Source organism: Pomacea canaliculata, linkage group LG8 (genome assembly GCF_003073045.1).
Source record: "Pomacea canaliculata isolate SZHN2017 linkage group LG8, ASM307304v1, whole genome shotgun sequence".
Lineage (NCBI taxonomy): Eukaryota > Metazoa > Mollusca > Gastropoda > Architaenioglossa > Ampullariidae > Pomacea > Pomacea canaliculata.
In genome coordinates, this window is record NC_037597.1 from 26,652,151 (window position 1) to 26,796,329 (window position 144,179).

Sequence of the window (144,179 nt, forward strand, 5' to 3'; positions counted from 1 at the left end):
ACGCACGCACGCACACACAGGCACACACATATATATATATATAGAGCCCTCCTCCATACTCACGTGCACACAAGCGCGAGCACAGAGACAGAGAGAGAAATATAACGCACACGACCGTGCTCACCACGTTCCAGTCTGATTCCATTTACATTGCCGAGAACCAACATTTAAAAAAATTGCTCAGGCCTTTTAATCATAAATCGAAAAGACCTGGTTTATTTTTAGTTATTGAAAATGTCTCCTACACAGCAGGTATTAGTTCGTTAGCCGGCAATTAACCGAGAAATGATTGTGTAATGCAACGGGACTGCTCTTGGAATTGACCAGTGGAAGTGGGTGGCAAAGGTGAGAGGACAAACAAAACCCAGCAAAGATGAAAATCTACAAACCCAGACAGCAGAGATGGACATCTAAAAGCCCTGACAGCATGACAAAGTCCAACAGAAATAAACATCTTTTTTATCATCACGTGACAGGTTTTCTTCAATGTCCTTTCTGTTCCCGGCCCTCATCCCTGCCTAACTGCGGGATACCAGATGTGTTGTATATGTATGTGTATGTTTATGCATGCTATGTGCATGGATATGTTTGTTGTGTGCATATAATTGTCGCCTACATTACATATGCACGCAAACTGTCTACCTCGCTAACTAACTTCCGAGCTCTCGCCATTATTCCGACCCACGTATCTAGTCGCTAACACATTTCTCCATCTCTTCGCTCGTTGTCAGTGAACACAGCTTGCACACTCGCTCCAGTTATGTCTCTGGTCGCTCCTCCTGCTCACACTTCAGGGAGGAAAAGTCGATAGACGCGTCCCGCCTCGGCATAATGCAACGGCTGCACAAACGTCACGCCCGAGCGACCGTGACAAAGTAGTGACCGGCTTACCATGGCTGCTGGTCCGTGGTGGAGCCTGCCTTCTCGACCTTTCATGTCAACCTCTTTGAGAGACTACCTGGGATGCTAAGTCAGCTTGGAGTTGGGTCAAGAAATAAGAACAAGACAGCCAAGCCACGCTACTGGTCAGCTTCTCTTGTTTTTCGAATCGGGGTTCGAACCTCTGCGACTCAAGCGCGCGAACAATGTTGACTAAAGTGTCCCTGAAAAAGAACGATGCACGGAAGAAGCTGGCCAAAGCAGTAAGTCTCACACACCTGCTCAGGTGAGGCAGTGGGAAAGGGTGGAGATTGTGGGAGAGGGTGGTGACATGCAGGACAGCAGAAGTCGATGGCTCAGGCAGGTGATCGATTCTAACGTGGTCGAACGGGCCCAGCCAAGCTGGCAGGTGCATCTGACCCTCCCTCCCCATCCTCCTTGTCTCTGTACGCCAGGCATAGCGAAGCGCAGGGTAGGGCAGGGCAGGGCAGGTGAGCATAGCAAGACGCTGGGCAGGGCACTCCACAGGCAGGAGGTGAGTAATAAGGGTTTACAGAATTATTTGTTGTTATTGTATTGTCATTTATGTCAAAGAATTATATTTCTACGCTCAAGAATTCTGCACACAGGACACATTTCCAGACTACTGAAACAATGGCAGTCTTTCGCTGGTGTCCTATGGCAACAACATCCAATCAGCATTTAGCACTCTTCTGGACACCGAAGAAGTGGTGGTGTTGGTGGTGGTGGTGGTGGTCGTGGTGGTGGTGGTGGGGAGGTTGTCGAGAGTATGTTCGTGGCTTATTGCATTCTTTCACTGTGAGTGTATTTTATGAACTACACCATCTCAGCATCACTGACATACACAAGGAGCAATATATCTGAATCGAAGAGAAGTTCTGAGTCTGACAAAGCGGTTTTCACAGTTGCCTGCTGTTGCCACAGTAATCATTTTAGTTAGTGAATAGCACAAACAAAGCAAAACTACGAAAGAAAAGCCTGCCCTAGTCACGGTCTGCCTATGTCCAGCTCTTCCACCTTTATGAGCTGGCGGCGAGAGAACATTTGTCGGCTGCTGCTATTGTCCTTTCTTCCCGAGTGAGGGAAGAACTGAACAGGAAGTGTGAGCGGTTTGAGAGAATAAAGCCTGTCACTCTTCTGAATCATAGATTCGATGTATAGTAACGAGCATAAACAGCACAACCACAAACTCATTTAATAATAATGGCTTTTGATACACACCTAGTTTAAAACAACAACAATTCTCTAAACTATTTCTTGTGTTTGTTTGCATAATATATTTTATGTACATAAAGGATATAAAAAGAAACCTCTTAATGCTAGCGAATTTTGTTTCCTCTTTCTTGAGTAATAAAGAGCGCATGCTCGCACATGTGTATAAGGGCTGGTCGTAAAACCTGTAATAAAAATATTATTTCTTATTTGTTGTTTTGTATATATATATATACACACAGAGATGATTGGGCAAGCACATCACGGTGAAATTCACAGGCAGAAGGCAAAACATCACATTTCTTTTTTTACAATGATTTGTTTCTGTAATAAATAATTATTTATTGTTAACATATATCTCGCAGCAGTGTTAATTTGTTGAACAAGATTCTTTGCCAACTGTTATTTTGGAATCAATGTCTGATGCTGCAATGTGCATCTTCTATGCTACTTTTCTCTGAGGGTGTCAAAGATGCTCGAGCTCACACTGTAAACAGTTGTTTTGCTCCTTGCAGCGAGCTTTTGTTTTCACTGACTTTCATACCTTCGATATACTGTGGTTTAGCTGATTGAACACTGGTCATTCTTCTGAAATCCTGACACGAAATGTCGACCACATATTGACCTTTGCTGTCAGGGTGAAGGATATCGGGAGAACAGATGATACTTTCCTCCTGCTTTTTAAATTCATCGTAGTGACAGTTCATAACACAACAGTATCTTTTCCACCCATCTCTTTACGTTCATATATCTCGATACAGGCCATTGAGTGGCTAGTAGACTGAATCCTCACTTCCCGGATAGTTTGCACTGCGCATGCGCTAAATAATTGACAAATACCCTCATTGCTTATTGAAAGCACGAACTTGTATTACTGGACTGCTTGCAGGCGATTTTGTTCGCAAATTAACTACTAAAAGCTTCCGGTTTAGCCAGGTTTCAGCTTGACTGCTAGAATGAGGCTGATGTATACTAAGCTTCCGGTTTAGTCACATTTCTTGTTTAGGCTCGCCGAGACTAACAGCGGGAACTCTTCGCAAGAGGCTAAGCATTGGTCTCGGCAGACAGACAGCAATCCACCTGTACACTTCCATGTTGAATCAAAATACTTGTTTGGCAAACACAGTAAGCACACGTACCTTTTGAATCCTTCTCCCGACTCAAAACCTTTCTTTCAGAGCCTGTTTCATTATTTGCATGGCGCTGATGTCTTCAGTCACCACATCCGCCTTTTCGTAATTATGTGCGCGACAAAACATGCTCTGCTCCCACGAAAAGAGAAATAACTTTTTGAAGTGTGTAAAATGTATGTTTATAATAAGGAAGTGTCTAGAGAAGACAGCGTGTTTAGTAACCATAGAAACCATTTTTTTTCTTGATGTAAATTTTGTTTGTGGTTGGCGGCCGGGTGGCGCAACGGTTAGCGCCTGTCACCAATACAGTGAGGGTTAGCTGTCTTGGGTTCAACTCTCGTCTTGGGCACGCCATTATTTCTCTGCAATTGGCATTTTTTTACAGGACTGGTTGCCGTAATATAACCTTAGTTGCTGGTTCGGCGTAAAACAGCAATTCATCTTCATGTTTTAGTTGTGCTGTGAAAGTACATAATCATGACTATTTCACACACACAGACACACACATGGCATTTCCAAAGTATCTACACACGTTGCTCACACATGCTTGCTTGGAAATTCATGAAACGATAATGTTGATCGTCTGAATGCCTGAACTGTAGACTGAGATTACACACATAATTTTGTTTATTATTGTAAGAGCCGATATGGTCGAAAAACACTACACGTATCAACAGCCGACATCAAGAAGTAGTCTTCTTCGGCTCAGAATAAAGATCACATGCAAAGGGAAGGAGAAGGAGAGATGAAGAGTGAGTGAGGAAGGCAAGAATCCTACTTCAACACATCTTCAGTCGTCTAACAATGTGAACTGCGCTCACCATGGCGAGGTCGGCTCGGTAGACAACTGCTTATTGTCACCCAAGAGGTGGTGGAGAAGTGTGAATATGAAAGTTCACCTCCAGCCATCGATTGTGCGTTAGGCTCCCTGGTCTCGCCTCTATTCCTGCTTCATGCAACCCGCCCCTGTTCGTGCTAGACTAACTCGAAGAATATCTAGGATGAACAGTAGATCATCAGGAGTCGAAACAGGACGAAAATTCTACACGTATATGCGATCAACCAGAAATCGACCAAGGTTTTGGGTTTTTAAAGACTCTTCACCTGTGAAATAGTTTGTGATATCTGAAAAGCGGACTGAGAAAGGCAGAATGCTTTAGACTATAAGACCAAGATGAGACAAAGAACGTTGTCCATGAATTTCCTATTTTCAAAAGAGAATCACGATGGTTCCAGATATGAAGAGCGCAGAGACCTGGAATAAACATAGGATATCACAAAGATACACAGAAGCGGTCTGGTTGATGATGTGCAAATAAACGTTAGACAGCTTATAATCTATTCTGTACAGGATGGTGACTCAGTTTCATCTTTTCAAGTAGAGAGATGACAGGGACCTTCTTATGTCCTCCTTAATGAGAGCGGCAGAATATTTAGACACTTCCTGGAGTTTTTGGAGGAGGTGACCTAGAATGTCAGCGAACAGTTTCCATAGTTAGGGTAAACTAATTTCCAGTCCGTGTGAAAGGAAGGCTTGTGGCCATTTTCAGCCTCCGGTTGGCACGTGCGTGAGGATGTAGGCTGCACATATTATTGTGACATGTAGCATGCTTCTATACAGCTCTACACCCCTTCCTTCCTTCAATGACCATCGAGAGGGCAAGGCTAACGGTGTAGTTGGAGGAGATATAAATATCAGTTTCACTGACAATCATGTGCCACGGGGATGCCTGCGCTGGTTCCAGCCAGAACCCGCGCTCAGTGCACAAAGGGCATGGGCTGGAGTGTTGGCAGACGCGCACTTGACCAGAAGGTAGCAACGGACAGAACGGCGTAGAAAGGACCACAAACTGACCTGAATTTTTCTGGGTCACGTTTACGTCCGTGTAACGTCTTTCTAATTTTAAATGCAGAATGGAAGCTGGTATAAGTGAGTGCACGGGGCATCAGAGGTCTGATCTTCCAAAGATTCTTCCGTTCCTCACTCACTCTCTTTCTCTTTCCCTTCTATGTCTCTCTTTCTCTCTGACATACAAAGACATAAAACACACGCTCTCTCTTCTCTCTCTTTTTCACACACACACATACATATGATACAAACAAACAAAAGCACAGTATTAACTATCCTTCGAGATAGGGTTACCACAATATGTCGAGGCTGTTCTGTTTCTTCCTTCACAGGTGCGTGACACGCACATTAGTCCTTCCTCCACATGAGCAAAGGAAGGAAATAAGATGAGGTAACACTCAGAGACAGTCCGAAATCCGAACCCATGGCGCTCGGATTTCACTGTCGTGGTGACAAAGCCATTGCACAGTCATTTGTCCCAAATATGACTTGGGATTCATTTAGTAGAGAAAACTGTCGCTTGGCAGGTGTACAAACAGTTCACGGCTATACTTTTCTCTCTTGGTTGACGAATGACAGCTTTGTCGTCTGCCAAGCTGCTGCCTTTTTTCCAGCAGTCTGCATGGATATTGGTAGCTCTGGCTCCCCTCAGGACCTTTAACCTCTTGACATTTCTCAAAGCGTACGTATTGAGCTGGTGTTTCCTTTTTGGACGATTTGATTGGCTGTTGACTGCGTGTCCGACCACGTCAGACTTTTGGGCAGCTGCAAAACGAGTGTTAGAACAGCTTGCTGTACACAGTATCCAGATACATATCCCCTTTCCATATTAACGAGGTCCATGTAGTGTGCTTCTGCCGTCACACAACCGTGCTAACGTACTAATCATGTGGCTCGCCATCATTTTACAAACAGCAGTTGATGGAACATTAAAGGGAATTGTTCAGACCTTTTCAGTTAGATAGACAGAGAGAAGTGAAAAACAACAATCGGGATGTAATTTGATGAGCGAGCGAAGTGATCAGACAGAATAGAAGGGGGAGAGGGTTACAACCTTGGGGATGGGGAGGAGAGGTTGCAATTTGATAGACAGAGAGAAGGGAGGAGTGTGTGTGTGGAAATTGAGAGAGAGAGAGACAGAGAGACAAGTACAGTTGCTGGAGTATGGACTTGTTCTATACCTAAGATGGAGAGAGGTTGGATGAAGAAAAAAGAACAGAGATAAACAGAGGAAGAGGGAGGGAGAGGTGCTACAGTTGTTGGAGTATGGACAGTACGCGAATAATCTATCGGCGTGTGCGGTTTGTAGTCGATGGCGCGCAGCATCATGAGCGGGGTGTGGAAGGAGGAGAGAAGAGAGGATCGATCGGTTGCCATCACATACTCGCACAACGCTGGACGCTTGGGCCGGGGCAGGCCTGTGCTAGAGTGCCCTCCCTTCTTCTCCTTCTCCTGCCTGTCGACTCCCCCTGCCTGTCGGAGCTGGCCTGCTCTTGCCCGCTCCAGCTCTTACAATCCCCCCTCCCCTCTTTCTCTCTCTCTCCCCACACACCCACCCTCTCTGCCTGCACACGTACACACGCACGCTCGCGCACCCACACGAGAACCCGGCCACCACGACGACGACGACAACTGCAGCTACCAGTCGGCCGGCAGTTCCCTCCGGATGCGCTCCTGCGCGGAGACCGTGGTGCGTGGCGACTGGCTGTTCTTGCACGTGCCCGAGCGGTGAAGTCGTGTGCTCATCCACCGAAGCCGTGATTCCCCTTTACCCCGGCCCGGGCCACTAGCCACGACCTTCACGTTGTCCTTGTCGCCCCTCGCCTTCTTCTCCTCCTGCTGCCTTTCAGTCATCTTGCCAAAAAAGATGTAGGAGGATTCAGCGGAAAGTTGGACCGCCAGAGGCAAGCGTTTCCTCGACACACTGTCGGAACGAGTTCAAACACCAGCTGGACCTCCTCAACCAGGCGAGACTACGTTTTCAGATGCCGGGAGGGACATTGCAAGCTCCTGCAGTCCATGTTGTGTCTATGTGCTTGGTTCTGGCCACCCCACCACCGACATAATTGTATCGAAGTGTGGTAGGAGTGTTATATGTTGTCTTTCCCATAATCCCTCTCTTCTGTTTTAACACATCATCGGTGGATTAAAAAAAATAGTTCCGTGTTTGTGATAAAGGCTTTAATTGGTCTCGTCACTTCTTCAGTTCTACAACCTTCTCTCTCACCGCCATCGACGACCGATCCATTTCCAGCCTGCATTGCTGCTGCCAGTCCGCCTTCCGCTCGCTTCCGCCTCTCAAACCGCCGCTCGGCATTCTCCGGTAATCTCCGGCAATTTACGGCAGGCGGCGACGTCATTTCTCCTGCGCGCACATAATCAATATGGCGGACGTTCTGTGCTGCGCCATGCCGCTTCCCAAGCTTCGCTGAGGGCTTGTACGGTGTCACCCCCTACACTGCGGTCCTCCGAGTGCTTCGAGAGGCAGGTAAGTCGCTTTTCTCCTCTCGGTGTGAGATGTTTCGGACGTTACAACGTCCACCCCGTCGTTTGTCGATGTCAAACCCCCTGTACCCCTCCATGGCGGCAGGACCGGCCTAGCTGATCGGGTACAGCGCTGGAACCAGGGCTAGAGATCCATGGTTGGAGAGAGAAGAGGCAGGCGACCAGGCGAGTCCACCGCGTTCCCAGCGCACTTCTTCTCTCCGCGACATGAGATCAATAGTAGCCGTAGCGCCATCCGCACAGCGCTCACCCTCGCCACACTCGTGACAGTGTTGGCACGACATATTCTCTGCCCCAGTGTCAGTGCTAACTTGCAGTCATGTCATTGTCACTTGACTGCACCCACAGAGGTCAACTCAGTCTCCTCCACCTCCTCCCTCTTCATTTTTGCCAGCTGCCTCGGTTAATTGTAATCTGTCGTATTTCAACCGCATCCTGGAAGGGGAAGGGTTTATGATGATTATGAGATATGTGATGCTGATCGTCAATGGCAGTAATAACATTTTTTGACATTATTGCAATTTTCTTGTGGCTAATCAGAAACCCCGACAAGGTGTTGCTAACAGTGAATGACCCGTCTCCGGCATTTATCCTGCACTTCGATTGATAAGAGCGCCAGGCCACAAAAATGCCAAGGCAACATCTCACCTAATTTATTGGTTATCTTTCCAAGATATTTCATTAAGGTGACATTTTGGTTTGAACTCGAAAACTATTGCCTTTTCCGGCTTCACGCGTGTATAGACTAATGTATGAAACGTATCCGATCAGGTCTTGTTGAACTTACTGACAGACGAGTGACGAATAAGGAGACAGATTTGGATAAGGCAAAGAGTTGTCTGAGAATAGTGACGAAGGACCAAGTACCGCTGGGACACGCTGCAGTGAAGAAAATCATCACGATCTCTCGGTTCGATCTTAAGCAACCCGAAGGTAAAATTGCTTCGAAGTATTACTTCCAACTCTCACCATCTTCTTTTCCATTCTCTTTGATGTGTTGGAAGGACAATCTACTGTAGGAAGTTATCTGCCCCTTATTTTCGGTTGTCTGTCTCTTCTTTCACATCTGTTCTCCGCATGGGTTGTCTTTGCCAGTCCCAAGGATCGATCGCGAGCTGTGCCGGTGCCACTTTATACACTACAACATGTAAAGAAATTTAAAATTTGCATCTTCAAGGTACTAGTGCTGGTACTCAAACCATCTTAGAGGATTCTTCAGAAGAGAAGGTGCGATCACTCGGATTGACTTAAAGGACAAAGCGGAGAAGAGGACAGCAGTGGTTAGAGCACAGGTTTTAAGCACCAGAAGTGTGAACCCAAGGCGGTTCGATACCCGTGTAGCGCAACGAACGCTGCAGTTGATTCAGTTATTGAATGAGTATCTGGACCATTAGAAGGTTGGGGAAGGAAAGAGGGAAGGCGATGAAATGGGCACCGCTCTAGCCAAAGAAAAAAAAAAAAGCCGGACTGACTCAAGGTAAGTGATGTCCAACAGGTACAGAAGGGTGAACTAGCAAAAGGTAATGAAGAAAGAACAAGTGAAGGTGATCCCGTAGTCTCTCATTAAGAAATGATAAGTGTGTTTGTTTGCGTGTATGTGTGTGTGTGAGAGAGAGAGAGGGCGAGAAAGAGAGAAGTCAGACCTATATTACTGAAGATGCAGAGGTTTTGTTTCTGTTATTATGTTCATAACACTTTTGACCCGAGAGCAATGGTGTTCAGATGAGCTGTGAAGTGAATGGTCCGTTTTACGATTTGTTCCTGTTCACTACAGTTATCAACATTGGTTGTCTACCCGCCACATTTGTCGCAATAGACAAAGATGCATCTCATCCAGCGCCACCTGAAGCGCCGACTTCCGAGTCTGCAACACCAAGTAGCAAGGAGGTTAAAGGTTACTACGATTGTAGAGGGCACTAGAATGCCAAGCATATAGAGTGGAGTTTAAAGTGCACTGGAGTCTCGGTCACAGTCGAGTCAGCCAAGCATAAAGTCACGAATTTAAAGGGCACCAGCGTTCCAAGATGGATCACGATAGAACATCAGCGTTCCAGGCGCAGAGCTTGGAGTTCAAAGGGCACTGTAGTTCTTCGCGCAATGGGCATGGCGGCCTGCAGTACCTAGCAAGGGCACAAAGGCACAAAGGGCACAGAGAGGATTGCAGCCTACAGAGCGGAGCATGGGTCGCAAAGAACAAAGACGGCCTGCCGGCCTAAGGGGGGAAAAAAAAGCCTGGAACTCAAAGAACATATTTTATGTTCGATGTGTCAGACATATATTCCGCCACGAACCTTCTCTAAATACCAAGAGGTCAGCAGCGGCGCAACACCAAGAACCTCAAGTTTCGTTGATGGAGATGATACCACGTGGTCTTTTCCTCCACATTGTGAGTTCATTCCGTAGTTTCAAGAGCATAGTCGCTGGGAGCGGATACCGTTGCATTGTAAACGAATCATAACACTAGTAATTTCATTCGTTAGTGATTATGGATTAATCAAACAATTTTTTTTAATGGACAACTCTTTCCGGCTGTAACAGAAAGAGAGAGATTGTTCCACCTTGTTGAGACATGGGGTGGTAGCGGCGGTAGTTGTTGCCGAGAGGACGTAGATGACGACAGGAAAGTGTCCTGACACAAGCAGGGTAGTCCGTTGCCTTACACGCGGCAGTCGAGACACGGTTGGTCCAGACCTTCTGTCCATCCTGAATACTTAATTCCTCACATTCTGAGGGCACAGTGATTAGCTCATTAAGCATCTGCTTTGACATTTTTTTTTCTTTTTTAAGTGTTTGTTGTGTGTATGTGTGCGTGTTCGCTTGTTTTAGAGAGAGAATTTGAATAATATAAAGCACACATTGTGTAGGAATGTGCTTTAGATGCCGCACTTTTTTGTCGTCCTTATTATTTGTGGAGTATCAGAGGGCTACGGGTGGTGGTGGAGAGTCTGTTGGCTCGCTGGACGATGCACATGCCAAAGCACCAAGAGTCCCTCCGTTTTCGCAACAAATAATGATTCCGTCTTATTGTAACCAGATCGTGCCACCATCGCGGATAGAACAGCTAGAGTAGTGTGCCCTTGCAGGGATCCAGAGGGAGAGGGGGAATCGATTGATGCCCAGTGCCACACATACTGGCTGGGGGGAAATATCTTCAGCAACACGCAGTCCTGGGGAGACTTGCACGGTGCCACACACACTGGCCGGGGAAATCTTGTCTTCCTGAAAACACATTCCCAGAAAGACAAGCTTGCATATCGAGTGACTTCCTCTGTAATGGCAGGTCTGCGAACAGACAATCATATTCACGGATATTTATAGCTGTCCGTTCACTTGTTTGTTCGTAGGTTGTTACGACTAACTGGATTTTTATTTTATTTCTTATCTGCTGCATCAGTGTACCTAGTGTACCTAACCCATTCAAATCTCTAAGCTAGGTATGTTTTAACAAAAGTTACTACATTTTTTCAGCTTTGTAGGAATATAAAAGAGTGGCTGTCAGAAATCTAGTTTTCTTGTTTATTTAACTGATGGACAGATTGATCGACTTCTCATTTCATCAGCACTTCTGTCGCCCTGCCTGTCCATATGTGACAAGCAAACAGTGTACTGTAGCCACCCCGTCTGTTCAAACCTCATCGGCATTGAGAACTCATATATTTCTCGTCCTTTGACAAAGGTTGTGTCCTATTGTGACACACATATCAATACAATGTGTCAGTTTTTGGTATCAGATAAATATATTAAGTAAGAGTTACTATGTGTCACCTTATGATCCGTGTCACGTGACAGTTTAATGAGGGTTGGAGTGGTGGAGGGACACCTTCAGGAAAGTGTACTTGGAGATACATCATACAGTAGTGATGGAAACACGAGCAACCGACAGACATGCAATGTAGACAGGCTGTTCACGCTTTCTCATCCAAATGACAGATGAGGTGGATGGATAAGATACACAGATAAACATCACCAAGCGTTACATTAGTAAGTAGATAGATAAGATATAGGAAGAAATGTGTTTTCCGACATGATGGCTGCTGGAATCTCATTCCGCAGGATTACTGGAAACTTTTCGTTCTATAATCTAATGAGGTTTAGTTATAGTTCGTGAAGAATAAAACATTCAGTTTTGACCTCGACCTTCTTCTGACCTCTTCAACTCTTACCCAACATCGACCTTTCTCATGGTGCAACTTCCCATCGCCCCCCTACGTGGCAATTGTATAATTTGTCAACTGATTCTAATGGTAAGGGTAATATATGGTAAGGGTTAGGATATCAGTTTTGATGTTCATTGGTTTGAATAAGTTTTTAGTATACTGTGTTGGGTGGTTACAACGCCGTAAGATTTGAATTTCGAAGAAGAAGAAAATCTATTGGTGACCGTTTGATACGAAAGTTGTTGACATGGATTTCATCCTTTCTCCATTGAAGGGCGATGGTAAAGCGCATGTAACCAAGATATGCAAGGTCATCTTAACAGGACACATCTTTGACATTGTGACTATGTACGACACATGTTTACCTGACGGCTGTATAAACAATTGTCCAAAATTTAGTCCAGTATTCGTCATTATGTATCCTTTGATTATCGTCAGCTTTAATCTCAGCCATTCCACTATTTCCCCGACAACATGTGATTTGGCATCTTTATGTAGGGCTGAACCAGCTCACCAGTTGCTGAGACAGTGTCATGCACCAGCAACCAACCTCAAATCGTCAGGAGCGTTGCCATGGTACAGAAAAGCGACCTTTTCTCTACAGCTGTCAACGGTGACACACAGCGGTATCCGAAAGGTTTCTGGTCGAGGTCCCCTGACATGATCCAACAAAGATTTCAATTTCGTCAGCAAATTGTCAGTGGTGAACAGTCGATGGATTCGAATTGATTGGCGCACCTCAGCGATCACAGCATACCTGCAACTCATCGCAGGTCGTCCTGAGCATGGGTCACATTTGACAGGCAGCCATATTGGTAGCATTTTCTCCCTACTGTCATGGTATACGACCGACTTAAAGGAGTAAAAGAGTAATGTATTTTTCTGATTATTAGGTAAGCTCAGTACAAGATAATATTTCTCGAAGTTTAGGTGAATACTCCTTTTCCACTCTCGAAAATTACCCTGCATTTCCACTGCCGCGCGATATGTCGAATGAATACGTGTTCCCATGTGAAGACATGTGTTGGTGACCTCTTCAATGGTGGTGTTTGAAGACAATTTCCTTGATAATAGGAAGGAGGAAGAAGAGTCCTTTAACCAAACCAAGACATCGTTCTGACAGAAATGACCATTTTTATTGAAAATTAAAAAAAAAAGTCGCTTACCATTTTGCTGCTCGTCCTATCCGCTTTGAATACCATATGTGCGAAATGACACCTTTGCCTCACCCTGACACAAGGATCGGGAAAACTGATTTTTAACCTAAGACAGTTAAACGATTTTTCCCGGTGACAAGCCAGCATTATTTTTACCGCATCTTAGAAGCACGAAAGTGGCTCGCTTCTCAGAGAACAAGTTGGACATTTTGTTCAAAGCATCGAGGTCGTACTTCCATAGGTGAGGCTGTACATATACAGGGAACGTAGGACATCCCCCGGCAAGATAGTAAATTGATAGGACAGAAATCCAATAGCTGAAAACATTACGACCTGTATTAAGAGTAAGTGTTGGCACTACGCAGACTTATAGGAGAAAATCAGTAAGTAGGTAGAATGTTACATGGTAGAAAAAAATGGCTTGTCTGTGCAAACTGAATGGTGGTGTATCCGTGGTTTATCAAAAGCTTGTTTAATATCAAATATACTGTCTGGAGAGCGACACCAGAACATGGTAGACAAAATAGTGGCTTGTCTGTGTAAACTGAATAGTGGTGTATCCGTGGTTTATCAAAAGCTTATTCAATATCAAATAAACATACCATCTGGAGAGCGACACCAGAACAGAGAGTCAGAACTTTGCAGACGGCTGTCTTGCGCCCAGGGTCTTTCCTGTGGTAGAAGAGGTCCTCATGTGAACTCCCAGCATAGAAAAAAAAACTGTTGAGGTAGGTAGCAGTAGTACGGAAAACAAACAAGGAACCAGCGAGCCGGCTTGGCTCCCACGCTAGTCTTGCAACGCGGAACACCTTACCGAGTTCAATAAAGTAAACATTACGAGTGGAGTACTTTGCTCGCGAAAGAAAAATCATTGAGCAAAACAACGAACCCTGGTTCACTCCTGTTTTTGCGCACGCTTGAAACGCATCGAAAAGAACTAATCGTGCATCGAAAAAGAATGTTGAGTTTGTTGTCAAGTGAAACACTTTAGGATGGGTTGTGCGATGTGATTCGTGTTGTTGCCTGGACAAGAATAGACTCCGGATTCCCCAGTTTTACCTGTCTCTAAATTAACGGTTTCGTGGGAGAGAGGAAGTGGGTCATTGCGTGCGTCAGTGCGCGGGCGCATGCATTGTCCTCACACACTGTGTGTACAAGTCACGAAGATGAATGTATGTAAATGTGTACATGTTAGCCCTGAACAAAGTTGGCCAAGAAATTTGCTTTACGAAACCTAACCTATCCTCCGGATGTTCTGTGACACGATAAACGCCCTTGCTAAACATGTATACTCGGATGTCCTGGATAAACTTGCATGAACGCACCATAAACCTGTGATTTGACTTTATAAACTTGTGTGTCCGCACGATGAACGGGATTTGTGTATAGGAAATGAGAGACACGCCTCACCAAGCACTTTCACTTGATTTGTCTTGTTTGAGGCCCAGGACTCATGCAGCACACACCAACCCATTCAGCGATCCTTCGTTCATTAATCCCGAAGAAACAATACCAACCCTGTCTCAAGAGAGCAATAATACACACGTGTTGACGATACATTAGACAAGTTTATTTCGAAGACGAAAGAAAACTATCGTACATAGATAAGACATCACCAAGCGCTACACTACACTTAGACAATGAGGTTTAAAAAAACATACACAATAATGTTAACAAACATATCTTAACAAGATCCATCGTACCCCACTTACATCCTGTTGTGCAATACCTCTTTAAGACACTTCTTTAAAATAGTCAGGGAAGAAGACGCCTGTCACCACACGTGCAGGACACCCAGACATGGATCTCTCCAGCAAAGAACAAAAACTCCTGACGTCCGTTGTTCGAATCTTACGGCCGGCCTAGCTGACTGTGCCTCATGTGAGACATATCGTTCGTCTAGAACATGGCATCACCAAACTCGGTATATTGTCTTACCCATCATCAGGGCAAAGAAATGTACCACCATTGCCATAAAAATAGCCTAAATTTTACGAGGACGAGAGAGAGCAATCCACATACCTCAGTCAGATTAACCATCTTCTTTCATATTGCAAGTTCTTGAACAATCCAATACTGTCGAGTCTCCGGTCACATAGACCCTAATATTCTACACTTTATTAATTTTTGTCTACACATCAAAGCGAACTATTATGAATGCTGCAATGTACAGAATTAATATATGGTCACCAGAGATTTAGTTACTATGCTGTAAAACAGTGAACTCTCTTCCTGTCCATATCCGCCATCTGTCTACCATCTACCCACCATTGAATCCTTTAAGCGTATATTAAAGCACATCTGTTCCACGAGCATTGCTCCTTACATCAGTCAATACAGTTGTCAATATTTGGGAATATGGTCGATTGACTAGTCCGCCTGTTCTTTCTCTGCAGATTTATGATATTCTTACTGTTAGTTCCCTGATTTCTCTTTGTGTCTTGAAGACTATGATTGTCTTTTATTTCTTGTCTTCATAGTTATTTCTCTTTCCGTTCTTCATAGTCTGTCCATGTCTCCTACTTGTTTGAAACACCTTACGTGGGCGGGATTATGCGCTATATAAATACATTTATTTTTGTTATTATTATTTAAATTTTAATTTCAAATGGCTTTTATTTGTATAATTTACACATTCAAGCTACCACTACTCTGCTAATACCTAGCACCTAATTAAACAAAATATTAAATAAGACAGACCCGTACAAACTTAATGTACAAGCGTCCAGCACTTGGCAACATCCGGGCAACTTGTAACGAGACACTTACGTCACCAGGGCTCGCATGCAGCGACACAGCTTGTGCTGCAGACCACAGCCTCACAGAAGCAAGAGAAGGGCTGTTATCGACTTTTTGTCTGGAGAGTGCCATCGCTTCGTCCCTAATCGCTGGTTGCTGGCAGACAAGCTGGCTGGGTGGCCGGCCGGCCGGCTCTGTGCTTCTCGCCAGGCTTGTCCTGCAAGTCTTCGGAGAGAGCGTCAATGCGGTTAGAGGGTGCTGGAAAGTGTGTGGGGGTCGGCACATTTGCCGGAACGCCATGGCTGGACCCTTGCCTGCTTTACTTAATGGTGTTTCTATTTTCATCCAACAAAACATGTCACGTGACAGAGGTGGTGTAGGACAGGTCGTGTAACAGGATGTCTTGTTGTCCGTTACAAATAATAATAATTATTCATCTTTTTATTTCAGAACATTTCCATGCTACCATGTCTCGTTTTTAAACTCACACACAGAGTTGTCACTCCTGTCATTAAGACCACTGCATCCTCAGTAATTACCGGCTGCTGCGAGTCCTCACGTGACTGAAGGTTTCTGGGTGACCTCACACTGGGGTGGGCGGACAGGAGTGGAGGCGTGAGAAAGGTTGATGTTTTTATAGTAACAGGATATCACGGACTAGGGCTACATTCTTTCGCGGAAGGAATTTTTTTTAAATAAAAATTTTGCTGCTACCGGCGTTATGTCATAATAGGAATTTCTCTGTTGCGGCGGTGTTTGTCACATCCATTTCAAAAGGTAACGGATTCTTAACTTTTACACACACAAGCGCGTGTGCACGCATATCATATCCCCAGCCCCAACAATATCCACTTTCCTCACATTCTCGACACTCGGCAAGCCTTTGACACAGGGCATTGATCCAGGTTGCCAACGAGCGGCCCTGTAGAGATCGATGGTGGAGGTATGTGGGCAGAAGCGAACTCCAGTCTTTTATTCCGCGCCTCCATCATTTCGTTAGCATCACTGCTTAAGCTCTCGGTATAATTCGTTTATTATGAAGCAGACTGCAATGCACTTGAGCGGGATTCCTTGCACCCTGAAGGCCCCCAGGAAGAGTCGTTACAACAACATATCCTGTGTGAGTAGCGTTCATGGACCTAGGAATTTTGCTGTCAGACGTAGCACCTTCATTCTACAGGGTTGTTCCACCCCGAAGGTTAATTTTTGTTTTCAAACGACTGGAGTGAACAACACCTCAAAGCATTATTTCCGAAAATCATAGGGAGCAGCCATCCATCCCTTCTATGGCCTTCAAAACTAATCGTGCAAGAGGTCAACAGATTCTGACATGAAGAACAACCGTTGTCAAGGTGACACCCAATGGAAGAACTTGAAAGCTGTCCACGTGTTCAATCTGCTTCTTTTATGGTGTTGAAGGCTTTCAGTTTAAGGCGGAGTCTACATATGTGGTGCTTTGGTAAAACATCATTAAAATCACATCGCCAGACCTTTTATGGCATTAGCATCTAGTTTTGTGCCAGTTTTGTGTACATCTGACATCTGGTCCCGGTCATGTATGACGAGTCCAGGTGTACACTCCTTTGCCGACAGCAACTTAAGAATACCTCTTTGGCATCGATAACCTGAGGTGACACCTGTGAACAGGTAGGCCAGCCACAAACTAATGTGATGGATGCATCTGTCAATTAAAGCGGGCATCGGTCTGCAGAATATTGGACCAGCAACATCAATGAAGGAAGAAAGGGCAGGCATGCAGAACAAGGGCTGAGAAGCAGACGACATGAACCAGGACAGAACCCAACGGTCAAAAAGAACGAGCCATGAAAATTCGAAGTTATTTTCTGAGTATTTATTTGAGCCCACACCACAGTGAGAGTTTTGTGGTTTGTGATTAAAGGTTCATTGGACCAAACTGTTTCATTCTGTTCCAATTCTCAATTTCAATTCTCCCTGCAAATTATGTTCCTTTGTCCATCTTTCACATACCTCGAGGACGAAAATAAGTGCAGAGAACATCACGTGGTTCCCTTAGCCAGTCCAGGTGACAGGTCGGCATTTGAAGACAGAAATTGCAACAGTTACTGTCAAAGATGAACCGACCAGATGACAATGGATGCAAAATAACATCACCTGATAGCTCATCTTTCACTGTACCACATCATTGTCATGGCTACAGGCCATCGTCCACATGATTACAGATAGCCAGGACTTCATCAGTTGTAGAATTACTTCTGTTGCGGGCTGTGATAGCTTACTACACTTTTATTCAGTTTCACTGTTACATGTCTTTGTCAGGAAACAATTAATGAGTTCTGGTTGATTCTTATCTTTTAATTATCACGACGCAGCTTCTGGCTTAGATGTTTGCAAAAAAAAAAAAAAAAAAAAAAAAAAAAAAAAAAATCAGCTTATTTTGTTAATTTCTCAGGCATTAAAAATAAAAAATAATTATTTATTTTCTTTACAAGATTTTTACCCTTCAATTTCATCTTCACTTTTTCACATTGGCAATCTTCTTGCACGAAGAAGCACTTGAAGTCCTTGTTTCTCATCTCTTAGCCAAAATCTTCAAATTTTTAGTTTATTAGATATACTTGACTGACTGTCATCTGTCCTTAATTTCTGGATGTAAACAAACAAGTGCACGTGCCAAGTTCAACCAATCTGAAATGCTTGCTGTCTGAGACTGACTTAGTGCGCATGTCAAAGATGGCCTCCTGGAACCTGCGTACGTTCGATCTGTTTCCAAGAGGGCTAATGGCGACTTCACTGGACAAGATTTTTGCATGGTTTTTTGATTTGATGAGGAAATTTACTGTTGTATAATGGCACAGACCTGCGCCCATGCGCATAGAATCACTTTAGATAAAATCGTCCAGAACGAGAGAAACAGTTGATGTGAGATTTTAATTACGGATCATAAATGAAATCTTTCAAATGTCGTTAGGGTACAAGCAATATGGCTGAAATTCTTTGCTGGCTGTTTCTAAATTTTTTTTTACTGAAAATACATAGTCTAATGATTAAATATCTGATGACACAACTTTCCTCTCTCTTTCTCTCATAATAGCGGTTCTGGATGATTTAAGCACAACTTGGAATTTGTTTATTTGCATGTAGTTTCTGATATTTGTTTCTCGCTGTCATGTGTGAGGTAAGTGGTGCACATCCTCTTCCCACAAAGCATATTATCATTTTTATGACCAGGGTCTTGTGTCTCGCCCCATTGGTGACTTTGTGAGCTAAAACGAAAATAATGTGCCACTTCTGATGACAGTAGGGGTTGGTAGCTGTCAGTGCGTTGGTAGGCGTGCTGTCTTGTTAGCTCTAGTCCGGCACGACGCGGCGCACTGGAGCACGCATGCACACACACACACACGCACAAACACACACACACACTTGAAGCCAAACCACTGTACCAGCAAAGGTTGAAAGACTTCTCCGGCACGTTTCTTTATGAGCAAGCACATAAAGACGACCAATTTGTTCGGCAAACATGTCCTGGTGTTTACTTCCAACCGGTCTTGTCTCTTTTGCCGCAGGCATTTGATTACTTTGACAATGTGAACAACTCATGTACCCGTGAAGGGGGTTGGGTGGGTGGGAGATATGAGCAGTGTGAAAAGACGGACAAGCGTGAGAATACACGGACGTGCGAATGCACGAACATACTTCTCTCTCCTGTCCTCGTCCTGCGAACAAAGGTACAGACACACCTATAGTTGTGGTAAAGGTGAGCCACTGGTTCTCCTTCTCATGACATTTGCTGTTGGTGTTGTCAATATACACCACGAAGTGCGCTGCAAATCTCAAAATTCAGTACATCTTTTAGGGTAATGTGCCAGTGAAAAAATAAATATAAAAGTGTGCCGATAAACGGGTGTTGAAAGCAATAACAATCCATAAGATGATAGAGGGTGGTATCAAAGGTAAAGCAGTAACAGTCCAGATAGATATTTTCGTGAATGTCACGTCTCGAGAAAAGGGAATTGAGAGATGGCGAATCAAAGCAAAGCAAAGAAGAGCAAAAGGCGGAAGCAAAATTAAACCAACTGCACAGTTAATAAATTCTAGGTCTCGTGATTCTGTGGTCTTTCTGATCCGTTTTGTCTCATGACCAAAGAGAGACTTCATATGTTTTGTGCATTTAAAAAACATTGTTACACAAAATATTGTAGTCACTACTTCAACTACATGTGTCCCGTTTAGGTCTGTGATGTCCGAGTGGACATGTTAACACAGACTTCGTTATAATAACACACGAATACGTTGCCAAATCCTCAGGCGATGGAAGAAGCTGGGGTCATCCGTTAATTAGGAGTAAAGGTAAAACTTAAAGGTCATCCCATGACCTTTTGCAGGTCGTTAGGAAATGAGGTGTTAGAGACCCGAATAGGAGCAGATAGCCGAGAGGGTTATAGCGCTGGCGTCCGAACTGAGAGGCGCAACGGTTCGATACCCGTGTAGCGCAACTTGCTCCCAGTCGACCCAGCTGGCGAGAATAGGTACCTGACTACATAAGAGGGTTGAGAAAGGTTAGGCAGCTAGGAAGAGGAGGTGGGGACCTCACTTAAAGATGTACTAATCTGTGTTATCACGATTTTGATCTCTATGTGGGGCCTCAACAAGACTTTTAGTAAAGTGAGACAGGTTGCTTTTACAAAGGTTATGGCCGCATGGTAGCCATGAGAGATGACAATTTACTATGAGTCCTGATGTTGCAGCAGAGGGGCTGCAGTAGAAGAAAAGTATGTTGTCAGTAATCGTTGAATACTGCAAAAAGAAAAAAAAAAACTAAATCTGAAAAAGAACAAACACAAGCCATATAACCTCTAGTACATACGGATCATTGCCCTTGTTAATTACACTATCGATCTGCCTCATGAACTAATCAAACATACGCACTTACACATCAAATTCTCGACAAGTGCTGTGTCACCTCTTTTGGTGATGGAGATGGCAGTGAGACTGGAGCTGTGGGGAGGTGTGTGTGTTGTGTGTTTGTGTGTGTGTGTGAGTGAGGGGGAGGGGCCAGGAGTGGTTAAACGGGGAAAGAGACGCCGACATTATATCAGGTGCGCACTTGACAAAGGCGCCGATCACATTACCGGATATTACCTGGCTTATTGCAGCACCAATCTATCGATCGCAAGCAAACCCTATACGTACCCCAGAGCGCTCAGGTCACGTGCTCCGCGAATGAGGTCGCAGCTGAAAGTTTCCCACAGAAATTATTTTAATCAAATCGTATCCCTGACACACCTGACTTACATCATTTTTGCGCGGTTGTAACGGATGGTGTTGTTATTTGTCGTTATACATTTCAGCGATTTGATTATTGTGGGGCCCTGCACGGGATGAGTTCCCTTCATGGCGCCCCGGAGCCATGCAGCATCATCATCAGCACCGAGGTCCGTTGTGGAAGCAACAGATGTTGTTCATGTTCACAGCTTTGCACGGTGATTTGCTGTGTCCTGTTCCCAAGCGCACAACCCCGTGTCAGCATCCTTTATGTTCGTACATGCACGCGCGAGTGTGTTGTGTGTGTGCGCGCGCGTGTTGCAGCTGTTTAATGTGCACGAAATTGCAGAGTGGATCAAATGTGATTCCAGTGGGTATCTGGGTTTGATCCCTGAGGTCTTAATGAGGATATTGACATCATCTCTTGTTGTACTCTTTTTTTTTCAGCTGTCGCTGCACTTTAAAATTATTTCAGTGTAAACTCCACATCTCAGCCCTCGACTCTGAGTTCATTTTCTCTACCGTGCGTCTCTCCGACAGAGAGATAGTCAATAAACAGGGACACTGCCACTGCATTTTTTAATACTTTAACTAGTCCTGAAAAATCGTGCCCTGAATACATTTTCTTTTTGTCAGAGAGTATAGAAACCATTCTCAGACGCTCCGAACCTTGCAGACCGAACAATAAATAATACACACACATTTATTCCCTCCCCGCGCGCTCTCAACCAAGACTGTCAAGTCCTCCGACAGTGCACGCGCCACAAACCGCACAGGAAGCATGGATACACGCAGGCAGGCGGGTGGAATATCGACACACAAATGCAGTGCGCGTGTTGTACAAGCGAGCCTGATGACCAGTCGACGGCCCTGGCGACCTATACAGACCAGCGGCCATTTTTAGAAGGCGAGGGGCGAAAGACAGCTTTTATTTTCGCGGCTCATAAATGATTCAGTCCAGCTCATCAATAAAACGCAATTTGGCCGCCGGCAGAGGGCAGTGGACACGGAGAGGCGGCGAGCTGCGAAGCATGCAGCGCCGTGGCGGGGAGCGGGTAGGTACAGGAGAGGAAGAGGGGTGGGCAGCAACACCGGGAGGAACGGCAGCGGGTAGATCGCGCTGGTACGTAATACCGCGACGCCCAGGTCGCTTTCTCTTTACTGAATCATTTATAGCATAATGAAGTCACCCGAGAGCGCTCGGCGACCGCTAGGAAACGTAACTCTTCGCGCTCGCAGACAGGAAGCGGTCGGGAGCACTCGCTCGCGCATGCGCATGATGGGAGAAGAGCAGGCTGTGGTTGTCTTCGCGGTGTGAAGCAGGAGAAGGGAAGCTTCGCGACCCTCCCGGCCTTTTAATCTCATTTGCATATTGCGTGTCGACCGCGGGGCAGGTCTGTGTGCCCACCCGTTGTGCTCGGTGTGTGTGTTTTACTAGTGGGGTTGTCCTGCCGTGCATTTGCACAGTCGGTGCTGAGCAAGCTCTCGCTACCCCATCCAACCAGCCAGCCGCCGTCCAGCTAATGATTCTGTACTGAAGCTCGGTGCATTTGGCAATTGGTCGCTGGAACCCTTCTTGTAAGGACTATCTCAGCTAGACAAATATTGTTGAATATTGGGTTTGCACGACGGTCAGATAGGAGACATTCTCCCCACCTCTCTCTCTGAGAAAAAATATGTATATTTTAGAGTATCTGATATAACAATATGCCACAGGTTATATAATACAGAGTTCAGAGAATATGACAGTTGTCCTCAGGAGAGGTTATCAGTGAACTTGGCCTTGATGTGTAATCATTAAACAAATATTCTTCTCATTGTCTCCTTCTCCCACACACCGCCCCACCGTCTCAGCTTGTCTAAATTTTCCCTAAAAGTTTATAAACAAGATGATGATTTCATGACCGGCAATTATTCAAAATTTAAAAAAGAAGACTTAGACGTTTGTTTTCTGTGTTCACCTTTCGCCAGGGTAGTTTTTTCCCTTCATTTTTTCTTTTTTAAAGATTCTAGCCATTTTGTGATCCCTATGAAAAGATTTTTCCGCGCTCCCGTTGTTCCGACACAAAACGAGAAATCGGAAATGTCAGAGTTTGACAAAACCATGTATTGCCTTTAAAAACACGGCGAAATTAGACAGACTCGCATTTACAAGTTGGTTGAAATGCCAGTGGGAGACAGGAATGGCAAGTGTGTGATACTCCAGATGCTGTCGTCGTTGAGAGGAAAATAACGAGGAGCTCCAGGAGATGGTTGATGTGGCTTAAGTCTCAATCTTTCACCAGAGCTTGCTTTTTTATTTATGCATTCTTTCTTTCCTTTGCCGTTTTCTTGTTCTTTTTTATTTCTTTTCTAAATTATTTTTCTGTTTTTTAATTTTTTCATTTATTCTTCATTCCTTGCTTTCTTTTGTTCAGTTTTTTTTTTTTTTGTCTATCTTTTATTTTTGCCCGCTTGCTTACGTTTTAGTTTAAAATAAAAGTAACAATTCCGAACCACAATATAACAACTAATATATTTAATATTGTTAACCAATACTACTACTCTGGTTTGGTGCAACTCTTCTCAACTTGATTACTAAACAGTTAAAAATATGTATATCATAGTTTAGGACGGTTGTTATATCTGCGACCTCCACAACAGTGTGGGAGAGGAAGTGGAACAAGCTAAATGTGGTCCTAAGTGTCAGCCTTGATCTCTCATCAGACAATGACACAGACGATGTTGATGTAGTTCGAGTTGTTTGATGTAACATTTGGAAATGCACAGTTATCTGTGACATGTATCCATTCTACCAAATACAATTTAGCGGCGATGCCACTCAAAACCGTAAGCTAGTATTGTGCGGTCACCCAGAGGAACAGTTCATCATTTCAGCCGGCGGTCCAATGACAGAAAAAACATGAAAGTATCTATAGAAGCATCACTTCGGAAAATAACAAACAGCAGCATAAAGTAATAAATATTAAAGCGTGTACATCCACACATTATCGTTCTACATCATCTCCCTATCATACTTTTTTCCCTCTTCGCTGTCTCTATTACAGGCGATAAGGATACTTATAGTATGAATCCATTACTTCGGTAATTCACTAATGCAATATTACGTCCATTACCCAGGTAATGGAATAATATTTTTAAATGTGACATTCACACACACGGGTAGCAGGACTTAATTTTTGAAATGGCATTCATAACAGATGTAATGAGATGACAGTATGACCTCGACTTTGTAAATACTGCCCTTCTACATAATTACTGTTAGTACAGGTAAAGGGATACTTTTCGCAATAAGATCCATTACCCAAGTAATGACATGCACTATTTTCCATTACTCAAGTAATGAGATGGCTTTTGTAATCTTACCTCCGTTACTCATGAAGTGATACGATTTCAGAAGAAATACTTCCATTCATCCAAGTAAAGGGATGCCGTCTACAATATGATCCCCATTATCCAGTAGTGAGATGCCTTTTAAAGGTGACTTCTGTTACTGAGAAGGTCAGGAGATACCCGACACCTTGGACTGGAATGTAGACAAGATCCAGTTCCCTTACCAAGCCGGGCAATAATCAGGAGAAGCACCCGACAGACGGCTGTACTCGGTATCACCATGATGATAGGAGCCGACAGACAATTCCATGTCGAGAGCCACCATCATTGAATTATTCATTCACCTGACCTCCTCCCTCGCCCCAGATGTCTAGATGTAGATTGTCTGACAATAAAAGTGTACATAGACCGCTGTTCTTGTACTACTACTACTAGCTAGGCAAGGAAAGGTTGGGGGAGTTGGATACTCCGTTGAGTATCGAAAAAGTCCACGCTTCCAAAATTGCAAATATTCTTTGTTCTAATATTTGTATAAAAAAATAAAAAAACAACAAAACCTGCGAAAACGAGTTCCCTAGAGACAGTACATGAAACAGGTCAGAATGTTGGACTGTGGTTTGTACAGTACACGCAGCACGGGTATGGGAGAACCAGCAACACCAGGGATGGCGTACCCGTCTTGTCTGCTACTTCCGGTCCCCAGAGACACAAGGACCGGAATGCAATTGCGAGCTGATCAGCATCCGGTGACAGGGAAAATCCGTGTTTGAGTCAAAATGAGGCAAGGCAGTGCGCGCGCTCACAACTCAAACACTGAGCTGGTTGATTGATCGATGGAGTGTGTGTTCATTAATAATTTTCTGTGTTTGATGTTTCCGCCGCGCACAGAGGTGAGGACATGCCATTTGAACTGCACAGTGTCAATAATCCTGTTACTAATTACTTTAAGCAATCAAACTACTGTAGCAAAATATTATTATTGGTTATAGTCCTTTTGAAAAATAGATAATATTTCAACAATGTATAAAAAACTTATTCAACAAATGCAGAGTTACTTATCGGTCGGTCAGTCAGAAGTTTCTTTAGAAAATAGAACTTTCACGTTCCTACCTCTTTGACAGGAAGAAGAATGAACGACTAAAATCTCTGATGTGAAGTTGGAACTGATGTTTTCTCTGTATTAGTTGTGAAGTTAGAAGTGTCGTTGTCTCCTCTGGGTCTATTCTGGAAGGCGTAAACATCTCCAGAACCCGTCTGCATGTATTTCAAAAAAAGGGTGGAGACCGGGTGTTGGACTGGATGGCACAGGGCATGCGTAAACTCAATTTCCGGTAACCCTGTCATCGTTTGTTTCAGCTGGAAAAGCTCCATCGATCCACTCGGTTGGTTCACGAGTTTTATTTGCTTGCAGTTTTCAAAATGTCACGCTGTTTACATTTTACTGTTTGTGTTTAAAAAAAACAAACAAAAAAAAAACAAGCCGTTGAATCACGTGCTTGATGCACAGGCTGGAACACTGTACCTTGAGCTACAGGAAGGGGATGTAGCAGCAAGAGAAGAATGCTTCTCAGACAGCTCCCATCCTCCAGAACATTCGTCCAGTCGTATTTATCACTGACTTATACATATGTCACAAACATAAACACATTCATTGTAACTGGTTGCATGAAAATGCGCCTGTCACACAATGGTATACAGATACCAAAATATAGATTTTCAACATAATGCTAAGCCTCCATCTACTCACCCACCCCTATTCATAATTCAGCAACATCTACCGTTTTTATTCCTTAGTTGTCGTTGACTTGTCCAGGTATTTGGGGTCTATATGGCATCTCTCTGTTGGCATCTCTCACAGTTGGGGAGAAGAGGGGCGAGGGGTGGCAGGAGCCAGGACGGACTGTCAAATTGTGACATGTAGAAGCTGTCGCTGGCGACTGGAGTGTGCTGTCTGGCCGGCCTGCGTGGGTGGCTGGCTGCTGATTTGGCGCCTGGTGGTGGCGGTACATTGATGGCTCAACCGATCGGCGAGGGGCAGGCGTCGAGCGCCATCGATTAACCCTCTCTCCACCACTCCCCCTCCCTTTGCAGTTGCACCCAGGCTGTACATGTGATGTGGGTCGAACCCACACTGCAGCTGAACACTCTTTACTGCAATGGCGACATATCTGATAAAGCGAAGGGAATCATTTTAGCAGAGTAGAGGATTTTCTGAGTTTAAATGAGGATGGATGACATTGGGATGAGACTAGGATGCTGCTCCTCTGCATGGTAAACCACGCCGCGACAGGTCCGTCGAGAATCGCGCGTGACGCGAGACTATGATGTCATTGGCCGCAGTGCTCTAAGGTCTCGCGTGACGATCAATGACTCCAAGAAATATGAACTGCCTTCTGATTGGATCTTATTGGTTTTTACTAGTTCTACTCAATGTAACGAACACCACAAAAATGTTCAGCGCCTTTTGATTGGTTCCTTTTTTCCTGGGTCATTTACTCTCGAAATAGAAAATAAATTATATTCTTTACAACATATTTACACTTCAATTAATTTAGCTCTTATGATTTCCTTTCTCAAAATGGCACTTGAAGTGATTTGTTTTTCTTTCCTCTTAGCTATAATCTTTGACTTTAAAGCTAAATTTTGGTAAATGTTCACTACTACCGTCTTCCGTTTGTGAACATTTCGAATCCGGATGGATGAATAAAATCCTTGTATGGTCCATCTGTACTGCATGCGAACCGAGACCTGTCGAGTACGCATGAGAATGATGGCCTTCTGGAAACTAGAGTAAAATCTGTTGTGTGATTGAAGTCATTTCAAGCTTGAGGATGAAATAAGTGTTGTTACAAATTCCCAAGTGCGCAGAGGCTGTGCAGAAGCGAACTAGTGAAGTAAAGAGGGGAGGCAGGGAATACAGGCATCAAGAGAAGGGGGAGTGTGTGTATGCTATGACATGATGTTTATACTGGACTGGTTTACACATCTGTGGCCTCCTCCAGTGACAGTTAACACAAAAGCTTTTTATTTTGCTGTTTGGCGAGGGATGGTGACAGGAGGGAGGGTCTGTATGCAGGCTGTAACAATTACTACTCCCACCAAGATCGTAATATTTTCCTTGCTTCGATAGGAACTGTTTATCCGTGAGAAATTCGCCACCAACACGAAGACAATGTAGATAACCAACATTAGTTCCGGTCATTACCTTTGATAGCACATGATATATATATATACGATCCATTGTGTCGCTCTAAATGATTTCCCTTCTGTCTCTTACATCATATAAATGGACTCTGACAGTTTCGCTTGTGTGCATGCTTTATGAGTGATACATATATATAAATTTCTCATTGCTTGTATTTATCATACTTTCTTACATCAACAGCATTGCTTCAGTCTGCACAATACACTACTTATTAATGTCTTTGAACTCATGCAGGTCTTTTCCTAAGCTTCGTGTTACATCCATTATAGCTTTTATAAATCTTTGGAGTCAGGTACCCATTCCCAGCTGGATAGACTGAGGGAAAGTTTGCTGCGCTTCTCGGGTATCGAACCAGCGGGCCTCTCAGTTCGGTGTATCCGTGCTTATTGAATTTATAAGAGTAGCAGATGTCCTAATAAACAAAACTGAATATCACAATTGACATGTCCTTCGATTTTTTTCCCGATTCATTATTTCCTGATGACATCAATTAATATTTTTGTCGTCCGATACTTGCTGGACGAAAACCATTTGGTCAGTATAAATAAATTTAATTTGCTTACTTTCATCGATGTTTCTAATGTTTCTCCCTTTAGTCGTAAGTGCCCCGCCTCACCCTCTGACCTTAACCGCAATGGCATCTATTTCTGAAATTCCTTTCGGTTAGGTAACCACCTACTCAGCGATTTATGAGAGTTAGTTTGCCTGTCGGGGTAACATCCAACCAGCTCCCTATCCAAGTTAGGGTAGTTCTACCCACAGGTTAACTGCCGATATTCATGCGAGCTAGAACGAGAAGCGCCGCGTTGTGTAGTGGTCTTCATCAAAGAGAATTTTCCAGAAGTGTCTTGCTTGCACAGAGCTGGGGAGGTGTGGAGAGGGGGATGGAGTTGTCAAACACTCGCAACAACAGCTCACTTCTCGAACCAGCGAACGCGATCGATGTTGTATCATGATGTGGAGCCAGCGAGTATGCTCGGGTGTCGTCTGCTTGAGGTCTGGGCTTTCGGAGACTGCGGCCATTGTGTTTGATATCTAGCTGCCGGGCGCTCAGTCCTTGGTGGTGGACTGGCTTGGATGGAGAATAGAATTATGTCAGTCTGTATGAGAAATAAAGATAGGAAAGGAGGAGTGAGACAAAGCACTCTTCTTGCATAAAAGTATTTCCACATTTGGCCGCCATGCAGAAAGTCACTTTTTGCATTGTGTATTGAATGTCATGACATAATTTGTGGACCTTAGAATCACTTTCTGTGGGGACTAAAATAGTTAACATCGCTGTCAAAGGACCTGAATTGTGCCTAAATGCTACGTGTAAAAATTTATCCTTATGAACTGTACACTAAATTGTGCAGTTAACCAGCACTACTAGTTGTCAGAATCATCAGCCACATCTTGTGCCACGACAACAGCCTCACAAGCCATTACAATCACAGCAGTGCTGCTTCTTCTCAAGTCAGCAAACCTGCCCTGACATGATCCAGTCACCGAGTGTCCACAGCAAATTGCCTCAAATTGTTCCTTCCGAAGGAGAATGGAGGACATTCACTGCAGACTGGCTGTGTGTGTGAGAGAGAGATGAAGGAATAACAGACAGCGGAAATCTTGGGCTGGTGACGCAGGGACAGGCAAGTCCGTTGCCCTGGGATACGGTGCTTACATTTCTTGTAAGAATGACGGCTTGCGTCCATTGTTGGCCTTAGTTCCCCCGGCTCTCTTGCTCTCACTTTCAGATTGAAAAAAGGTTTCTAATTTTATCGCACTAATTGCTAGCCGCGGGCCAGGTATTCTTACAGGCTTTAACCACAAGACCATCAGCTGTCGAGAGAGAGAATCCGAATATGAATACAAGTAGTTTATTTGGCTAAGCCTTGAGATCCGTTCAAAAGGATTTGCAACATATTTCAGGGAAGATATATAATATAAATAAGGGGATGTTTTTGCGTAGACTAGTCTTTTTATTGCTAGATATAATCTTAGCAAGGTTACACATGGACAACATAACATAAAATAAATGTCATCCTCGTCATTCAGATAACACTAGGGCATTTCTTTTTTTTATTGTCAGAGATGACATACAGGACAAGTTTTATATTATTGTTAGAATATCTAAAGGCATGTGACATAATGTCTGAAATTCCAAATCGAAGTCGCACCAGTGCATTTCAAGTGACGATTCATGTCTGAAATGAAATATTTCTCCAAGTATGTGCAGACTTAATTAAAATAAATTTGTCACTGCTGTTGGTAGTTAATTCCATTCTTGCAACATACAATAATCCTTTGCTTAAAACATTTAATAAACTGCTAACTACATCCTCTCCTTGATTTTCCAAAACCATATCTAAAAAGAATATCAAACATGTCCCAAGCCATATCTAAAGAGAATATCAGTCTCGTCAGGTTGTCTAGGTTTGCTTGTCTTTATTGTCCAGTCGTTATTCAGTTATTCAGGTACAAGTCTACTTTCTTATGAAATAGTGGCTTATATTACAACATCTGCAACACAGGTTTTCTTTTCAATACTAACACACGAAGTGTAGGTGTAATGTGCATAATATCATGTTTGTATAGCGATACTGACACGAGAGTAATCAACAAATATAAGTAGAGACACGAAGGTGTACAGTGTCCTCGCAAATAAGAAACTACAGACGTCCGTGCACGCAGGTGTGCAGAGTATTCAGGTGGTGGGGAGGAGGAGAACAGATATCCTACCGTTGACCGGTTAAGTCTCTGAATTGATCGACAGGTGGATATTGGGGCAAGTTCTGGGTCAGGTGAAATATGAGAAATGCAAGAGTACAATCGGTTATAAGAGTCTCGTCAGTCGTGAAAAAAAAATTCATTCATTTGTTCCTCATCTGGACAGACACGGCATCTGACAAGTCCCGCCACTTACCCAGTCTTGGGTAGTCAGCAGATAGTCAGCAGGTCCTACCCAGTCTTGGGCGATAGTCAGCAGGTCCTACCCAGTCTTGGGCAATAGTCAACAGGTCCTACCCAGGACCACCAGTCTACTCTCTCAGGTACGTAAGCTAGTTCCTCCTCTGGCCACCACACATTCGACCACCCTCCAGGGTACCTTGAATGACAGTCTTCAACAAAGACAACGACAGGATCAGATGGTCATACAAGACCAGCTTAAGCTGTTTGGATGTTATCAGTATGGGTTCCTGGTGTCCTACGAGAGTGGCTAGCTTCGTACAAAGTTACTGGTTGTGGTATTTTCTGTACGAGATCCCGAGCAGTCTCCTCAGGCACTTTGTCTCAAATGCCTAGATTCTCCCACCTTGTCGGTAAGCAGGGTAGGGCTTCGTCACCAGTCCTCACAGAAACCCTCGTAACGAACGAACGAGCGTTGATCGAGTGGCGAACGAATGAGCGGTTGTCGAAGATCAAGGAAAATAAAGCCAGAAAACAAAAACACGACCGGTGTTTGACTCCGCGCCGTCAGCGCGTGACTGTCTCGTGGCTGAAGCGAATGGAGTGGAGCCGCGACTGTCACCTGTCGGTGCCGTTGGCCGGATCCGTTATTTATACCTTCTTGGCGTGGGCCTGTGGCCACTAATGATCCCGCGGACATTAAAAATAGATGGCGGGCTCTCTATGGCAAGGGAGACGCTGAGAGATCGGCCGATCTCCTTAGTCACTTAGCCTGTGGGGACGGGGATTACTGCTGTGACACACGCTCTCTTTGAGTAGAAAATGACGGGAATGGGGAGATGCAGGCCCGTTTCCACCTAATTTTCCTTTTTCCTGAAAGCGTCCGTAAATTTATGTACATGTAATGTACTCTGGAGCTGGGTTGCGTGAGTTTTCTTATGTCTTCTGAGCATAAGACCTGGTCGTCTTCCGAAATTGATGGGTAGTTTCATGAAAATAAAATAGGTTGCACTTATAAACCCCAGTCCTGTGTCACGATAAGACTTCAGTCTAGAATCGTGAAACAATGTTTTTGGTAAACATTTTTCATTCACGGCAAAACTTGGCGCAAGCTGTTAACCACTGAGTGCGTAATCCAACAGACAGAACACATCATAATGACTCGAGCAGTGATCTCAGATCTCAGTCACGTGATCACTAAAGGTCATGAAAGCTTCAGCATCCTCAAGTTCCGCAGCACAGTAATGGCGACCTCCCTACCCACCTCAATCTTCTCTACACTTTTCTTTTTATTCTTTTTTCGAAAGTGGCTGCGGTCCTGCATGCGGCGCCTCAGACGCTGGCATCGACTCGTCTCTGGCCAAGAGCTGAACCGCGGTGGTCTGTACAGAAGGTAACCGCCGGGACACGCATCCCTCTACTGCTCCCCCTTCCACCCAACTGGCATGTCCAGGGTGTCCTCTGTAGCAGAGCGCAGGAAGGAGGAGGAGGAGGAGGAGGGGATTGATAGATTGTCGTTTCGAGGCTGGATGACGTCACGGCTGCGATGGCAGCGCGGAGCGACGGACTTTCCAGATCGGTCTTTGGTTTCTGTTTTCCATTCTTTTGCTGCTTTCAGCCATTCAGGTCGCCGCGTGCACGAAGGTACAGATTTCAGGGAGCCTGGAGGAAAGTGGGATGTGGTTATGAATCAGGGTACACAGCTTCCCGCACAAACAGATGTGCATATATTTAAATATTTCTGTCATCAGAAGCGACATAAGGAAAAAGCTGGCTGCTCACCCTTCATGCCGGCTTAGAATGTGAATGAACCCTGTACGATCTGGACTAGAACTTGACTTAGCATTGTTGTCTACAGAGGCTCGCCGGTAGCTATTTCAAAACCAATTTAGCTGACAGCTTAGCGTTAGTCATGAAATGAGCGGTTAGCTCTGATCAGGGTCAGCGGTTTGAGTTTAAAAAGCTGCACGAAGGAAAATGAAATACCACTCGAAACTATTGGACATTTGAGGACGACGACGATGATGATGATAATGACGACACTAAATCTGAATCTGTTGTCATGGTTTTGCGTGGATTGTGGAACATCAACAAAACTGCTTTCAGTTTGGCCAGAAATTCAAAACTGTTGAGATAGAATAAATCCAGTGAAAACTGTAACAGTCAAGAAACAGAACTCCTTCCGTCCAGACATCACATTCACTGTAGCCTCCCTTATACTTACACTGTCAGAACGATGGCTACAGCAACAATGCCGCTGCAGCTATTGTAAACTTGTTGGTTGCCTGTACAAGCACAGGAAAAACAAACATAAATAACAACACCAACACCAACAACAACAGCAATGAGTGGGCCTCGACTTGTGAATAAATTATCGCCTCGGCGTCAGACTAACATCAGGGTTAAGCGAGAAATGCTCTCGGTCAATATCCTGACGAATGGCGGTCAGTAGATCAAGCACTTTTTTGTGGACCAGGAGACATTGTGATGTGGCCATTCGCAACATCGACCGTCAGATGTGTCACCTGAGAAGAATGGCAAAAGAGGTTGCTGTCAATCGATTTGTCTTTTTAGGAACACGCTGTCACACTTGACCGCACGTGCCGAATAATGACATTACTTGGCAATCAACTTGAGACCTGACCTGACTTGCGATTAGTTGACGATGATTTCATCGGTTAGAGAAATAGGCGTTCGTGTGTGTGAGAGAGAGAGATAGGTGTCTTTACTCACCTCCCCCAAGCCAGTTTACTCCACCAAACCCGAAAAACACTTCTTCTGAATGTTTTTTTTCTTCTTCGTATTTGCTGTACTGTCTTCGTATTGCCAATCTTGCATTCCCTGGAGGTCTTGCACACCCGTCAACAAATATCACGTTACCTGCTGCGGAAAAAGCACACTTGAGGCTGGGCACTCGCGATCGAAGATGGGATTTCTTTTCTCCTGTCGGCTGGAAGTGTCAGAGTAACAGTTTTTGAAAGCACAGGATCGCAGCGGGTGAGAGTAGTGGGGGAAAGGTAGCGAGCAGAGCAGGGTATGCAGGGAGAGGGGTAGAGAGGATAGGAAACTGTTTCGTCGATTCCAGAACAAAGCCAAAAGCTATTCACTTAGAGTGGCAGGCCTTTCCTTCCAAGTTTTAGCCTGTTGGTTCAGTGGCAAAGAGCACACACCCAGGTCCTTGAACAGTCGACGGGCAACGGGGGTCCTTTTGCTCAGAGTCTCTGTGTAAGGGAGGGATGAGTTTATTTTTAATCGCTGAGGGGAAATCAGTCGCAACAACGAAAAGAAAAATGAAGATGACAATTTTCCTTTCAATATCAGCCAGACGTTAGCATCAATCTTGGCATTGGATTGCTCATACGATACAGCACTTTATTTCAGGGTAGTCAGCTTCCTTATTTCCGGGTCTCCATCCATCTTTCGGCAGACGTGTACAGAGGAAAGTAGCAGGTCTTCTCGTTAGGGTCGCAGCTGACATTGAGATCTCACTGTACTCTCTGGACCACTCTTTGATCATGTTACCTTGACCTTTTTCGTAGCTTGAACATTGTGAGGTAACCAGCATGCCAGTTTTTCTTTTTGTCTTCAGAAATCGTGATTTCTTGCGTCCAGCAAGTCTTTTCTGGCTGGACGTTTGTGAAGACCCTGGTGAAGGAAATTCCTTCCACCTGAAGACACTAATTTTACGCCGTGTTATAGGTCAGTAAAACATCCTTTCAAAGAATGTGTTTTTCACCTGCAGCCATCCCCATCGTTGCAACGGACGTCATCATCACTGCTGACCTTTGGCCTTCCCTATTTCATTACCATCGGCGTTGATGTTGTTTCAGGTTTCAGTACGATATCATGTAAACTGATTCCGTTCTCAAGTTGTGTGGCAGGAGATAGCAGACTAAACAATACCGTAGCAGGCGTCCAATGCGCTCTTTGTGCTACCGTATCTTAAAGATCGATACCGAGTGGGATGATGAAATTAAGCTCAGTGTAGTCGACAGGTTAATGGAATGAGGCCATTAATTTGAGGTCATTATTTGCGCGGGTTTTTTTTTTTTTTTCTGTGAATGGGGAAGGTAAGCGAACACGGGTGAACATTAGAGCATACATTCTAATTGTTGACGCCATCAGAGAACGCGGTTATTACAAGAACGAGTTTATTTGTGCAAAACATGTAAACTTTTCCAGAGTTTTACTGAGAAATGAGGTATTTGCTCTTATCCCAAAATTCTGATAATAATTGCGGCATTTAAAAGCTTGGTCGTATTCCCTGTTACAGCTAGGACAGGACCACGTGGAAATTTGCTGTCCGATTTTTTCAATTAAAAAAAATAGATATGAAACTTTCCATATTATTTGCTCAGTGATGATGATTATTGATTGATGATGATCCATGTTCACGAGTAATGATGGAGAATGTTTTTACGGTCTCTGAAAGTAACCCCGTAGTGTAATTTTCTATATCTAAGGGCTAATCAAATATAATTAATTTGTTGATCGAGACCGGCGTGTTTTGCTGTTTTTGCAGGAGTCGTGAATATTGTCGTTAGAAACTGTTGGAGAGGAAACATTCAAAACGCCAGGCCACCGCTGTATGGATATGATTACCTCAAAGATACCAACAAATCGTTTTCTTCGGCAAAGGTAGGGGCTTGATTTGTTGTCTGCCCTTTATATCATTGTATATTTATGTTAATTCCTGATTTATTATTTTGTCATGGACCTAATGTTTGTTTCTATTATTTTAAACATTTCACATCACAAAATAACTGCAAATAATGGAAAGTAAACAAACACTAAAATTGAAAAAAATCACAGAAGTATATCACCACCCTCTTCATTTCCCTTCACTAAATTCTTCTTTATTTGTTTGCGAGCGACATAAATGACAACATCAATCTGTAAAATGTGAGATAAGCTGTCCCAGCCAGCCCTCATCAAAAAGATTCTTATGCAAGTTCCATAGTAGGTCAAACACATTTTTCCATTATTTAATAATAAATTTATTTAATGCAGTTTTGTTGTCTCAACTGGAATTTTTGTCCAGTAGTAAACATCGTTCATGTGAATTAATTGTACAAGTTTATAAAGTTTGCTGTTTTTTAACACTGTGAATTCTTTTCTCAAATTCTTTACATGTTGTTTATGGTTTTGTGTTTGAACATTCTTCTGATAGCAACAAACTACCTCGCTCTGCTCTTGATTTCTTTATACCATGACAAGACATATCTGTCTTTCTCCCCATATTCTATTTTAAAAATCTCAGGGGGTGAGTAGGAGAGTGTTGATTAATTATTCGGGGTGCTGATGATCTATCGAAGATGATGCGTAACAGTTTGATGTACGCGCGGTGGTGTATGATGATGTAAGACCAAACTGACCAGAATGTGAGAGGGTACCACTAGTGAACACTGCTGATGGTGTGGCTTCTCTATTAACCTAGTATCCTCGCATATCTGATGACCAAGCAGTATACTGTCTTCCGTGTGCACAGAATATTGCATAAGCAGTACTCACACCCCAACACACACGCGTATATACAAAGATAGAACACATTCATACGTCTTACATGCTTTAAAATAAAGCAGAAAAAAAAGTCACACGAACGCGAGCGCGCAGACGCGCGTGCACATGGGTCAACACGCACTCTCTCGCATGAACACCCACACACGCACTCACGTCGCCCTGCACAGATATGCACGCAGCGCATGAGAGATCGCACGGTCACACGCATTATCAACCATGCACGCGCGCGCAAAACACACACACCAACAGGCGGAAAATCCTTCCTGGGGCCGATCCAAGCCAGAATCGCACGGCCTTGCACTTTGGTAATGAGGAGACTAGGAAGGACAGTCCAGCAAGCAGTCGTGCTGCAGGGCCGTGTCGACTGGCATCACTTGCAGCACGGCCTGGCTCGCGTGCAGAGACAGTAGCCGTCGCTCCCACCTCATGCATATTCACCTCGCTGACAATCAGCGACATTACTTTCGACTGTCTCCCAGCCTCGTGCTCACCACAGACTATGGTGCGCTCCACACTCGACTGTGCCGACAGTCAGCAAGCGGCAAGTTGTGTCAATAAACTCGCTAGCTAGACGTAATAATAATAATAATAATAATAATAATAATAATAATAATAATAATAATAATAATAATAATAATAATAATAATAATAATAATAATCGTCTTAAAATTCCTTTATTTATAAATAAAACACTGAAGCGAATACTTTCAGTGAAGACCTACTTCAGTCTACAACATCTGGTGTCATCTCGTAACAGGTGCAGACAATATTAAAAGACGACCAAACATACATTTTTTGTGACTGGAGTTATAGGACGTTTGTTCATCCACACGCACGCACACACACATGCGCACATACACACTTTTATCGATTAAGGCTGCATCTGATACAATATGGTTATCGTTTTCCTTGTCCTCATTATTAAAATAATGACAACAACAACAGCATCTCCAACAATAACAAACAGTCTGCAGTCCCATCGTAAATCATGCAAAGCCCCTTTCCTCCTACCGGAGGCCAGCCCTGCACTCGGTCCGATGCAGCACATGGGTGTCTGGTGATCGCTCCATCAAACTGTCGGATTAATACAAGTTTCTGAGGGCACACTCTCTCCTTGTAGCGCATCGATTGGCAGGATGGCTCGGAATGGCGAGGGTCTGTGAAAGATAATGACGGGGCTCTGTTGTTTCCTCGGACGCCTCCACCGACAGCATCCGGGTATCAAACGGTTTGAAACCTAACGCTCATATCCGCGAGGCTGGAAGGAAAATTCCTGGGATTGGCTCTTCTTGTGGCACGGACTGAGTGTGAGGGAGAAATCTCATTGAAGGGCTTTCTTTATCGAATGCGAGTTGACTGTCGTGTAAAAATGTAACGACGTGTTAGACAATATTCTCAGTGAAGGTTTGCACTGCGAGCGGAGGTGATGTAGAGACAACTATACTCTCTCCTCCTTTATTTTTTTCTTTTATCCTTTTCTCTTCTTCCTCTTGTTTAATAGATTTTTTCTGTAGTAATTTTGCATTTTATTTACACCTCGTGAACGCAGTGTTGAGCCTGAGTTTTAAACTGCTCAATCATCTATATTTCTGGCACAAAAGTTGTTTTTTTTAAGTGAGCGACTTCAACAACTTCACAATGTAACATACGACTGATAAAGTTTGTAAAACAAGAGTAAAATTATTAGACAAGATGAAAGTAATCGTCTTTAGTAAGGCAGATAGATTCCAGCTCTGAAATAGCTAGAACAAACAAATATTTCAGAAATACATTCCAAGAAGTCTACAGTGAGCCGCCATTTGTCGTGCCTTGTTGCCTTTTCAGATGTAGAGGGCTCCTTAGGAGCATCAGTTACAGTTTACTTCGCTCTGTTTGTTTGTTCTTTACAACGCAGCTGAAGAGCTAGAGAGGTGGCTGGCTAGAGTGTTGTTGTTGCTGCTGCTGCTGTTGTTGTTGTTGAAGGAAGGACAGGGTTAGGCCAAGGCAATCGATGCACAGATGCATGCAAAGTGCGGCCAGAACTACGGGACAAGCCGTCGGCATGGCACGGGACTGTCTGCATCGTGTTCCGATACGATCACCAGACGATGTTTCTCGTTCTGTTTTTCTTCCATAATCTAGTTTTATAAAAATTTTTCATTGTGAAAGAGTTCTATTTCGGCAACGGTAATTTCTGTGTCACCGAAAATTTTGTTTCCTTCAAGAGGAATATGCTGGGACTACGGTGCTAGTTCCCACCCACCCCTACTCCCTTACAAGAAGATCGGTGCAAGTTACAGAAGTACCCATGGTGTGAACGTTAATGCTCGTTTCATCACCACAAGAAGAGTTTGATGTCATCGTCCTCATCCATGAGGAGCCCCAGTTGGTTTAGGCAGAGATGACATTCAGCCCGGCATGCAACAGAGACCATATAGCCGAAATCGTTATGGATCCATTTCTTTCACCTTGATGGTCTCTTCACATAATATAATTTCCTTTTTGTCGTAATTGAAATCCTTCTCCTCACCTCTGCCTTATAAAACAGAGGGCTGGATGTGTAAATCTGGGGATGAAGAGGCTGATAAATTACATTGACTGGCAGTAAGACAAAGTACCAATCCTAAAGTCAAACAAACATTTCTATTTCACAATCATAGAGAAGAATAGCCATAAAGCCTGCAATAAAAATAAAGTGGCAGGAGAAAAACAGAAGTGAAGGTAAAGGAACTAAGAGACTTGTAGATGACCCCAGCCTCCATTACTTATAGCTAGAATGAGACTTAACGAAGAATACTTAACTTTAAAGAGCCTGTTATCTGCATGTGTTGTGATAGACTTCACACTTCACCTGCTGTTGGAGAGTAATGAAAACCCTTAACATCATTCTCCGTTTTATTCCTCTCCTCATATCCATAATTCACACTTTTCATAATTTTTCTCTTTTTCTTATTCTTAGTTTCAAGTCTACAAAAGAGAACAGCGTTAGTTTTTGCCAGTGCCGGGTTGTTAATTTTATTGAGTTCGATCAAAAACAACCTTCGTATCGATTGAAAAAGATGCTTGTCTTCTGGAAGAAAGCAATAATCTCGTCCTCATCACAGCAATTGTGCCATTTATACCACACAAAATTGTGTAACGTGTTCAGTGATAATGCACCTTAATTCAATTTCAGCAATAGAAATAACTCCTTCAAAGTCTCATGCTTCCATATTCTAGCTTCACTCACAATGGGAAGCACTCCCAATTAACCCAGAAAATTACCTTCGCCAGTCGGGCACACATCGCCAGCCATTTTTGTGATTATGGCCATTAACAGTTCTGATTTAACCACAGAGGGGTCTACTGTCGGTCCTAGTTTCCTAGAGGTTGAGCGCAGCTCAGAACAGCTACATTCACGTCTGCTTCGCCATAGTTGCATGGGAGTTGTTTCCCCTCATCCAAGCTCCGGTTCCGCTGTAGTATGTAAGTTGTTTTTTAATGAAGAAAACCATTGTAACATGAGGTCTGGCTGTAGATGGCGACTTGAACTTGTCGTACTGAAGTGTGTGGAGGCTATAAATCCTCGAAAAGGGAAGGCAGCAGAGGAGGGGAGAAAGCAGTCATGAATATGGATGTCGTGTGGTTTGTCTGTGGAGCTCTCCGGACAACGAAATTGGATTGGGCGCGCGGCCAGGGGCACGCACAAGTGAGGTGGAAATTAAGTCCGCCACTGCTGCGTGGGACGCTTAGCGGTCGTCATCCTTTACAGAGCCCCACACTCGTTAGAAAGCGCCGGACACTTGTTTTTTCTGTTTTAATGCAGTGAACTTGAACCTGAGACTCCATAACATAGAATGGTCGTTTGGAGAGGTGAAGTCAGCGCCATTTCTGTAAATAATTATTGTATCCAGTGAAATTTGAGTCAATCATCGTGAATCACAGCTTTAGGGGACGGAGACAGGAACATTGGAACGAACCACACCATATACAGGTAGCAAATACAGCGAGCAGGTGTGAGTGTGAGAGAGAGAAATACTTGTTGGACCGATTAAATAAATAATACTCCAAAGCAGTTCTAATGCGCACTAAATAATAGTTTCATTTACCTTACATGTGCAATGCAATTCAATATTTTTGAAAAATCATTTTAAAACATTACAGGTAAAACAAAATAAGAAAAATAATTATTTCAAGCGGTCTTTCGTGCAAGGAAAGGGAACACGCAGATAATAAATTGCATTGAAAGAAAAATATTTTGTAAAGAAAATAATTCTTACACGCGAAGTAAGTGGCTGAGGAAATGAGCCAGTGAAATCGCTCACAATGAAAGGGAATTTTTATTATTATTATAAACTTAAAAGACTTTTATTTTTGCTCTTGTCCTTTTTATTAGAGCACATGCTGCTTGGCAAAGTGATCAGTACATTTCCGTTACCCTGACGACAATGCAATCTTCAAACTGTTCCAACCACCCTTACTGCCGTCAGCATTTCACACATTGAACAAGCTAGGTATTGCTCAAAAGACAGTCAGAACATATTACATATTTCTTAACAAAGTCATGTAATAGAAAAGCTGAATAATGGTATATTCTGGACGGATGAGATCAGATGAAAGGTACTAGATGATTTCCTTATATGGAAAAGCTCACAGGGTGCTGAGCTGTTTATCCTTTGGGTTCATATACAATGTGTGACATGGTGCTGATCTGCACTCCAGGGACTATTCAGAATATAATGAAATATGCAATTTTGCGCTCATGAAGGGAACGCAGAGAAAAGCACCAACGAGCATCCGCCTCGTGCGTGCACAGCTGCAGTTCGTTCACAGCTGATATGCACGCTATGCCCTCTGTCAACCTAGTCTCCACTTCCATTTGTTTTTCCACGCCTGACTTTAAAGGAACTGGAGGAGCATGCAGCTGTGCAAAGCTTACTATTTTTATAGTTTCTAAATAAAAATATAAAATTCACAAAATATTTCGTCTCTTGTAGAACAATGATGATTTGACACCTAAAGATCGGTGATCCGTGACGGACGCCTAAGGATCCACGATTCAGTCGATTCTACTGATGAAAATTCTTAGTTTACTAACCATTCTACTATCACTCAATAACATGCTGAACCTCTGGCCCCTGCAGTAATTTGTGTTATCTCTAATCTTATATATTCAGTTTGCTGCTACCTTTTCTTTGTGCAGTCGTTCTGTCTTTACTGTCCATAGAGACCAGAGACTTTGATGTATAAACTAGATAGAGAGGTAAAAGCACACCTGCATCATACCTGCAAGTCTTGAGCCAACAGGTGCCTGCTGACCTAATCATGTCCACACTGTACAAAACTAAGAAGTGACCCAGAGGAAAAGAACATTTAAGCAAACTGAAGTATTTTCAAAACATCATGGTGTCTGTTGATGGAAACGATTGAAAAAAATGGAAGTCAGAGTTGGCGGTTCAACACTAAAAATTTACAAATCGTCTTACAGGAGAGTCCGATGACTTCTCCTCACATGTTTACTTCTCGCAGAGGGCGCTAGCATCCAGATGCATGGCCCTGTGGGTGATCGATCTTTGCTGCTTGGCTGCTGGCTCCAACAGTCAGGTGGTGGGCGGTCGGCTGGTCGGCCAGCATAAAGTACGAGGTGTCCGCCTAAAAACACAAGGCAAAATAGAGCGGTTACATAACTGCACTAATGAGTATTGCATTTTTGTATTCCACGAGGATGCATTTTTATATCTCCCCAGACACTTACATCTACTCTTGCAGCATTTCCTCTAAAGGACTTTCCCTCTCTCCGAGAAAGGGAGTGAGTGAGTGCAGTACTAAAAAAGGAAGCATTCTGTTTCCAGAAAAGCCTTTAATTTTTATTCACTGTGAAATCTGCTTCATAACACAGTTCTTACTCAAAAAAGATAAAACAATGTACATTCATGCGGCACTCGTTTTTCTCTATTATACTATTATATTATTATCATTGTTTGCTTTGCTTCAAATGTTTTTGTCTTGTCATTCTCGGAATACTTGTTGCCTTACAAATTACCTTGTAGTTATTTGGAACCAACAGTAGTAGTTAATATTGTAATAAACTATTAAAATTTATCTACTCTGAGAGAAAATATTTTATTCCAGCTTTTCTTGCAATTCCATGCAGACTCGTGGCGCGTAATATAACATCGTGCTGGGTTACAACTTCGAGCATTATTAATGTCCCCTTTGCGTACACGAATAAGCAGCAAATAAAGCAGTTGTATATCAAAGCTTATATCACCGAAACATGAAGCACATAGCATCAGATAGGACGCGAACAGCGGCTGGATGCTCGGCCACGACCAGGCGGGGCAAGACTAGGAAGCCCGCAGGACCAACATGGCCGACAGGCAGAGAGGAGGTGGCTGCTGGAGATAATGGGAACAGGGTGGGCTGGGGGCACGAGCTGTGTTATATGACTCCATCAACGAGCACTCGGTGCGTTTTACAAATAGAGTAACCTTTTCTCCGGCAGCCTGAAGAGTAGAGTCGATGGCGGAGAGATTTGCGAGCCTCGCCCAGCGCTCGGCCAGAGAGCGAAAGTTACACACACTAGCCTCCAAGTCTCTTTGCCGGGCTGCAATGTGATTAAGTAAATGACAGCATCATTACGGTGTTGTCACGGGCGCGGGGAGGCTTTGAGTTAGCACGTGGGAGGAGGGGGAAAATGACATCTTGAGGAGCAATGATCCAAGACTTGAAATGGTGAGGCGGGTCTGTCGGGCAACGGATGCCGTGAGGATGGAAACGAAGTTAGGGAGGACAGAGGGGAACTAGCGGGACATTGATCCACCATTGGGACAGATCAGTGGGCTCTCTTTCTTATCCATTTGCTGCGACAATAACTTACCAGGGGTAGACACAAACAGTGAACATAATTGTCCACTCCTGCTATAAGATTCTTCGCTCTGGACTCCATCTTCAAAAGTCAGCTTCAACAAATGGAGATAGATGTCCCATCGGAAGAGTTCTGTCAGCACCCTCGAGCCTGCAGGCATATAACACAATGGGACTTTACTTATGGATGGCTGTTAAAATGAACCTGATTCATCCACTCATCGATTACAAAATTAGGAAGCAGTGATTATCTTATGTTCCTTCCTTAATTAAACAGTGTATGCAAAAGGCTAAGACATATTAACAAAAGAATTAAATCAAGAAGAGGATCGCCAATCAAAACGAAAACCAAAACAAAGAAAAAGAAAGATCAAAGTAACAGTTACAGGTCATCATCAGCTGACAAAGCGAGGACATCATGCAGGACTGAAACATTAAAAGGTTACTTGTCCTTGTTAGTTTCTTTTTTTTACTCCTTCCTTGTTCTTCTAGTTCCTCCTCCTCTTTTACCGGCCGGAATGTTTGGAGGATTGTGAAACAGGTACACCCAGTCTGTGAAGGTTCAAAACACGCGATCGCTCCCTAAAGCCTCTGAGGGAGCCGGGAGGATCGCACAGAAGTGTCAAAAGATTTCTAACATTTTATAAAGAGTTTGTACTTGCTTAACATTCAGGAAGCACATTTAACTACAGGCGTGATGTTCTCGATGATGATGTCTCAACAGACGGCCTAAAACACAAGAACACACAGTTCAGCCGCAACAAATGGAGAACTTGGGCGAACCGTCCGTTGCGTGGGAACTGAATTAGTTTAGGAAAAATTGTGAAAGAGGTTGAAAAATTAATTGCTTTTGCTCTCAAGAGAATAGAACAAGTACCAGCAACACTGTGATATGGCTGGAAAAACAGGGCGGTGTGTGGGGTGTATAATGGAGACCGGAGTGCGGACTGTGTAATATACGTGTTGTTAAGCGCGTGGGCAGAAGACAAAAGTAAACATGTAAAAAAAAACTTGTCCAAAGTTCTAGGAAGAGAGCAGAATCGAAGAGCTTGGAAAGAGTACTCAATGGTTCTGCTAGGGCCAGTTCTGTTCTATACATCGATCAACAAGGTCCAGTCCAGGTCATCCAAACTTCGATGTGTCTGCCATCATGTGGTCCTTTGGCTCGCGAGAGTTCTGCCACTTGATCCTAAATACAAGAGACGAGCGCCGCCACGAGGGCTGGGGCCAAACGGTCGATAACTCCAATCGAATACTTACGTCACAGCCAAGGCGATTAAAAAGGGAAACAACAGCAAGCACTGGGCGAACTACCCTGTCGGGACCGGAAATTATCCTCATTAAGACTGAGGAGGTTTTCGTCATCAATGAGTGAAGTGAGAGAATAACCTTCTGCCCGGAGAAAGAAATAAATACACTGATGTCCACCCTGGTCTCCGTCGACTGCTTGTAACATACTCCTTCTTCTAAGATGTCCATCTTCCTGAATGTGCATGTGATTGTTAGCACGCGCCCACACACGTACACGTAGGTACACACGCATTCATTCTCCCACTCTTACCATCTATTCTCATCAGGTTCCATTCATCAGTAGACCATCTGTGGCGCCACATCATTATGTTTTTCAGCCTGTCACTAAGTGCTTGCTCTCTCTCTCTGCTTGCCTCTTTTCTTGTTGGGCTCTGGGTGTAGGAGAAGACCAGGGCTACTGATGTATTTCACACAAATTCAGCTGTAGGGCCATATCGACTCCTAGCTTATCGATTCTCTGCGTGTGAACGCACGACAACAAGGTGCAGACCGGGTATAATGGATGGACTTCCAGTTCCAACCGGTCCACATATACTTGAACTGCTTTCTCTCCAACACTTGCAGTCACCAGACATGGAGATGAATGCACCCTAACAACCCCGCAACTTGTAACCAGCCGAAGTTCGTTACAACTAATTCATTTTAATCTTGCAAATAAGGCTGATTGTGGCGTGTGTCTGTGTGCGTGTGTGTGATGTATGTGTGTGAACAGTATGCAAACCCACCACGTGTGGTCCGATCCTGGCTACATTTTATAGCGGTACTAATTTTGCTTGCTAGGAGGTCGTGAGATGTTTGGTACGTAAGTTTTTCTATTAATACTCATTGGAAAATCTTTTAATATTTATTTTACTCGTTTTCGCTCGTCATGGCTCCCAGCTAAAATGTCTAGCATGCAGAGGAAATTCTGACAACGATGTCGTTTAGAGTGTACTCTGTGTGTGTGTGTGTGAGAGAGAGATGTATGACAGCCGGCAGTATCACAGTTTGTCTTTCCGTCACCAGAAACACATTTACACACCCATCCCCTCTTTGCTGTTCTTGATCATGTTTGCGAGCACACTGAGCGCTCACAGTCTGTCATGTGAAGAGGTTTCTCGCGGGCATATCTGCTAGTTTCTCTATCAAAACAAAATTCTGAACTTATTCTCTAGCCCTCTCATCCAACAGTATTCAGCAATAAGGGAATAATAAAGAGACCGATGGAAATACAAGCCTGACTGGTGGCGCCCTCTCTTCCCGTCCCATCAGAACGTAAAACAAAGCAGACTACAGCGTAGGAACACCTGTGTGGCGATGTTCACCTGTGTCATATGCTGATATGTGTCACACAGTCACATGCTCGCCCTTGTTCAGGCTGGACACTTGCCATTGCCCCAGATAGAAGTGACCTCATATCCTATTGATTATTCCTCCCTTTCAACCTGGGTTTTCTCTCCTCCCCCATCTCTCCCCTGTCATCTATCTCCCGAAGTGTTCCATCCTGATAAGAGCTCTTTCTATCGTATCATTTTTTCCCTTGTAAAAAAGAAAACCCCACAAAGGGTTATTATTATCTGCTGAAGCCTGTCATCATCCACAGCAACGACCTGGTTCACTTCCCAGACACCGCGCACTCGCCATCCCTCGTCTGAGACTGCTACCCACCCACCCCTACCGGCGAGTGATTCCCGCGGTATGCACGTTTATCCCATTGATTTTCGCCGTTTGTCCCGCACAGTAGGCACACTAACTATATCATTGACACTAGGGGGGAAACGCAAACCCAACAAAACATTGCATGTTCTTGATTTCCTTTCTACAGCCCTACAATTTCATACATTATGTAAAGTAAACTACTTTACAGACAGCAAATGGTCTTTCGAATAAACATTTTATAATGACTTACCAATAAAGATAATTACCATTACCGTCGAAAAAGAAAAGGGGAAGAAGCTAACGAAAGGTGGTACCACGATTAAAGTGAAGAATAATTGCGAAGAAGGAATAAAAAAAGAAAGAGCAGGTATGGAATTATTTATCGACGCGACTGTGCTGTGGCGTGACTGGCTAATCCATATGTATGGTGTGCGATGCCAGTCGCTCAAGCCTGGTCAGCTGTAGGCTGCAGGATAATCTGTAGGTCAAGCCTGGTCAGCTGTAGGCTGCAGGATAATCTGTAGGTCAAGCCTCGTCAGCTGTAGGTTGCAGGATAATCTGTAGGTCAAGCCTGGTCAGCTGTAGGTTGCAGGATAATCTGTAGGTCAAGCCTAGTCAGCTGTACATAAGGTCAAATGTAAGATGCAGGTAGGTAATAGGCCTACTGTAAGATGTAGAATAGCATGTAGGTCAAGCCTAGTCAGATGTAGGTAATAAAACTACTGTCAATCCTCACCAAATGTAGGATGTAGGTTAAGCATGTGTGTGAGGTCTTTTTATTTTATTCGAAACTACAAATGCTTGTGTACTCTGGGCCTGGAGAAGAATGTCCAAATATTAATGCGGCTTCCAGCAATGACACAAGCCAGTCCGTACTTTTAGTGCATGCACTAGCCAGGGAAATATTGATGAATCGCTAGTTGGATCGGAATGTGCGAACGGATCGAGTCCCCTATGGCGTCACGAGGGGAATTCATCCCGTACAGTGCCCCACAATTATTGACCAATCGGAGTTTATTAATCACTAAGTTAGACCCTTCACGTGACCAAAACAGCGCTACGCCATTGGTGTTTTAAAAATACATTCATTATGCATGCCATAGCCACATAGCGGCTTGTAGCTAACAAATCTTATTTCTTTATACCGAAACATAATTTTATTTTCTCTTTACCTATAAATATATATATGTGTGTGTACTCTAGATTTAACACTTTCTGTATATTTTAATTGCAATCTATAGTTTCGTCCATTTTATTGGTTCTTTTGCGACTGAGGCCCTGCATGGCGCTCACGTGTGAGATGCACCAAGGCGTATCGGCCGCTAGCAGTTCATTTTAATTAATTATTGACAAATGAAGCTTTAGAAATGAGTTGAATCATGGAAGCTGTTTCATCACCGACTAATTGAAATGTCATGTTACAGATTCTGGGATAGTGTTTATTCAATTCAATTAAATTAATTATTGTTACCTCTTCATGTCCTAACGCTGACCATAGCATTAATCAATTAATTAAACAATTAAGTATGCTTATAGTCAAGAATAAAATGCACCGCATTTTAAGGTAGAAGTCTAGTATTAAGTGAATGATGTAACCAAGCCAACCGAGAGCAATCGGTGGTGCGTGCGTGCGTGCGGTGTGTGTGTGTGTGGAAAGGAGATTCATATTCGCTTGTTCGCATGTTTTTGGCTCGTGTTTGTGTTTTCTGCGTAGTATGGATTCGTGGGCGGACATAGAGATGCATTTCTTTGTGAAACAATGTGTGGATGGATCATTGCTCGGTCTTAGTGTAAGCCGCATGTAAAGAGAAAACGCAAGTAATAATCATCCATCTGCACTTGTGTGTTTCAGTGTGTGTTAATGTGTGTTGATTTTCCGCGTTCTGGTTTAAAAAAAAAACAAAACTAAACTTTTACACTTAAGGAAAAATGGAGCTTTTGACGTGTATCCTCATACCTTTTTTTTTCATGAACTAAAAGTTAAGTGACTGGTGTGATCAGTGCACACCACCCTCGCACTCCAAGATGGCGACATCGTCCAGGAAGAAGACTTGGTTGCTACAAATGTTCCCCTCGCCGACAAGGACTGCATTCCATGTTTTTTTCAAAGTCTTAGTTTCAGTGTTTCTCCGTTTCCCTAGCATAAGCCTGGCATTCGATGTGACAGATGGTAGCTGACATGTCCAGGTCAGTCTCTGGGTCTCTTCCACTAGAACTTCTTTGTTCTGTGTTTTGCTGCATGGCGTGTGATGTGGCGAGTCTTTGTCCGTGCTGTGCCTTGTTATGTGTGTCCGTTGTGTGTGTGTGTTGACCCAGGTGTCCCTATGTCTCGTGTGTGTGTGTGTGTTTTGTCTTCGTTGTGTGCGTGTTTATGCGTGTGTCGTTGCGGTTTGTTTGAGATGTACTCACTAACTAACTCATCGCCTTGTTTTAATTTCCGTCATCAAACAGCCTTCGGTTTCATTAGCTGATATTTAAAATGTAAAGCTCTGGAAACATGTTTGTTTAACTTAGAATCCTAGAGCCTTTGTGGCAAGCTTTCTATTTGAGATCTTTGCTGTTGTGCTCCTCGCAGAGCCCATAAACAAACCAATTTTCAGGAAACTATCGATCCCGTGAATCCACGCACTGTGTGTGATAGGATAGCCGGAAGCAGGTGATATTTCAAAGTAGCACAAGGATGAGATTGTTGGGATTACATCAGATTATTTACGACAGTTGTTTTTAAAATTTGTAAGATTCTGAGCTGCTGGAACATGTCTGCTCATGTGTGGAATAAGAAGCAGTAATGGCGCAGCTGACGACCATAATTAGCAAGCCAGTCTTAAGACCCGATGCAAGTCCATCGAGGGACTCGTTACAATTGTTAACATCATCTTGTTTACCATTTGCTGTAAAGTCGGACCCTGAGCTTCAAGGTATATACCAACCATTATTTAAACATATTTTTCTTAATTAAATTTAAACTAATAACTTAAATAAAGGTATTGCAGTCTCTTTTTACTCACACGATGCAATATTTATCGAATGTTCGATGTCCATCGTAATTGTTTTTTGTTTATCGACAATATAATCATCATCCTCGATTCTCTTTCTCGTAATTGTCTCCACTCCTCTCTGCAATTTTTCGCTGCCAGTTTCCTGAGAACAGAGTTGATTTTTTTCACCACAAGCATCCGAATCTGATCGACGTGCCAAGCAGAAACAAAGGTCACATGACCAGTAGAACTGACAAGTGTCGCGTGACTCGGCACGTGCTTCTTATCGATTGCCAGCTTTTCGTGCTTCCCCACCTTCATCCACCCCCTTCTCATCCGTCGATGACCGCAGCTTGTCTGAACGATGGATGCTGGGTGAGTGTAGGTTGGTTGCTGGCAGGAATTGTTGTGGAGAAAGGGACAGGGGAGTTGAGCTTTCCGCTCTGCTTTTATCCGCTCTCGAAAAGGTTACACAAGATGGCCGACGGCGGCCGACAGGGAGGGGTCAGTGACGTCAAGGCTGGAGGTAAACATCATGTTGTTTGCAAGCACCCACAATCAACGAGCAGTCACGAAATAAGAACTTTGAAGAATCCATTTTTAGCTAGCGCTGCTTACCCACACATCAAACATCGGTCGTCTTCATATTTCTCTCCCTGTCGTAGATGTTCCATTGAGCGACAATTCCTGACACGCCTCAGTTGTCTCGCCATGTCAAGTGCAGCTGTAACGCTTGTCTCTCTTCTACTCACCCACAATTTTACTAATTGGTTAATTAGTGAACATTTCTGCTGGTGAGAGTCGTCTGCTACAGTCAGATGGCTACGCCGTTTTACGTCCCCTCAAATGGAATGGGCTGCTAGCAGACGAATTTTCAATGTTAACTGCTACAACGAAGCCTTTTGTGAATGAGCTTCCAGTTTTTGATAACTACTGAAAGAGGAAGAACAGACAATTTAAGCTGTCGTCCTTGGTGTACAAAATGTCAGTCTTCTCCTTTCCCCCATCCCAAAATGTGTAATAAAATAATCAAATAAACTTATCGGTTTAAGAACTGGGTAGTTGTTCATGCTAGACTTGCTGTGGTTCCGGATGTTGGTTTTCAGAGGGCTTGCCGAACCCTCACATGAGGGAGGGGAGATGGGCGAGGGAAAGGGGTTCTCCAGCACGGGCCTTGAACCAGCAACCTTCTGCTTGGTCTTTCCTTTCTTCACCACTTCCTCCATCCTCCCCCCAAACGCTGAACATCTTCACGCGCTGCACCAGTGACGTCATTAGAAATTAAGACCTGTTCCCGTTTCTTTGCCAGCCAAAGATTTCCCTGCAGACCTGGCTTTCCTCCCCGCTTCTGAACCCTACATTTCCGCCTCAGCGCAGCCTTAATTATGTTTTCCTTGCGGTCGTCTACCATTTAGGTTTTTTTTTTCCTTCTCACAACAAGAATCACCTTTACAGAAATCTTTGCGTCAGTATTTCGATTTTGATTAAGGAATGAGGGAATTATTTATAGACGCAAGCACTTGTGCTATTTAAAATGAAAGGATAATCTTTCATTGATATTTTAACAGCAATTTCACGTTACTAGCACTATAAACACAGCCGCACAGTTTGTGGTTTTATATGGCCTAATTTTTTTTAAATCTCTAGACTTTGCCTTTTAGTTGTTTTGTGCGGGGGATAGCAAGTGTATTATTTCAGTTTGTTGTCACTGGTCCAGGTAGTATTTCAGTTTTTTGTGCTTGGAGTACAAGAGCAAAGAGATGGCTTGTTTGAGACCAAACACATGTAGCAAATATTGTTTAACGTATTATTTTATTATTATATGATAATAATTTTAGTTTTACTATATTATTTTTTCTCGTTGTGTCATTAATTCATTTTTATGTCTTTAGCGTGGATATAAGATCTTCAGCTCTTTAAGACTTAAACGAGTAATTGTTACATGCAGTAAGTAAGTTACATGAACCCGCCCTCTGTATGAATAAAGTATTAATCATTGTCTTCCTGCCTGCACAGCAACCTGTCTTTTCTGCTCAGAAAACTTGTCATGCATTTCTTCGTGCGTGCGGCTCCACATATGGTGACACAATGTGCACACACTTATGTATAAGTTCCTTTCACCTATGATGTGATATTTGGTGTATTCAGCATGCATTCACCGCATGGTTTCTTTAGGCATTGCAGTTCGCTCTTAGTATGGTACGCAATACGTGGTAGGTATTAAAGGTTTCCTTATCCCCACATTATTATCCTAGACCTGCACCATTTTGACCAACCACGCACACGAAAACAGGAAAAAAACGATCTTGGCTTTTTTCGTTCTTCCCTCGATCAGTTATTGACTGATTGATTCATTCCTTCGTTTATTCGATCATTTCAGCGTCTTTTGTTCATTTCACTCATGCACCAGCAATAATTGCACAGCAGTGCACGACTACGCGTTTAGCAGTTGCTGTTGTTGGCAAACTACACACAGGTCGTCCAGTCACAAAAGGACAGTCTCTTTATTCTAGCCGCTTTCTTCCAGCGCCATTTCATACAAACCTGCAACCGAGCTTTCACTTGCCAGCATGCGACCAGCACCGCAAGACTGATCCATTTCGATTGGAATGGCGATTGCAATTTAGCTCTTAGCGACAAGAATGCGATCAATGCGCAGGTTTTTCTTCCACCCCTGTTGTGTGTCAGTGTGTCGCCCCCGCAAGGAGGAGGAGGAGGAGGAGGAGGAGGAGGAGAAAAGCTGGTCGATAAGGGGAAGAGAATCTCTCTTGAGAGGAAAGAATGTGCAGGAATGGGAGTGAAGACTTGTGTCAAACATGGAGAAGGAACTGTCTGAAGTTCGAAGAACACTTTTTTTTAGTTATCAGAATGGGGTGTTAAATCTGACCTGTTTGACATTGTAGGTGTCGCTTGTGGCTTGAGCAGCGACACAATGTATCTGCTCTGACAAGAAATCACACACTCATCTACATAGATATTTAACATTGTTCTCATGCAGCATCGTGCACAAGCACATGAACATTTATGTAATTTATGCGTGTGCGAGAAACTGGGTACAGCAATAGCGCGCGCATTGTTTCAGATACTGTGGAGAACTTCGATGGCATTCAATCAATCCAAAGCACAAGCAGGCAATCAAAAAGTCAATAAATAGATAAATATAATTATGATGCTATATTATTGACACTGTTGATGTTTTTTTCCAGCTCTTTCTCAATGATGCACGTGGAAAAACGTGCATGAAGTCAGTCACCAATACAGAACCTCTTGCCACAAGTAAGTGTTGTTTGTTTGTCTGCCTGTACATAACGAACGATTATACAGACATGTTCTGCAGACCATGATTTTTGTCTGTTTCTTATTGCAGACAGTGATATTGCCTGCTTTGTGTTGCAGTAACGTTGCATACTTGGTGTTGCAGACAGTGATGTTACAGACGCGGAGGTAGCAACCGTCTGTACGTGCCTGGACCAAAGGCACGGCGTGCGGTCCGCCGGACCCTTGTGCCGGTCTCCTTGGGCCCTGAAGTTGGGCCTCCGTGCCGGTCCTCTGGGCCCTATAACTGGGCCACTTTGTACTCATCGCAAGTTCCGCAACTCTGGGGCTCTAGGCAGTCCCTCAGTTGGTCCTGTTTGAGGTGACCTAGTAGTAGTAGTAGAATAATAATAATAATAATCATAATCATCATAATACTCATAATAATAGTATCTCACAAAGCAGATCGGGATTAGCGGGCAGCAACGAAAAGCTGTTTGGAGAATGAAAGGATGTCGATGCATGTGGAAGCTATAAATAAATATAAGCTCGAACCGTTGATCAAAGCCAGGTAATTTCTTTATCTGTTTTTCTTCCCTAAGCTATGAATAATAAAAAAAGGATTCTTTTGTGGCACAGGACCAAACTCTTGCCAACACCACTCGCTGCGCTGTGCCGTCATCCGTGAGGATGGAGGAGGACGCGGCAATGGAGTGGACGCCGTTCCGCCTGTTCACTCGCGAGTCGCTTTTCAACATCGAGCGGCGCATTGCCGAGGAGCAGGCGGCCAAGGAGGCGGAGAAGACCGCCAAGGAGTCTGAGTCAGAGTCGGAGGACGATGGCGATGAGACGACCCACGACCACGAGCCTAAGCCCAACCCCAAGCTGGAGGCGGGGCGGAAGCTACCCCCGTCGTTAGAGGACGTCCCCCAGGCCTACATTGCGCGGCCATTGGAGGATCTGGACGAGTTCTACCACAACCAGAAGGCAAGATTGAGAAAACAGTTTGCGTGTGTGTGTTGTGGCGAGTCTTTGTCCATGGTGTGCGTTGATACATATGGGTATAAACACATATAATGTTTCATAAACATTATAAACAAAAGCCATAAAAATTATAAATAAAGGTGTGATAAGAATTTTATTCAATCTCTGTCATAAAAATCAGAAATAAAGTTCTGTCATCAGGATTAAAATGGAAAGCTGTCAAGAGAATTACCAAGAAAGCTGTCATCAGTATTATAACGAAATCGATGTCATAAAGATTGTCAATAACGCGATGTCATAAGAATTATAAAAATACTATGCTAGAAGTGCTAAAAGAATAGGATGTGATCAGGATAATAAGAAAGTGTATCATAAGTATTACAAGGAAAGTTTTATTTTAAAAAAAAGCTTTGCAAAGATCACGTCGATAAACATGTAGAAAAAGCCTGACGCTCTCATCTAAAAAGGCAGCTTTTTATTTTTTGTCTTCTTCTTTCCTTTTCAGACCTTCGTCGTGGTGAGCAAGGACAAATCCATATTCGGTTCAGCGCCACCAACGCCATGTTTATACTGACGCCCTTCAACCCCATCCGGCGTGGTGCTATCTACATTCTAGTCCATCCATATCCTTTTTGTGTTTTGTAATCAGTGCACGCAATGTAGAATAACTCAGATTCCATCTGACGCGGCGTTTGTTGAGTAACCTCCGGTCTACAAATCAGTGAAAGGAAAAGCTATCTGGCTGTATAATGTTACTGCCATTTGCTTTACTACCTGCATAGCTGCAAAAGAGCTATTTCGTTCACGAGTTGTAGTTCTAAGCCAGATGTGCAATAACACCTGAGAATGGCTTTACCTCCGCTCAAAATCTGTATCTTAGCCTTGTAAAGCACTCTGTATATCTTTTAGGGATCTTTCTATGTTGCGCTTGCTTCCTGTTACAGGAGCCGTCAACGCTTTCTTTTCATAACTAGGTTTAGGGTAGTTGTACTTCTTCATGACAAGGGCCTCGGGATGTTGACTTAGAAGAAAAAAACCTTTCTGAGACAGGTTATTGGGAGACTAGAAATCTGTCTCGAAATACGAAATGTCAGCAGTCCTTTCTCTCTTTCTAACAGTTCTCTGTTTGCATAAAAATAATGCATTTTATTTCTCTAATACAAGTAATAAGATTCTGATTGTTAAACTAGAAAGAAGGAAATTAAAGGAGTTTTTGAGAGAAGAAGTCGCCACCTTGGGTATCATTAACACATGAGAAGACAGTTTAAAGACATATACAAGGTGACCCACAAGAGATCTCAGATTTAAATCACCTTGCAAACAAAGGTTTTGTAAATTTAGGTTGTGGTGATTTTTTAAATTGAATTGTTCATTTTTCTTAACCAACCTTACACTGTTTAGCCTCTTCATCATGCTGACCATCATTTCAAATTGTATCTTCATGACCATAACATCGATTACTACACCCATATGGTTAGAGTAAGTAGCGGTCAGTGTCATCGTCAATGTCAGTGTCGGGGATTCATGGACATTTTTCTTTGTATTTCTTTTGCGTTTTCTTACGGTCTCTTTCTTGTGAACGTGGCTGTCATATTTTTGAGTTGCCATGGTGTCATTGTGAGTGCGTTCTCCAGTAGTGAGCCACAGGGTGCGACGACGACTCGCATGACCCTCGGCTGCCTTTGGTCGACGTGAAGCATGGACTACACCACAGTTCTGTTTGCTGTTAACTCTGTTTGCTGTTTTGCCTGCTGACTGCTCGCTAGTATTTGACTGACAAACTATTTGCAAACTTTCCTGTTGTTTCCGAGCTGTTAACCGCTTCAAAATGAGTTCCTGTCGTTTTTGTTTGTTTGTTTGATGTCTTATTTGCTGGAGTGAATGCCTGCAATGCTGGTTGACTTGTAGAAACGATTTAAGTATTGCAAATCAAAGTAGTTCCTGCAGTTCCTTCGTCTGCAGAAGCTTCTGTCGGGATTATATATGCCTGGGATAAAAGATAACAGTGAGGTAAACAAGAATATTTATATGCTATTCGGTCCACTTCTTTATGGCCATTAAAGGTAATTTTTATTTGTCTTCCTTGACTTCGAGAACGATGTTTAGTGTCTTGATTGTTATCACCATTGTAGTCAACTGTGTCTTCATGGCGCGAACAGACTCGGGTCCAGAGTACGTAGAGTAAGTATATCAGCCCGAATTGACGACCTGTACTCTCACAAAAAAAGAGGGATCTTGCAGCCATTTGTCCGGTTCGCAACAGTCCTACCCCCTCTTCCCACGCGAATCTCCTCCTGGACGTTTTAATCAGTTCTGCCGCATACAGCTTGTAAGACCGTAGATAGTGCAGCATCTGGCTGGGCGTAGCTTGGCAGCGTCTTGACGCATGCGTCACGAGGTGCTTTCAGATGTAGAAAGTGAAGAATTGTTTTGGTGCAACAGTCGCTTATGCTTCGCTTCATGCACCTTATACCGGGATCGAACAATTTAGCAACAACTTGACCACCAATAACAGAAGCTACTATTCACGATAATTTCGTGTGAACAGTTATGTCATGTAAAGAGAGAAAGAATTTTGGAATGTATTTTCTGTGTGATTTTTGAGATTTGTGTCGCTTCCAGTGTCCATTTTTGTTCTGTACATCTTGCTTCATGCAAGTGGTCGAGCAACGCTTCGCTTACCACAGTGTTTAACGTGAATAGCAACTTCTTGTGGTCGAGTTGTCTGGCTCGTAGCCGATTTGTTTTTCTTTTTGTTTTATTTTTTCTCTCTTTCCTTGGTCTTGGCCGTGGTCGTGCATGTTTTTAGGTCGTGGTCGAATCGTCTTGGTCACTGTGTGACCCTTTATTCACGCCTTCTGTTAGCAACATCAGTGACATCAGTCGTCGGCGCGGACAGCACACGGCTACCACTACAGCACATACAGCACTAGACGCCGTAGCTGTCCGAGCCCGACATGACGTCACGTGTGTACTTACACTCCTTAGCCTGCTTTACTTTTGCATGTCTGCCGTCAGCACTGCATGACCCGCTTCGCACACTGTACTGTATTGATATCGTCTGTAATTTATGTTTATTGAATAATTATATCGCACAGTGAAACACTCTGCGATGACAAAAAAAAAACCCACAAAAAACCCAAACAAACAACAACAGAACTAGTAATTAAAATAATGAAATATATAAACACTAACAATGACTGAATATGATGAAGAAAACACATCCAGCTACTAAAACAGTTAATCAACCGTCGTTAAAAAAAACCTCAGGAAATAAAAATTATGAAAAGTCAAGAATAAAAAGACACATGACAAAATTGAAAATGCTGTGTAATAATAAATGTCTTTCTATTTACTTTCTCTTTCCTTTTTGTAGTCTCCTAAAAATTTACGCATTAAAGTCTAATACACTGAGCCACTTGACTGGTAACCTTAGTAAGGAATGCTTCGGTCGCTTGACTATGCCTTCCTAGTTTGGACTGAAGTTTTACCCACTCGTGTTACGGCGTTTTAGTTGTCATAAATCGTATTGTCACAACCTCACTACTTGGCTTGCAACAGTTACCTGTTCTTTCTCTCAAACCACAGCAAACGATCTGTCAGTAGGTTTTTTGTCAAAATATCACATTTAACAAATAAACTCTTTTATTCGCCTAACCCCATTGAAAATCAACAAGGATGATGATAGCACTTACGAAAATAATCCTTAACATACCGAATCCTTTAACCACTCTGTCTCAGGGTATCACTCTTGGCACGCGGTAGTTATTTTCCTTGTTCTCTCGTATTTTATCAGTTCCACAGAAAGATTAGTCTACTCGTCAGACGCCGTCCATACACTGTCACTCAAGTACTCAAAGATCACTGGTCACTTCAACAAAATCCAACGAAGACCACCGTCAGACCACGAACTTGCATTATGGACTGCTGGCAGACGATTTTTTCCAGTTAACTATTAAAACGAGGCATGAGACTACAAAGCTTCCGGTTTAGTCACATTCTTTGTTTAGGCTCGCCGAGACTAACAGCGGAGAACTTCGCAAGAGACGAAGGGTTGGTCTTGGCAGACAGACAGCAATCCACATATACACGTCCATGGTCAGACAAATATAAATTTGCGCACTCGCCCCTTCACAGCAGACTTTCACTGAATTAGATTTTTCTTTTAGAAAGAGCACTGCACACAACTATCAAACTCCGTACTCGCCTCACAGAGGGCTTTCACTGAAATAAAACGTTCTCAACTTTCTTGTAACACTCTCTTCCATCGGATAGCAGAAACAGGATGTTAGTATTTTTGCAGCTCCACCCAGACATCTTCTGCTCCCTGACGTCAGAAATCTGTTGACCTCATACATACGCATTCAGATCATTAATTTGACGTCATTCACGTGCATTCGTTCCTGCACGGTTGCTGTTATAAATACTATTAATAATAATACATGCAACGCTTTCATATACAATAACAACAGACTTTATTAATCCCAACGGGCAATTTAAACATGGGAGCTGTTTCCAAAATATATTTATATGGAAAAAAAACCACACACACACATGCACACCTACCCATCACACACACACACACACCGCTGATAGTTTATCTGTGATTGAGTTGCATCTATAAATAGTATTAGTAATAATACATATAATGCTTTAATATAGTTACATCTATAAATAGTATTAATAATAATACATGTAATGCTTTCATATACAGCTTCTGCTATAAATAGTATTAACAATACACGTAAGATATTAATATCAAGTTTCTGGTATGAATAGTATTATTAATAATTAAATAATTTAATATATAGTTTCTGCTATAAATAGTAATAATATATCTGTAATTAATATACATCTGCTGCTATAAATAGTATTTATAATACATGTAATACATCAACACGTATATTTTCTGGAAAGCAGCTTGACTAACATCGTTTTAATTTGAAACACTCACCAAAACTGCAGGTAACTGTGCTTGGAGATATGAATAAGACTCTTTCCCAGAGAGGGAAGAGGTTACGACAGAACACAAGCACTTGTCACAACAACATACGTCCATGTGTTGCTAATAAATGGCAAAATTTGCAGCTATTAGAGTTTTTCAATCTTATCTTAAAATTCTGTTTGTGAGCTGTCAGAAAGAAGCTTTGGCTGACTAGTACCGTGTTGCCCAGAATATACAGCCTTATCGAAGTATAGGACATTAATACAAAAATAAAATTATGACATTGATGCTTAAAGTAAAGGATATAAATTATAGCGAACAATGATTCAACGGGTAAATGAGTGGCAAAAAATTCAGGCCAGAATTGAAGAGGTTCTAGAAGAAGAGGACGTTACTGCATTAATAAATGTATTTTTTGTACTTGAATAAATGTAGATTTCTGTACATGAAAAGAATCAGACATCTCCTGAAAGTAATCCCATATACCTGTTTTAGAGCAAAAATTAATATAAGACACGGGAAAGCAAGGTTCAAGACACTGTTTGTGTTTTGGGTAGACTCGGTAGAGCCTTCTGGCCGACATTCAATTTGTTAAATGAAAAAATGTGAGTTTGTGGGAAGGATCTAAAAATAGAACGTGACAACTACATGATAAAAATAATACTAAATATTTTCTGATGTTTGATAGTGCTTCAAACAATTAAATTGCTTTGGTTATAGTTGAGAATTATAGCGCTTTAAAGAATATTTATGACTAAAGATAAAGGTTGAATAATGAGGAACAGAGTATAGATTATCAGATTATTACCAGATTGCTACATAGTAAGCTAGACCATTTGCATGTAACAAGTCACACATGTAGATAATAAGTTACCTATCTTAAGAATAGCTGTAATGACGAAGTGGATAAGGCAAGGATAGCTTAAGTCAAAAGAGCTGAGCTGAGCTCAGACTGTGACAGAGCGGTCCGGTGGCGCAACGGTTAGCGCTGTTAGCGCCTGTCACCAATACAGTGAAGGTTGGCTGTCCTGAGTTCATTTCTCGTCTCGGGCACGCTGATCTTTCTCTGCACGTGGCATCTGTTTACAGGGCTGACTGCTTGCCGTAATATAGCCTTAGCTGCTGACACGGCGCAAAACACCAATTATCCCCCCCCCCTCAGACTGTGACAGGTACGGGATTCACCTGTTATTTCTTTCATGTTCTCCACCATTTTATGAACTTCATGTTTTCATTGGCAGAAACTTATTCCTTGGAATCTACACTCTGGAGGCGGCCACAAAGATTTTAGCGAGAGGCCTGGTTCTAGAACCATTCACCTGCTTGAGAGACCCTTGGAACTGGTTGGACTTCTTTGTCATCTCTGTAGCGTGAGTTATCTATCGTCCTTCAATGTGTGTGGCCTTGATGTTGTATGTCTGTCGACATGAATGGTCATAGTATAATGTGTGTCTACCGACATGATTGGTTCTTATGCAGTATGTCTTTGACATGTATGGTTACTGTGGTTCGATAGACTCCTTAAGGGTGTCTGTCGACCTGTGTGGTCTGTATGTTGCATGTTTGTCAAATCTGTCGATACAAGCAGTAACACAGCCTGTTTCTATGTTTTTATTCCATTTTGTGCTATTTTTGCGCGTGGGTGCTTGTGTGTGTGTGTGGGGAGAGAGAGAATGTGTGTGTGTGTCTGTTCTTTCTGGAAGAAAATTTAATCAGTTCGATCTATTGTGTTTTGTTTAGATACCTAACAATGGTGGTCTCCACTCTTGGTAACCTCACAGCTCTACGAACATTTAGAGTGCTTCGTGCCCTGAAGACCGTAGCAGTTATACCAGGTGAGTATTCTCACACAGCGGAAGTGACTGGGTTAGTGGTCTTCCTCTTGCAACTGAGCTTTCTTAGTCACAGTTATACCAGATGAGTGTTCTTAGTTGCAATTACAGCTGATGAGTTTTCTCAGTAACAGGTACATTAAGTTCTAGGTTATGGAAGTCGTAGCAGGTGAGTTTATTAGGGTGAGAAGTGAATATGGAGCTATACCACGAAATTGTTCTTAGAGGCTGTTCTGCCTGGTGAGCACTCCCTGTCGTCAATGACTGTTAGTGAATTACACTCGCTTGGGAGACATTTGCATCTTTTCAACAATACAGCGATGACCATTTTGGCCGTCATGTCGTGATGTATTAGTTTCTCGGACGAAGGACTTTTGACAGGACATGAAACACGCCATTCTAACAGTATTCAACTTCCCTCTACATTCAGAAAACATTAGCAACAGACACCAAACACATAGCGTGGAAACTCCAGGCAGAGTCTGGGTGGAGGGGAAAGCGAAAGGCAAATGACTTAGTATACACTGGTAAACGTAACCGATTTTCAACTCTTATGGGGTGAAACAAAGTTATAAACACTCTTGATTTCTACCTAACAATGTCTTCGGTCAAACAGTTCAGTGAATTCCGTTAGATTTATACCGAAAAGACATACTTAGACACTTTTCTTTTATTCCCTTGATTTTCGATCACGGCAATATTATGAAAAATATGTGTCAGGTTCTTAGCCTGAGCATCCTTCCTTCCGACCGCTACTGTGCATCTGCATACGGGCATTCATTCCTGCATTGCACTGTGCGGAGGTTTGCCACGAGTGTGTTGTGTCTTTATGTGGATGAATTTGTGTGGCGAGGGGCGAGGATTGTGTGTGTGTGTTTCGCACACGTATGCGCTCACGCGGGGCTACCCAACGCACGTGCAGGCCTGAAGACTATCGTGGGCGCCTTGTTGGAGGCCGTGCGGCGTCTGCGGGACGTGATGATCCTGACGGTCTTCGTGTTGTCCATCTTCGCCCTGGTCGGCATGCAGCTGTACTCGGGCACGCTGCGCCAGAAGTGCATCCTCAACTGGACCGACAACATCGGCCCCAACGTGACGGATGAGGAGTGGTTCTCGTTTGTGAGTGACTCAAAGGTAAACTTGACCTTGTTCCTGACACAGGTATTCAGTGAAGGTGGTTTAGTGTTGTACTTTCTGGTGATTGCACTCCGATCCAATGCTTGTGCTCACGCTTGCCTGACTGTATGTTGAATTGTCTGTCCGTCAGTATGTCTGTGTGTGGGTTGTTTTTGTTTGTGTTGCAATTGTTCAGCTTGTAACAACAGTCTACAGATTAGAGACGACCTAAAAATACACCACTGAGCGTGATATCACAGTTTGCAAAAGATGCTAGCCTCGGTGTATTTTCTTTTGTCATCGAGCTAAGGAGAAAAGGACTCTCCCAGAGAGCTTTTCCTACACTTTCTCTTCCCATTCTCTTTCTCTGCTTTTTCTTCCTCTTCATCTTCTTTATATTCCTCCTTTTCTTACTCCTTCTTATTCTTTTTCTTTTCCTCATTAGCCTCTTCCTTTTCCTCCCCTTCTTTTTTTCATTCCTTTTTCTTCTCAGACGCTTCTACTTCTTTCTCATCCTCCTCTTTTTACTCCCTTTCTTTATCTTTTCACTTTCTTTTCTCATCGTCTTCTTCCCTTTTTCTGACATCTGATTCTCTGCCTCTGTGTCCTCTTCGTTGCTATTGTTGTTTTCATCATTGTGGTCGTTGTAGTGTACCGGTGTTTTTTTAAAAACATATCTCATGACAGAAGTCTTTATTTTCGTCTAACTTAAAGTAGTTTTTAAAACAACAAACAAATGACGGAGAATTTAGCAGTCAGTAATCAAGCATCGCAAACGATTCCGAGTGTCTACATTTAAGTCGCATTGCCATTCACCTTTAATGTCACAATTGTCTTGAACACTGAAACTTTTGATCCTGTTGTATATCTGTGCTAATGAGTGGTGGCCAGTTATTTTTTAACTCCCTCGTCTTCATGTTGCAGCCAACTGGGAACAGGACACGTTTGGTAACACTCTTGTCTGCGGCAATAACTCATTTGCCGGGTAAGTGCATAGTAAAACAGCGTATGAATGACAAGCACAGTTCTTTGTAGCACCTCAGTACCGTTTGGCAATGACGCGTACGTGCATTATTATTATAAAGGTGCACGTGTGCTTCATCATCATTATGAGTATCATTATTATCATTATTGCAGCCAGTGCTCAAAATTCTACGTATGCATTCCGGACATCGGCGATAACCCCAACTTTGGCTACACCAACTTCGACAACTTCGGCTGGGCGCTTTTGTGCGCCTTCCGCCTGATGACCCAGGACTTCTGGGAGAGTTTGTATCACTTGGTGAGCGGTTAGAATGTACAGGGTTTCCTCTAGCTGCTGAGCGAAGTTCAGGCTGACTTCTATGTTATACTGGTTGCAAGACATGCTGTTAGTTTCCTGTACCAACGCCAGTTCCAATCTGGAAATCTAAAGAATGCAACGCACAGAATAACACTTATGGCCGCAAACGATTTTTAGAGATAGTAGTAATAGCCCAGGATAATTCCTATGGATAACTTTATCTCTTTCTATCTCTTTTGTCTCATCTTTATGAATGAATATTTTTCAGTTAGAAAAAAGAAGAAAAAGAACATATAGACAGACATCAGAATTAGTAGTACTTTTTTTTATATAGTGTGATCATACTACCTGTGAAAATCTTTGAACAACCCAGAAGCAATCTGTTAGGTGTTTATGGAGTGCCTTTTGAGCAGATAGTAAAATCTTAATGTGTAAATGTATACAAATCAACAAATAATAAATAAATGATTAAATAAATAATAAATAAATAATCAAGTGCAACTCTAGATGTAGAAATTGGGCCTGTCGACAGCCTTTCTTTTTGTCCTTTTTTCGCCAGGTGTTGAGAGCCGAAGGCTCAGCACATTGCATGTATTTCGTGTTTGTCATCCTTCTCGGCTCGTTCTACCTGGTGAACCTGATCTTGGCCATTGTGGCCATGTCCTACGGCGATACGCAGAAACAGGATCTTGCTGATGCTGAAGAGGAAGCTGCTGAAAGACAGGTTAGCATCACGGGTTTCATCTACGTTTCTTGCGTTATTTTATTCATTCATTTGTTCGGCCGGCCGGCCGCCATCCGGCCGTGTGTTTGTTCATTTCTTAACGGCCTCTTTCTTTCTGTTTTTTCACGATTACGTATAGATCACTCATTTAAAAGTGCCCCTACCCATTCCTCCATTTCCCCTCTTCATATACAGCACAACTGCGATGCCAGTGGTTTTTTTTTTTTTACTAACGGTCTTTCTTTTCTCTTGTCTCAGACATGATTTATTTATTTTCCACTTACCAAATGAGAGTGTGTGTGTGTGAGAGAGAGAGTGAGATTTATATATTTCTTTTAATTTTGTATTAAAGAGGTTCTTCGATTGCCCCATATCTCTTTTCTTTTTTATACTAACAAAAACACTAACAAAATCTGTTCCCCAAAATAAATGCTGTTATTCCTGCTGAGTGAATTTTCGATAATTATTGACACCAATATTACTATGACTATTAGTACGAACATTGCTATAACTATTGATAAAATATTGCTGTTATTATTGATTGCACATTGCTACAACTGCTGATATCAACATTATTTTGACTGACATCACTATTTTATCATCATACATTTTATTATTAATATCACTGATAATCTTGTGCTGTGCAGCAAGAAGAGACCCGGAAGGAACAGCTGAGCTTGGTAACTAAGAGTCCCTCGGACGCCTCCTTCAACGAGGAGGATGAGTGCTGCAGTCCTGACCAGCCTGCCGACAAAGAACGCCTGTCAATGACTAGTGAACAGTCCACAGCCAGCCAGCGCGCGCTGAAGCCTAGCAACAAGGTGAGAGCACTCTGTGTGTTTGTTTTGTGTTACCTCCCCTTGCCTCCGCCATCACTGGCATCCATCTTTCGTGAGTCGGTAGAAAACAAAAACTTAAAGGCAGCTTGACCCAACTCATGTGTCTTCTATTTTTGACTACCTCGCTTGTTCAAAATTAATGGTTTAGAAATTTGATATCAAATTTATGTGTAAGAAGTAATTGAACTGTTTGAAATTTTAGCCGTTGCTCACGGCGCTTGTATTCACTGTCTACTTCTGCATCGTTGCATGTTGCAGCAAACTGCACGCTTGGCACACAGTTACTGGCAAATGTGTGTGCTACATGTTGCAAAACAATCGCTAGATAGTACACCGAAAATCTGGTTTATGTGCCCTTGCGTGTCACTCTTTTTCTTTGCCTGTCATTGGTATTTCCTGTTGCACTTAACGAGAACGAGAGTGAGAGAAAGAAAGGAAGGATAAAAGAAAGTAAAACAATAGGTAGAGTGCAGGGTACGTTCTGGGAAAATGAAGTTTGTAAATAATTTTTAAAAATTCATAGTTTGCAACAGGCTGTGACATTCGTCTACCCCACGTTTTATTTTGCTGCCGTTAATCATTTAAATGCATAGGCGTTCTTTAGCTCAGTTATAACTCCGTTCTTAATGACATTAAACCGAAAGTAATGCTGTCTGAAACGGTTAATTAATAAACTCTAGTGTGATGCTCTAAAGGTCACCGGTTAACGATCAGTAGTTTTTCTCTCCTAGTATGCCATCTTGTCTTTTCAGCATTGGCATTAAATTTCATCTAACATTTACAAGAATTATTCTATGAAAGGGGAAATGCACCAAAATAAGGTCGGCTCTAGAAGGAGACGGAATCGGTTAATTTCTTCAATACCTACACAAAAGTCTTTTTTTTTTTAATATTTACATTTTTTAAAATTAATTTTTGAATGCTTGGGTGACAACTTCTTGGTATATGATGTAACATTTTCCTATGCATGCTTGCTCTCTCTCTCACACACTCTCACTCGCTTACACACACGCAAACACATGTAACACAGTGTATACAGGTAACATATAGCATACACAAGCGTCCTTTGATCATACACATTTTATAACATATAAGGGTCGGGTAACTGCTTGGCAAAGGTGATTGCAGAACGTATAGCAATGATGCTTGCTACTAACATCTATCTAACTGATGTTTTTGTAGTTATTCATTGTCACCATCTACTCGTTCATTGTAGACCCTCATTATTTGTCTTCATATTAGGTTTACTAAGTCTTTTTACTTTGTCCTTCATATAGAAATTTTTTTTTCTAGTTGCCCAAGGCATGTGGGATAGTGCATGAAGCTCTGTAGACTGGTAGACATTTTTTGTTTGAGAATGCACATCTTTACATTGTGGATCGATGTTGAAAAATAGAAAAGCTAACGAAAGGAAGACGTCTTCCAAAGCAGCATTGTTATCTTCCCTGCTGAGTATGTTCCTGTATATTTCTCCCCATCCCCAACCCCAACCGCTGCTCCTCCTGCCCGCTTACCCTGACTTTGGCTTCAGCTGATGGGCTGAGAGGTCAAATGCCACTGACGCTTGTGCCTTGTGTTTCGTGTGCAGGGCAGCTGTAAGCCTCCCAGGCTCCCCTTACAACCTGCAGCGCAAAGGTAGCAAGGGGAGTCAGTTTGGTTGGAAGAAGAAACAATCCAACGATCGCCAGCCACTAGTAGTACCTGGGAACATCGAGGCCCTTCCTCTCCCCTTTGCCGACGATTCGGCGGCTGTCACCCCCTCCTCCGAAGATCTATGCAATTCGCCTTTCTTCCTCAAAAATCTCCCCAACGGCCGACGGTTTAGCTTTGCTGCTATGACTGGCTATCGCCATCCGCTGGCTGCCGGACGGCCAAGCTCCCGACGGAGTAGCTTCGGCTCCCAGCACAGCCGCGGGTCGCGATCCAGCCGTCACTCAGTGCGCTCGAAGATCGGCGGGGGTGGGGAGAAGACCAAGACGGAGAAACTGTTCTTCAGGAAGACCAATGTGCCAGACGTGGTTCTGGACACCTCCAAGTTAGCCGACACCGTGAGTGGCTTTTCAGTGTAAGAAATCAGCGACCTTATAAAGTTCAAATTAGCGAGGGCGAGGCAAACTTAGCCGGCAGGATCATTGGCAGTCAAGCCCAGGTCATAGGCGTAGCTGCTGTCGTTCAATCAAGTTAGAGGACGATCTGAATGACTGACCAAGCATTAGCGGGCAGGATCTGTGGTTATCAACGCCAGGTTAAAAAAAAAAAACAAAAAAAAAAAAACTTACGTCATCCAAGTTAGTGGGAGGACTGTTATTGAAGCCAGAGGAGATCAGAAGTAGAATAATCCAATGATTAGTGTGTTTATACCATCGATTAGAGCAATCTGCTGATAAAGACGATATTTAGGAACAAACTTGTTGAGCGCATAGATTTTTTTACGACTAGAGAGATTTCTTGCATAAACCTTCAAGGTCTTAAGCTAACAGATATAATTATTTTGACCACATACCCTATGTGGGGCAAATATAAAAATGTTTTATATGATACTCTGATTCTTTATTATACTTTATTTTGGTGATGGTCTCGGTTAAAGCTGTGGTAAAAAAAAAGAAAGGGGTTATGGTTTAGAGCTTTGCATGGTCTGTTGCTGTCTTTATAAGGTTAATTCTGAACTGACAGGTAGTTTTAAAAATAAGTACGTTCATTTTCTCTCTTCACACATTTATTGATAATATATATAGCCACACTAAAAGGTTTCAGTAAAGTGGTTCATTAGCAAGTTTATTGCAAAGTTATTAATGTGAAAGAAGGAAATGTTGACATTCACAGGTTAATAAAGTGGATAATTAACAATTCTTTTAAGGCTGTGCTTAACTAATGATCGTAAATACAACAGAGACTGGAAATGAGAACTTGGTCGATATTAGAATGAAATACGTGTGACTTTTAATAATATGAGCACAAATGCTCCAAACTTGGGCAGATTAAAGACTACAAGTTTCAGATCCTTTCTGGTGTATGTGCTATGCAGCTTTACAGCTTCTGCTTAGCGTACGGTGTAAATAGCATCATTGGTGTGGTGTTTGTTTTGTTTACCATGATGTCTGGCTCTGTAAGAGCTCTGTAGTAGTACAGAAAAAATGCAACTGATTGTCTCAGAAGCGGTGGTGATAAGGAAATGTGTGTGTGGTCAAAAGGGCTAGTTTTAGTTCTTGAAAGACTCGAATTTAAGATGCTTTATTTTTTTTCTTTTTGCAAAGATTACGTTTAAAAAAAAAGTAACCATTGACTCCTATTTCTCTTGACAGAATTCAATCAGTAGTATTGGCAGCCAGGCACTAGAGAAACGGAAAAAGTCTGGAAGCAATCCTTTCCTAAATTCCTCTCCCACAGGAGCGAATGTTGAGATGAAAGGTATCGACATTTTCATTTCCAAAACAATGTATTAAGGTATTTTGCCCTTTTGCATCCTCTCTCACTTCCTCTTTCGATCTCCTTTCTCTCTTCTCTCATTTATCTTCCTGTCTTTACTGTTTTCTCTCTTTCATTCATAATCATTATCATTACTGGTATTACATAATTAATGCAATTACATAATTATCACTACAATAACAGTTACACCGTCATTATTGACCTGCATCATAATTATTCAAAAATATATCATCGCCACTATTATTATTGTTGTTGTTGCTTCATAAGATTTACGCATTTTCTTACTTATTTCAGACGTCATGGTCCTAAAGGACATCTTTGAGCAAGCGACTGAACACAGACGAAGTAAGCAGGTCTTCTCTCCGTTCTTCTGATGTCAAAACATAATTCACAGCTTCAGTCACCTGCTCATCGTCAAACGAAAAAAGTGCTTTTTGGTGGATAAAATAATTTATATAGAGATATCCTTGTCATTCTCATGATAGGTGACAGTATGTAAACGCTGTTCTCAACCGGACAAGGTTTTTATTAAATTTGGAACAGTTTTCATATGAGGCCAATAGAAAATCGTTGTGAAACTTGATCAGACCTTGGTTACAAGTGCCTTCACGGTTATCGGGTACCGAACAAACTTAAAATGCATTTCAGCAGGGCCAAACGGGGTCAGAATTGATGTAATTGTCAAGGTTGGGTGTATTGGCTCTTTGTATTATTTTACGGGACAAATCGGCGAAAGAGCTCATTGGCTTATCCAATCGGCGTGCAGGTCTCATGAGCATGGCAAGCGAGCCTCAGCTGACGACAAAGGACAAGTTGTGGCGCTACTGCTGCCTTTGGGACTGCTCCCCGACCTTCACCAAGATCCAAGAATACGTCAACCTCTTCATCATGGACGCCTTTGTGGATCTCTTTATTACCCTGTGTATCCTGGTCAACACTTTATTCATGGCCCTCGACAAACATAACATGAACAAAGACCTTGAAAACGTCTCCGCCTCTGCCAACCTGGTGTGTAAAAAAATAATTCACTTTCATCCAGTTTCGCTGTTGCGTACTTTATTAACAATATGTAGTGCGTTTGGATTGGTTTTATTATTTTTTTTTTTTAGCATTATACAACCTCAGGTTTAATTGTTTGCAAAGCATCAGCACATAATTATTTAGGACGTTTTAACTAGTTCATATTTCTCAGCTATTTACTTTCGAATTAATACTAAAATATTTATTATTTGCCTTTCAATTTATTGTGAAAGCGTTCCCACGGCATTCTTCTTCCTTAAACTACGGAGCACTTAAAGTGATTTTTTTTCTCCTATCTCTTGTCGTTCATCTTTAATTTTCAAAATATTTCTTAGGCACATGAGCCGTACTATCGTCCGCCGTTTACTAACTGTTCGGTTCCAGATACAAAACAAAGAAATGCGCATTTCAAACTATGACTTGTCTAAAAGGCATGCAAACTGATTCTTATTTAGTACGCATAACAGAGATGGGGTCCTCGAAATTGGATAAAAGTTGATTAAAGGAGATTTAATGTTTTTCAAAAATCTACATCACAAGAGGGGAACAAACTCCCTCAGAACACGCATGGTCCGATTATAACTGATTGATTGTTTGACTGATCTATCGATACATTTGATTTCATTTATTCACGCATTTATTCATCTTAACCGCTTGCCTTACTTTGTCATGCTCACTGTGTGAACGTCTGCTGCAGTTTTTCACTGGAATCTTTGCGATCGAGGCGGTCCTGAAGATCATCGCTCTGTCACCTTCCCGCTACTTCAAGGAGGGCTGGAACGTCTTTGACAGCGTTATCGTCTTTCTTTCCCTCACAGAGCTCGTCCTCACTGCCCTTCCAGGCCTCTCCGTGCTTCGGGCTTTCAGACTGGTGGGTAAAGGTCACAGTGTACATGTCACCCACACTGAGCATTTAGGTCCCTTGTCATCTGACATCAACACATATCTACTTTTAAGTCCTTAAAAGTTTACATGTGTATTTAATCAAATACAATTTTACTATCGTTAGAGAAACATATTTTTAGCTGTATGTAGATGTAAAAGTCCTCGTACGCAGTATTTAAATTATAAAATATGTCTGCATGCATTCAGGTTTATATGAAATTATTTTGTCTCTATATTTCTATAAACATATCTATTATTATCTACGACATGGAGATAATTGAGGTAAAACTGTAATCATTAATGCAGAATAACAGACCGTTTATTGGGTTAACCAGTTCTCTGCTAGTAGGTTTTTGTGTTTATAGCTGAGAGTTTTCAAGTTAGCAAAGTCATGGCCGACCCTCAACATGTTAATCTCCATCGTGGCGCGGACCATCAGCGCTATCGGTAACCTTGTCATCGTCCTGGGCATCGTCGTCTTCATCTTCGCTGTGATGGGACAGCAGCTGTTTGGCAGCAACTACATTGATTTCAAGAACGAGACTTGTTTCCGGAAAATGAAGGCGAAATGCCTAGATGGAATTTTTCGTAAGTAATTTTGGGAATGGGAATGCGCTCTGACTAGATGGTAATTAAGGGTCTACAAGGATGAAAACTTGTTTTTCAAAACATTGCGTTGAATTCAGTACAAACTACCGATTACCAGAGGCTGGCTAACCTTACCATTGGGTTTCTTGTCTGTCTTCAGAGACTTCCTGCACTCATTCATGATCGTATTCCGTGTTTTGTGTGGTGAGTGGATTGAGTCGATGTGGGACTGTCTCAGGGTTGCAGGTTGGCCCTGTATCCCTTTCTTCCTGCTCACCATGATTATCGGCAACTTAGTGGTAAGTGCTCTCGTCACCATCATGTGCATTGGCCTTCCTTTGAAAACATTCGCCTATCGCAGTCTTTTCCTTCCTAACAAAAATAAGGCGACAAATAGAAATCAATCAAGCAAGCAGTCAGCCACACAACGGTAAATAAAAAAGTTAAAATACTGCCACGTCAACAACTTGAAAGTTTTTCAGTGCTGTTCTCAAGCGTTCCAGAGTTGGCTATAAGCGTTTGTCTTCCAAACAAAATGAAATATCCTTATTAGTAGATAATACCTCTACTAGCAGATAATAAACTTACTAGTGAATAGTACTTTTATTGATAGCTATCAATATTAGCAGATATGTTGATTAGTAGACATACACTAATTAGTTTATAATTATTCAGAGAAAAAAGCTTTAGATAACGTTTTTAATATTAATACCCTAATAGATAATGTTTACCTTGATTAACAAAAATTGCGTTTACTAGTAGATGATGTTTTTATTAGTAGATAATGTCTTTTAATCAAGGATACCCTTTATTAACCTATAATACCTATATGAATAAGTAATGTTTTTATGAATATAGAATGTGGATAGATAATCGCTTTGTTGGTAAATAATAACTTTGCAAATTATGCCTTTATCAGTGGATAAAAATGGATAATTCATGTATGAATAGGTAGTAAATTTATTAGTAGATAATGAATGTATGAATAGGTAATATATTTGTTAGCAGATTATGCATGTTTGAGTAGGTAATATATTTATTAGTAAATAATGCCTTAATGTATGGATAATACCTTAGTGGAGGAACTGCAATCATGCAATCAGCTTCTCGGAAGCTGTATAAATCTCATGTCATCTCACCCCTACCCCTCAAACCAAACGGTGTTATCTGAGCTGTAGATCAGTGATCGCACGTTTGCCTTCTGTAGGTACTGAACCTCTTCCTTGCCTTGCTGCTGAGCTCCTTTGGCGCAGAAAACCTTCAGGTCGACAACGACGACGAGCCCAACAAGCTGGCCGAAGCCATAGACCGCTTCAAGCGCTTCGGCAGCTGGGTCAAGGTCAAAATCATCGTCTGCCTCAAAGTGCGCCTGCGTGGGGTCAAATCCAAGCAACAGCAGCTCCCTCTGCACGTGTCGTCGGAACTCAACGGGAAGGAAGCTCTGGTGGATGGCGTGACGGGAACCGGTCTGGTTCTTGTTCTGTATTCATGTTGTGTCTGGTTCCTGTTATGTGTTTATGTCGTGAGCTTGATCAGGTCCGTTCCATGTTGTTTAAAGGTTTAATATTCTGGGTTTGTGCTCACGGGATGTGCCGATCCAAAGGATATTTTGACGGTGTTTAATCACAGGACATCTTTGGCACTGATTTTCAATACTACCTCAGAGGTAAAGCAGCATACGCAAAATCTAGACTCCACTTTAAAATTACAAAGACTAGACGTTTACTCTTGATTCTCCCTTTTGCATCGGGACGACGACTTACTCTCGCTTCGTGTATATGGCCTGTGAGCAACACATGCATGGTGTTTTGTTTTAAGATATCGTTCCACTCCCAGTTTTCTTTAATCACATAGCCTGTTTCTTCTTATTTGTAGTTTAAATTAGTCAAACCTTGGACTTAAAATGACCGCTGCATGCCGCCATCAACAATGTAACTACAGTAATAATATGTAATATTACACGTTTTTAAAAGCTTTATAAAGAGCAGCAAGATGTGCAGTAAGTAGAGCGAGGATGGGACGTATTTTGAATTGATAAAGCAACGTAAAAAAGTGTATTTTATTTTTACTGGATGTTGTCGCAGTACAGTGGAATAAAAATTAGTCATGACCATCAACATAAGCGCGTGTACACATATAATAAAACTTTTTTTTAAAGGTACCCACAAGTTGCAACATTTCTACGCTTTGCAACAACTCTACAAATTCTTATCTAATGAATCGGTCTTTGAATATTGACACACAAGATATAAAAAGTTTTTTCTAAATCAATTAAAACTTCAAAACTCGAGTTAGCAGAGTCGATTTTGAAATTAAACTGTTTTGTGTACGAATTTCGATCGCTTGGTTTACATAACGGTATACCAAGCCGTTTAATGTTTTTGCTCCTATTGTTGTTTGTATGTAGTCAGCTTGTTCATGCTTTTTAGGGACGGGAAGCGTGCATATATTTGTATGTCTTTTGAGTGCGGGTAGCATGTGCGTGTGTGAACAACCGTGCACTTACATTGTGTGTGCGCGCGCGCGTGTGCATAAGTATAGTGAATTCCAGAATTAATTAGAAGCCTGTAATTTCCCCTTTCAGGCGTTGAGAAAACTCCAGAGGACATGCCAGACGGAGTCAAGGTATGTATGGTTCAGATTCGAGCGTGGTAGAGACGTCATTGCAGGTCATGCAACGTAGCTTTCAGACGTCAAGCCAGGTCATACAACGTAGCTTTCAGACGTCAAAGCAGGTCATACAACGTAGCTTTCAGACGTCAAAGCAGGTCATACAACGTAGCTTTCAGACGTCATAGCAGGTCATACAGCTTCCAGACATGTCATAACAGGTGTAATAATAATAATTCAAAATTTGTAAAGCATATGCTCACACTCCTAAGGAACAAGAACGAAACATGGACAGCATACGGGGGACAGGAAAACAAATACCATGTGAGCTATAAAAGAATAAACAACCGTACTAGCGATGTCTAGATACAGAGAAGTACCACCGATAACCGCGGATATCACCTGATTAGCACGAAATGCTTGTCGTCTGTTCTGCTGCTATAGATCTCAAGGACATCTAGCCTGCGCTCACAAAAGAAACCCCTCAAGAGCCCCACGGGTTCAGAGGTCAGCTCATCCTCCTCGTCTCTGTCATCTACTCACGGAACAGGCAAAGTGAATGCAGAGGGAGAACCGGAAATGAACGAAGTAGAGGTGGTCTACGTGAAGGAGCCTGATGACTGTCTGTGCAAGGTTAGACTCAACTCGTCAACAAATGGCTTCTTTTTTTTTTTTATCAAACTTAAAGATACTAACACCAAAGGACCAGACAGCATCGACAACAAAATCCTAAAACTCTCAGCACCGGCCATTACTGAAAGCCTGACCTACCTGTACAACCTATGTATTGATAAATCTTACTTTCCAACGCACCTTAAACAAGCAAAACTAATCCCAAAACACAAATCAGGCGATCGAAGTGACCTACAAATTATCGTCCAATTTCAATTCTATCGCCTCTCTCAAAACCCTTAGAAAAACACATCCATAAGATCTACAAGAGCACCTTCTAAGGTATGAACTCCTCCATACAAACCAATCCGGCTTTAGGCCCCATCACTCTTGCCACACTGCACTTCCATCTATGGTGGAACAATGGCTAAATAATATTAATGACAATCTTTTCTCTGCCGCCTTATTTGTTGACTTTGCCAAAGCCTTTGATGTTATAGATCACAATCTGCTTATCAGAAAACTAACTCTATATAAACTAAGTACCAGTAGCACAGACCTCCTTATCTCCTTTCTCGACAATCGAACTCCGAGAGTTGCTGTGAACAACCAACTGTCAGATCCCCTTGAAGTTAAATTTGGTGTCCCTCAAGGGTCAGTATTAGGACCTTCTTTTTTCCATATACATAAACGATCTTCCTCTCCATTTATCCCAATCTTGTGAAATGTTTGCAGACGACACCACAATACACGCACACCACCAACAGATTTTTCCAACCACATGTCCCTCAAGCCCCAGAAAACTGAAGTCATGCTTCTAACAACCAGACAGAAAAGACAAAACCTAGCCACCCCATTTCCTAGTATCCAAATCGGTGCTCAATCAATAACGGAAGTACAATTCCACAAACTCATGGGTGTTACCATTGACAACAACTTATCGTGGTCCCAACACATCTCAACCACAAGTAAAAACATCTCCAAGAAAGTCTATCAGCTGTCAAGAATAAAACATTTCCTTGACACTCACACAAGAAAACTCTTCTATATCACCCACATCCAGTCAGTCATTGACTATGCCTCCACCCTCTGGGACTCCGCTAGTGGAGCTTCCATGAAACCTCTAGCTAGTGTTCAGAGGCGAGCAATCAAAAGCCGTCCTGCTAAAACCAAAATTAGACCACGTGACTTCACCTGTCTAGGCGTCCTTCCTCTAAAAAACAGACTTAAATTTAACAAATGCATTTTCATGTATAAAATACTGACGGGTAAACTATCGCCAAGACTCTCTCTACTATTTTCCTCCAATAACTCTAGAACCTTCCCAAAACTGAATATCCCATTTCCTAGACTAGACCTTTTCAAATCAAGTCTGAAATTCTCAGGAAGCGTGCAATAGAACAGCCTCCCTCTCCATCTCAAGCAATTGCATTCCCTGAACTGCTTTCGACGCCATCTATCTAAACACAAGACATATAGATGAGGCCTCTAGAGATTCCTCCCAACTCCAGGTGACCTTGTAAATATATGCATATATCTACTTAACCATCACTTTGTACATATCCACCCTTCTTATATTTACTACAATATTTTCTTATATAATTCTTAATTAATTCATTATGTAGTCAATTTCCTTCCCTGTAACGGGCGAGGGCTAAATGGAAAAAAGCGCTCTGTTGCTTATTTTACCCCTCGTAAATAAAGAATTGTCATTGTCATTGTTATGGCTAATGGTCCAAAGTCGTGCATACACGACACTCACTTTGACAAGGTCTTGAAGTTAACAGCTTCATTGGAGATATTGAGAAACGTTAGGAAACTGTTAGACCTGTAGACATAATGGGGCACTTAAAACAAGAATTCATAGCTTCTTATTCCTTCAAATTCTTCTTGTAAACTGACATATTTGTTCGGATACCTTTGGCATGACTTTCAGTGAATCATCATAGAAGCAAATATGATTTCTCAGAACAGGCATTGGATTCACCACATTTAAAAATATCAATTGTTATCGACCTCGCGGCTTAAAGATTGGTACACGGAAATTTTGTATATTTTGTATATTTTTCTTCCCGTTTTTATAACTTTACCTTTTGACTCCCCTTCCCGCGCCACAGGAAAGAAAGGTGAAAGCAAAGAAATCACTGATGGGTCGTCATTAGCAAAATAGGCATTCAGAAGTGTGTGTCCTTTGTTCCAGATTTGCATGAAGCGGCAGTGTGTACAGTCCCTGGCTCAGACGAAGTTTGGTCGCGTCTGGTGGAGCATTCGATGCTTCATGTTCAAGGTGACGGAGCACAAGTACTTTGAGACCTTCATCATCTTCATGATCTTGTGCAGCAGTCTCGCTCTTGTGAGTAGTCGTTGTCGTGTTCAAAGCTATGTCCTAATAGAATAACAATGAGACTAGGGAAAGAGTCCCGCTAGGTCTTTGACACTAGACGCCAGTAATTCGGGGTATGGTAAGGGACACACACCGACGAAGCTGAAATGGTTGTTACAGATATAAAAGATATCAGCTATGATGCTGCGGGTGGGGGTGGGTGGTAAGAACGGGAAAGGGTTACTAGTGGCGGTGTCTCAATCTTACATATAAGTGGTGTCTCTGGGTGATTTACTTGCTCAAGTGCGCTGGCACGCTACTCTCATCGCCGTGTCCCTCAACACATTTGAACCTCAGATTCACCCGAAACCTAAGAAAATCAGACTTCATACAGAGACAACATAAAGATCAAATAATGAAATCTGTACACACATGTCTCTAGAGCAGAAGTGGGGTATCCATCCATATTTGGAGAAAATAATGTCTGAACTCTACTCAATCATTAGAAGAAAAATGTTGATCCTTTAAATCTACATGAAGCAAGGCTAGCAGTTAAAAATCATAACGCACCGAACGTTTGATGATTCGCAGGCATTTGAGGACGAACACTGTGTGAGCGACCAACGCTGCGACTCATTCTGGAATACCTGGACAAAGTGTTCACCTATATCTTCATCTGTGAGATGGTCATTAAGTGGTTTGCCTTCGGCTTCAAGGTATATTTCACTGATGCCTGGTGCTGGCTGGACTTTATCATTGTATCGGTAAGAAATGTTCTTCTTTGTTCATTCTTTTACTATACTCACTGAATAAACGAAAAGAACATATATATATATAAAAGTTTGTAGGGCTTTTAATGTGGATGTCGTTTGGAAGAGCTGTCCGCATTTGTCCATTCTGTGGATGTGAGGTACCACGAGGGGAATTCACAACATAAAGTTAACTTCCCTAGATAACCAGAGCGGTCCGGTGGCGCAACGGTTAGCGCCTGTCACCAATACAGTGAAGGTTGGCTGCCCAGAGTTCATTTCTTGTCTCGGGCACGCTGTTCTTTCTCTGCACGTGGCGTCTGTTTACAGGGCTGGCTGCTTAGCGTAATATAGCCTCAGTTGCTGGCACGGCGTAAAAAAACCAATCCCCCCCCCCCCAGATAACCAGCCGAAACAAATTAGATTACACAAATATGTCAGCCTCGTGGGTAACTGCATTAAATGAACATCTTAAACATTGAATAGTTTTTGAACTTTATTATATTTTAGAGAAAATTCTCGCTGTGACCTTACTGGTAATATTTTATGATTATACTGCATTAGTTTATAATTTTATAGGTTTTCAAATTGTTTTGATACAGGGGTGCTGTGTAAGTTAAACTCCAATATATGGACGTATTTGCAGAATTTATTAATAAGAATTCCTGTTTTCAGCTCTCCATTTTCATGATGATCATGGAAAGCCTGGGTTTTGGTAACATTTCTTCAATAAAGGCTCTCAGAACGCTAAGGGCACTGCGACCTCTCAGAGCAGTCTCCAGATGGGAGGGCATGCGGGTACGTGAACAGACAAAAGAAAGAAAGACAAATAAACAAAGAGAAAAATACATAGAGAAAAATAAAAAATATTTAGAAAGAAATAAAGGAATTAAAAAAAGACAGAAAGAGAGGAAGAAAACAAAATGAAAGAAAGTAAAAAAGTGATATGTAACTACATAAATTTACCAAAGAAACAATAAAGAATAGATATTACGACTATCGAGAAGGCTGTAATGTAGAAAAAGTCTTGGGTGACGGCATTGTCATTTTTTTGTCGTCTACTGTTCCTTGTGCTGCAGGTTGTTGTTAACGCCCTCATCAAGGCCATCCCCTCCATCTGCAACGTGCTTCTCGTCTGCCTGGTCTTTTGGCTCATCTTTGGAATTATGGGGGTACAGCTGTTCAAGGGCAAGTTCTATTCCTGCAAGGACGGAAATGGAACCAGGCTAGCGGTCCACATCGTCAACAACTATTCGCAATGCATTGAGCAGAACTACACTTGGACTAACAGCAAAGTCAACTTTGACGATGTCATACAGGCTTACCTAGCTCTCTTTCAAGTGGTGCGGGCTCACTCTTTCTTATTCTCTTCCCACTTTTACGCTAAGCCCCATGTCTAGTCATCTACGTTATAAATATTATTATCTTCACAAACGCTGTCAATGATGAACGTAATCATTTATTCAGACATTCACTTTGATCGGCTGACATGAGCTGGTCGTCAGGTGGGGAGGGAGTGCTAGATAGACTCAGTGACATCCAAGGCTCGCCACAAAGGTCTTTGCTGACATGATTTCTTAGCAATTCTCCTCATGTATTGGTGCCATTGTCATGGCTGCCAGATGGTAGATAACCTTTGAGGCATCGTTATCCTAGCAATAACGCCGGCTGCTTGAAGCTGAAAGTTACCTCTGGGCATCTCTGTTTTATTTTTAAATACTGCTTTTTACAGGCGACCTATAAGGGGTGGATAGACATCATGAACAACGCCATCGATGCAAGAGAGGTGAGCAGTTGTCATCCAGCCTTTCCTTCACGTTAGCGTTAGACAAAAATACAAGAAAGACTGCACCTCTCACCTGCTGGATTTAGTCCTCTCTCCCTCCGGGTATTTTTGTTCTGCCTATCTTCCTTTCAGTCATCTGTGTGTTCGCTTGTATCTGTTGTGGTATTACCCTGAACTTAAAAACAGCGATCACATCGTGTACTATGTAATGTCTGCGTATGTTACTTTTTTTTCATATGAAACCGTTAGTACGTCATTTCTATAGTCTAAGCTACTACAAATCTTGTGTAGTTGGAGACTATTCGTGTGTTTGGGTGAACGCGCGTATATACATGTGTAATATTGCTGTGTAAATATGTATCATGTGTCTATATTGATGTTTCAATTGTATCTGTATCTTCCTGTATGATATTGCTCTTGTGTTTCTAGATCAACGAGCAACCAGACCGTGAAGTGAACGTCTACTCCTATCTCTACTTCGTCCTTTTTATCATCTTTGGATCCTTCTTTACACTCAATCTCTTCATTGGTGTTATTATCGAAAACTTCAACGCCCAAAAGAAAAAGGTATAGTCTTTGATATAGCCTTCATTGGTCGAAATTCAGCTGCTTATTGGCAATTTCGATCTGGTTATTTAATCAAGGTCTAAATTTTAAGTTAACAAAAACAATAACCAGCCCCCCCCCAAAAAAAAAAACAAACAAAAAACCCCAAACAAACAAAATATTTTACTACCTTGTTTCCCCGAAAATAAGACCAGGTTTTATGTTAGTTTTTGCTCCAAAAGATATATTAGGGCTTATTTTCAAGGGATGTCTTATTTTCTTCAAGTACAAAAGTCTACATTTATTCTAATATAGGAATAATTACTGGAACATCGTATTAACTCAGAACTTTGTTCATTTATACATTTAAAATCTCAGATATTCGTCGTGTGTTTCAAAGGACAAACGAAACTGTCCGTCTGGATGATGATCTTATTTAGGGCGTATATTTGGGGTAGGGCTTATATCACAAGCATCCTGAAAAATCATTCTGTGGTTTATTTTCTGGTTAGGTTTTTTTGCTGGGAAACCAGTAGTTTTCCCTCCACCGATGTGAGCTGTATACTTCAGTCAAAAATCTGAGCTGGACTCGTCAAGATTCTTTATTTCCGAGGCATCGAGAAAAAAGCAGCTTACAGCTGATACCACCGACCGCGCCAAGTTCTAGCCTACTTGTCGACGTTCCTTGCCATTTTGATTCTCCATCTTTCACATGTGCAGTGAACCGTTCACGGGTGTCAATGATAGCGTTTACTGGACGGCCACGTTTGCACCTACTGTGACCTTCCTTCATACCACAACTTTAGTCCATGGATCTTCACATGCCCCAGACGCTGTGTTTGTCTTACAGTGCCAGCACTTGACTTCAGAAATTTCAAATTACCCAGATGGGGTTGGCTTATAGTCTACACCTTCTGTTCGCTCGAAACAGCCTAGAAGACCTCGTCAGTGTCATGTCCGACCTGCTCCCGCTCAGGGCTTCATTCACCTGGACGTGACTTCCGCACAAACCTTAGCTTTGTGAAACTACACCACCAGCTGTTACAGATGAATACAGCTCATGAAGTGATACAACTCTCGTTTCGCCGCCAAACTTTGCCTTCCCTGGTGGACTTTATTCTTTTCATGAAGTTCCTCCACACATGCGCAGACCGTCTTTTAGTTCGTCGTCTTTGGTCAGCAATTAAAATGCAGTAATTTCTTGTATGTGCTCGTGTGCGATCAAGCAGGCGCGAATGTTTGTTTAAACTTGCTTACTCGACAGGTGTGCATAAGACAGCCTTAGAGGTTTAGGGTTAAGGCTTGGGTTGGGGTTTTCATGTTTTTGTTTTGGTAGAATTATTGAGTAGAAAAAATTGCTTGGTTGGGGTCAAGGTTTGACATGCATAGAACAGCCCCGTGCAAGAACTTCGAAAACTTTAGTTTCTTACCTGATACGTCAGGCACCCATTGCTAGCGATTCAGTAGGATGAGATTCCTGTCATTGACGATACTTGGACATGCGCACTGAGCTCAGACAGTACACTAACCACCAGGGCCCCGAATGCGTCAATCTCGAATCAGGACTTCAGTACTGCCCACGCCATCGTACCCTGCTTATGTTGGTATATGAATGTGTAGCTGATTGTTACATTTTTTTCTTGTATGGTTTATCACAGGCTGGAGGCTCCCTTGAACTGTTTATGACTGAAGACCAGAAAAAGTACTACAATGCCATGAAGCGTATGAAAAACAAATCTCCTCAGAAGTCGATACCTAGGCCCAAGGTAGGTCTTCCTAACTTAGCTAAAAGTTAGCTTAAAGTTCCATTTACATACAATCTTAACCGATGGCGTGCCCTTTGCATTGGCTTGATGAGCGTAACTATCACTGTGATGTGATGTGTCAGTTGGATCTTTCAGGTTAGTTCCGTGATTTTATGCCTTTTAAAGCGCGGTGGGACATTGTCAAACAAATGCAAAAAAGACGGATCATTCAGCTACAGTGTGAAGTCAAATTTCAGTTTCCAGTTTTTTCCACAGTGCTTTACAGACCTTAATAGAATCCAAAACTCTCACTAGGTTCTTAACTTTTCTTGTGAGCTGTATAACAATTGCCTTTTCGTCTTTCTTGGTTTGCTTCTTTGCTTTTGCTACTGGTAAACAATAGTCAACGCCCCTAGCGTCAAAGAGTATTCAGTAAAATATAAACTTTTTATTTAAATTTTAGAGTGAAATATCCATTTTATCTGAGTTTAAATGTAATATAGTCTTTCATAATCATTATATTATTTTATGTAAGAAGCCATTAACGTTTTATTTTTCTTCTAAACATATCCGGTTAAAGTAAAGTAGTTGCCTCGTTAACAGCCTTTATTTTGTGCCGACAGATGAAATTCGCAGCACTAATATTCGACTTGACAACCAATCAGAAGTTCGACATCGTTATCATGATTATCATCATGGCAAACATGCTGACAATGACTCTGGAGTTCTACAACATGCCCGAAACGATGAAATTAGCCCTTAACAACATCAACATCGTCTTCATCGCCATTTTTACACTCGAGTGTGTCTTGAAGCTCATCGGACTCCGCCTGTACTATTTCAAGATCCCGTGGAATGTCTTCGACTTCGTGGTGGTGGTGTTGTCTATTCTTGGTGTGTAGCTGAAAAATATGTTTGCATCCTTGATCCTAATCCCTCTCCTTCGCTACTGATCTGAAGGTTATTTTAATCATAAGCACGGTGTGTTGCTAGCAAGCAAGGAAGAAAAAAGATAAGACTTAAAATGGTATGGTAGAACTGAACGTTCAATGATATGCTAAATAGTCTGGTTTGGTTGTTCTGTTCTCAGACCACTCAACTGACTGACCGACCGACCGACCAACCAATCGACCAATAAACTAAATAGTCAACAAATAAACCATTTAACTAAAGAGAACCAACCAACAAACTCAGCAACCTAAAAAACAACTAACCAACAACCTAAAAGCTCACAACATACAAATCAATACTGGTCACCAATCTTACCGCTTAGTCAACCTAACAAAGAACTAACCAATAAACAAACACATCAACCAAATAACCAACAAACTCTTCAACTAACCAACAAAAAAATTATCTGAACAAACGCAACTAACTGACCACCAAACCAAGTAACTAATCAACCGATTTCCTTTCTGTAATTATCCTCCGCCTATGTTAACTCAATGTTCTCGGGTCATTTCAGAAGGATCTTGATAGCTTTTAGAAGAATCTACTCTTAAAATGTTCACATTGGCATGTATTTTTAACATTATGCCTACTTTATGGCATGTCATAATATCACTGCAATGGTTTGTTTTCATTTCTTTGCTTACAACCAGTTTTATTTGGTTCTTTCAGCTTCATCGTTATCAGAGTTTGAGGACAGCTTCTTCATCTCCCCCACTCTTCTGCGTGTGATTCGAGTCTTTCGCGTTGGCCGAGTACTGAGATTGGTCAAGTCTGCTAAGGGCATTCGGACTCTGCTGTTCTCCTTGGCCGTCTCCTTGCCTGCGCTCTTCAACATCGGCTTGCTTCTGGCGTTGGTAATGTTTATCTACGCCATCATGGGCATGAACTTCTTCATAACCGCTCCTTCATACGCGGGCCTGGACGACGCCTTCAACTTCAAAACTTTCTTTCGAAGCATGATCGTGCTTTTCCAGATGTGCACTTCCGCTGGCTGGAGTGATGTCATGAATGGGTTGATCCATAATTGCGTACCGGACGAATATTGCCCGGAGTACAACAAAGCCACCTTGTACCTGGCTTCCTACCTCATCATCAGCTACCTGGTGGTCGTCAACATGTACATAGCCGTCATTCTCGAAAACTTCTCGCAGGCGACAGAGGATGTGCAACAAGGCTTGACACCGGACGACTTCGACATGTACTACGAGAAGTGGGAGAAGTACGACCCCAAGGCCACTAAATACATCCCCCTCGACCAGCTCTCAGACTTCGTGGACTTCCTGGATGAGCCCTTGCGGCTGCCCAAGCCCAACCACTTTCTTCTGGTCAAGATGGAGATCCCGATTTGCGAGGGAGACAGGTGCTTTTGCAAGGATATCCTGGATGCATTGACCAAGAACTTCCTGGGCACCACCGACACCAGCATGATTCCTGTCAAAGAAGAGCACACTGATGAAAACTATAAAGCAATCAGCACGACGCTAAAGCGCCAGAAGGAGCATTATGCCGCTCGTATCATTCAGAAGGCCTACAGGAACTACAAGAAACGGAAAGAGGAGTCGGACGGCGAGGGTGATGACGGAGTAGAGGCAGTGGGGACAGGAGTGGAGGTAGTGCGGGCCGTGGAGGCATCAGACATCGCCGTCGTGACGACGGGTCAGGAGACGATGGCAGCGGCAGCGACGAGAAGGGTCGGAAGACAAAGAGCGGGAGGGCAGCGGGGTGTCGCGAGGTAGCGGAAGTGGCGGGACTAGCAGCACAGTCCACCCAGATGCCAGTTCCGACGACCGCAGCCACGTGCTAGTGACGTGTGAGGACGACGACCTTGACCCCAAGACCGTGGAGCTGAAGGCCGACAGTGGTGTGGTGGCGTGATGTGGAAGGGAAGGAAGAGAAAATGTGAGGGATAGAGAGAGCGAGCGGTGCTGTTCGACAGTGGCAGGAGTCTGGTCGCTTACGCGCGCGCGTCCATTCTCGCTTACCTGCCCACCTGTCGATAGCACAGGTCCTTGCACTTTTCACAGGTAGCCAACACCATGCCAGGTGTGCTGAATGCGTTTGTACGTGCGCGTGTGTGTGCGTGCGTGCGTGCCTGCGTGCGTGCCTGCGTATGCGACAATTTCCAAGGTATTTGCGCTGTTCTCCACACCTCTTCGCTATTTGCTGAGTCTACAGCCCCCTCTGCCACCTTCTACCCACACCGTCACACCCCCTGCCTGTTGTTTGCTCTTCTCAGCTCGACGTTCTTCCCCAACCTCCCACTTCACATTTTCCGACAACAGCGACGTCAAGGCTCGTGAAATAGTGGTTCTTTCTCCACCTAACCTACCACTACCGATTCCCCTCCAACGCCACGTGATAAGAGACCACTCTGTACTGCTGGTCTCAAGAACTGCTGGTCATCATTGCAAATGGACGCGTGCAACCACTATTGTACACTCGCGCAAGCCCCGCAGTGTTCTTTGCGAACTCGAGCAAAGCCCGTCTCAAGCTGCTGTTTGCAAACTCGCATCATGGCTGTTCTTTGCAGACCCTTGTGTGGTCCTTTTTTTTATAAAAGGAGCTTGTCCCCAGGAACTCTTCGCGTCATCGTTTATTAGTTTAGAAACGTGTAACATGGAGTTACATATAGAAATATAAAAATACATCCAAACGAAATGGGACCAAAAGCACAAGGGTAAAAAACAAGCAACTGCAGAAACCTCATGAAAGTGTTCTGATTACGTGTCACGTGTGAATCTGGAGTGACTGCACAGTTAGCAGTGCTGTGTTGCTGTACAAGAGTGAATTAACAGACACCCAGCTAGGGTAATGCTGTCTCTGGCGAGCTTCATGTGTCGCTCGGAAGTTAGATTCCACACGTGTTCGAGGATAAACTGACTTTTGTTTTAGTATACCGAATATGTGATCATGGGCTGTCTCTCTTTCTCTGCGTATGTGTGCGTGCGTGCATGAGAACGTGCTTGTATCCACGTATGTTTGATGGGAGAGGAGCAGAGATGAGAGCTGACAAATAAGAAATTGTTTTAAAACTCTCCATGCTGCTAATCAGCATGCGGAAAAGTGCAATAGTTTGACCATGTTAGCTTTGTGATCTATGTTCTAAAGACCTTCCTTTAGTATATCTGTGTATTTGTCTTTCATTTGATTTTTCATCCCTCTCTCTTCGTCCTCCCCTCTCCTTTCTCCCCGTCAAGAACGAAGCATATTCTTCGTGTAGCCGTCGAGGTGTGACTTTTAACTATTACTGGGAAGAACAGCAGACTCAAGGCAGCACACGCCAGCTGTGGGTTCAGTGCGAAACTGTCAGCAAATACGCATCAATGATGAATGGACAGACTGCGAGTCAACAGGTGGGCGCAGAAGCCAGCCTTCAGTTAAGGAACGTTTTAGGGATTGAGCAAAGTGCGGACATGTGCCGAGTGATGACAAACTGGAGCTAATACTTCCCCCCAACTCGAAACAAAATGCAGACACTGCTTCTCTACATCGCCCTACCCGAGGGCAGACATTATTCTGGCACAGAAATGGCGGCGTTGAAATACGTTCTTAATTGCAATGTCTTTCCATTGGCTTTTTTCCAAGTATGCAACAATGATATTTGCCGGGTTCTTTTGGATTCATTTTCATCTGTTTGCTAATGTGAATGGTAGCTGGAAGATCGTCATTAATGTTGTCTTGCACATGAAGCTAGCTTGTTTTACTACGATATCTCTAAATGGTATCGCTTACATTTGGAAGGCAAATCAGTAAGTACTATGCGTTTGTGCCTGGCTGCTTTTTTTCCTTAGGTGACTTTCGGAAGTATGTGGAAGCATCCGGCTATCGTATGCATGTGTACATGTGACATTCAAGCCCAAACATGTCAATGCTTGGTTTATTTAATCGTATTTGTAGATTTAGACAAAGTGTCGTAGATATTTTGCTTTGACAACTATTTCCTGCTGTTTATACAGCTACTTTCCCTTTCGCCAACACTCATAAATTTCGGGGCTGTTTCACATTCACTGTTTTTATATATATAACATCATAACCTTACGCTTAACCTGCTAAAATCCAAGATTTAGAGATTTCTTACTTAGCTTCCCCAATTTTTTTTTTATTGAACTTGCTCTGGAACATGTTTCGAAAAGACACATCTTCTGTTCACAGATCAGCTAATAATTTGCAGCATTTCCTACATTTTATATCAGACTGACTTTACTCATTGGTGAGGCTTTCCGAAAAGGCGTCGCAAGGCTTGTGTAGTCACGTAACTGTTGAAACAGCACATCACTGCCTCCGAATTGTAATGCTCCACACAGTGCTTCAAAAATAGCAATAGTAATTTAGGTTTTCATTTCAATAACGGCTCGTTGCTATGAGTACAGCGCAAAGACGTGTACTCCGAATTCATCTTTTGAATTTATGGTTCAGATTCACGAGTTGATCTCATGTTTTTTTGGTTTCCAAGTGAAGGCACCAGCGTGGGCACACTACCATACCACACGCTGCAGTAGATGTTTGAACAAAACGTACTCACAACTATATCTTGTTATACTCGACTTGATTCTTCATTTAGGTCTGTTGCATCTGTCATCTAATGTCAATTTAAAAAATGATTGGTCAGTTTGAAGTGCTAGAACACAATATGAACAGGAACACTTTGCAGTTAAAATACAACTTAAATGTGCATCCCAATTTATCATAAAAATTAACCCGTTCTTGGAGCTTGGTCTTTTGTATACGGTATCACAGGCATTGTAAAAATTTTGAAAGAACGAAAAGTATTTGGTCACAGAACTAATATGTCATCGACATACGAAACACAATCCAAAGTTTAGAAGACGATGTTAGCCAGTAGACTACATCTTATAGCATGTATATGAGCGTTGAATGGAACAGTGCGATAAGTGGTGAAGCGTGTTAACATGGCCGCCACTACATGGAACCAGCCTACTGCATAATGGCGCGCACTATTTTATATTCCTTAACATCTTCATCAATCCGTTTAAAACGGCAGCATCACTGTTCCCTGTGTGTGTTCATAGACTGCTAAGGGAGGAAAGCTGTAAAGACATTGGGTGGATTTAGACAGTCTCGAATATAACACTTGACGATAATCTATCATTTGAATGCTGGATGTAAAATACTAAAAAACGTTTTGGAGTCATTATTGTTTATTTTAAAATGCTACATTGAGGATATATTTAAAAGTTTTTTTTTGGCATTTGACACTCGGTTTTGCTTCTCCATTGACTTGTGACACACAATGAAACGTATTGTGCTGCAAATACTACTTTCAGTAGTAAACCTGGAGCAAATACTGGCTGCTTTGACCGGAAGTAGATTCGAAACTTCGTCCTTAGTCTGTTTGGACAATAAATTTGCACTTGTTTATACAAGGTACACACTTCTCTGTTGTTTCGCTGCAAAGTTACTTGAGCCTTTTGTTTTCCCTCGAACCAAAACGTGCTGCGATGTTTTTAGATAAGTTAGCGGGAGATAACGCACAAGCCATAGGGAAAGATCGGAAGCCTCAAAGAGACTCGTTAATTTTTTATTTTTTTTTTGGTAGCCAAGACGGTCAACTGTAAGATTAATTTAATGCTGGAAATTTGTGAGACCTTGCATTTGCCATGCAGCGTCATCGTGTGTTATGGTTATGGATGTATGCCAGGCTCACATATTGCTTAGGGCTGGATAATTTTGTTTTGGTTGCATGTTATAGATAATATTCAAGCAAGGTCTTCCCACTCTGTTTAGATGCATGTGCATGCCTGTTGAAATCTGCTCATTTCGGACCAAGCTGCCTGGCTTCGTGTAGTCTGTTTTCGTGAATATGAAAAGCTGTTAATTGCGAAATGAAGAAGACATGCTCGCTTTGAACGTTCTGTAAATACATCACTCAAAATGTCATTTCACCGTTTTGAATTTGTATTCACTCATTATCAAACATCGTTGGCATCTTTTCTCACTGTACTTTTTAAAAAAAAAAATTGTGTAGATTGAAATCTTATGAGTCCTGACATTTGTGTCCTTTCATCCTAATGCAAACTGGTTTCATGAGAATACTTATTTTCATGAGCTTGACCAGGTCGATGCTACATTGAACATGGACTCAGCTGTGTTTTTGAAAGAACGATTCCACTTCCACTGTAATCCTGTCATCAGATTCGTTCAAGGAATACTAGTCATTCCAAAAATGGGACATTCGGTCATCTCTAATGACAACACAGATAATTCATCCTTAGCCCTGCGCTGACTTGCGTGGAATGTCCTTTACTCGCGCCATTGCATTCCTTATACTGGGTGATTTGTTTGAAACTGTCAATCGCCACATTATTTTTATTATCATATTTATTAGTGTATAATCATTGTCTGAAGGTCAGATCTGAAAATAGAATGACACGGGAGGTAATCTTGACAAAGGAACCGCTTTTGTACTGTTTCACTGACTGATCTGCGTAGCACTGAGCGGATTGTAAGGAAGTTTGCATGCAGTGTGAGTGCGAGTAAAAGAAAAATGTTTTCAATGTAACATTGACGAGGTTTTCATGTTGCCAGCTGACTGAAACTCATTTGGGCGCATTTATAATATTTTGTGAGTATTGGCTTTTTCTTTTCTTGAGAAATCAGAATGTGATTTGTGTTTCACTCGCCTTGAACAGATAACAGAGCTGATGCCTGGTCTGATGGGTGATATTGTTATTATTGACTGTCAGGTTGTATCCTCTTGGCATGCAGGCATTAACTGAATGCCACCTTCCAAACCCACCTGCCCCATAGTGCCATGTCCATGTTCACCTGCCCCCTACTACCCCTGGCCCCGCAGCGAACGTAGCAGACACGGGCTAAAAGCAAGGCACGTGCTGTACAAAGCACACCGCCGCGGACTTGTAACTGTTTGGTAACCTCGAAAGCAAAGCAGTTGCTCCATATTCAGAGGTTGGCGCCTGTCAAGAGAGGTCAAGGCCACATTCCTCCCGACATTTGCATTCATGCGTTGAATTTCGCAAATCAATTGTAACTCATGCGAAGACTCGAAATGATTATAGTTTAAGCGAAGAAGGAAAAAAAAGAAGAAGAAAAAGAACAGAAGGAAGATAAAGTATCCTTCCAAATGAGTCATCAACCACGCAATGCACTTTCTTTTATAGCAGTGGAGATGGTCTATAACGTATTTTTTGTTTTGGGCTTTATAGTCTATTAGTAGTTCCGCTTCCCCACCGTAACACCTTACTTGACCTCCAGTTTCGTGTCTTTCTCTGCATGTGGTTTCATATTCAGCTTCTTGCTGGCTTCTCGTATGACAACATCAGTTCTACCTTACGTGATATCGAATCTGAAGTTCTCCTTCTTATTTCTAACAGGTGAAGTTCAGCTGTCTTTTTTTGGCTAATCACATGACATCAAGACTTAGATGTCCACTTCTCCTACCTTGTAACGCAACGGTTAGCACCTGTTGCCAATACAATGAGGATTGACTGTCCTGGGTTCAGATCTCGTCTCGGGCACGCTGCACTTTCTCTACATGTGGCATCTGTTTACAGGGCCGACTGCTTTGCCGTGATCTAGCCCTACCTTGGCATAAAACCAAAAAAACCCACCAGAGAATTACACAATACTGAGATACTAAAATATGTAAGCTCGGGCAAACTGTGACATTGTTATCCCACTGAATGTCTCATATCCTGTAGTCACTAAGATGTAGGTCTAATGACCTGTGAAAATATTTATTTTTTGCAGAGCCTCTTCTTCACTGTGTCAACAAAAAGTTTGGCATATGGAAAGTTTTGTACACTGAACGTTGCCCTCTAGACAAAAATATTAGGTGGAAATTTAAATAAACGGGTACAGCAAATAGTGCGTGCGATATTGTTGCCATACGAAGGAAGGTCTACTAGAGAAATACGCAACCGGATAAACCTACAGCCTGCATGCCAGTCGCAGCAGCCTTTTTTTCCTTTTCATGTGCGAGAAAATGTGGTGCGGAATGCTTGAGTGATGTTGACACTTTGTGAACTGGCTGGTACAGACCATTTTGGGAGCTTTCTGTGATAGTTATTGGAGTATTTCTCTTACAATCTGCTTTAAGTAATTTAAAATTTGTTCTAGACCATATTTCAAAACTTCTGATTGTTTATTCATCATTAATTTTTTTTCTTTATTGTACATTATACTTTAAAAAAAGAAACGCCAGGGGTGATAACTTCATTTCTTTTCAAAAAGATTATCTTATGGTCACAGCACTGTAGCATATTCTCAATTCTCTGGAAGATCACTTTCTTTTCTTATCAATGAACTCTTTCAGCACTGTTGACTTACGTTATCCATAAACTCCTGACCATTTTCGCTACACTGTATAGTTATTTGTAATGGCTCTTACGGGGGCCATGTTTGTGAGTTTAACTTATGAAAATTTTGCCTTTAACTGTTGTTACTCATTTGGACATGTATTTATTGTGTAACAGCTGCTACACGGCTTGAATGATCTCCTCATTTGAGCGGCGAGCCACACACAGATAGTAATTTCTGGAGCATGCTGGCGAATGAGTGGAGGAGAACATTTAGTATGAGCGTGAGGATTGTTCACTTTGTCTCCAAGCACGATTTCAATTTCTCGGCATTTCAATGCGATCAACGACACTCTTTTTTTCCTTTTTTCTCTGCTCAAGCCAAGTTTAGACATGCCAAGCCGTTTGTTCCGAAATCGGTTGGTTAGTATGCAGCGTAGATTACACTTAATGACCATATATTCATATAAGCACGTATTATCACATGTGTTAACGGGATCGTACTGAAACAAACGGTAAATGCATACACACTTTGTTGCAATGATTAGCGAGGTTAACAAGCTTGTAAAGTAACAAGAAGATGACTAAATAACAATGCAAACAATTCGTCAGTCGCTTGTGCTACTTCGCACTCTTTTTCTGGCCATTGATGTGATCTTTAACGAGTTTAAATGGTCGCCCTGCTAGGCTAAAAATATTCCTTTTCAATGCAAGCAATTTTAACATATTAGATTGTGTATGTATTAAGACTTAGGCTTGATATCAAAACAGGGCTTTCAATAGTTAACTGCTTCAATGCGATGAAATACTTTTTCTGCAGAGACGTGTTCACATAGCTTATATAGTTCTCTCACACACACAAAAACTAAGTGAACGAACAAACTAGCTCGTGCCCTGATATCTTCTAGGACATGTTACAGCTATGTATCAAGGTAAAGTGGATTTCTGGTGTAGTGTCCCTGTTTGTGTCTGAGCGTTAGGCAAGTTCAGATATAGTATAAGACTGAGGCTTATTGCCTAAGTGCATTTTCTGCAAGCCTTTTTCATCCTTCGGTTAATGGCTTTAACGGCAAAACGGATGGAAGTCCAAGTCTTTATCGAGAAATGTGGTTAACTGAAACATGCGAAACCTTAGGTCGACTGATTCCATATATGCATTATTACCTAATAAATCACCCTTCTCTACAGTAGAGATACAGATGATTCTCCTGCAAGACAGTAGGAGGCAGTGTAGAATTCCACTGAGTTATCTTTTAGGACGGTAGGCATCAGTGGAAAGAAGGATGGTTCCAATTTTTTCAAAAGATCAAGAGAATTGTTTTGAAGGACAGCAGGGGTAAATAGAGAGGAGGGGAAAAGTCTACCGTTGCAAAAGGGGGGCATGTAACAAAACTACTGATTTCAGTAACCCTAAACCTTCCAGCATTAGGTACGGAAACTGACCGATAGGCGGCGTTTTATCTGTAGAAAACTCTGTGCCAGTCATGTGTACTCTAACCATCTAAGAATTGTTGTAGTACAAAACGGGTCCTGCTTCATTATTTTTCTTGTTACTGTGGACATAATTATTGTGTACAGGCTCTCGTTTCATTAACCGTTTCCCAAAATGCTCCTCCTTTTTATCACTTTGTAGGCCAGGGGACTCCATTCACGAAGTAACAAGCCACCGGTTACTGGCTCTCATTAACAGCATTACCGGCCACTCTCCGTCGCCGTTTGCAGCTAAACAACGCACGCACAGACAAAGGCACGCATGCGCATACGAAGACAAGAACTATCAATGCTACATGTACTTACTGTTGCTGTCAAAACTTCCACCCGTGTCTACGAAAAGCAGTCACAAGATTTTAACGTCTTTTGAGGCAAAGGAGCAGAAAATTTGGACAGAACCAATGATTCTTACTCGTCCCTTCATACATTTCAGGAATACGGTGTTCTATATACTCACTTCCACGCATACATACCTTTTGCTACAATTACCACAGTTGTACATCAACTCCTCCTCCTCCTCTCTACTTTTACTGCTTCTGACCCTGCTACTATTATTAAGAAATCTGGTATGTTACTACTCTAGCTGTGTACTTAAAGGAATCTCGGTTGCACGGATCTGCTGGTATTCAGACAGCAGTGAAGTGGGGTGGAGTCTGTGTGAAGGAAGAGCGGGGGGCGGCAAGAAATCTTTGTTTTCACCTTGCCTGACAAAGAAACAAGAAATCTTCCCATCCTAAGAGGCATGGAAAGGTTTTGTAAGTAGAACTTTGCTAGCTGTTTGCAACGTACTTTTCTTAGCTAGAGTGAGCCATTGCTGTCCCGTCAACTCTTCCCATCTTGGGCGTATGTCGATCACGTGGGCTCAGCAGGCTAAGCTATGTCACGTGACCACGTCACAGCGATCGAACGCCCGGTCTTTTAACGCGTGTCTCGTGATGCTTATTTCTCTTTGCACTCTTGTTCCATTTTCTTCTCCTGTTATGCACCTTGGTTCACTATGTGAGGCGCCAGGGGACGCCACCCTCTGGCGACCAGCTTCACCATCAAATATTTACACACAAAAGCGGTTTTACGGAAATAAAATATTTGATACACGTCTCTTTTTATTCAAACCTGCGTGTGTGTTTGTTTGTGTGTGTGTGGTTTAACTTTCACATTATCTTTTTACTAGCCAGGTCATCTTTAACGGATCTGTTGCTTCATATATCCAGCTTTACTAGATAAAACGTGTTTCTGTTGATTGTTCTGTAACCTCGCGAATCTATTCGCACATCCAATGACAATACGAGCAAAGTGAATCTCTCATTGAGGCCCTTGGCTGAAGAGAAGACAACTTTACAGACTTTTAAAAGGCTTTTGAAAGAGTCTGGCTTGAGAAGCTATACCATGTGATGCGAAGATTCAACATCGAAGAAACGTTTCATCCAAATCATTGATTCGCTGTATAAGAGCTCAGCTAATAAATGAATAACTTTTATAAGACAGTAGGCCTACGTCAAGGGTGCACCCTATCGCCTGTGTTGTTCAACATTTTTATGGAGATCTGAAACCCTCAACGACCATCACACTTTCATTTGCAACCTACGCTTTGCAGACGACATTTAACCGATAATAGGCACTGACAGAGAACTGCAAGACCTTACCAACAGACTGACATGTACAGTTGAAACGCACATGGAATAAAGACCAGGCACTGGTAGGAGTAATGTCATAGTCATTAGCTATGGTAAAACAAATGTCTACATGGACGGAGGTAAAAAGCTTTAAGTACTCGGACGTTACCCTTTCCAAGGACGCCAAACTCCATGACAGGTATCTGTAGCAGTAACAGCGGCAAGACTAGGCTGGACAAGGTCTCGAACAGCCATAACATCTGCTTCATTACCAAAAATACAACTGTACAAGTACTGATCCTGCTTTACAAATGGTAATGTGAACTTCGCTTGCCGGTACGGAGAGGATAATGCAGGCATTCGATAAAAAGTGCCTTAGGAGGCTGGTCTGGATCTCGTAGAGAGAACAAAACAATGACTGTACTAAGCACGGTCGTCACACTCGTAGGACACCAGGAATATCTACTTGCAAGCGGCACAAGCTGGTCTGGTTTGGCCACGTGACCAGGCGTGAAAACTTGTCGAAAAGGAATCTTGGAAGGGGGTCGACACCCCAGTGGCCAGAGGATGAACTGGCTTATGAATGTAAAGGGCGGACTGGTCGTCGTGTACAGGACTTGCTTACTGTCGTCCAAGTCAGGCGCTAGTGGCTTACTTGTCAGCCGCCTAGTCTATTCCTATATTCCCCCAACAACCGGTACCAGTCAAGGGATGAATGAATGAAAGAGAAGACAGCCTATCTTGAGAGTAAATGAATAATTGACTTTTGTATCAATACTAGGAGCCGTTCTCATGAATCAAAACCACAAGAGACCGGAAGCGTTGTGAAATCCTGACATTGGAAAAGGGTGAAGACTCAGGTGAAGCTAATTTTCGACCGATATTCAAACTAGGTATTGTAGCGCCCTCCTTCCTCGATTAACAAAAACTGAGATCGACGATCCTCCTGACTCAGGCTCACACAGGAAAGGATCGCCTAGTTAAGACACAGCTAAGATGTCTGGGAAAGATTGAGACAGTGAGGTAGGAAAACGGAAACAATCAACATAGATAAAACTAGACCCGAAGTAAATACAATCTCTGAGGCCTTTGCTATCTCACAACCCAAAGGTAAGGTCACAGGACTAAAGTTTGGGTGTTGACCGTGGATTTTTGCTTAAATTGCTGCCCCTTTAATTGTATCAGTCCTTTTTTAAAAATGAGTTTCTTGACCGAAGTGCATACTACACACTACTCAGTTCAAGTAGCCTTCACTGTGTGCGTGTGAGATATGATTTTTGACAGATCACAACAGGACATAAAAATACAGAATGTGCATTACCTCTTAACCTACTCATCACAAGATAGATTATCTTAAAGTAGCCGACAAATCACGGATAGGAACTCACTCGCAATGTAGTGTTAATCATGTCCCTTTACCTGGTCGATGTGCACGTGATAGACTCGAGCCCGGTAGTGCGCGTGAATACGCGAGACTAGGTGCATTAAAGGTCTAGTGGGGTGCTTTGGGACAAGTAATAGTAGTTCAAGCTTTTCATCACTAAGTTTGCAGCGTATTTTTGGAACATACAAGACTACGTCAGCTATGCATTCCTGTGTCCGCGACATCAGTCCAACGAGTTCAGTAAGTGGAGCTGACTGATAAAGCTGTATATCTTCCCGTGACATGGCGTGAAATAACATCAGACAGAGGGGATGTACAGAAAAAAAGTATTTGACCCAAGACAGACTCTTACGCGACATCACACTCAGCAGCATTTGGGTACCCCCCCCCCCCACACACACACACCCGCACAGTCTAGCTTAGGTCCATGAGATAGGATCGATTTAGGACAAAGCAACATCAAAAATGCCGAACGAATTCTGAAGTATCAAATGCAGGCGATAAGTCTAACAACCCCAGGAATAACACTTTGCCACCCCTATCACTACGGAGTAGATCTTTTACAACTTTAAGAAGTGCAGAAGTACCATGGCCTTTTCTATAAGTCGACTGGAATGGATCAAGGAGATGATTTTTGCTCCACACATACAATAAGGTCATAAAGAATAATCCATGCTCAATCCTTATGTCTATATTGTTGAACTCTTTCTGTGTATGATGATATTGTAGGCGCGTGTTTCGAGAAAGGAAGTAGTATCTTGGGCAGTAGTATCTTGCACTGAGCTTTACCCAGTCTAGACCTTTAAAAGTCTGCGGCCAGTCTTTCGCTTCGTGTTGTGCCTACAGAAGACTATCAGCATCCTGAGCAGAGTCATAATAATCCATGCACTTCACAAATAACTTTTCATCCAAAAGTAAAATGTGCAGGTTGGCATGAGGCAAGTAGGCGTATCGTTAGACATGCAGTCACGAGTTTCTCGCATGTAAATATTAACATAATAGCTTATCATGTTCAGATTTTCTGACACATCTCTAGCCAGGCCTAAAGGCCTATCTAGGTGCAATGTTCAAAGCGTAATCAAGTCAAGTCGTCAAACCGACCTCAGTGCAAGACAATCTTTTTTTGTGGGTGAACCGAAAGGAAGGGTAGATTAACTCAGGGAAGAAGCATCTTGTACATCTCCGCCACGTTATTTTGTGAACTCAATTCGGGTAGTGCTTTAAGTGGACAGCTAGCAGATTAGGAAACTGATAGGTCAACGGAGCGAGTTGATAAATGCAGAAAGAGCATATTGTATTTTTGGAGACTAGTTTTCGTATCGTAATAAAGATACAGAATTTAAATGTAGAGTTAATACCTACACGAACTCCGTTCTTGTCAACTAGGTCTTCATACTTGATGTTTGTCATCTTCGATATTTTCTACACTGAGACAGACAATAGGATGTAAAAAAAAAAGTACTCACTGTGTCACTCTTCTGCCACAGTCCTTGCTGCAGCTGTACTTATATAATGTAGATTGTTCTCGTCCGACATTGTCGCTTTTGACAACTTCGGCAGGACATGGACATCTGCAACAACAACAGGAATTCATAAATCAACTATGTTAGGTCTCGCAGGAAGGTAATCGTTTCATGCAGACAGAAAAGTTCGGTGTTCTGGTTCGGTTGGTTCCACTCATTGGCTGCTCTTTGAAGCCATTTACGCGGAAATTATCTCAAAGCGATCTGCAACATGACTATTCTCAGAGATGATCTCGGTCTCTCGCAGACAAGAAGAAACAACACTGTAAGTACAGACAATCATGACGACCGGCGAACGTTTGTCTCCAACGTCACGCCTGCAGCCAAACATTTCGCCGCCAAACGTGTTTCTGATTCCACACTGGTCTCCATCTCTCTGGAATCCAACGGCAGCAACAAATCTCAAGCAGATGCTGAGGTCGGTTTTCGTCGGTCTGGTGCTCGAGGTCGCCCAAGGTGTGGCGGTGTGACGACTTTCACTGTTCTATTCAGTATCTGCAGCATTTTGGTGTCAGCCCTCCACAATTACCTGCCTTCACAGGTGAGTTTTCCGACTTCTCCGTTGTTTCCTTTGCTAGTTTCTTCATAAAATTTTAAAAATCAAGTTGAAAGAAACCATCATCATTATTCAAAGACTCTTTTGTCGAACTAATTGTTAAACAGTCATCGTTATCAATTTTTTGACAATGCATAATGTCTACACTTCGTAATTATATTTATATTTTACCTGCTGCCTTCATCTCTTTCTGAATTCTGTTCCTTTTTTTCTCGTCGTCCTCATTATTATTCTTAGTCATTCTTGTTCTCAGATTCCTAGCATTGAAAAAGAATTCGGCATTAGCAGCACTAAGAGCGGCCTGCTGGTCAGCGCCATTCAGATGGGCTACCTTTCCGCCTGTCTGTTCCTGGGCCACCTGTGCAAGCAGACACATATCCCGCGTTTTCTCGCCTGGACGGTGTTCGTCTTCGGCATGGCCGGCATCGTGCCCGCGCTGGTGGAGTTCGCCGTTCATCCGACTTTGCCCAAGAAGTCCGGGTCCTCGATCACTCTTGTCAATGCGTCCTCCTCGTCTGAGGCGTGGCGACAAGTCAGCACGCAGTCGATGGGCTTGTCGTCCTCCACTTTCAAACAACAGCTTGCTTTCAACACAAGTATAGATTATATTCAAAATTCATTATCATCGTCAATATCATCATCAACAAGAGAAATATCATCGTCGTCCTCCTCTTCCTTGTCATCTCCATCACCGTCAATATCTTTGTCATCAATGTCACCACACCTGCCATCGCCACGGCCACCTCCACCCTTACCCGCATTTTCCTCCTCCCAATTATCATCATCCTCTGGTCCATCACGTGCTCCAGCTAGTACCGAAATCCTCCCCGATGGTTCGACGCATGCGACCAGATCGTATGACACGCTTGCCACTGAGGAATCTGTGACCGAAGCAGTCTTGCTGAGCTCAGTCGATCCCCCTGAGTCCTCCGAAGTAGGGTCACTTACTCTTTCTCATGCAGCCTCCTCAGTTAATCGCCCCCAGCCCTTCTCTGCCGCTCCCCTAGGGCTTGGGCAGTCCCTGTCCTTCGGCATGACGTCACCCGACCTCTCGTCTGCCTCGTCCAACGAGCCTGATACGTCGGCCACTTCGTCACGTACGCACTCTGAGACTGTGACCTTTGCAAGGCTTTCGGTGACGACCATCAAGACGTCGTTTCCATCATTTCCACCATCATCTCATCCATCGGAGGTGTTTCATTCAACCACAAATTTCTCGCGGAATACACATCTCGCAGATCTTGCATCATCTACAGACTCGTTGTCGTCTGGCTCTCCTCCAACCTCGCAATCTGACCACCAGGAAAACATCACATCTCTTTCGTTGTCCCCTCGCTTCTCATCTGGCACACCGACATTGCTTACCAGCAAGCCCCAGACTACATCTCAGTCAGACCCTTTACTGTGTGATCCTAACAGGGGCAAACATCCAAGTACTGACCAGCAGGGAAATGTGAATAATTTGCTTAACTCCCCTGCCGATGAGGACGAGGAGGAGGCAGCTCTAGGAAAGAAGAACAGTTGGATAGTCTGGTTGCTAGGAATCTGTCTCTTCATAATGGGCGCTGCACGGTCAGCAGAAATCTCTTTGCCCACGCACTACATCGACAGCAACCTGGACGACAAGTCTAAGACAGGGGTACTGGCAGGTGAGCGTTAAGAAAAGATTTTGACACACGCACCACTCCCTCAGTGTTAGAGCACAGAGTTAAATTTGCTAACGGCTCAGTGTCGACAAAAACTGCCTAATGATGTTTTTAATCTGACTAATGTTTGACCAGATTTTGCAAAATATTTATATAACCATCAAAACTTGGCCAAACTGGGTCAAAAGTTTGTCCATATTTGTCAGGTTCAAGCTGAAATTATCGGCTTTTTTGCATTGCATTTTTTATTTGTTCGGTGTGTGCTTCTGTATATACTATACTATACAGCGAGACGTGTGTCTATGTAGTTGTGAGGTCGCAAAGTGTACTTTTTACTCACAAAAATCTGTTACCATCCCTAACTGTTCCAGTCGACTGCACAAAATAATACGGGAGTAAAATAGCTTATCAAAGGTTAGGTGTAATAGGATATTCGAAATAAGATTACGATTTGTTGGTAGGAAGAATGGGAAGATCATCTACTCTTTAATTAAGAGTATTTAGATTGCGGGGAAGGCCTGTAGTTTTTAATAAAGATTTTAAGAAAAATTGCGCCTTGTTAGAAATGCATCTGTTCTTCGATCAAACTAGTCAATGAAAATTCTCTTTGATGTTGTTTCAGGTGTTATCATGACTGCTCTTTTTTTTGGTCCTCCTTTTGCGATGCTCTTTGGAAGTTTCACCAGTCATCTCCCCGTTGATCTTTCGGGTAAATTTCAGTTTTCTCACTTACAAGAATGGCTGGATATTGTCCACCTCACTATTGACGCTATTAAAAAAAAAAAACGCTATCGAAACTATACATTCATAAAATTTGGAAGCTGTATTTCTACTTATTCAATTGTTAAGAAAGGCTCATGGAAGAATTTCAATATTCAGACATTTCTTTTGTGTCTGACCCTTCTCTCGTTCTTTGTACTTACATGCACTTATCATATTTCGAACGAAGGAATACATATATGATGCACTGTTGTCTAAAACATGTTTCATGTCACAGACTCAAAGTTGACGACAGACTTACTGTTATACATTAAACAATGCCATAGTTTCCCCTACCGATGCACTATGCATCGACCTTAAAAGAAAAGTGAGTTGAAATGTTCTGAAACGTTTCTAATCAAATATTTCATTTCCTTTTACTTACAATAGTATATAAAACCCATACGCGCAGATTCCAGCAAAAGATGGCGGCCTTAACTTAATAGTCATTTTGAATGGCCTTGTACTGCTACAGAGTAGTAATTCAGATAAGACTTAAGTAAACTAGTGTTTTGTAACCGGAAATGATTTAGAACGCCAGCTTAATCCCAAATTGTCATTTCACTTGATTCAGATACAGATTTTATATCTCAGTTTTCATAATTATCGTTTAAGGCCAGGTATCTCTTTCTGCTGAAGTTTGGATAGCAGTTTATGTCTCGTTGACAGCTTGCCTTGCAATATAAATTTTTAAAAAATTCTAAAGAAATTTCGGAAAAAATACTTAGCGTGATAATTATGGCGGCAATGATGCTGGTACAGTATTAAACCATGATGTGTTTTCATGCAGCTCATTGTTTCCCGTCTTGTTGCATGTTAGACACACAAATTACGACAGATGACCCGCGGTGGATTGGTGCCTGGTGGCTTGGGTTCCTGATTCTAGGAGTGGCTAGCATTGCGGCAGGGATCCCAGTGTGCTTCATTCCCAGGACCACCAAGACTGTCCCTGTAAATGAAGAGAAAATGACTAGTGATGGCACTGTAGAGCTGCTGAAAGGTGAGTTTGACTCACTGTGCACTACAGGTGAGCCACGCCTTTCCTTGTGAATATTTGGTCTGGATTTAGTTTACAGAAGTTGAATTCAAAGATATAAATTAAAATATAAAAAGCCGCCTAACAGCCCTTCATACCGATTACAGTCTACATCTTGCCGTGCATCATTCTTGTCTTCACCACAGATTTACCTCGCTCATTGTGGCGACTCGCCAAAAACCGCGTGGTGATGCTGGCGGCCTTGGCTCTCACCTTTGCCTCCACGGCCAGCATCGGGTATATGGCCTTTGCCACTAAATACCTGATAAACCAGTTTCACTTGCCACTCAGCAGAGCAAACGTAGTTCTCGGTATGTCCGTTTTCATTCATTCAATGATTCATTCGTTCGTTCATTCATTATTTTCGTTTACTCATTTATTCCTTATTTCATTTATTTATCTTTCGTTCATTAGTTCGTTTATTCATTCATTGTATTCCTTCATTGTTCCTTTATTGATTTGTTCATTATTTTTCGTCATTGATATTCAGTGATATTTTATTTTTCAGATCAATAACTTATTGGAGGACTATCGATAAATTTACTTCAAATTTTCTTTTTATTTTTAAATCAACAGTGGCTGACAAAAATAACAAATTATTTTATTTATTGTTTAACCGGCTAAAGGAGTGTCCGGTGTGCTGACGGCTCTCCTGGGGACGTTTTTTGGGGGTCTGTTGTCTACGCGATTCAAGCTGGATGTGATGGGGAACTTGAAGCTCGGAGCAGTCAATACTTTGGTGGCCACAGTGGCCCAGCTCCTCAACTTGTTCTTCGGATGCACGAATCAGCATATCGTGGGATATGGGCATACATTGATTAACAGGCAAGCCTGCGCTTTGTCGACAAATATGTTCTAATGTGATTAGAAGCTGATGCTCTTCTACTTCCCAACCCCCCTACCCGCCTTCCACAGAACCAGTGGCGTATGAAGATGCTCGGGAAGTGGGATGGGAATGGGTGCAAACTCCGTCCTCTCGCACATTACGAAAAAAAAGGAAGGGGTGGGTTAGTGAAGACATGCACACACGCACACGTACTCGGTGGTAGCATCACAACACATGCTGCGTTTAGTGTTGAACGACAAAGCGACACTTAACAAGAAACAAAACTCATTGAAAAATGACTCACCCGCTTATCGCAATCAAAGACTACGTGTAAAAAAGCATAACTTTTCCTTATTTTGTTACTCTCATAAATACAAATTTGTCATCTCTCTCTCTCATCCTTTGTTAAACTTGGTCAATCGCTTGACAACATTGACTGTGCAATGAACCTACGAGTGTGGAATGCAGACAGCGACAGGGGACTTTTTTGTGGTGGTAATTTGATAAATGTACCCTGAAAAATATAACAAGGTAGGAAAATTTATCAGTCTTTGTTTTTTAACAGTTTGCATCAAACAGGCAAAAAAACGTAAGATTTCTATCTTCATATCAATATTTTCTGTGCTGAAAATAAAACGTCTCTTTTTTAAGGTTTCACAAATAATAATATTTTCTGTTCTCTTACGGATTCTTCTTTTTTTAGTTCAGGAGATGACATCAACTCTACATTTGACATTGCACGTGAGTGCTCCTGCAACACAAGCGCAGTGCTTGTCTCTTGTGGAGACAACGGACAGAGTTATCTATCTCCTTGCTTTGCTGGCTGCCGCAACGTCACTGAATCGGTAAACGAAGTCCGAGCTTATTTAAGACAAATAGAGGAAGGAGAGAGAGAGATCGAGAGAGAGAGATCGAGAGAGAGAGATCGAGAGAGAGAGAGAGATCGAGAGAGAGAGAGAGATCGAGATCGAGAGAGAGAGAGAGAGAGAGAGAGAGAGAGAGAGAGAGAGAGAGAGAGAAACAAACAGAAGACACATTTTTGACATTTGACAGTTGACAGTTGATCATGTTAATGTCAGAGATGTTAAACCACATCTATATAAAACCTTTTCCGTTATTTTTTAATGCGGAAATCTTTCTTTCAAAATTATAGATGACAGTCATCTATATTCACATTAATACTAAGAGTCAAGATAGGAACAGGAAAAAAGTGAGTGAAATGAGAGGTTTCCAGCATAGGCAAGAATAAACATACTTGTAGCAAATATTCGCAATAGTTTGATTATCGTGACTTCCCTCTAACAACTATTTAATAATTTTGATTCCTATCATAGATTTATGGAGAATGCAGTGAGGTGTCCGGAGGTTCCTTAATACCAGGGCTGTGTGACCCAGGCTGTGAGTTTTTCATTCCCTACATGGCAGTGTCAGCTGTGTCCGACGTGGCGACGGCACAAGCCCTGTTACCTCTCTACGTTGCTGTTATTAGGTACCCGCCTCTAATGTAGTTCGCAAGGCAAAATCTTCCTCCTCCCCACCATCATCTTCCTAATGGGAACAAATTTAATATCAGGTCCAGCGGTGGACTGTGCATTTAACCGATGTGCCTCAACCAAAAATTCTCTGTTCAACCATATAATAAAACAAATTCAACTTACCAGGAACACTCGCAGTTTCTGACCATCTGTTGTAACAAGTACAATGCTATTCTATGTAAATGACTCCTCTCTTCCTCCGTCCGTCCACTCAATCTAAGACACAGCGTCCAAGAATTTCCAGAATTGATCACCATCTTACGCAAATCACACGACACGTTCACTGGTGAGCGCTCAAAGTAAAAACTTTCAAAATACTTCAGAACCCTCTATAACTCCAAGAATAAATTATCTTGTATCACTTTCATCCATAATAAAACCTTCAGAAGGATGCACACCACGCCAGCAATTCATTTTCCCCTCCACCGCACAACGGTACATACCGTCAACTCGATCCAAAACAGCAGAAGACTTTGTATTATCCGCCAAAGTGATGGTTGATGTAACAAACACCACCATTGGACAGGAAACGTCACGTGATCTACAACGCACCTTCCTCAAATCAATTTTTTTTTAATCTATTTATTTCTTCTAACAATCAAATAACTTAGTGCACAGAATGGTAGAAATAACTTTTAATTATCGATGTTCTCATTACGAAACTCTATCTTGTCACCTTGACCTGTCTAATGTCAAGGGAGAGTACTGTCTCTCAAACTAGCGTGTGCCATGAACATTGTGTTTTATATGCGTGACCTTATTTTTTTAAAAACTGTTTTCAACATGACTAATCCCTATTTAAGACACTGGGGTTAATAATTGGTCGAATCTTTGCCTTTGTCTTGTTTTGCAGGAGTGTGGCGGAGACAGATAAGAGTCTGTCGGTGGCTCTGCTGACATTCCTTGTGACTTTAGGAGGTAAAGACAATATTACCAAAATAAATGGCAGTCAACATGCGTAACAAGAACCATCGTATAATATTAATAATAGCTATTTCAGTTTGTAGTCCAGAGTAATTTAGAACAGTTTGGTTTACAAGTCCCTTATTGAGCAAGCAGCAACAGATGTCGCGAATAGCGAATTGTTTCCTTTAATGGGAAAATATATGATTCAATAGACGTATCTGTTTATGCTGCTAAACATGTGTGTTTGTGCACTCCTTAAACATCAAGACCTGGGATCTCTGTGATTAGTATATTCTCAAAGAAGATGGATAACAAATTAATAAACTAATAACCGTTAATGATGATAAGTCGTGTATGCTGGCCAAGGACCATTCTTAGAATGACACATAAGGAAAAACTAAATTTATTAGTCAAACACTCGTTCTTATTCCTCGTTCTTATTCGCCTTGTTAAGAACGCCCTTAAGAAGTGAGGTTCTCAAAAAGCCTTTACCATTACCCCAAGGCAACTGTTTAACAACAATAATGATGACAACGACAGCATAGATAAATTTATGTCCTTCCACTTTTTCTATTATCAAATATAGCACCCAATAAAACGCCGTTAAAATTTCCCATTGTTGCAGGTTTTTTGCCTGGTCCAATCATCTTTGGTCGCATGGTGGACAATGCTTGCATTGTATGGTCGGGGTCATCGGGTGATGGCTCCTGCCTCCTCTATGACAACGAGTTGCTCCGATACAGCGTAAAAGGTGCTGACTTGGCAATAAAAGCAATGACTGCTTTGCCTATTTTTGTGGCAGTTCTGTGGATCATGCGATCTCCAGACAGAGATGTCAAAGATGACATTAGCATCGATATTGACAGTCCGGGTACACCTGACAAACTTTTGGAAAAGAAAATACCGAATCTTACAACACGTCTGTAGATTATTACCGATATGCCTATTTTCTTTTTTGTTTTATTCTGGGTTGCTGGATGACAAATCTCGCCATGAATATGAAGAACATCGAGAAATCCAAACAAGGTTTAGTCTTAACGGATTTTTTGCCCCAAGAGTTGCTTATACTTACTCTGCTGCGATGTCTCTTATGAGAAAAAAAAAAAAAAACCAAACTGCAATATAGTAACGACGCACGAAGAAATGAAACACTTTTGGGAAAGCTTATACTTTTTTAAAAAGAATTTTTTTTTATTTCAAGGGAAAATGCAACAGAAATCCCCCAAACATGTTTTTATTGATTTTGAGCTGCGTGCGACACCTGTGACAATGCTGCACATGTTTTGCTGAGTTTCTCTGTACTAAAAGAATTTATTTCATAAACCTTTAGATTTTTCCATTGCTGCTGTATGAATCATCCAATCTTTTTCGTTTTTCTGGTTAAGGATTAAAAATAATAATAAAAACCTACCATTGAGATGTGACATTTATTTTTCGTGAACTTCGATTTATAACTGAGTGTAAATTAGTATAACCGTACATGTTCTGTTCACTTTTAGTACTTTAATGAATCAACTTTATCAAAATTTACTTTATGTAAAGTATATTTAAATGTGTTTATTTTGTGATGTTGCATTAAAAGTTAAAGGATGAGTTACAGACATTAAACTATTTCATTAAACTACTGTCTGCTAAGTTTAGTGTCTTTCGATTAGTGCAGCACTGTAAGCTCATCTTCACCAGCGATCTGTATACATCTCTCTTGCCTCACCATGACTGCCCAACCTTGCTGTAACCCTTTTGATACAATGTCATTGTGAGATTATTTTGCCTTTTCTGCCTTGTAGTTCTGTCTGTTGATAGGTGACTTATATAAGTCTGTTTAAAGGTGTGCTATGAGCATTTCTGGATCTGTATTTAGATGGTGGGTGAAATCTGCCTATTATTATTATTATTATTATTATTATTATTATTATTATATTATTATTATTATTATTATTATTATTATTATTATTATTATGTTCCACATTGTCAGCAAAAAGCAACAACCATTATCTAGTAGATGTCTCCTCACTCTGAACTCCCGCAGACTGACTGGTCAAAGACTTTATACCGGCAGCTAGTTCCTAATTCAGATCGCAAATTCTGCAAAGGAGACAAAGACGCTTCACCAGAACAGACTCCGGGTATCCAGGGTAGTTTCGGCCATTCTCAGTGGAGGATATCAAGCTCAGCGGAACCCAGTTCGGCTGCTTGATATACCAACAGCTATACTGTTTTCGCACAAAACACTGTGGTGTACGTATTCATCAAAGTCTAGTGGGGCAAGGCAGAATAGACAGAAATTATCAAATATTGAAGGCACTCAGATTAACTCACCACAAAAGAATAAGTTGTATTCGTTGATGTTCTATTTTCGCACTATGCGAGAAAGGTTTAATGCAACCACGAAAAAACTGTTTAACCCCTCACTCCCTACAGCCAAATCATGCTTTGATGAGAAGTGAAATAAAAGGAGTTTCTGCATAACGTATTTCGAAAAGGCTATATATAACCTGTTCGGACGCTGTCTTGAGCCCTTGTCCCGAGCTCCGTTACAAGAACTTGCTTGGAATACTATATATGCACATAGAGAGCAATGACTTCAGCGGCTTGAGTGTCGGAGATTCATGCCTCGAGCTGTCTGCAGTTTAGAACGTTTAGAAGTTCATCAGCAGGGACAGGATCTGGATACCTCATAGATGGTGTACCACTGGAAAAATCCTGCGGTGGTAATTTAAATTACTTTAGCATACAAATTCGTACATGTCTTGAATTTTCACTGCTATTGGAGTATATATACATAAATACATAAAATGCCTATATAACAATAGTAGTGCCAACATACGTATCATGAGGCTTGGTAGTTAATCTGATGTTCATTACTTTAAAAACATTGAATAGTGCAGGATTGCATTTTTTTGTCTTGACAATTTTTTTATTACATTTTCTTCATATTAATTTTGAATTATATATGGCACTTATACTTTGGTGCAAACGTAAACAGTGTATATATAGTTGTTGACCAGACGTGAGTGTCATCTGCCCATATGGATGATTACAAAGTTTTACCCATCTGAGACTTTTCTCCCTGTCACGATTCGGGCTTGGAAATGATATGAACTTCACTTGTCCGTTCTCAAGTCTTTCGGGGTACCTAGAATCGGAGTTGCACAAACCCCAAGAGCATCTTTTTGTCTTGCTAAGTCAATGAGCGTATTGTTACTAGACATGCGAAATAAAATTAGCCTGCAAAAATTTTTTCCTTAGACTTCATAAGGTCGTTGTATGAGCAAAAATACTAAATACAATATTAAATGTATTCAGTAACGTAGGATTTATTGGTAATGATGTCTAAAGGCCATTAATCTTTAAACAGTTCAATCTTCAAAATGCCATATTCTTAAAGTGTTCATGTTCATACGCTTGATAAATGCACGGTTGCTGAGACTTACGAGATGGACAAAGCAGGCAAGTTCTCCGTTAAAACTCACTAAACGGGTTCGATGACATTTTAAGTACCTCTGATTACCTGAATATTAGCGAAGTTATGTTCATTTGCTTCGTTTTCCTGACAGCTAAAACCCATGCATCACTAATTTACCTTACCTGATGTCGACGTCTTACGGCACAATAACAAACAGTTCCTTAGCTAGGGTTTACTTCTTTCGTTGGCAAACCTTTCAGTTTAAAATAAAAACACAAAATCCCCAGAAAAGTCAGCACATTTAGCTAAGGGTTTTCTTTTAAAATTAAAATATTAAAAATATATTCCTTTTACACTTGGGCGATGTTTTGGTCATCTGCTATTTCAATAGAAAATTAAAATAAAAAATTATTTCAAGTTATCTCTAGCAAATGAATGTTGATGCATCACAAGCGCGACGATAGTCATGTACGTGCTAGTCGATGCAAAATACACTCATCACACATATTTTAAAAAGACCTTTAAAAAGACGAAGGATTAGTATTTCGAGAGAACAAACCATAATTTACCATTGCAAATGCCTTGTCAGCCATTTTTTTCATCTCATTGGTATAATTCACCAACTGCAGTCGTTTAGTTAGTGATTTAATGTGTTTGCATTGTATATGCATACACAATGATTCAATAATCATCTATCGTCGGGTGTGTTTCTATATTTAACAGAGAGCAATACTCTTGGAATATCATGGCATGATTCTGCGTGGATACCTCACCTAAACCAAACCAATGTTCTGGATTACTTCTCAGAGCGATCAAATCCCTTCTACGACCGTACATGCAATAATGAACTCATCAAAATGCAGCGTCTCAGCCCTGATCAGCTAATGTAAGTCACATACTTAGCTATCATATTAATACCAGTCTAGAAACACAGTAACAATTAGAAACCCATACTGATTCTTTGTATCAAACCTGAGACCCTAGTTGAAAATTACATTTACTGCAGCATGATGGTGCAATGGTTAGTTAGCACCTGTCATCTGTAATATGACGAATGTAGACTTACCTTACATATGCTCTTAGCAATTCACCGAACCTGCCGCCACATACACGCTCTCGATACTGAGAGTTATGCTTCCACATCCATTTGATGTGTAAGAGAATAAGTCACAGAGTTTAGATGACTAGGTGAGGGAATCAGCTGCTGTAAGGTCATATTTTTATGTTATTTTAATCATCATGTTATTTCATACATTTTATTCATAGAAGACATGTCATATTACTACTATGCTTGGACTTTTTTCTTTGCTTCATAAGACAAAGAATGTTCTGTTTTTATAAAAATTTTAATTGATGACTATATTAGATTGTAAACGTACTAAAAAGACAGAGGTGTGTTTTTATATATATATATGCTTGCATTTGTCATTAAGTTGTATGCCAGTTGCTGGAATATCTTTCAGAAACATGGTTGGGACAGAATATACACTGCTTCATGCTCAGGAGCCTATTTTATATGTCATAAGAAAGCAGCTTCGCCACTCGCCAACACATGGTATGTATGTTTCTTGAGAAGAAAATAATGAGTTTGTATGCGTGAGTGAGCACTTGCATCTCAAACTTGAACTGTCAAAGGCATTAAAATACTGTTAAGTAAAAAGTAAATTAACAAATTATTTTATTACAGTGACACCACAGACTAATTATTACATCATTGGAGGCATCGTCTATCAGGCACCAGACTTGGCATCTGTCATCAATTCTCGCCTGGTGAGCCAAATAAATGATACATAAATTATGCTTTAGAAAAGAGTGGGTATTATTATTTTGGTATCAGTATTATCAGTGGTTCTGTAGCTTTCTGGAGCTGCATTTCTTGATTTTTTAATTAAAATAATGAGTGATAAAAAAATTTTAAATTGCATAAGTTCACATGTTAAAGTCACAGTTTCATGTTTAAATGAAACTTTTGTCAGTTATACTTAAAGTTATAAAAAAAAGTGCTTCAACTTGAAGGTTACACCTTTATATGCTTAATGCAAAACTTGCCTAAATTTATATGGAATTGGAAAAGTCTTTTTTCAAGATGCAGTAACTTATACACTTTTGATAATGTTTAGAGTTTTGCTTTTCAGCTTAACACCATCACTCATCTGGAAGCTGCATTTGAAGAAAGTAAGAAAATAAAAACCTAGATTTCTATAAATTATTTTTTATCATTTTATTTTCATGTTTTATTGCCTGTCTTAATGTTCCTGGACCTGTACATTTTACCACAAGGGTATAAAATATCATACAATGGTAACTTAACTTTAAATTAAAGTTTACTTAAAGGCTTGTGCTACAGATTTTGTAAGGAGGTATATTTTGTGCTTATGTCAAGACATACTGATATCTCTCAAGTTACAAGTATTCAGTGTTGAGATTTGAAAGATAAAAAGTTATTTCATGCTCTTTCCAGAGTTAAAAGCTCAATTTTTAGTTTGACGACATACAGGGATGCATACGAGGAACTTTCAAGTCTTATTATCACATTCCTATCTACACAGAATAGTTTAGACATGAAGGAAAATTAATGTTGTATTGAAAGTTTGATGTTTTTATTTCACATTTTCTTTGATGCAAAAACCCCTCCAGAAAAAGGCATCCAATATTAATGTGTCTTTCTTGTAACTTTGATTTCAGCCATGTCCTATTCAAAGTACCATCCATCAAAAGGATACTGGTGGGCATTCAAAGACAAGGAGGAGAAAGGTATTTTTGTGAAAACAGTAGACTGTAAATCTCCTTTTATACTTTTCATTGCACTTTAGTGTATATTTGCATTATTTCCTTTCCACATTGATGACAGTAATAAGAGAAAAAACTGTCTGGAGCTTCTCTATCTTGGTTTTCTTCTGATATTGTTTGCAGTAAAAGAAGAAGCAAAGAAAGACAAGAAGAAGAAAAAGGAAGAACCTAGCTCTATGTTTCAGCGACAGCGAGTAGACTTACTTTTGGAAGAGCTTGCTAAAAAATACCCCCCACAATTCATGCCACCACCACAACCAGAAGTCAAAGGTATATTTTAGGGTTATGTTGACATTTTTTTGTCCATTGCTATATTAGCTTTTCGTGTTTCCTTTTTATCACTCAGAATGGCCTTTATCTCTTGTTCTACTTTGTGTAAATCTCACCCTACCTTTTTTTGTCACATTCTAATGGTAGATAGAGGTATTGCAGAGCTGTTAGCCATACCAGACGTTTGCTATTATCATTGAAAACATTCTTTTTTTCTTCTGAAGATAGTGTTTCTGATGGTGGTACTATTTTGTAAGGCTAGTAGTTCTGTCACAACATTTCTATGGCATTGACTGGCAACCCTAACATTGTCGGATGTTGCAAGACCATGTTACAGTCTTGCCCAACTTACCTTTCTGAAATAGCGAATCCCTAGAAACTAACTCCCCTTGGTCAAAATATGTGCATTCCCTTTCTGTCCTACATATTAGAGATAAAAAAAAATAACATTTTCAAGTCACTCTTTTGGGAAGTCCTTTGTTCACAGATTTGCTTCTGTACTTTATAGTGGAATATGTCCCGGAATAGAAAGTTAAACCTTTCCCCATTGTTTTTTTATATGTGTGTTCGGCAGTTGGGAATGGGTTGAGAGCAAAAAGCTTAAAAATGGGACTAATATGATCAAAATATCTGATTCATCTTTCGCCATCATATTAAAATCTGTCCATATTTTGTGACATAATACAGAAATCTCATGTATGTCATATGAGACTTTTTTATATTCTTTCAGAGGAAGTACCTAAAGCAGAACCCAAGGTAGAAAAAGTGGAAAAACCAGATGACAAATCTACTGGCAGCATGAAACCACCTCCAGAGAAAAAACCTAAACTCAGATGATAAATATCGTTGTAATATTTGTGTGTGTGCATGTGTGTACAAGAGTGAACAAATGTATGTTAAATTGTATATTGGCAAATGTTATGGCATATTTGGATGCACTTTTTTTCATGTGTCCTATAACGTCAGCATATATCCATTATATAAAGAAAAGTAATGTTGATCCCAAAATAAGTTCATAAATAGGTCAGTCCCAAGGACTTGAATATTCAAATAATATTTAATAAATGTTTATTTGCCAGTCTTATCAATTTGCTTTTGTTTGTATTTCTTTGATGTGTGGTTAACTTTCAGTTCATTTGTGGTTTTTCGTGCGCAGTCCATTGAGCTCACCTCAACAATGGGAAATGCACTCATTTATTATTTCATTGAACTTGCTGCTTGCATACTAATTTTAAGAACAGCTTATTCGGAAAAAAAAGCTGTCAACCAGCACTGTCATTGCCACACTCAAAACATTCCAGAAGTGTTCAAAGCCAGGAATGGCAAACTTAGTGATCCGGATCTGAATAGACATGTCTGACATATACGCATTGGCATGATCACACATGGGATAACATTTTATTCTTCAAAGCAGCTGCAAAATCATTCAACAATTCGTTAACAAAAAAACTGTCTGCAGGAGGAACTTATTTTCACAGCAGTGTACAACATGCTGTTACACCTTGTGTTCATATTGTCCGCAGTTTGGTAACTATGACAACACGAACTGTTTGATCAAATGAAGAGCATACAGCAAGGCCTTCCTTGTCTGGTGACCAGTCAAAACTGCTGATCGGTTGGGTAGACAGTGTAACATTTTGTTGTAAATTTATTGTTCCAGCCACACCCATGGCAACTCCTTCACCATCTTTGGTCACACGATTTGACGGATAGGAACTGCAATTCAGACATATCGCTATAGAGTGAAAACAACTTCATCTCTGGCATCAGTAGGATCATATAGTTACTTGATTAAAGTAGAATATCTAAGATTAACGGAGTGGGCTCAACCATTCACAAAGTTAAGGCATTACATCCTAAGAATCATTAAACAAAATTAACACCAGAAAGATTTAAACAGATCTCGACTTGCAAATAAAAGTTTTAATCAGTGGGAAAAGTAAAATTTTAAATTGTGTGTTCATATATTGGTTAGTAAAAACTTGTTTTACACTAGAAATATCAAAGTTCTGCGGGGAATCCAGCATTCCACCTTTGCTGATTATAATGACTTCAAAAAGAGGATTATTTAGAAACTCACTATTTCCAAAGGTTAAGTGATCCATTGCCACCAGTTGTCATGAAAATGTCTCGATTCTGTGGCAAGTGCCTTACAGCCCATACTGTGGACTTGTGAGCCTGAAAAAAGAAGTTAATAATTGTGTTCCACATTCTCTCCACCTATAATCAAAATTTTCAAGTTAAAACCAACAAAAATGTTCAATTTCAGTAAACTTCTATTTGTAAGTGATTGTCCAGACATATTTCTGAACACCTAAAACTAATGTAGATATCTATGGCTCTAATTTGGTTTATAAAATAGCAGGTCTGCTCAAGGATAAAGTATGCACAATTACCTTTTCAGTAACGCATGCAAATCCTTTTTGTGGATGCTGCGTACGCATGTCCCAGATATGGAATTTGCTTTCAAGTGATGTCGCTGCCAGTTTATTCATGCTGATATCTTTGCGGTCAAACTCAAGACAACACACCTATCGAAAATTGCCAGGATTATCAAGTGTTTTTTCAAATAATGCAGGGTAATGTTAACAATGTATAACTTGAATAAAGCAGCTGTGAGTTAACAAGAGCATGACTCCCTTTGGAACAAAAATTTTAAATAAGTTTTTCTTAAAGATGATTTTTTTTGTTAACTCATCCAGATGCACATTTCACTTCCAGTGACACCAAGTAAATCCTTAAAACCTTCAAAACTTCGCCATAAACAGAAACTGTCATAGATTGAAGTATTACAAGAAAGAAAGTTGCTGCAGCCTCTAGGCAGCATGTCAACAGACCAATGTTATAAAGAACAAGTACTAACTTAAAGGATTCCCTCATATGTTTGTCAGTTCTCTAATGAAGAAACTACTAGGAAACTGAACAATAATAAAAATGAAATTAAATATGAAGAACATGAGTGAAAATTCTAAAAAACAATCTACAAAAGTACAATAATAAAAAGAAAGAAACTTACTCCATTTTTTATGTTTGTCTCCCATCGCAAAGCCATAGCCTTGAGATCAAATAACTTAATATCACCATTGTCATAGCCAGCAGCAACACACCTGTCTTCAGCATTGTGGGCATGTCCTGTTTGCAGATGTTAACACACTACTTAAATAAGTTTTAAGCATCATTCTCTAGTACAGCTGTGGAATCAGAATAATGAAGTTGGCAGAGAAAGCTCCTGATGTACTTCTGCAGAGAACCAAACTGACAAGAGAACTAGTGGTTATGTACAGTCAAGGTAATTTAGTCCTGGGTGCAAGAAGTCCCCATGTTGAATACATCTTGCACAGTATTATGAAAGCTTGTGCTGAACAGCTGGAAACAGGATTCAAAGTGTCAACTATGTTATTGTAGTTGCCATTGACACTGTATGACTGTACATCTGCTTCTGTGTGTGTTAATCACTATCATTTAATAGTTATTTCTAAATCTGTCAAATTACCTGTACAAATTGTATTTTCAGACCATGATGCTATGTATTTTAAGTACCCATTATAATTATTATGTCAAGGCAATCTATGACATGCCTTTTTTCAGCATAAGATCCTCATGAACCTCTAAGCCCAAGTGATTTACCAAAAGCAACAGTCCAACAATCCCTCTTGGACTCTCCTTCGCCTGGCTCCATACTCGCTACAGGCTCATTTTTCTGTCTTGGATCCCACACTTTCACTGTTCCTGTAAACAAAATTATGAATATCATATAAATATTTTTTCTTTTGGTAAGGCAACAAAAGATTACCTGCACATTCTTTTGACAATCCCTTTTCATTGAATGATCTACATTTTATATACAATCACAGCTCATTCTATTTGTCCCTCATTAAATATTTTTGTCAGTTAACTCTGAAAAATACCTTCAGATTCAGTTACTGCGATTGGAATCAACAGCTCACAAACACAATAGACACTTCTAAACATCCATTTAAATTGCACTGAATGTTGAAAATAGTTGGAAAGTATGCTATATGCACAAAGTCACAGCAAATAAAAGTTGTTTTGAAAACAGTAAAGCACTGTACCATCTCTGCTTCCTGTAACTATTTCTGGAGCCCCTTCTCCAATGCCCAGGCCTCCTACTGCATCAATGCTGTTGATAATTTCCTTGTGGGCTTTGACAGAATACAGAGGAAGCTCCAGATTCTCCAAGTTCCTAAGTATAACAAAAATTTAAAAATTGAGCTAAAACTTAATTCTTCAAACATTACTACATTACCATAAATTAATTATTATTATTATAAAGAACTCAAAATATAAACATTAATTGCTTTCTTAGTAATCTCCTTATTCCTTTTTTTTTTTACATTCTACTCAAATATAATCAGTTATATCAGTTATCAATAGTATGGTCTATTTATTAAATGAAAAACTGATTGAGATTATGTAACACAATGTAGCAGTATAACAAGAACAGTGAAATACCATATTTGAAGTTTGCCTTCAAAATCCCCTGTTGCTAAATGTCTGTTCTGTAAACTGGATGCTCCAAATGTTCCACATTTAAATGGTTTTGATTTTTCAACCTGAAATTAAGTTTCATGAAGCTTTCAATCTGATTGGAGTATGAACAATTATTATTACTTAAGCAGAAGAAACAGAAGTGGGGGAAAATTGGTGTTTTACATGGATCCAGCAACTAAGGCTATATCACAGCAAATCAGCCAGCCCTGTAAACAGATGCAACTTGCAGAGAATGTGCAGCATGCCCAAAACAAGACCTGAAGCCAGACAACCAATCCTTACTCAGGGCTTCTGCTTACGCAAAAAATTGCATACAGTACGCATTAAAAGTTCGGAGGACCCCTTCAATTTTCGTTGATGGGGTCCCATTCAAAGCTGGGCGAAGAAAAGGGACCCCTTAAAAATCTGAAGAAGGGGTCCCTGGGACCCCAAAGAATTTAGCCCTAGCAGAAGCCCTGCTTACTGTATTGCATGGTGACAGGAGTTAACTAGCTGTTGGAACGCCCGAGCAAAACAAAAAACAACAAAACAGGCCGATCATGAAATACAATACAGTTTATACAACCATCAACTTCAGTGTTTTCCTGAGTTTATAAATGATTTACAAGTGTAACACAACTTCATGAACAAGTACAACATGAAAAGTAAAATGAATACTTACATCTGTAATGCATTTTAATTCTCCATGTGAAACTTCGTATACCTGTAGTGCACCTGTACCTCTTGCATAGTTGCCAAGAACAACAAATTTTGCACTGCAAGGTATCCACTTTGTGTCAAAAAGTGTATAATTAAGAGATTTTTGAATGTGTAAGATAATTTGTGGTTTATCCATGATTGTTATTTACTTTCCCTGCTTAAGAAAACATTATAATAAAAACAATGAAAAGGAAGTCTCAACCCTCTTGTTTCAAACTGGTGTAAGACAGAAAATATCTGAAGCACGTTTGGACCTGAAGGTATAAACGACAAGAACAAGAATGGAGACGTTTCGGGAATCACTTGGCTTAGATACTGACCAAGCTTGCTCTTCTCTTTTAAAGAGTTTCGGGAGATATCATTGCAAGCAGATTTCATAAGTCAAAATTGTACGCAGTTCAATCGCTTGCCTATTCCTGCATTATAAAAATAATTGCAGTACAAAGTAGTGATCTGATGTTTATGTTTATTCCTTGTTGCTCCTCGAGGAGCACAGGGTCGCAACAACACCTCGCCAAAGGACCCGGTTTTGGGGAGCCCCCTTTTATTAATATTAATAATGTGCCGTTAAGGTTGTTTTTTTTAAATTGTTGGAGTTACGTCCTTTGAAAAGCGTTGCTGTTGTCCGTTTCTTTTATACTCGTCCGCTTAATTTTTCTTTACAACTTTAAAGTGAGTTTGAAGGTGGTCAGCAGCCACGCAAAATGATACTGTAAAATTATTAGACTCCAACAGATACGTTTTGTTTGTGTAATACCGGGTAGTCGTTGACAGTGTAAATTAGCTACTTTTATAGATTGATAGGTTGGCTACATATGTCACCAGTGGCCGGGTAGTAGACGACAACGACGACAAAAAAAAAAAATAAAAAAAAATCACTCGACCAGTGGGAGCCAGAATTTTAACAAAAGAGGAACTGGCTGACTGGTTACATAGTCTTTGGTGGCACATGATTTTGGCCAGTGTTCAACCATGTAAAACACAGTTTGGCAATATATACTTAAATTACTGCATCGCCTCACTGCAGACTTGAACAGAGTAACAGAAGATGTTTTCTAATGTACATTAGAACTACTCACATTTATTTGTTTAGATTTGGACAAACGTACGTATGACATCGCACACTCATGTAAACAGAAAGAGGTATGTAAATTCAAAAAGTATATTGACAAGATAAGAACCATGCGCTTATTAACCTTTTGCTAATACCTTTACACTAAACCTAGTCCTACCTTTACCTGACTCTAAATTATAACACCTTTTCTGGAACTATGCAAACCGTGATCCAACTTACTACATCAAACTTACTACATCAAACCGGACGCGGACACATGTACGGAGGATTCCCACCTAGGGGCAGCCGAGTGGCTGTCGTGATAAAAACACAGTAAGACTTTCCCTTTGTACCGAGGTAGAAGCGGGGAAGGGGATCGGTCTCGTTCCATCCCTCCATTGTACGCTCACGTCTAAAGTTTGGTAAGCATTTAGTCTCTTTAGTCCGGAAGCTATGTCAGCTGTTGCAGATCCTTTTGATTGTATGTGCAGCAAGTGCCCTTTGGCTAGTCCATTCAGGAAACTAGTGCAGGGTTATGTGACATTTGTTACAGACTGAGATCTATTTACTTCAAGTTAGCTTACTTAATAGTGTATATGCCTGGATATTGTTGTGTGCACCACATTCTTGATTAAGTGGTTCACTTAACTATCTTTGAAGCATTGTGTATAGTGCTATAGTATCTGAATAATTATTTGTGCTACCCTAGCCAGGGACGCCCCAAGCTGAAGTGATCTTGTGTTTTCGTTTTAAAGAATGCGTATGTTCACTGTCTTCCATTTTGAAGCACAATCGCATCATTCACTGCTCACATGGTGGGGTAGGGGTTGGCGCAAAATGAAAAGTGGAAGGGAGCAAAGCACTGCCAGCAGTATTCCCTGTCTCAAACAAGCATTCCTGCTACACTTGAACAGAATTCTGCAGAAAGCACTGAAATTAATAAGGATGACTCTTTACTACAGCCAAGCACAATGCATTATTACCGACTTACATATTGAAAATTAAATAAACTGCATCTTTAAGTACAAAGCATGATAACTATTTTTGAAAATGGATGACTGTGATGTAAGTGATCACAATTTATTAACTGTTTACAGATTATTGGAACATTTACAGTAAAAAGGAAAAAACCCACATCTGCGCGAACTTGAACTGTTAGGAGTTTGTTAGATAGCACGCATGTAATAAAGGAAATGGTATCACTTTCACATCATCAAAAATACTGCGTATATGATATAGCAAGTAACGCTAAATCGATTACAACAGTTACACAGACGAGGCTAATTTCACCTCCTTATAATATCTTGCTGAAGCAGCATTCTGACAAGCAAATGTCCAAATCATGGCCACTTTGTACAGGCCTCTCCATCTATAACTGTACAGTCCATACCCTTCATATATTTTCTTTTTTTTCAATAAGAACAGCTATAATGCATTTCAAATGTCAACTGCAAGAAATTATAGGTATCACCAACGAAAACAAGTTTCACCCCGTTGTTGTTCTCTTAGGCAAAACTCTCTATTAGTATTTTGATTGTCAAAAGAAAAGGAAAAAAGAAAAACTCTGAGATCTTGTTCATAACAAACATAAAGTCTCTTTACTCAGTCCAACGTGTAGCATATTCAAATGAAACCTTTGATAATAGCCACTGACAGATGATCTGAAGCTCCTAAAAAGATACTGAAACTATCATTCATATTATGACACCAAAGAAACATTAAATTGCACTGCATAATTGTTCAATAAAAAGCTAATTATGTTTCCATCTAAATTTTAATGATGTGGGGGTCCAAAGGAAGGCTGGAGATAGTCCAGATATCTGAAAACAAAAGATTTTATGAAAACAGTTTTTAGAACAAGCTTTACATACATTGTCAAGATATATAAATCAATAAAAAGAAAGATCACTTAATAAGTTTTGTAAAAAACATACTTTAAATTAAAATAACTTTTTATAAATAGTTTCCAGAAACAAATCTTCTAGTACATGTTTAACAATTCTTCAAGTGAAAATGTGTACATGCACTAGAACTAAAGTCAATAAAAATGCAAATGATCATGCAAATTCTGTGGTTGTGTTCAATAACTGTATCATTTGTTAGTTTTTTTTTCCTGTCAGCAGAAGAGAATCTTCCATTCTGAGTCAAATACATTATTTACAACACATTGCTTAATATTTCACAAAAATATTAAAAGCTATCTTCAAATATATATATATCCTCCTATTCCCCATTTTTTCAGCTTGGATGTAAATTCAGTTTTCACTGGCAGCAACCTTCTTGACTTCTTGAACTGTGATGCACTCTTATGTAATTCTTTTTTATATCTCTAACACTTGATTTAAATACAGATTACTGGCACATAATGTTTGTTTTAGGACTGTGACTCTGGATATGACTAGTGTGATCAAATTCGGCAACCTTTTCTTTATGGGCTGGAAGCTGTTATATACAGTGTTCCCTCGTTTATCGCGGGGGATAGGTGCTATGATCAGCCGCGATAAAGGAATTTCCGCGAAGTAGGGACATACATGCAATAATAATATATACATGTAAAACAATATCATGTGAGTGTAAAGTAATATATTAATCATGGTATTAATACAGTACAATAACAAATTAGTGTAAAAAAATTATAACTGTACTCAGAGAAACCCAAAAAAACTGATACGAACTGGCTGCGAGATGGGAGATAACAATCATGGCTCGTCGCTTACGCATAGCAATTGATTTCTCATACAATTATTTCTTTCTATCTACAAAATAACCATGGTATTTTAATAGAAATACTAATACAGCTTCATTTTTCGTCTTTTTCCTGTTGAAATATCTCTGGTATTTTGTAAAATGATAATTCCCAGCGCGGAAATATCGATCGATACTTCACTCAAAAAAAAAACCGCGAAGTAGTAAATCCGCGATAGATGAACCGCGAAGTAGCGAGGGAACACTGTATGTTGCCTATTTTTATTATTAATACTGAAATTCATGGCAAATGAAATTCCAGATTATTTCATCCCATCTTACCGTGGATCATACTGTTCTATTCTTCCTCTCATTATGCCTTCTCCAATAAAGGTGGTTAACTCTGCCAGACACTGGCTGCCAGCAGTGGATGTCAGAATATTGTCAGATTCCTGCAGCAGCAAATGAAATAAATGCATTCATTTATCCAAATACACATTTTGTCTTAATATACTTGCTTTCACCCAAGAATGAAATAAATTCATGTGAAACACAAATAATCACAAAAACAGCACACATAGAGTGCAGGGAGGTGTCAAAAGGGAAATGAAAAGAGTCAAGTAGCATTTTTATCACAGACATTCAAACCTGTTCCTTCAAATTTTATTCGATTAAATACTTCTGAAAGTAAAAATGGCTCTGATCTAAATGTTATAAAGGCCTTGGTTATTCTCAAACCATAAGGGCATTGTAGCAGTGCTATGATGACATACAGTTAAGCATTATCTCTTGAGCATTATCTACAGAGCTACCAGTCCTATGGGAAGAGGTCAAAAAAGCTTACTTAGTATAAAGGGAGGAAAGCTGCCAGGCACTGATACTGTGCCAGTTGAGCTGCTCAAGCAGGGTGGGGAAGAAACTACCAAGGCCCTAGCTGTCCTGTGCTAAAGAGTCTGGGAATGCAAGGAATGGCTCAAAGAATGGATGCAGTCACTAATCATACCCCTTCCCAAAAAAAGGAAACAGCAAACAGTGCTAGAACTACAAAACCATAAACATTATTAGCCACCACAACAAAGTCATACTGAAGGTCACAGAGAACTGAATCAGAACCACCACAGAAGAACTGCTAGCAGAAATACAGGCTGGCTTCAGACCATGTAGAAGCACAGTTAAGCAGCTCTTCAGCTTTTGTATTCTTGTAGAAAAACATCTTCAGCATCAGCAGAACCTCTACCACAACTTCACTGACTTTAAAATGGCATCTGACAGTCTGGCATGAGGGGGCTATGGCATGTGATGCAAAAATTCAACACTGAAGGCCTTGTTCAAGTCGTTCAAACCACTGTACAATAGCTCAATGAGTACAGTACTGCTGAACAACCAAACAGGAGCTTACTTTCGCACCACAGTTGGCATACATCAAGGATGTCCCCTATCACCAGTGCTGTTTAATATCTTCTTGGAGAGCATCATGCTCGAAGTTCTCCACGACCATCATACTTCCATCTCCATTGGTGGAAGATTGATCTTCAACCTACGCTTTGCAGATGATAGAGATCTGTTAGCAGCCACTTACAAAGAACTGCAAGACTTCTACAACAGACTGACAGACAGTTCAAATGCATATGGAATGGAGACCAGCACTGAAAAGAGCAAAGTTATGGTCAATGGCAGCAGCAAAGATCTAAATGAATGGGGTACAGCTCGAAGAGGTAAGCAGCTTCAAATACTTGGGAGCCACCCTCTCCAAGGATGGCAGTTCATGCCATATATCTGCATCAGGATTGCAACAGCTAGGCTGAACAGGGTATGGTATAGCCATTAGATAAGGTTTACTACCAAGTACAAGCTGTATAAATCCCTGGTAGTGCTGATCCTGCTCTACAGATGTGACATGTGGACTCTGCTCACCCAAGCGGAAAGGAGAAGCCAGGCATTCGAGAACAAGTGTCTGAGAAGGCTGCTGTGGATCTCATTCAAAGAATGTATAACCGACTTTGTAAAAATCAAGATTGCAACACTTGTAGGACACCAGGAACTTCTACTTTCAACTGTCAAGCGATGTAAGCTGGTCTTTGGCCATGTGACCTGGCACAACACTCTGTCAAAGACTATCCTCCACGGCACCTTGGAGGGTAGCTGATGCTGCGCTGGCCAAAGAAAGAACTGGCTGACAAATGTTAAAGACTGGACTGCTCATCCTGTACAGGACCTGCTGACTATCGCCCACAATAGGCAAGTGGTGGGCCCTGTCAGCTGCTGCGTTTAACCACGTGCTGCCCCCAATGACAGGTGCTGGTCAAGGGATGACTGACATAGTAAGTAGGGTTCTATGGGAATCTTGCAGATTGTAGGATGTAGCTCAATTGGCAGCAAAGGGAGTAAAAAAAATATCCTTACATATTTCAATGCATAGTTATTTGTGTCTGATGCATTTCTATTTGACTAGACATTCCTGATAAAGAGGCTGAAAGGAGACTTTAAATGGAAAAATAAAATAGTAAGATGGGCTTAAATGATAAATATTGACAGTCTGAATCACTTCTGAGCAAACTTGTGGGTAGTAAAACAATCATGACTAAAACTTTTTCAAAGACAGAATACAACCAAGACAGGTCTGCTCAGATTTTTATTAAGCTATGCCTTTCTGTATGTCATACTGCAACCTATAAATTGAGGCTGTGCTGGTGAGTCAACAAAAGTACTATCTAGACTAAATATAATGCTAGATAATACTTACAATGCTGTAGCAAATGGGCTCCAGAAATGATTCAAGGAACAGTTTAAAAGACCTCTTCCCCAAGCCCTTAGCCAAGTTTGGCAGCTGTGGATAGAATCCCATGCTAACTTTTTACTAATCAAACTAATAAAAATTGTCTCAGATATCAAATATCTTTAACTAAAGATTGCACAAGATGAGAAACACCAAAATTATTAGCTTACTAGAAGGCGTCTTTAGCATATTAGTTACATTTTTAGTTTTGCCTATATAATTGACACACACCACTAATGTCTGATGCGGCAGCATTGTTGATAGGAATTTGACAGCCCAGTTGCAAAATTCTTTCCATTTACCTGTTTACACACTGTCTCAAGGAAGTTCAGGTGATGTGTATAGTGCCTTTTTGAACAAGCCTTTGCCAGAAGAGGCATCAGTTTGGTGATTGCTGATCCCAGAGCAGCAATGTGTGACAGTTCTGCCATCAAGTGAACACACCTGTCACAGAAAGAAGAATGAATGATGAAAGTAAAATAAAAGTGACACACACATGTTTAAAGAAAAATAAAAGTGACACACATTTAAAGTGAAATAAAAGTGAAGACATATGCCTAAAATGGCAGGTAACCATAACCTATCTATACACAAAAACATTTAAAACTCTCAGCAGTTACAATAGTCTTTATCTTTTTAGAATGTGGTTATGCAGAAAATACAATAACTCTATAGTAGTAAAGATACCAATCTCTCGAGCAAATACAATGCCTCTTTGCTATGTGATACTACTTTCAAAGCTTTCATTGTTCCTACGATGTTATGTTAGTATGCACTGAGATGACAAATCACAAAGTATTTTAAATCTGTATCTCTATCAAATATTGACTTTCATAATTTAAAGCATATTTCTCGATAAAGAAGGCAATGAAGGAATGGATGTAACTTTCAACCAGAAAATAGCTATTTTCATAGTAAGAATGTAAGTGGTTTGAAAAAAAGACAATACCCATCAGCCAGTTCCCATGGTTCTGGAGGTTTTCTGAATTTGTGATCCATGCAGCCACCATCCCGACCTCTGCCCATCTTAGGAGCAAGTGATCCACAAGAATACATCTAGAGAACATAAGGGAGTTAACAAAAGAAGCAATTTAAAAAAAAATAATAACATCTGGGACATAAGTTTAAGCTCCTTGATTGTCTAACATAAAAAAGAATCTTAAGGGTATTTTTTAAAAAAGCTTAACTGTAAGTTTAAAATTCTTTAAAATAAATCTACATTCTTTATCCTTCCCTTGCAGCTCCCACCACTGCTATCATTAACTGACCTGTTTGTCAGTGTGTAGGTCCATGTCATTGTCTCGCAACTGTTTAGCAACACTGTAAGTGGCAGGTCCTTTGTCCATTCCTCCATACTTCTCGCTTGTTGCAGGTTGGTTTTCCAGACCCTCAAAACCTTCTTTGACCTTTCCCAGCACTGTTTCGTAACTGGATTCACCTTCACATTAAAAGAATCAAAGTGAATGATGGTTTTAATGAACTATGGAAAGAATGGCTGAAGAGGACAAGATGATCAATTAAAAACAAAGAAATAGCCAGCAACAAAGGTTATTTCATGGCTAGAGAGAGGGAAAATGAAAAAGATATAAATGTATCATGATAATGTATAAGCAAAATCATTTTTATGCACACATAAATGCCAGGTACAGAAGGAAATAAACACAAAACTGAAAAAACTATTCACTACCATATATCACAAACTTTTGACTATGTTAAGCAAAACAATGGCAAGTACATACCATAAGCTTTGACTACATTAACCAAAGCAATGGCTGCACCCTGTCTCACAGAGGAAATATTGTCCTGAAGGTTGTTAAAAAACAGTGGGTATAAACTAGGTAGTTCATGTCTGAAAAAAAAAAAAGATGACATCATTTTATAGCAACCGAAATTTAATATTTTGGTATTCAATATTTTGTATCATTTGGCTAAAGGAAAAACATACAAATGGATAGCATAGTGACAATGAATATATTTCAACTTATTATGTGCTTGCATGTATATTTTTGTATGCAAATTTATATATGCATGACAGGCAAACTCTGAGCTTGAAAGCAATGTCAATAACTGCCAATGATAACTGAGCACATGATAAATGGAGAAAACTGCCACCCTAAAATGAATACCTGGATTCTTCTGGGAAGCAGAGGATGAAGTTACCACAGGCTACACATGCAGCTGAAAAGACGAGAAAAAACATTAATAAATTAATCCTTTATCACTAGGCAATACTACAGTTACTGTGATCCTCTGTGAGAGGAAGATTAGATTAAAAACCAAACACCACTTCACCGTAATACTAAGACAATAATAGTACATTCTTTTAGAGTTGTATTTCCCTCTATAAACATTAAGATTTTCCATCTTTTCAAGATATTTTTCAAACAGACCTGTAGAAGACATCAAAATATTTAATAATTCATTAAAGAGCTTCAGATCAAAATAATTCTAAAATGTGTTTCCTTCAGCAGGACTTTCGAAGTCAGTGAATTAATCATGTGTGTGGTCTGGTTGGTTTGCTAAAATACAAAGCACTGGAGGAGAAAATCAAAACAGCAGTGCTGGCAAAGGACTAAACTCCATCTGTTGAAGGATTACATTTTTATGCAGTCTCTCCCTTTGACTATCTTTTGGTATTCAACTACATGCTTTGCAGATGCAAAGAGTTTGTATCAATAACCACTGAATCTGTAAAGTGCATTTTCCAACGTGGAGGTAAGCTCAACATGCGGGACATAAAGACTAGAAATGGTCAACAATGCAAGAAACATAAGCATTAGCAAATGGATGACACCAAGGCAACCTTGAATGCAGTGCATGGATGAAAATGAAGAACTGAGAAGTAGAACAGTATGTTTGATTATGAAAGTTATTTCTTATAGTGGTGGGTTGGAATCTGGACTAGAAAACTTCAAACATAAACACAGTTCAAAGAGAAAGTAATAAAAATGATTATGAAAAATTCTGGATGATTTAAACTACAAAGCAGCACAATCAGACAGGCAAAAAAACATAATGGTGATAACAATAGCTAAAAAAATATGACTAGCATTCTGCTTTGAAAGTTTAAAGATCTTTTGAGAACCATTTTAATGAGATCCCATAACAGACACAGAGACAGAATGATAGCACTGCTAAAAGTTTTCAAGTTTTCCAATTGTTACAGGATATTCTGACATGCATAAATGGAAACCATACCATCTCTGACTGGCCAGCTGTCATCATTGAAGCAGATGAAAAGAGTTTCCAAAAGTCTGGGAACATGATGGCTTGCTGCAGAGATGTCTATCTGATGTGAGATGGAAGTGTTTGCTATTATTCACTTTTATCTTTGGAAACATCAAGTCTATTATTCAGTCAGGAGATGTGGCATGTAAGACTATTATTATTATCTCACTTACTAACATTATCCATACATTTTGTGCATAAATAAGAGTTCATAAATGACTGAATTTAATTTGCATTAGATTGTTAACAACCCCCCCCCCAAAAAAAAAACAAAAAAAAAAAACAAAACCACCAAAAAACATCTCAATATTAAATGAAGAACTGGTCCCACCTTTGACCCCAGCTCAGCAATACAAGCACAAGCAGCTTCGCGCACTGCGTGGTTATTGGAGTCTGTAGCTTGAATGTAGTAGTCAACCTTATAAACATATTGTTCACATTAAGAAAATACAGTAATGATATGCGCTAATAAGATCTACATCTAGAAATTTTAATAACATTAAAGACGTAAACAAAAGATAATATCAGAATTTGTACTTAGTTTGAAATATCAGAGAAATCTTTTTGTACCAAAAGATCTTTTTCATTCCCATGCTTCTACAAATCCTAAAAGCAAACTTTCTTATTGTCTCAAGTTGAAACAAAATAGAAAGGTCTGATGACTTAAAGAAATTGTTTTGTCTTGTTAATGGCAAGAAACTGATTAATGATCTATTGTCAACCTTAAGCAGCACTTACAACATTATCTATGTATTGTTCCACATAACTTTTTCCAGTCCCCTGTGTTACCAGGCGCCAGGTCTCCTGGGAGTAGATTCTCACTCCTTCTGCCATATAGTACCTGTAAAATGTTATCATTTTTGTTCCAATTAATATTGTTGCCAAAATTTGGCAAAGTTCTTTCCTGTTTATGAGCTATATCAGAATACAATCATAACAAACCAAGCTCTCAATGTTGCAGGATGATGTTACATATTCATCACACTTGATGAACATTTATAAAGTGCTAATGGTAGATGTTTAATATACATACATATTTATAACATATGTAGATATTTTGTATATTTTTTTAATAATACACACACACTCTTTACAGTCATACTACCATAAAACTAGTAAATAAGCATTCTGTTCATCTCAACATTATTTAAAGGCAATATTTTTTAATGCAATTCTGGTCATGAATCATTCGGTGAATGTTAAAAATAACCAAAGAAACAAAGCAAAGGCAAAAACAAACAAATTTAATTAAAAAACAGCAGCCAGGAGTAACAAAAAAGAAGAAGAGCTAACCTGTTAAGACACATTCTTGGGATCAGCAGGGGGTAAAACTTCTGGCGTGTTTCTTCTGTTGGAAGGCTGAGGAAAAATTTCCGGGTTGCCACAGATGATGCCAAACGAACCTGGAGCCAGAGAAATAATACAAATAGTTATTATTGAAAGAGGTTAAGATAGATGCAACTATTGCAACCAAATGTATGCTAAAACACACAGCTGAATGTGCAATTTCCATGGGTGGGAGCCAGAAATTTTCCTGGGACTGAAGATTTTTCAAGAGCCATGTAGTACTAGAGCATATGCATATAACATTATATGACACATGGTTGCATATGCGTTTCACGTTTTTCACATACACAACACACATAAGTCATACAATGTCTTTAGTAGTTAACAATGACAAATGTCCAACTTTATTAACCCTAATGGGCAATTATAACTTGGGAAGTGTGTTCTGTTACAAAAGTTTAAAAAAACTGCTAGTTACAATATTAGGCGAGTGGTGCATTATAAGAATGTGCATTCTTATATATAAAACATTCTTAAGGTACACCTATATCACACACCCATGAACATACAACTGACAATTAATCTATAATCTATGGTTGAGCATGTGGACTGCAGAGGTTGTAAACCACTTCAAGTCCCTATTGCTTTTGCATATAGGCATAGTATGTTTGCCTGCCTGAACTCAATATAACAAATTCTCCTGCTAGGACATGTTCTGGTATGGACAAAATGCTGTAAACTTTTCTGACAATTTGCTGATCATAAAAAAGGAATCCAAATTTCTGTGCTTAACACCAATTACCTTAGAAAAAATATAGACAGTATGGTTCAAACTGTTCATATCATGGACAGAAAACTGTAAAACCAGCATATGAAGGAAAAAAGTGAAAGACTTTCAATGAATGACTGATAAAAACAGCTCAATGTTGCTGTGCTGACTGAAAAACTATTCAGCTATTGAAGGTACACATGCTGATCATGTTTACATCCCATTTTAGCCTGCAATCAAAAACAGAGCCTACGTACCTGAAGGTCTCAACAGGTACACAATAAAACAAAATTTTATTTTCCTAAAGTCTATGCCTATCTCTTCTGTCTTATCTACATTTAATTTTGATAAGGCAAATAAAAACAAGTAAAAACTCCAATACCCACCAAAACCTAACACTTCTTATTTTTTTAAAAATCCAGTGATTGATGTTTGCATTGGTCTCCCTGACATTCTGGGAGCAGACTTTTCAGGGTATTTGTCAAAATGTCAAATTGTCCAGTTACTATGTTGGCAGGCTGTGTGGTTTCTGTTGGTCTCTTAGCTGTCTGTGTTGATGGCTCAGTTGCTGGATGAGGTAGCTGCTGCTTCTTAGTCGGCTGGAAGCTGATGCAGTCCTCCAACTTCCTTTTTTGGACAGCATTCTGGCAAACAGTGTCCTGTTTTTTGGTTTTTTTTTTTAGCTAGATGAGCCTCTCTTTCCAAATGCACTGTCTATGATGCATGTGCAGAAATCACATTTTTTATCATTTGGTCACTGGGGACCATCTGTATGGCTCTCAGTCCTCTGGCCCTTAAATCATACTTAATAAACCCAATAGCTTCAACATTTTTAGGTGTAAGGTTGGTTCTGTCTTTTTCAACAAAGTCATCCATAATATTAAAGTTTCCCGCTGCCCGGCATTTTATTCGCTTCCAGTAATCGTTTTCTTTGAGTACGGATCAGTGACTAAACTTATGTCGGGGACGATACGAACATCGCCAGTGAAAAGACAGATAAAGGTGGAAACACTGAAAGGACTTTTAATTGTGAAGTGCAACTTTGACAGCGAAAATTCACGAAATCCTTGTGAAAATATTTATGACACAATCTTGCAATGACTGAAACTTTACAAGGAGATTCACGGTCTATGAAGTACGGTTTGGGGCAACAGCCCCGCAAGATGACAAAGGTGCCGGACCATTATTGCCACGCTAATTTACACAGCGCCTCACCTGCACGTCCGCAAAGTTGGCTGAGCGGGAGATAAGGTAGAGATATTTTAATTTAAATTTTAAATACCGGTTTTCTATTTAAAATGGAATACTGTAGTAGCGTGGACAGATCAGCCGTTGAAAGCATCACTACTCGGTAAAGTCAGAGGAAAGTCCCACCCCCCTATTTATCGGCGTTCTTTGTCGGTGACGACATCATCATCGGCACGTGTCCCGCTTTCGCTCCCGAAACGTCTGGTCACCTTACCCGAGGTCATCTTTCTGACTTATTGCTATAGCTGTGGTAAACAAGTTGTGACAAAAAAATTGATGATCAGAAAACGCTTCTAAGTTCTAATTAAGCAAATTATTGAACCCATGTCTTCACGTTAAGCCCAACAATAACATCAAGCAGTTTATGAAGTTATCGTCACCATATTATTTCGCTTTAAGAAAAAACCGGTACTGTCACAAACGGTGGGAAAGGTTACAAACAATTAAAACACTAAATTCGTGCGTTATTTCGCGAAATTAATCCAGCCTATCTAACTGTATGTAAATCAGTGCTTCCGGCATCATATCAATAGGGATGTTGATACACGTACTCCATTACGCGCAGATGGTCGACCCCAGGCCCCGCGTATTCCTAACGCCGCCTCTGCCTATTACCACTAGCGTATGGTATCGTTCACGATACGAGAAATTTTCGTTTTTATTCATAGTCCCTGGTCCTTCGTAATCAGTGAAAATTTTGAATTTTACTTTCCGTCCCAGTTCCGTCCTGAGATTTTTTCTCAGGACGGAAATCCGTCCCCCGGACGGAGAACTCCCATCCCTGAATTTCTGTTCAGACTTATAGAATAATAACAAAAGCTGGCATTCTCCTGCCCTATGGACAAGCTCAAGGTATTTCACAGAAGATAGTGTGATGTCAAAACAAAATGACATACAGTCAAATCTCCCTACTATGCCACCCCACTACTATGCCACTCTCGGTATTATGCCACTTTTGCTCGGTCCCGACTATAAATTCAATGTAAAAAAAATTTACTATGCCACCCCCTACTCTCGCTACTATGCCACTTTTTTGTGACTATTAAAAGACACAAGTTGTAAAATTCCGCGCAAAGCTCGATTACTATACTGTATGGTAGTGTGGGACATCGCTGTTAGTGGGGATGGAACATAGCACGCACACAGGGAGGGTGGAGGCTGGCAATGTGGCGGGGGTGACAGCTGGCCGGGTGACAGCTACCTGACAGAGGGAAGGTGTGTGGGGGTCGACTAGGGACAGGATGCAGGTGCGCGGATGTGGTTGGGAGGGGTGGAGGATGAAGAGGTGAGGGGGAGAATGAGAGGAGACAGCTAGCGAAGCCGACGATTTTTGAGAGCTTTGGACCAGACTTGGGCAAAGGACTCCTGTCTCTGACCGGCCCGCCCGCCAGTATATATACTATACATACAGTATTGGGTAAAACTGAGTTAACTATATTAGTCCGGCCCTCTAAAACCATCCCAATTTCTCATGCGGCCCCTTGGGAAAACTAATTGCCCACCCCTGCTTTGGACTGACGGGTAACTTGAGCAAATAAAGCCGTTTTTACGAACCCTCTCTACTATGCCACTCTCGCTACTATGCCACTTTTGCTCGGTCCCGGTAGGTGGCATAGTAGGGAGATTTGACTGTAGATATTTAGCAGACTGTACTCCGTGCCAAAGGGCAAAGTCCACATACATCATGAACCACAATCTGCAGCCCAAATATAAAACATATCATACAAGCCGGTGTGGCAATCTCTGGCTTTACATGAGAAGCAACTTTACTTCTCACACTGCACAGGCACAGATGCAGGGATCAACAGATGATGCATGCGCAGATAGTGTAAAATGCAATCTAGTTATATGCAATTTTAAGTATATGTCTTTTTTGTCAAATTCTGGAAGACTCATGAGTCGAGCACGTTGTGAAATGGTTAGTGAAATGTCAGCTGTACAAATAATGCTTATAACTTAAGTAATAAGTTACATTTTTATTTTTATGCTTAGTTCAGTTCTTCAGCTTTTTTTTTCTAGGATTGTATTTGTGGCGTTATAGACTATAATAGCGTGCTAATATAGTATGCACAGACTGATTTTAATTAATTTGAATGAAATGTGTAATGTGAATAACCACCACACTGCCGGGCGCCCCTCAGTAAGGCCAGTTGATATTCCTTATAAACAACCACCTCTGTGGTGTCTTAGCAGAAATGACCCGTCATGGCGGAATTGACCTGTTGACTCCTCCTACACCTGCGCACTGTGTAAAGTTGCTTCTCGTGTAAAGGTGGAGAGGGGGGGGGGGAATTGGTATTTTACGCCGTGCCAGCAAGGCAGCCAGCCCTATAAACAGATGCCACGTGCAGAGAAAAACAGCGTGCCCGAGACGAGAAATGAACTCTGGGCAGCCAACCTTCACTGTATTGGTGACAGGCGCTAACCGTTGCGCCACCCAACCGCTCGTGTAAAGCTGGAGATCGCCACACCGGAATACACTCCAAAGATACTGCAGTTCCAAATAACACATCCAACAGAACAGATGGCAACAGTCACACTGGAACGATGAAAGACTTCTAGCACACACTGAAGTTCACTGAACTACAATGGTCAAGCGGACATGAAGCCCACAGAACTGTGCTGATCGTGAAATCTGCAAGTCAAAATGGAAATGAAGCCACCAGAATGGAAAAGGCACCACATTCCAAATGCACAATGGCAGGCAGATCGAAAACATACATAATCACAGGTAAAACAAAAGGAAGACGTCAGATAAGACAAAAATACCACCGAGTTCTGCCCTCTTCAGCCTGTTAGGTAAAGGGACATCACTCTATTTTATAAACAGTATTATAAAAGTCACCATTATTATTACGTATCATATATCTATTCCTATTTCTTGCTTTCATGCAAAATTGAAATCTTAGGGAAACAGAAAATGAAATGATGAAATGAAGACAAAGACAAGCATTTTAAAAGAAACAGCTAAAGGAAAAAGCAGAAGAGTATGTTCGTTTGCCAAAATGTTTACATGTACATCTTTATGTTAACAATTTAAAGGAGATAAAACAGATTTTTCTAAAATCACAACAACACAATTATAGCAGTAATGAGTTTTATTTATTTGTTTATGTTACCTGACTCCAGTTATCTGCTAGTCCTAGGCTGAGGTACTTAGTAAACTGGTGACCATGTCTGTATATGGCATTTTCTTCTGTCAGTTTGGCCTCACTGTCCAATTCCGCTAAGGCAAAAAGTAAAAAGAGTTAAGGCAAATCCAAACAGCATGTAAAATGCTTGACAATTAATTTTACAGTTTCTGATAATATATATATCTCTCTCTCTCTCACACACACACACACACATGCACATACATGTATACATTTACAGACATCTCGGAGTAAAAGAGTGAGAGATGAAGTGAGAGAAGATGGTTTGTGTTTAGGCCAGGTAAGCAACCTACATCCTGCTTTTGCTCCACATCCAACGAGCGAGGCACAGACATAGTAACCTGTCTCTCTGACAAAGCGGTTGGTGTGCACTAGAGCACTGAAGATGAGGTCAAGCAATTCCTGGTCCACAAATTCGTTGAAACCATAGCCACATCCTTCTATCACACTCTGCAAGCATCTTTATTGATTCATGGCGAATGAGAAGACAGTCAAACAAGCCTCAGAGAGATTTTTAAAATGATATTTCTTTTGAATCCATACTTCTGTTTATTTATGATGGGTGAGGAACCAATGTGACTAAATTTTTGCTTTTTAAATGATTTTTAAGTGTACATAAATACTACTTCTACCATTACCACAACCATTAAAAAATTATTTATTTTTTAGTCAAACACAGCTCTATTGTGCTTCTCTCCACCAGGGCACAATTTACATTGAAATAGTACTGTTTAGGACTCTTACTTCATATATGTTTCTAGAGACTTCCATCCAGCAGTGTCATGAAATATCTGAGCAGCATCAGAACTTGTTCTCTGTAAAAGTATGAAAGTTAAAAACTCTGAGGGTTATGTTAACACAAACACTTTGCAAATTACAGTCAACAAATGTTTGTTTAAGCTGACATAAACATGCATTAAAGGGATACTGCTAGCAAATTATGATATTGTACTTAATACACAAGTTAACTGTATGCTTCAAATCTGTACAGAGACACATTCACGTCTCCTAAATGCCTGTAGAGTCTATTATTACGCATTAATAATCAAAACAAGGGATTGGATTAGGATGTACAAATTCAACAGCAGATGAAAATTAGTTTGTAGTACATGCAAACCAACATTATTTCTTCCCTGTCAATCATCTTTTATGCTTACCTGGCACAATCTAAGAATTCACAACATCTAAATAAACATTTACAATATCTCCTTCCCAATAAAAGTAAATGTAAAAAGAAACCCAGTCTTTTTTAAATATATTGCTTTTACAAATACAAATTATCTTTATTAATCCTTTTCCGGAAATTGTTTTGTCTGCCAATGATAACATGAGACATTATTTTACGTAAAACAGAACAAACCAAGTACATCCAATTCATGTATCCTGGCACTTAAGTCTGTCTCACAATTATTAAAAATCTGTACACATCCATTAATAATGGCATCTATCAATGCTTACCCTTGGGCTACTTGGTGAACTAGATAATTTCTCAACAAGTTTCTCCATATTTTCTTGCTCCATCATACCAGATTCTGTAATAGGCTGCCTCTCAAGATTTGACCTGATTCCTTCAAGTATCTGTGATTTTATTCTGCCATAGATCTGAGGTCCCAAAGTTCTACACAGAGCACCCAGAACCTCACCTGATCAGACAAAACATGTGGTATAGCAAATATCAGTCTGCCATGACTGTCACAAACAATTTGTTTTAAAAAGTGGTAAAATGTTTCCGTCCAAAAAATAAATTAGTTATTGCAACAAATTTATATCTCTAAAGGCATCCAATCCATGAAAGTCTAACACAAATATCTCTAAGAAATAGTGAAAGAAATAACTGCAGACAACAAGAGCACTTAAGCCACACAAAAAAACTCGTGTAACATTTCATTTAATAAAGAATACTTGTAAAACATTGTCAATTAAACTGCGCATTAAGGGTAAGCTAGCTACAAGTTCTGCAAATGAGACGGAACTAGCATTATAAATGTTACATAAAGGACATCTCGGTTATTCCACAGGCATTCCACAGTGTCTTTTTCAACAATACCAGTCTTACTTTAAGCGTCTGGACAATCACAGGATCTCCTCGTGTCAGGACGGTCTTTTCACTAATTTAGTGAGAGCAGTATCCAAAATAAACGTCGCAAGCTTGGGAACTAATAAAGGTGATTTTATCCCTAAAGTAAAATTATAATATGGAGGAGACTTACCTGCAACAATACGTACTCTAAATTCGGTGTCATCTAGTGACTGCAGAGCATGATCCAGCACTTCGATAGCAAAGTCGTCTGAACTCTTGTTGCTATCTAGCAGTGCTTTGCAACCAGATAGCGCACCGTGTCGCGTTTCCCATTTGTCTGTCACCTGCCCCAGAAGTCGGATAAAATCGGACTGTAAATCTTCAATTCCTTCTTCATCTAGGCTTGTTATGAGACTTTGCAGGTCCACGTAAGCTTTGTCACGATCGAGTTTCGCAGAACTGCACAATTGTTGTTGTATTTCCGCAGACATGTTGATCACCTATGATTAGTATTTTTATTATACGTTCGCTGATTGGATAAATAAAATTACTTGTCCAATGAAAACTAGGTTTGCAAGTTGAAAGCTAAAGTGGATTTTCAAAGAAGAAGAGTTTCCCGGCAGCGTGCGAAGAAGATAAAAGAAAAGTCGTTCAATAACTTAGCTTCTTCTGCTGGCCTTAAAGGACTTTAGATATGGGTGTTCCAGCCTTTTTCAGATGGCTGAGCCGGAAATATCCGTCAATCGTGGTGCATTGCTTAGAAGAGAAGGTATGACAACGTTTATATTGTTTCTGCTTGTGTTCTTGTATGCCTGTGACTAGTGTGTTGCTCTCATATTAAGTCAGTTGATGAAATCGGTCAGTTCTGAAGTAAAATAAGAAGCTGAAATAACTGAAATTGATGATTTTTAACTGTTACCCTTCACAAAATCATAGCTTTTTAATCTCATGTTTCATATTCACAGAGTTAATATTACTGCTACTAGTACTGTTGCTACTGACTTGAGAACTAACTGAAAAATAACTGAAAGTAATGTGCGATGTTTCTTTGCCTAAAGAAATATTCATTCACTCTAATTTGAACTCAGTGGCACCAGATTATATGTTTCCAACCAGTTGTACTGTGTTTATGTAAACATCAGGTATAGCGCTACAGTATGTGTTTGCATATTTGTTTGTTGATATGTTTTGGTCTATGTATACTATGTCTGTATACAGTATTAGTCAATAATCGTATAATTATGTATTTTATTATTATTGCATTACTTTAAAGTGAGAAAATGTGCAATACAAATATTATTTTTAGTGGTGGTAGCAGTATTAGTAAAAAATATGTTACTAATAATATTGTGGAAGCGCTTGTTTGGGGCAGCGTGTACCACTGACAGCGCTTGTTCCCTCCTTCCCGCATCCCCTTCCACCCCATGCTTGGTGGCGTGAGACGGACGGCAACAAAAATATACACTTATGAACTGGTGGGGATTGCATTATCTTGATCAATTCTGCATTCTGCACTTGATTTTTGTGGGGTTATTGTTTAATTCATTTATGATAAAGTGGTTATTGTTGTGATATTTTAATGACAGCCAAAGGAGGTGGATGGAGTACTGATACCAGTGGATACCAGTCGGCCAAATCCTAATGATATTGAGTTTGACAACTTGTATCTTGATATGAATGGTATAATACATCCTTGCTGCCACCCTGAAGACAAGTATGTTTAGTAAACTGTCAATAAGAATTCTAATTATGAATTAAAAGGGATTGAAGATAAAAATAAATTGAAGTTTTCATGTTCATCACTGTTTACCTTGGTGGTGAATATTTTTTAAAGGAATGAATGCAAATGCTAAAATCTTTTGACAGATCAATATTTCATTTGCTGCTTTTTTAATAAAATGATTTTTCAGAAATTTTGATTCATGTTCAAGATCAATGATATGATAATCTCGCCTTCAGGGGCTGTATTTATGAAGAAAGGGTAAATCAGTGGCAAGCATCTCATCTTCATAGTTATAAAGCTGCATCCAGACTTTTGCAAATGTTTGCTTTATCTCTGGAATCATAATTATAAATCAGCATGAAAGCAATATCTGTGGGGTTGGACTGTACATCATGAGTGCACAGACAACATCTTTTTAGATTTCTCTGTTTTGCCCACAGGTAATAACTTACCCTCAGTTCATAAATACAGACCCAGACCATCATGATCAATATGTATTCTCACTTGATACAAACATACTAAAATAGAACAGAAAAGCTATAATTGAATCAGCTCATTAATTATACCTTCATGATAATGCCAGTAGCACAAACTTCTTTTTATCAGACCAGAACCAAAGAATGAAGACGAAATGATGATCCTGATTTTCCAGTATATTGACAGAATCTTTTCTGTTGTGAGACCACGAAGAGTTTTGTACATGGCTATAGATGGAGTGGTAAGTCGGGTGTGATTTTTTCCCCTCTTTCTTAGGCCATGTAGTTCTGCAAATCAATAATTAAAATGTTAGAGAGACTCCAAAAAATGCATTGCATTTCATATTCATGTTAAGGTGTAGCATTTTTAGAAAAAATGTTACCCAGTCTGGGTTCATGTTTGCTGGAAACAGCTAATGCATGAGAGAGGCAGGCAGAAATGAAATTTCTTTCTTTTTCTTCAACATTCATAGGCTCCTCGAGCTAAGATGAACCAGCAGAGGTCAAGACGATTCAGGGCCTCAAAAGAATCATAGTGAGTCAAATTATTTTTCTCAAAATAAATTTTTTTTTAAAACCATAATGTGTTTTTAAAAACTAGGAAATTGTATAGTTCTGATGCTTTAGGTAGTAGTACAATTAAGATAACAGTAACATTAATGAGTGGAAAAGTTTTAGGATGGTTTTGGAAAATTGGTCACCCAATTCCTTAGCATGTATATCATTGTGTACTCGTGTAAACAGAGATCCACACGTTTGAATATTTTTGAAATTTTACTGTGCACCTTTACTGTTAGATCTAAATTTTCTGCGAATATTATATTTAGTCACTTTATCAAGATGTTAATTTTATTTCATCATCATCATAGTAATAATAATAGTACATGAAAAGCATTGGAATCAGTGCATTTCCCCACTAAACAGTGGGCTCAATGCACAGTTAAAAAAGGTACAAAAATAGAAAAATGTGGATGAGATAGTATTGTGGAGTAAAGGACACTGGATAACCAAAGTTGCTGTTTTACAGTCCAAGAATTCAGAGATAGTTTTTTATACATCCTATGAAAGCATTGTGATCATATGGAGACTACATAATATGAAAAGTGACATAGGTATGGAACAGACTGTGTACTCCATGCCAGAGAAGGATTTAATAAATAGATCATTTTCTCTTGTATTGTTTGTAGTGAGAAAATCAAGCTGATGTCAGAAATCCGAGAAGAAATGATGTCAAAGGGATTGTACCTTCCACCTGTCAAACCTGCTGAGGATAAATTTGACAGTAACTGCATCACCCCAGTATGATTTTCCTTCATTTATATGAATTACACATAATTTTTAGCAGTGACAAAATTGAGAATAGGTGATTTGCATAGTGCAACATCCCAAGGTTATGTTTTGAGAAAGTCTTGGCAAGAGATGTAAAACTGTATAAAATGAAAAGTATTGTAATGCAATTATCTTAAAATGTACACATATGCTTATTCTGCATATATTCTGCTTATTCTAAGTACATTTTTTTTTTACTCATTTTGCAAGGGCACACCATTCATGTTTCGTCTGGCCCACTGTCTGAGGTTCTACATTCATGATAGGCTAAATAATGACCCAGGCTGGAGAGACATCCAAGTCATCTTGTCAGATGCAAATGTGCCTGGAGAAGGGGAACACAAGATCATGGACTTTATTAGACGCCAACGAGGTAAGGGTTTGGTGTGGGGAGAAGTGGAAATATGCGTGTGGGGTGGGGGTTGGGGTTGGGGAGGAGTCTGCCAAAATATTTTATGTATTTTTTTCTGGGCAAGGGAATTTGGTTAACTTCTTTGTGCTCTATGGTTTTAGTTGAAGTAGTAAAATCTCCCAATCAGCTAATTAGATGCTGGATACTTAGTGAGTAATGCTGACTGCTGCTATGTTAACATGTATTGACAAAGGTTTCAGTATGATTACTCACATACCCAGTGTGTTAAAATTCTGCTAAAAGCAAAGAGGCATTGTTTAAGAGAAAATTAATCAGTCTGCTTTCATTTCATGCTTAATATCGTTAACCATTTCAAAATCAACTTCATCAGTGTAGAAATGTGAATAGAAACATTGTATATTAAATATCATTTGCCTACCAATAAAATAATTTCTTAAGTCTAAAGGCATTTTAATATGTGAAAATTACAAAAAAATGTTGAAAAATATAATTGGCAGCTGATGGGCTCACCATTGAGGTAAATTTGCCAAAATTATTGCTGCAAAAGAATCATGTGTGCAGACAGTAAAAGATGTAAATATTTTTAAAAAAAAATCTGGGACCTACTTTCCCTTTTTTGTGGGGTGTGGGGTGCAAATTACCTGGTGTTTTTTTTTCCTCACACCATTCACTCCAACCTCAGTTCTTTTTGTTCTTCATGCACCATCACTGTTTCAGTTAGAAAAAAATCATGATGAAACACAAACATTTGGTTTTAAGTGACCTTGGGAAGACAGGCGTAATAATGCTAATATAGCCAAATACATGGATCAGCGTGTTTGTCAAATCTGAGAGGTCACTGGAGGGAAGGAGAGGAGGCTTTACTTTAGCAGTCATTTTTCCTCTAGGAGAAGAAGAACATCTTTTTTATCATTAGAAAGTGGTGTTCTACCATAATTTGTGCATTATTTTTAAACAGCCTTTGGCTGGGGGATAGGCACACATAGTACTACATTAAATGTTTTGTGTGAACCTTTCCACTAGTGTCTAGTAGCTTACTGTTTTCCTGGTCTCCTTATTATCATCTGATTTTTTTTACTTTGGCCAGTCTTCCTGATAATACAATTTGTCTTTTTTTAAATTTTCAGCCCAACCAGATCATGACCCCAACACTCGCCACTGTCTTTGTGGTGCAGATGGTAAATATATTGTTTTGCCTTTGTAAATTGTATTGCTCTTTATCAGCAACCCATCAACTCACAAAAGAAATAGGATGTGTTAACAGATATGTACATGTCGTGTGATGCGAAGCCTTTCTCTATTAAAATAGATTTGATAAGGGGATGTGTTGTGGAATTTTGTCTTGAAAGGTTTTATGAGAGATTTGATAGAGAACAAGACTTTGGTAGAGAATGGTAGGTCAGGAGTGGCTTGGTTCAGAAAATAGTACTGAAAGGTGTTTAGCAGCAAAAGCAATAAAGTTGAGTCTGAGTAATTTGTGCTTAAATAGGGCTGTTAAATTTGATGCTATTGAACAAGTATATTAAAAAATTTTCAACCCCCTTTTTTTTAATATCCTTCTGGCATTCACTGTTTTTATTTATTTTTCAGCTGACCTCATTATGCTAGGTGAGTTTATATTGCAGCTTTCGAAATCTGTGATTTTATTAAATGAATAGATAAATGAACACACATGGGAATTGGATGTATGATATAAAATGGGAACTTAATGAAAAGGAGAAGCAAATATGCATCATGTATCTAATGGTAATAATGATTATAATAATCAGAGAATTTATCTGTGAGCATCCACATGACAGGAGGCATTTTCATAATGTAAGGATGTGTAGTTGTATAGAAGTTTGACATGTACGGGGGAGTGCTTGCAAATTCCCATGTTTTATGTGTGTGTAGTTGGGGGTTAGGTCTTGGATGCATGTATTATATACACAGCTGCAGGAAGAGATAAAATGGGTTTTCTACAACTTTTGACAGGTCTTGCAACACATGAGGCAAACTTCACCATCATTCGTGAAGAGTTCAAACCAAATCAGCCCAGGCCATGTGATCTGTGCGGACAACTTGGTTAGCATTTGTATACTGTGGTTTGTAGAAATAGAAGACTCCAGGCTGATGGAAGCTAGAAAAATTGTCTAAATCTTGGTTAATACAAAGTATATGAGTGTTCATAAGTTTAAGCCTCTGCATAAAGCTTTGTGCCTAGAATATGTCTAGAATTACTGTTATTGCTCACAGAATCACTGAGACTTACCTGAAAACTTGTGTAATAGTTCTTTTACGCTGTATGCCACCTTTTTATTGCAGGTCTTTGAGGCATGATTTTGACTTTTGGTTTGAGCCTTCATTTAAAAAATTTTTTACACCTTGAGAAGGAATCTTTTCAGAGTTTTAAAAAATGCTTTCAATGATTAAAACAAATGTAAAATAATTACCTTTGCGCTATCCTGAATTTTAATTTTCAGGCCATGAAATGAAAAATTGTGAAGGACTAGCAAGAGAGAAATGTGGAGAGGTAAATTGCTGTTACCCAAAATAAATTTGTTTACTGCCTGTTTATTTGACTGTAGTTTAAACTTTGCAGCTTATCGATTCCTGTTGTTTTGGAAGTAAAGCAATTTATCTTGTGTGTATCAGGATGCTTAGTATCAGTAGTTGGAAGAGAGTGTTGGAAATAGCTCTACAATTGAGTAAATTTATTACATTTGAATAAATAAACTCTGCACAGCTTCATTTCTGAAAATAGTTTTACCACTGACACCAAATGTGTTCCACATATTCTGTTGTGTTGCAATCCACAATAAACTAGAGTGCTTAAGATATTAAACAAAAAAATTCAAAATTTTTTTAGGTTGGTGTGTTTTTTTGTATGCATATTCTTTAGTCAAATTGCAGCAATATAGTTTAATGAACTGTCAGAATTTTTTTGTTTCTTGTGTATTTTGTAATTAAGGGACTTCTAAACATCTTAGTGATACAAATAAATGCATGTTGGGATCTTCTTTTGCCAATGATTAATCAAAGGGTTTGATTTCTGCCAGCATGATGAAATTGCTAAACCAGTGGGTCAGGAAACAGAGTTCATCTTTCTTCGCCTCAATGTTCTCAGGGAATACTTGGAAAGAGAACTCAAAATGGATAATCTTCCTTTCACATATGAATTTGAGGTATTGTAATTAGCTCTGTATTCATGCATCTCTTTGCAACAATCTGGTTTATAATTAAATATAGCAATTTTCTCCACGTATAGCCTAAATATTGGTAAGGTATCCTCTTAAGGACTACAGCCAGGTAGTTGATTGGCTAGATTGCGATAGAACAACTTTTGACTACAAGTTTAAGAAAACATTTTTCCCCCTCTTCAGCCTTCCCTCCTGTCCCCTCGTTTTCTTTCTTTGAGAAGCATTTTGCATTTTGTAGAACCATGGTTTAGAGAAAAGATTTGTCATAGAATTTTGCGGTGATGCGTGTTAATGATGAGTAAACAACTCTCTTGTTCAATTTTATTTCAAACACCAGCGGGCACTAGACGACTGGGTTTTCATGTGTTTCTTTGTGGGCAATGATTTTCTTCCTCACTTACCTTCACTTGAGATCAGGTGAGTTCAGACCTGTATTTACATATAAATATTTAGTGTTGATCTCTAATAAAGGCACTTTTTACAGATACTCTATGTGCATAAAATAAAGTTCAAAAGTACATTCTTTTTTGTTTATGTGGAACTTGAGTTATAGGAAAATGCATTGAAAACTGTTATATTTTATACTGTTCTTTGTTATTGTGAAGTTTGTGCTCTCCCTGTTGATATATTTTTATGTGTGGGTGCTTGTGCATGTGCCAATTGAAATTATTTTAGAAAAGCTTATTATATAAATAGCCACAAATGTCCAGGGTGAATTTTCTATGCAGTTATATGTATCTTTGTTCTTTTGCAGGGAAGGAGCAATTGACAGGCTTGTCAAACTGTACAAAAATGCCGTCTATAAAACTGGAGTAAGTTTTGGCAGGTCTTTTTGTTTAGGAAAAATAAGTCTTCAGTCTAAATTGCTATAATCACTATCTTTCAGTTACTGCAGTTTTATTTTCTTTATATTTGTCATTTAAGATAAAGAACAGTTTTTGTGGTGTGCTGAGATTTGTTCACAGTATTAGTAGTTACCTCATTACATTTAAAGATATCTAATCTAAAAATAGTTTTGTTTTGTAAAAAAGATTGAAAGTGATTGTTATTTGGTTGGTGAAATTTTGCTTTATTTGTTAGTGCATTCTTGCTTTTTATATTGCAGGGATATTTGACCGATAGTGGAGTTGTAGCCCTTGAACGTGTGCAGCTAGTAATGTCAGGTATTACTGTTTTTATTTAAACAGTTTTTCTAGATATTAAGGTATTTACAGTGATGCAGGTATCATTGTACCATATCAGAGAAGTAAAGCATAGTAATTGTTTCTAAAATTTCCACACTTTAAGTGTAGATGTTTAAAATAGATGTATCGGAGTTTTCAAAAAAATTATGATTTTTAAATTCCTTATTTTAAACCAGAGCTGGGTCATGTGGAAGATGAGATTTTCAAGAAACGTCGAGAAGATGAGGTATGAGAGTCAGAACACTGTATTTCATTTATTATTATTTTTTTGTGTTTGATGTAAATAAAAGCAGTTAAAAAGGAAAATTGTTCACAAACCTTTTAAAAAGACTTTTAACTTGGGAATATTTGCTGACCATGAAAATGCTTATATTAAGATAATAGTTTTCATAAAAATTAACAAAAAAATCCCCCCTAAAGTTAACTAGGTTGTTAATGGTATATTTCACAGGTTTTGATGTCACAAACATGATGTCTATGTTCCCTGGATTACAGAAAATGCTTAATGTTTCTGATCTGTCATGTTAGCAAATTATGTTTCTAGGTGAATTTTAAGAAGAGAAATAAAGCTAGGAAGGAAAGAGAAAGAAGGGTAAGCATCATCTTTATGTTTTTGTAGCTTCTTGGTGATACTTTCTTATAGTTTTTCTAATGTTAGAAATGCTGGTAATCTGTTGAAAAGAAATCTACGTCATTTCTAGTGATTAAAATACAGTACCATACATCTTAATTATCTTATTCTGTCCACAACAGATATAGAAACTTTGCTCTTTTGGTAGCTCCCATAAGTAATAAATTACAATAACAACACAGTCACCCTGTCACCTACACAGCTTCTCTCACGCTCAACCACTTAGTGACAGTTTTCAGAGGTACACTCTAATTAGTGCTATGTGCAATAGGTAAAAATTCTAATGTTCATTTAGTGACATAGCGGATGGAAGGGAGCTGTGATAATCAGCCCTGGTGTATAGATCACCTAACGATCTTTAAATGCTCTTACAAAAAGTGGATTTGTGCTTTTTTTCTTGTCACATTTACAATTATTTAGAAAGAATTGGGCAACATGCTTAAAAAATTTCTGTTAAATTTATTTCAGCAACAGCAGCAGCGATATCAAAACCAGCCTGGACTTTTGGGACCTATGGTATGTTCCCACTAAGACAGGCTTACTTATGAACCTCTCTAAATTTGCTATTCTTTAATAAGAGTTATAATTGTAAGCAAGACTCGTTTAATATAATGCTTTGGCAGTAATTTTGTTTCTTTGTTTAAAAAAATCCCTAGCCCATTGGCCGCGGTGGTTTTCCAGTCCAGAACATGAGGCGCCAGGCGTATGACATGAGAGTGCAGCAGATGTCTTCATCATCCCGCGACCAGGCCAACATGAGTGCTGCTGAAGAGCTGAAGCAGGTGATGCAACAAACAGGAGGCAAAGGCAAGGATGAGGAATCGGATGAAGAGCCACCTGATGATGTTAGGTGAGAATCATGGGAAAAGGGCTTTTATTAAAAGGAAAAAGTTTTATTTATCATAATTTATAATAATAATTCAGGTATTTATAAAGCACCCATTCTTGCTACAGTAATTCATGGCGCACACACCAAACAAACTCATGAACACATGCGTACATAGAGTATGGGAAAAGTTTTTCTGCCTTATTTTCATTATCAACATTGCTTTTGCATGGTCATTGTCACCACCACAACCAAATCTTTGACTTTGGGATCATTGTCATCATCCTTGCGTGCCTTCTACTGACACATCTCTTACACAAGTTGTAATAGAAAATACACTGGTTTTGTGGCTTTAAAAACATTTTAAAAGCCTGAACTTCCTTGGGTAAATTTAGTTGCATTTCCTCAGATCCTTCTGATGTAATAGTTTGAGCTTTTATATCCACTGTTGTTATGCTACTGTTACAGGCTTTGGGAAGATGGATGGAAAGACCGTTACTATTCACAAAAGTTTGATATTGACAGCAATGATATTGCTTTTAGACACAATGTGGTAAGGAGTTTTTGTTTTTTAATCGAGACGTGTTTCCATGTTTTACTCTATTTAACTGTGCACAAATAAGGAGTTGAAGATGGTGATCTGTTACTGCTAGTCATCAACAATCAGAGATGATATTTATTTGTAATATCATCTCTGATTGTTTAGAACAGAACTATAAGGAGAAACTAGTTTTTGAAAAATATATAATAATTTGTTTCTAAACTTTTACTGTTAATAGGTCTTAAAGCCATGGTAGAGTCCTGTCATTGGTGGACTTTCCCAGCCATAAGCAGAGCAGAAAAAAAAATCACTTAACTATCACATACACCATATTTTATTTATTCTTCTTTGACTTCACCAGATGACCTGACCAGAAGAGACTCCGCACGCCAGGCGTGTGCTAGCTCACTGTCAGGGAGTCAACTTTTGATGATTAAAGAGCAAATGTAGCCTATTATCTCCTATGGTCATGTCATCTGGTAAGTCTTGGAAAAAAAAAAGGATTTATAATACAGTTTTCTCATGTAATTGATTATTTTGGTATGATTTAATATTTGTTTTACATTAGTGTTTGTTTTGCTGGCAGGCGAACCACTATGTAAGAGGTTTGTGCTGGGTTCTACGGTACTATTATCAGGTAAGCTATTAACTGAGTAAATACCATGAAGAACCAACTTTTTTCACCATGTTTGAAGAACAAAAAGTATTGCTTTATGCAAGACTGGGCAGACTATTAATCCTTAATTCAATTATAATGTATTCAGAACTTGCTGGGTAAAGGCCATGTGTTACTGATTTCTCCTATTAATGGCTTCGTTGGGTTTTCTTTTTTTCAGGGTTGTGCTTCATGGAAATGGTATTATCCCTACCATTATGCTCCCTTTGCATCAGATTTTGTGAACATCGGAGATCTGCCAAATGACTTTGAGAGAAACACAAAGCCGGTGGGCCATATTTGTTTTCTAAATTTTATGCATCTTTATATATATATATGGGAGTGTATGGAAGTGTGTCCATGTGGCTGCACTGCAGGAATAGGTGCACACAGGCACACACACATATGGATATGAGTAATGAGATTTATATAACACCATATCCCTGCCTTATAAGCAAGCTCATGACTCTTTACAAGTAATAATAATCATGATAAGGAGAAACGGAAGAAGATAACAGGAAAGAAAAGGGAATTAAAGTGTGGTACAGGGGAAAATTGTATTGCAATCAAACACAGTACTCCATTATTTATTAAGTCTATGAAATCAAAATAAACGCATAGAAAAAAAAATGCACGTGGAAAAGAAATCCTGTAGACAGAAGAAAATGGAGAACCAGAGTTGCCTATGCAGCCTGGTTACACATTTTACTGTCCAAAATTTAGAGTTTAGACCTGCACTTGTTTATTCCATCTGGGTAGTTATTAGAAAGAACAGATCAAGAATGCTCAGGATAAACTTCTGCAAGTCAAACAAGCTGTAGACAGTTTTTGCTGCCTCTTGTCATCATGCAGTTTTGCCATGTTGCATAAGGTTCATCTCTGTCTGGTGACGTGCACAAACAAGAAACTAGACTTGAGATGAAAATGGTGTCATTAAAGAAAAAAGTGGATTAGTTAAAGCCGTAGAAGTGAAACAGAATGTCACAATCAAGAAACACAGTCCAG

The 144,179-nt window shown here is 40.7% G+C and overlaps 6 protein-coding genes and 2 long non-coding RNA genes across 8 annotated transcripts in view; 4 read left to right on the forward strand and 4 right to left on the reverse strand.

The window, feature by feature from the left end:
• Positions 1-6,303: 6,303 nt before the first annotated feature.
• LOC112570046 (sodium channel protein type 4 subunit alpha-like) lies at positions 6,304-91,675 on the forward strand. Its single transcript, XM_025248236.1, is given in 36 exon segments — positions 6,304-7,582; positions 34,843-34,958; positions 51,799-51,868; positions 52,014-52,229; positions 52,487-52,834; positions 53,337-53,370; positions 53,373-53,454; positions 54,929-55,012; positions 59,018-59,146; positions 59,517-59,611; positions 60,531-60,737; positions 61,646-61,709; positions 61,862-62,006; positions 62,566-62,730; positions 63,378-63,557; positions 65,001-65,004; positions 65,163-65,617; positions 66,872-66,977; positions 67,290-67,340; positions 67,762-68,003; positions 68,713-68,886; positions 69,266-69,425; positions 69,428-69,488; positions 69,649-69,787; positions 70,696-70,954; positions 72,073-72,113; positions 72,543-72,731; positions 74,911-75,073; positions 75,634-75,797; positions 76,458-76,580; positions 76,862-77,125; positions 77,515-77,568; positions 77,998-78,135; positions 79,773-79,880; positions 80,483-80,753; positions 81,480-91,675. Coding segments are annotated over 32 exon segments (5,715 nt in total). The 5' UTR covers positions 6,304-7,582; positions 34,843-34,958; positions 51,799-51,868; positions 52,014-52,229; positions 52,487-52,537; the 3' UTR covers positions 82,547-91,675.
• LOC112570048 lies at positions 38,224-43,088 on the reverse strand. The gene is made up of 5 exons (XR_003100581.1): positions 42,679-43,088; positions 41,285-41,450; positions 39,084-39,689; positions 38,622-38,673; positions 38,224-38,385 (listed from the first exon to the last, which is right to left on the reverse strand). It is a non-coding gene; the product is annotated as an uncharacterized LOC112570048 (long non-coding RNA).
• Positions 91,676-94,728: 3,053 nt separating the features above from the next.
• On the forward strand, positions 94,729-103,755 carry LOC112570045. The gene is made up of 10 exons (XM_025248235.1): positions 94,729-95,638; positions 95,907-97,302; positions 97,922-98,008; positions 98,879-99,058; positions 99,241-99,405; positions 99,721-99,919; positions 100,624-100,765; positions 101,255-101,409; positions 102,309-102,373; positions 102,987-103,755. Exons 1-10 carry the CDS (start codon positions 95,309-95,311, stop codon positions 103,286-103,288), a joined length of 3,021 nt encoding a protein of 1,006 aa, XP_025104020.1. The 5' UTR covers positions 94,729-95,308; the 3' UTR covers positions 103,289-103,755.
• Positions 98,884-102,171, reverse strand: LOC112570047. Its single transcript, XR_003100580.1, has 3 exons — positions 101,899-102,171; positions 101,579-101,671; positions 98,884-99,007 (listed from the first exon to the last, which is right to left on the reverse strand). It is a non-coding gene; the product is annotated as an uncharacterized LOC112570047 (long non-coding RNA).
• Positions 103,756-105,751: 1,996 nt separating the features above from the next.
• On the forward strand, positions 105,752-109,915 carry LOC112569976 (mediator of RNA polymerase II transcription subunit 6-like). The gene is made up of 8 exons (XM_025248106.1): positions 105,752-105,811; positions 106,491-106,653; positions 107,231-107,322; positions 107,455-107,537; positions 107,903-107,942; positions 108,453-108,521; positions 108,681-108,827; positions 109,558-109,915. Exons 1-8 carry the CDS (start codon positions 105,799-105,801, stop codon positions 109,662-109,664), a joined length of 714 nt encoding a protein of 237 aa, XP_025103891.1. The 5' UTR covers positions 105,752-105,798; the 3' UTR covers positions 109,665-109,915.
• A 288-nt stretch (positions 109,916-110,203) lies between these two features.
• On the reverse strand, positions 110,204-114,374 carry LOC112569975 (WD repeat-containing protein 92-like). Its single transcript, XM_025248105.1, has 8 exons — positions 114,001-114,374; positions 113,301-113,401; positions 112,901-113,031; positions 112,455-112,556; positions 111,844-111,959; positions 111,224-111,358; positions 110,908-111,005; positions 110,204-110,543 (listed from the first exon to the last, which is right to left on the reverse strand). Exons 1-8 carry the CDS (start codon positions 114,172-114,174, stop codon positions 110,336-110,338), a joined length of 1,065 nt encoding a protein of 354 aa, XP_025103890.1. The 5' UTR covers positions 114,175-114,374; the 3' UTR covers positions 110,204-110,335.
• A 1,649-nt stretch (positions 114,375-116,023) lies between these two features.
• LOC112569974 lies at positions 116,024-132,777 on the reverse strand. The gene is made up of 17 exons (XM_025248104.1): positions 132,448-132,777; positions 131,696-131,880; positions 130,982-131,052; positions 130,531-130,697; positions 130,205-130,311; positions 125,075-125,184; positions 124,520-124,622; positions 124,113-124,199; positions 123,752-123,842; positions 122,680-122,731; positions 122,293-122,402; positions 121,822-121,991; positions 121,503-121,609; positions 120,856-120,997; positions 120,521-120,604; positions 118,120-118,229; positions 116,024-116,912 (listed from the first exon to the last, which is right to left on the reverse strand). The coding sequence occupies exons 1-17, from the start codon at positions 132,746-132,748 to the stop codon at positions 116,867-116,869; spliced, it is 2,043 nt and encodes a 680-aa protein (XP_025103889.1). The 5' UTR covers positions 132,749-132,777; the 3' UTR covers positions 116,024-116,866.
• A 69-nt stretch (positions 132,778-132,846) lies between these two features.
• LOC112569973 (5'-3' exoribonuclease 2-like) overlaps positions 132,847-144,179 on the forward strand; it is a 40,000-nt gene continuing 28,667 nt past the window's right edge. The window contains exons 1-21 of the mRNA XM_025248102.1: positions 132,847-133,026; positions 133,844-133,971; positions 134,587-134,698; positions 134,930-134,991; positions 135,644-135,755; positions 135,996-136,158; positions 137,286-137,336; positions 137,749-137,766; positions 138,133-138,222; positions 138,621-138,670; positions 139,197-139,322; positions 139,675-139,754; positions 140,092-140,149; positions 140,443-140,500; positions 140,698-140,747; positions 141,066-141,113; positions 141,621-141,668; positions 141,809-142,002; positions 142,447-142,531; positions 143,106-143,156; positions 143,356-143,463. Coding sequence (XP_025103887.1) covers positions 132,952-133,026; positions 133,844-133,971; positions 134,587-134,698; positions 134,930-134,991; positions 135,644-135,755; positions 135,996-136,158; positions 137,286-137,336; positions 137,749-137,766; positions 138,133-138,222; positions 138,621-138,670; positions 139,197-139,322; positions 139,675-139,754; positions 140,092-140,149; positions 140,443-140,500; positions 140,698-140,747; positions 141,066-141,113; positions 141,621-141,668; positions 141,809-142,002; positions 142,447-142,531; positions 143,106-143,156; positions 143,356-143,463 — 1,767 coding nt within the window. The 5' untranslated portion in view covers positions 132,847-132,951. The remainder of the gene's footprint in view (positions 133,027-133,843; positions 133,972-134,586; positions 134,699-134,929; positions 134,992-135,643; positions 135,756-135,995; positions 136,159-137,285; positions 137,337-137,748; positions 137,767-138,132; positions 138,223-138,620; positions 138,671-139,196; positions 139,323-139,674; positions 139,755-140,091; positions 140,150-140,442; positions 140,501-140,697; positions 140,748-141,065; positions 141,114-141,620; positions 141,669-141,808; positions 142,003-142,446; positions 142,532-143,105; positions 143,157-143,355; positions 143,464-144,179) is intronic.

What these genes read in the sequence shown, in the direction of transcription:
- LOC112570045 (XM_025248235.1), top strand. Translation starts at nt 95,309, where the DNA reads ATGACTATTCTCAGAGATGATCTCGGTCTCTCGCAGACAAGAAGAAAC. An exon ending in TCTCCCCGTTGATCTTTCGG is followed by an intron (nt 98,009 to 98,878) that starts GTAAATTTCAGT and finishes GTTGCATGTTAG; the next exon opens with ACACACAAATTACGACAGAT. An exon ending in ATTCCTTGTGACTTTAGGAG is followed by an intron (nt 102,374 to 102,986) that starts GTAAAGACAATA and finishes CCATTGTTGCAG; the next exon opens with GTTTTTTGCCTGGTCCAATC.
- LOC112569976 (XM_025248106.1), top strand. An exon ending in TCGCCACTCGCCAACACATG is followed by an intron (nt 107,323 to 107,454) that starts GTATGTATGTTT and finishes ATTTTATTACAG; the next exon opens with TGACACCACAGACTAATTAT. An exon ending in ACCACAACCAGAAGTCAAAG is followed by an intron (nt 108,828 to 109,557) that starts GTATATTTTAGG and finishes ATATTCTTTCAG; the next exon opens with AGGAAGTACCTAAAGCAGAA.
- LOC112569975 (XM_025248105.1), bottom strand. Translation starts at nt 114,174, where the DNA reads ATGGATAAACCACAAATTATCTTACACATTCAAAAATCTCTTAATTAT. An exon ending in TTGTTGGACTGTTGCTTTTG is followed by an intron (nt 111,960 to 112,454) that starts GTAAATCACTTG and finishes ATCTGCAAACAG; the next exon opens with GACATGCCCACAATGCTGAA. An exon ending in AGACAAACATAAAAAATGGA is followed by an intron (nt 111,359 to 111,843) that starts GTAAGTTTCTTT and finishes AATTTTCGATAG; the next exon opens with GTGTGTTGTCTTGAGTTTGA.
- LOC112569974 (XM_025248104.1), bottom strand. Translation starts at nt 132,748, where the DNA reads ATGTCTGCGGAAATACAACAACAATTGTGCAGTTCTGCGAAACTCGAT. An exon ending in GTTCACCAAGTAGCCCAAGG is followed by an intron (nt 131,053 to 131,695) that starts GTAAGCATTGAT and finishes ATACTTTTACAG; the next exon opens with AGAACAAGTTCTGATGCTGC. An exon ending in ATAGAACAGTATGATCCACG is followed by an intron (nt 116,913 to 118,119) that starts GTAAGATGGGAT and finishes TTTTGTTTTCAG; the next exon opens with ATATCTGGACTATCTCCAGC.